General features: G+C 40.8%; 1 protein-coding gene and 2 pseudogenes across 1 annotated transcript; 2 read left to right on the top strand and 1 right to left on the bottom strand.

Annotated features, from left to right (window-relative positions):
* Nucleotides 1–21,868: 21,868 nt before the first annotated feature.
* LOC132405829 (immunoglobulin lambda-1 light chain-like) lies at nt 21,869–24,049 on the top strand (annotated as a pseudogene).
* A 21,230-nt stretch (nt 24,050–45,279) lies between these two features.
* On the bottom strand, nt 45,280–97,749 carry LOC132405894 (ubiquitin carboxyl-terminal hydrolase 35-like; annotated as a pseudogene).
* A 2,455-nt stretch (nt 97,750–100,204) lies between these two features.
* LOC132405827 (immunoglobulin lambda-1 light chain-like) lies at nt 100,205–102,496 on the top strand. Its single transcript, XM_059990821.1, has 3 exons — nt 100,205–100,289; nt 100,376–100,723; nt 101,855–102,496. Exons 1-3 carry the CDS (start codon nt 100,244–100,246, stop codon nt 102,175–102,177), a joined length of 717 nt encoding a protein of 238 aa, XP_059846804.1. The 5' UTR covers nt 100,205–100,243; the 3' UTR covers nt 102,178–102,496.
* The last annotated feature ends 41,683 nt before the right edge of the window (nt 102,497–144,179 follow it).

The following is a 144,179-nucleotide window of genomic DNA, read 5'->3' as shown; positions in this document are numbered from 1 at the left end:
TTTCAAAAATGATGGCTTTTGTGATATGTGACTACACCATCATACGAAGTTCCCTAGTCTTTGGAGAAGAACCGTACTGCTCTTCATTACACTTTCATCCTCCTACTTTGTTGAAAGTGGTTTCAATGCAGTGAACCACATACAAAACGAAACTGAAACTGCTTGGACATTGTTACATGTGGGTATGTAAAGCCTTTGCTGTCACAACTTAAAACATATATTTCAACTCTTGCTAAAAACCATCAAGCTCGAGGATCTGATCACAAAGCTGCTGTACAGTGTACAGGTACTGTGTAAGTTAGGTTTAAAGTAAAATAAAAAATTAAAGCAGAATCGATTTTATCATCTCAACATATGATACACATGTTTTTACACTATCAAGGTGCCACAATTTACATTGTGCCTAAGAGGAGTTTTGGCAAGTATAAGATGTTTTAAGGGGGGGGGCATTGGGCAAAAAAAAAAGATTGCAAAGCGCTGCTCTATGTGCTCTAGCTGGTGGTTGAGAGGTTTAGAGGTGAGGGAATAACTGAAGTACACCTTGTAGATTTTCCACACTGCTGCTACTATGGGAAGAGGTGGAGGGAATGAATATTTCAGTTAATTTTGGAGATGTTAGTCACAAAAGTTGCTGCACACAGGGTGATGCAGAGATTCTTGAGAATCGTTAGGATTGCACTCATCCAAGTAAGTGGAGAATATTCTATCAAACCTTTACCTATGGAATGTAAAAAATGTAAATATCTTGTGATTTCAAGAGATGAATCACCCACTACAGAATATCCAGCATTTGAGCCAATCCTGGGACAATGATATTTATTTCAACAGTCCACATGATTTTCCAGTCAATGTGAACTCTTGGGATATTTGTGGTGGAGGATTTAGAAATGTTAATGTCATTGAGTGTAAAGCCTAGGAAGTTAGATTCTCTGTTCCTGGAGATAGTCATTGCCTGACTCTTGGGTGTAAATATCACTTGTCACATATCAGCCCATGACTGAATGTTGTCAATGTCTGAGTGGTATACAGACTGGGGCTGAAGCATTAGCTGAGGGGTTACAAGTGGAACTGAATGATCTTCAGATGTCTATGAACACCCCATGGCTGACTTTATGATGGGAGGAAGGTCACTGATGAAACGGTTGGGATGAGTGTACTTCCCAGAGAACTTCTGCAATGATGATAAATCCAAGAGATGCTGCAGATGCTGGAAATCCATCATCCTGCAATGATGTCTTGGTTCTGGGTAGCTTGACATTACATTGTGCAAAGCATGGCTCCAGTAATAAACAGGAGCAGGAGAGACAAGACAGCATTTTCACCTTCACCATCCTGGATGTGTCTTGTCCTAAAGGACTCTCTGGAGGTTGCGGCACAGTGGTTTACCAGCAGGGGAGAGGAGTACTTAGTATCTTGAGCTTTGAATCCAGACACAGTGAAGTCTCATAACATCAAGAGAAACATGGACATGGAGACCTCCTCCTGATAACAATCTCCTGACCTCCCTCCACAGATGAATTGATGTTCCCCATGCTGAGCAACACAAAGTGAGGGGTGATTGATAAGTTTGTGGCCTAAAGTAGGAGAACTCAATTTTAGAAAACCTAGCACATATATTTTTCAACATAGTCCCCTCCTATATTTACACACTTAGTCCAGCGGTCATGGAGCATACGGATTTTGGACCACCAGAAAGTGTCCACTGCATGGGTGATTGATAAGTTTGTGGCCTAAGATAGGTGATGAGTCGTACAGCTCTCAATACAGACGCATGTAGATCAACTCCTTGAGTGATTATGCAGAAAGTTAGAACTTAATAACTTATCTCCTTCTACATTAGTCCATCTTATCTATCATCCCTGATCAGTTATTAACTGATGAGTTATTAACTTCAAACTTTCTGCATGACCACTCAAAAAGTCGAACTGCATGTGCACGTAAACAAGAGCTATATAACTCATCTCCTGTGATTTAGGCTACGAACTTATCAATCAACCCTTCTGTGGACACTTTCGGGAGGACAAGATCCATATGCTCCACAACCGCTGGACTAAGTGTGTAAATGTAGGAGTGGACTATATTGAAAAATAAATATGTGAGGTTTTATAAAATGACTCTGTCTATTTTGGGCCACGAACTTATCAATCACACTTCATACTAATTGAAGCAAGAACACAGACTGTTTACTGGGACTTTGATGGCTGTCACCAAGAGTGGTTTGGTTGGCCAACTCCTGAAGGACAGAGCTTCGAGTAAGAGCCTGCTGCAGGCAATGAATGAACAACAGCAGAGAGAAACATACTTGACCTCAACCTCACCAATCCACATATGGAAGATTCTTCTGTAAATGATCATACTGGTAGATGTAATCAATAGGTAGATGGAAAGTATATGGCAGTGAACAGAAGCTATATTCAGCAACACTCTTGATTTCTATAATGGGGGTGAACTAACTGTCACACAGTTAAACTATCAGACCTCATTAACATTTTCTTCCCCTGGAAATCAGGGAATAAATCTGTCAAGTGGAGTTAATCTGACAACCAACATGGCACAGTTTTTGAAAGAATTCTTGTTCTCAGTGTGGTAACTCAAGGGGAGAACCAGGGATCATATCCCTTTAAAGGTCAAGTGCTTCACAGATACTTAAAATAATATCAGGTAGAACAGAGACTGTGATATTTGATAGAAATGGCAAATGTAAATATTCTGGGCTGTCCCTCTCCTTAAAATAACAGCTCATATCCTGCTGTGGCCACAAATATTTGCGATTTTCATACCCAGGCAGCAGCTGCTCTAAACAGCACTCAAGCTTTTTTTTCATTGCAAGGCAGTATTTATTTATAAAATTGATCATTAAAGTTGGTTGTTTCTCCCACATTAACAATAATATCCAATTTCCCATGGAATACTTTCTCACTGTGTTACATTCCAGGCCTCCTCTATTCATAGAGTAAACAGCTGCAGGACTAACTCACAGCAGCCTTGCCTCACACAATCAAACTTTTTATATCGGAATGAGTGCAGTTGACTTTCAAAGTAGTATTTTCATTCGAAGGATCACAATATCTTGGTTAAATTTTTTCACTGACTAGAATTTTGGGTCTTAATATTCTACAGTTCATTGATAACAAGTTGGACTATTATTGTCAGATTGTATTAGTGCATTCATACTATTGAAATATCAGACTCTATAAAGTGAGGCAGGATAATTTATGGTTGATACACTGGAAATAAACAGTAATATTGTCTAAACAATAACTGAAGTGTTCACCTATATTGACAGTAAGTTACCATGTTAAAAATTTTGTGGCAGTATTTTCTATGGGGGAATATTTCAGAATCATATTTAATATCACTGGCATACATTATAAAATTTGGTGTTTTGCAACAAATTTCATAATGTATGCCAGTGATATTATTACAATCCATAATTTAATAAATGATAAATTTCAATAAGGGGCACATACTTTTTCTCACCTGCTATGGGTGGTCTGTATGTGTATTTCTCCCTCAATCTTGGGTCCTCCACCAGAAGCCTGGGAGCCTGGGTTCAGCATATTATCCTTGCTGTCCTTAGTAGTACACTCTTCTGGACAGATGTTGTTCTTGGGATTGGTTGGAACCACTCTCCCAGTCCAGGTGTCACAGTTCCAAGTGCACCTATCATCAGCGGAATTACTCAGGTTTTAACTTTCCATGTTGTATCTGCTCTTTCAAGCCCTGGTATTTCTCCAGTTTCTCATATTCTTTCTTCCTGATGTTACCGTCATTCGGGAGTGCCGCATCTATTAGCATTGTTTTCTTCTGTTCCTTGTCCTGTATTACTATGTCTGATTGGTTGGCCAATACCTGCTTATCAGTCTATATTTGGAAATCCTACAGGATCTTACCTCTGTCATTCTCCACTATCTTCTCAGGTATTCCTCATTTGATCTTGCGGGTGTCCAATCTATTCTCAGTGCAGATGTTCCTGTACACAGTTCCAGCAACTTGGCTCAGTGCCTGCTCTTGTGCAGCACCTCTGTGCTGTTCCTCAGTCCTGCCATTTCCAGCCATTGGAAGGACTTCCTTATGTCAGCCACCTCTGATATCTGGAGATGGTACATCTGTGCAGCATCTTGTCCTTCCATGGCCTCGGGTCCTCCGGCTCTGCTTCACCTATTTCCATTCCCATTTCCCCAGCCTGCTGTCTAAGGTATTCTCTAAGCAGGTCATCCTTAAGGGTCATCTTCCTGACATACTCACAGAAGTTTCACATTTCTTCCAGGACTGTGGCCTTGACACTTCCAAGACCTCATCCTCCTTTATTCCAGCAGATGTGAAGTTGGTCAATATTGGACTTTGGGTGAAAGTCTCCATGTTTTGTTAGTTGTTTCTGGGTCTTTGTGTCAATGGCTGCCAGCTCGTTCCTTGGCCAGCACATTATTGCAGCTGGGTTTCTGATAACTGGCAGGGTGAATGGGCTGATGACTCTGATTGTGTTCTTCCCAATCAGCTGGCTCTTTAGGACTGTCTGACTCTTTGGAGGTACTTGACTGTTGCAGCAAATCATTGTGGCTTCCATCTGTCTACAGGATATCCAGGTATTTGTAGCTGTCCTGAACATCTGGTATGTCACCATCAGGTAACTCGATTCCTTCAGTATTGATGAGTTTCCCTCTTCACCACCATCTGGCTACACTTTTCCAGTTCAAATGGCATCCCGATGTCTCTGCTGTACACCCTTGTCAGGTGGATGAGTAATTCATTCCCTCTTTCATTTCTTGCATACAGCTTGAGGTCATCCATATACAGGTGGTGCCTGATGGTCACTCCACTCTTCAACCTTTTCCCATATCTACACAAAACACTCCCAGGCTTCTGTAGAGAGCCCAAGATAGAGGGAAAAATACACATATACACCACTAATTAGAGGAGAGAAAGAATTACTAAGATTAAACTAAACAAGTAGTGAAAAAGAGAGGGAAAATATTGCAGTATTGTTGGATTCATTGTCCATTCAAAAATATGAAGGCAGAGGGGAAGAAGCTGTTCTTGAAACATTGGGTGTCTTCAGGCTCCTGTACCTCCTCTTTGATGGCAGCATTAGGTAGAGGGCTTGTCCTGAATGATGGGGCCTTAATTTAGGATACTGTCCATTTGAGTCATCGCCTTTTGAACTAAACTGCACACAGTTTCCAATGCTGAACCCAGAGTGAGGACTGGTTTGTTTTCCTTTAACTTCCCCTTCCTGAAGTCCACAATCAATTCAATGTTCCTACTGATGGTAAGTGCAAGGTTGCTGTTGCAATACAATTCAACCAGTTGATCTATCTTCCTCCTGTACACCTCCTCGTTGCCATTGTTTGTTTGTCTCCATCAATGTTTTGGACAGTTTACCTCATGAAGAACTGCTAATAATGTCTGATCTTGCATGCTATTGTCCTCAGATTTTAAATGATTTTATTTTACAAATGAGAGAGTCACAAGGGAAGGGTATTGGATCTGTCACTGATAATAAACCTGATTCTGATTTTGACTGAGCTGTGTTAATTAGAGCCCAAATTATTGCTTTTATTGTCTTTTTCTAGTGTTAGTTTTGCTTACACTTGCTTCCATGTTTGTATAATCACAAGCACTCTGAAGGGAGTCAAACCCCATAAGGAAGCTGGGCTGGACAACATCCCAGGCTGAGGACTCAGGAAATGTACACACCAGCTCACTGACCTCTTCATGATATCTACAACACTTCACTCATCCAGACTGCTGTCCCATATGCTTCAGATCAACCACCATCATTCCTGGGCAAAAGTATCTACACTGTCAGACCTAAATGACTATTGACCAGTGTCACTGACACCAATTATCATGAAGTACCTTCAACAGCTGGAAATGGCACATATTAAAAGCTAATTCCTGCCACATTGGACACTCACAAATATGTTCAGCGAATGATGAATGCAATAGCATCTGTCATGTACCTTGCCCTGGTACACTGACAAAACAGCAGCACTAGCGTCAGAACAAGAGAAAATCTGCAGATGCTGGAAATCCAAGCAACACACATAAAATGCTGGAGCAACTCAGCATGCCAGGCAGCACCAATCGAAAAGAGTACAGTTGATGTTTCAGGCCAAGACCCTCCAGCAGTACTGTCAGAATGCTGTTTCTGGATTTCACTTCAGCTTTCAACACTATTGTCCCACAGACCTTGGTGAACAAACTGCTACTCCTCAGTCTAAATGTACCACTGTGCAACTGGTTGTTGGACTTCCGAACAAACAGACTTCAGATAGTCAGGATGCACAACTGCTCCTCCCTTTCCATGATCCTTGACATGGGTACCCCCCCACAAAGGGCTCTGCGCTGACCCCATTGCTAAACACTGCTCTCATATCACTGCACAGCCAGACATTATGTAATCACATTGTCAAGTGTCCCAATGTCACAACAGTGGTGGGACGCATCACCAACAAAGATAATACAGCCTTCAGAGAGGAGGTGGAAGAATTTGCCTGATGCCAGGCAAATAACTTGTTCCTCAGTGTCAAGAAGACATAAGAATGTTATTGACTTCAGGAGAACTCACACCGCACACATCACATCGACTGCACATCATGCATAATCTCTCATGGTCCCAGAAGACATCCTACACAATTGGGAAAGCTCACCAACACTTCTACTTCTGAGGAGGCTGAAGTGAGCCGGACTATGCACATCTTAACTCATGTCCTTCTGCAGATGTGCAGTAGAGAGCATCCTAACAAGCATTATCACTGCATGGTAAGGAAACTGCACTGTGGTGTACAGGAAGTTCAATACAATGGGTATGCCTAATGCATCAGTGGCACGAGTTGACCCAACGTCAAAGACATATATGCAGAATGGTGCCAGTAAGGAGCCAGTAATGTCATGAAGGACCCCATCAACCCAATACATTGACTGTCCCACTCCCAGCTGGGAAGAGACAGTCTAGCGTCCAGACCAGGACCACTAGACTCAAACGCAGTTAATTTCCCCAAATACAAAGGATGTCTAACACGTCCACCTATAAACACACACCTCCACCACCTCTACTTTATCATTTCCTGTCAGAGTCACTTTATGTACAGACACTCCTGTGACTAGTGTCAGTTTATGGACATACAATCAATCTATGCCTATAAGCTATGTCATGAAGGCCTGGAACTGGGGTTGAGGAGGAGACTAAAAGGATCAGCCATGATTGAAAGGCAGAGCAGACTCAATGGACCAGATGGGTTAATTCTACTCCTATGCCTTATAGTCTTATGGCATTTACAGTATATTTATTGAGTTTTCTTAGTATTGTGTTCTTTATCTTCTGGCTTTTAGTGTTGCATCTGATCTGGAGTAACAATTATTTTGTTTTTCTTTGCACTTGCATAGTGGCTGAAAATGAAATTGAACAGCCTTGAATCTTGAATCTATTTATCTGTAGATGTTTAGCAACCAGGGGTATATCCTTTTCTACTGTATATTTACCAGACTGCTGTGTGAATCAGTCACTGTTCTTGGGTTTCTTATCAGGGAGCAGTCCAACTGGTTTTCCAATATGAAAGTGAAGTATTTGCTCATATTCCTTTGTGATTTTTCTGCTTTGTTTTGCTCGTACAGGCTGGACTTATCTGACCTCTGCTATGATAAAACAGCAGTAACCAAAAATCTGGCAACTCCTTTTGACTCCTGAAGAACCTTCTGGACAATATTATCTCCAGATCTCACCAGAGTTACAAAGGAAGTTGTACTATATTGGAGATGGATGCTGTCATTTAATCTCAGTGGCTGGGGAGTACAGAAACAAGTGAAGAAACTGTTGACAAATAAAAATTTGTCAATTATCAGCTTTATGAACTGCACAAAAACAAGAAGGTTTTACTTGGGACATGCCAGAACTAAAATTACTGTCTCAGACTCACAGGTCATCATAAGAGGGTAGATAATGGTGAATAAAAATGGTTCCCTCAGAAAGTGAGGCCATTTGGCCTGTTCATCTCAGACCAGCGCGATATTAAAAATATTACATGCCCCAGCCTTTCTCCCCATATTTCAGCAGTTTCAGATATTTAACTGGCTCCTGGTTCAATATAATAATTGAATCTCCCTGCACTAATATCTTGGCTGTGAGATAGAGATAGATAAAACTCAAGTAAACTCATGGGTGGCCACACAGCACACATTTTTTTAACTCAAACTCTTCATGTTTTTGCTACTTTTTCCCAATGGCTAAATATTCAGGAAACTCCTTAACACAGTGCACTTATAGAAAATTTTCTGAGGTCCAAGACTAGATATTTTTAACTATTTGCTAGATATTTCCCAGTCAGGATAGTTTGTAACTTGGAAGTGAACTTGCAGGGGACACCTCCTGCTTATTCCGACATGGGTACTTGCTGCTGAGCTGAAAGGTTTGGAAGGAGTTGTTAGGGTAACATCGGGAAGTAAAAGCAGGACATTTTATAAGTGGACCACACTGAATTCATTGTACACCTCTGGTGGATAGAATGAATATTGGTGTTTGTTAAAGGCTATCACCCTCCTGGAGCATCAGCCACAGGTCAGAGTCCTCTGTCCTGGCCCATTCTTTCTAGTTGTTCACAGGTGTAGTGCATATTCAAAGACCCATCCTCTCTCAGGGAGGGGCTCTTTGAAGCTTCTCTTAGCATTTCAGTAGCTCTTGGTTTCTACAGGATGCATTGCTTGTCCCATGTCCAACACTCCTCCTCTTTCAGCTGGGCTGGGGACCATCCATGGTGGAGTAAATGAATGTCAATGGCAGTGGAAATTGGGTGGTGGAAATTGGGCTGCATTCTCCTAGATAGTTTTGAGCTTCCAAGATGTTTTTGGAGCTGTACTCTTCTTCAAAAGTGGAGAGTATTCCATTATGTCCTTGTCTTAGATATTATAAATAGTGGCAAAGTATCATGGTGGTATGGTGCTGAATGCAGTGGGTGGGTAGCTTGACACATTCCTCTTGAACATGAGGCCAGTCCAGCATATCTATCATATGAATATTATTTACCCCTTATGAGCCCATTCCTGAATGTTGTCCAGGTCTTACTGGATGTAGATATGAACTCGTGTTTGGCCTATTATCATCTCTGTAACTTAAGTGTTTGTTGAGACTACCTTCATCTACCAACTCCTCTCAAATGATGTTAAAGTTTCACACCATTCTCTAAATGGAATGATCCCCCTCAGGATTTCTCTGAATGTCCTACCTCACCAGTTTAAGGCCATCCCTCCACTAGAAAAATATCCTTAATGTCTACCCTCTATCTTCCTCATAATCTCATATATTTCCATCAACTCACACCTTGGCTTCTCCAAGTTGCCAAGACGCAAACTCAGTTGATCCAATCTCCGATTATAGCTGAAAATTCAATTATTGAGACAGACTTTCTCACAAATATAGCTATGCTGAATATACCTAGATTAATCTCAGCCTTTCCAAGTATAAATATATCCTATCTTGGGATTTTTACAATAATGCCCTTCCACTGATTTAAGAATCATGGCCCATCATTAGCTGGTTTATACCTGATGCCCTTTTGAATAATAGGACAACCTTTGTTATTCTCCAGTCATCTGCTATCTTACCTGCAGCAAATAAAGTTCAAAATTCCCCAGCTGAGATGTGGAAGGAAATTGCAGTAGCCAAAGTAATATAGCAGGGATATAGACGTTGTGGAAGCAGCCTGGTTTAGTTTAATTTGACCATGATTGGCACATGGGCCAAATGGCCAATTCCTTTGATGAAAAGTTTGATATTCTGCTCCACAAATTAAGAAACATTCCTCTTCCTGTTCCTCTGCCTGCACAATGAACTCATTTGTCTGGCCATGCCTCTGTCCCTAGAAGATGACTATTCCCATTTAGTACTCTGACAGTAGACAATAGGTGCAGAAGTAGACCATTCAGCCCTTTGAGACTGCACTGCCATTTTGGGATCATGGCTGATCATCTACTATCAATACCCAGTTCCTGCCTTGTCCCAATATCCCTTGATTCCCCTATCCATAAGATACCTATCTAGCTCCTTCTTGAAAGCATCCAGAGAATTGGCCTCCACTACCTTCCAAGGCAGTGCATTCCAGACCCCCACAACTCTCTGGGAGAAGAAGTTTTTCCGTAACTCTGTCCTAAATGACCTACCCCTTATTCTCAAACCATGCTCTCTGGTACTGGACTCTCCCAGCATCTGGAACATATTTCCTGCCTCTATCTTGTCCAATCCCTTAATAATCTTATATGTTTCAATTGGATCACCTCTCAATCTCCTTAATTCCAGCCTGTACAAGCCCAGTCTCTCTAACCTCACTGCATAAGACAGTCCAGACATCCCAGGAATTAACCTAGTGAATCTACGCTGCGCTTCCTCTACAGCCAGGATGTCCTTCCTTAACCCTGGAGACCAAAACTGTACACAATACTCCAGGTGTGGTCTCACTAGGGCTCTGTACAAATGCAAGAGGATTTCCTTGCTCTTCTACTCAATTCCCTTTGTAATAAAGGCCAACATTCCAATAGCCTTCTTCACTGCCTGCTGCCCATTCACCTTCAGTGACTGATGAACAAGCACTCCTAGATCTCTTTGTATTTCTCCCTTACCTAACTCTACACCATTCAGATAATAATCGGCCTTCCTGTTCTTACTCCCAAAGTGGATAACCTCACACATTCACATTAAACGTCATCTGCCAAGTATCTGCCCACTCACCCAGCCTATCCAAGTCATCTTGAGTTCTCCTAACATCCTCATCACATGTCATACTGCCTCAGCTTAGTATCACCAGCAAATTTGCTGATGTTATTCTCAATGCCTTCATCTAAATCATTGACATAAATGGTAAACAGCTGTGGTCCCAATACTGAGCCCTGTGGGACCCCACTAGTCACCATCTGCCATTCTGAGAAACACCCATTCACCGCTACCCTTTGCTGTCTATCTGCCAACCAGTTTTCTATCCATGTCAATGTCTTCCCCCCGATGCCCTGAGCTTTGATTTTACCCTCCAATCTCCTATGTGGGACCTTATCAAATACCTTCTGAAAATCGAGGATACACTACATCTACTAGATCTCCCCCGTCTAACTTCCTGGTTACATCCTCGAAAAACTCCAACAGATTAGTCAAGCATGATTTACCCTTGGTAAATCCATGCTGGCTCGGCCCAATCCTATCATTGCTATCTAGATATGCCACTATTTCATCCTTAATAATGGACTCTGGCATCTTCCCCACCACCGATGTCAGGCTGACAGGTCGATAGTTCTCTGTTTTCTCCCTCCCTCCTTTCTTAAAAAGTGGGACAACATTAGCCATTCTCCAATCCTCAGGAACTGATCCTGAATCTAAGGAACATTGGAAAATGAGTACCAATGCATCCGCAATTTCCAGGGCCACCTCCTTTAAATCCCTAGGATGCAGACCATCTGGACCTGGGGATTTGTCAGCCTTCAGTCCCACCAGTCTACTCATCACTGTTTCCTTCTTAATGTCAATCTGTGTCATTTCCTCTGTTACCCTATGTCCTTGGCCCATCCATACATCTGGGAGATTGCTTGTGTCTTCCTTAGTGAAAACAGATCTAAAGTACTCATTAAATTCTTCTGTCATTTCTCTGTTTCCCATAACAATTTCACCCAATTCATTCTTCAAGGGCCCAACAGTGTTCTTAACTATCTTCTTTCTCTTCACGTACCTAAAACAGCTTTTGCTATCTTCCTTTATATTCCAGGCTAGCTTGCATTCGTACCTCATTTTTTCTCCTCGTATTGCCTTTTTAGTTAAGTTTGGTTGTTCCTTAAAAAATTCCCAATCATCTGTCCTCCCACTCATCTTAGCTCTGTCATACTTCTTTTTTTTTTAATGCTATGCAATCTCTGACTTCTTTTGTCAACCACTGTGGCCACTTTCCCCCCGTTGAATCCTTCCTTCTCCAGGGGATGAACTGATTTTGCACCTTTTGCATTATTCCCAAGAATACCTGCCATTGCTGTTCCACTGTTTTTTCTGCTAGGCTATCCGTCCAGTAAACTTTGGCCAGCTCCTCCCTCATGGCTCCATAGTTTCCTCTGTTCAACTGCAACACTGACAGCTCTGAGCTGCCCTTATCCTTCTCAAATTGCAGATAAAAACTTACCATATTATGATCACTATCTCCTAATGGCTCCTTTACTGCAAGATCGCTTATCAAATCCTGTTCATTACATAACACCAAATCCAGAATAGTCTTGTCCCTGGTCAGCTCTCGAACAAGCTGTTCCAAGAATGCATCCCGTAGGCACTCTACAAACTCCCTATCCTGTGGTCCAGCACCAACCTGATTCTCCCAGTTCACCTGCATGTAGAAATCCCACATAACTACTGCAACATTACTTTTGCCACATGCCAATATCTGAATATCATACAGTTAGAGAGCAGGGAGTCCTGCTGATCTATCTCCCTGCACCAGTCTGCCTGGTGATCTCCTAGTCTCCCTTCTGCATGCACTCACTTTAGCTACAGGATGACCACCTCCTAAAGCCTACTGCACATGAAACATTCAGCCTTGTGGATGGATTATTATTGCCCAAGCTCCAAATTCAGAGGATGTGCATCTTTAGCAAAAAATAATTCCTGTACCTGTCATTGTCCAGAAAACAGGAATTCTCCTGAGGCCTCACATTGTTCATAGTGTCCATTGCCATTGCTCTAAGATTCCCTGCCAGAGCTGTTTTTACCAGACTGCCTCTACTAACAAGGAAAAGCTACACTTGAAATACCATCACTATAATATGTCTTTGTAAAGAGGTATTTGGTCTTGTCTGGCAAGCTGGAGAGAATCGGGCTCTGAGATTTCTAAGAGCACCTTAATTGGTTAATTTTTCTTAATTGTTTTCCTTAGGTTTTTTTTGAGTGACTCAGTCTTTGTCATGCAAACTCTGGGTATTTCATTTTCAAACATGTTAAACTTAACTTTGAGAGACTCAGGAACTCCATGTTACTTGTAATATTTAAGCGGTGACCCAATTAGTGCCAATCGCAGGGTCCTAGTTTTGAGAATGTTAAGTCTCGCTGTGTCGCTTGGCCAAGTCACTGATGTTCTGTTGGAATTCTTATGAATAAACTCAGGTTGTCATCTCTACGTTGGACTCTATCTTCCCTCTGCACTTGGGTTCTGACATTGCATGCGCACATTCTGACTGATGTATGACCTGACTTACTCAACAGACATCTAATTTCCTGGGTGTTTAAGAAGATGTATGCATGTATAAACTCACTGGTACAGTGTCACCTGGGCTCCCTGTCCTCCAAGAGCATTGTTCCAGACCCTGGGACTTAGGTCAACCTCAGATATTCCACATTCTTGATATGTGGCTGTCACTGGCAAAGCTGAAATTTGTTACCCATCCAATGGTACCCAGTGAAGACGATGGGTGAAGGCCTCCAACAGGTGGCTGCAAACAATGGACTGTGTTGCAAGGCCACTGCAGAGGGCAGGGTGTGTGACTGAAGATGGACATTGTCAGTAAGGATGGTACTCAAAGCATTTTTATTCCAAAATAAACCTTATTCATAATAAAAAAAGTTAATCATAATAAAGTCAATAATACTGTTGCTGCTTAATTTCCCCCCCCCCCCCCATTGTGTGCTATCCTTAGTACAACAACTCAAGGGCTTCTTCACCAAATCCAGCCACTCCTTATCCTGTAGCTGAAGAACCTTTCTATGTGGTCCTTCCCCTCTGAGCCCTTATAAATGGCTGCACCAAACATCCAGCCAACTGCATGCAACGGGGCCAGACCCATCCCTCTCAACACCAGAGACAGATAGAACCTCTTTTCTTTTCTTTTTTCAATCTTTTTATTAGTTTTTTTAAAAAAAAACTTAACATAATATTATATTACATAAGCTATGAATACAATAGATTAGAAATTGAGTTAATAACAAGATAACAATATCTTATTAAACTATCAGCGAAAAAGGATCATACAATATCAATCTAATCTATATTGATTATACATGAAAAGATTAAAAATAATCGTCAAAAGAAAAAGAAAAGAAATGTAAAATATAAGAAAAAATGTATATTTAAAGAAATAATAAAAAAATAAACCTAAACTAACATGGGCAATAATAATAGTTTATAAGTATATGATAGTGTCAAAAACCTCCGGAACTCCATACCAGAACAAGAATAATAAGAGTAAAGGTCTGGAAGAAGTCAAATTAATTCATGTGAAAGTGTCGAATGAACGGTCTCCAAGTTTCTTCAAATTTAACTGATGAATCAAAAATAGTACTTCTAATTTTTTCTAAACTTAAGCAAGATTGAGGATTAACATGAGAATAAAACCGAGCAAGCTTATCTTTAGACCTATGAGCTCTATGTACAACCTTAAATTGTATTAAAGCATGTTTAGCACATATAGAAGAAGAATTAACCATTTGTAAAAATGTTTCCCATTTTTCTGTTGAAATATTGTATTGAAGTTCTTTTTCCCATTCCTGTTTAATTCTACCTGATATCTCTGGTTGTATCTTCATAATCATATTATAAGTAAGAGCCACTAATCTCTTCTGACAGGGATTTAAAGTAAAAATCATATCTAAAAAATCTATTAAAGTTGAATTAGGGAAGGATGGTAAAACTTTATACAAAAAGTTTCTAATTTGTAAGTATCTAAAAAAATTAGATTTAGGTCATTTAAATTTGTTAGAAAGTTGATCAAAAGACATCAAACTACCTTCAGAAAAAAGATCACGAAAACATATTATACCTTTCCTTTTCCATATACTAAAAGCTTGATCTGTTAAAGAGGGTTTAAAGAAAAAATTAAGTAAGATAGGGCTATCAAGAACGAAGTTTTTTAGAGTAAAAAATTTACGAAATTGAAACCAAATTCGTAATGTATGTTTGACAATAGGGTTAGATATCTGTTTATTAAGTTTAGCTAAGTCGACAGGGAGAGAAGAGACAAGAACAGAAAATAAAGAATATCCTTGTGTAGCGTTACATTCTAAATTTACCCACTGTGGGCACAATGGTAAATCTAAATCTAATTTCCAGTATAATAAATTCCGAATATTATTCACCCAATAGTAAAATCTAAAATTGGGTAAAGCTAAACCACCATCTTTTTTAGATTTCTGTAACTGTCTTTTACTTAATCTGGGGTTTTTATTTTGCCACACAAATGAGGAAATTTTTGAATCAATGCTATCAAAAAAAGACTTAGGAATAAAAATTGGTAAGGCTTGAAATAAATATAAAAATTTCGGTAAAATCATCATTTTAACAGCATTGATCCGACCAACCAAAGATAAGGATAAAGGAGACCATCTAGTAGTAAGTTGTTGAACTTGATGAAGCATAGGTAAAAAATTCAATCTGAATAAATCTTTATATTTCTTGGTGATTTTTATACCTAAATAAATAAAATTATCAGTAACAATTTTAAATGGTATCCTGTCATTCAATAAAGTTTGTGCATTTAAAGGGAAAAGTTCACTCTTATCCAAATTTAATTTGTAACCAGAAAAACTACCAAATTGAGCCAACAAGGATAGAATAGCGGGAATAGAATTATCAGGATCAGAAATATATAACAACAAGTCATCAGCATAGAGCGATAACTTGTATAATTTCTCATTACGGGTAATACCAGAAATATTAGGGGATTCACGAATAGCAATGGCTAAAGGTTCTAATGCAATATTAAATAATAAAGGGCTTAAGGGACAACCTTGTCTCGTACCACGAGATAATTGAAAAAAAGAGGATCTATAATTATTCGTAAGAACAGAAGCAACAGGTTTATAATATATTAATTTAATCCATGATATAAAATTAGAACTAAAATTAAAATTCTTCAGGGCATTAAGTAAGTATGTCCATTCAACTCCATCAAAAGCTTTTTCAGCATCTAATGAAATAACACATTCTGGGGTTGTGGGTGAGGAAGTGTAAATTATATTAATTAATTTTCTAACATTAAAAAAGGAGTATCGATTCCTAATGAAACCAGTTTGATTTCCTGAAATAATCTGTGATAGTACCTTTTCTAACCTAATAGCTAAAATTTTTGTAAGAATCTTAGAGTCTACATTTAATAACGATATAGGGCGATAAGATGCACATAAAGTAGGGTCTTTATCTTTTTTAAAAATTAAAGAGATAGTAGCTTCATAAAAGGACTGGGGTAGTCTCTTCTTAATAAATGCATCATTAAAGATTTCACATAACCAAGGGGAAAGCAAAGAAGAAAAAGTTTTTAAAAATTCTATAATATAACCATCAGGGCCAGGAGCTTTCCCTGAATTCATCGATGAAATAACCTCTCCTACCTCAGCCATAGAAACAGGAGCATCAAATAAACTTCGATCTTCATCTGTCAATTTGGGAATATTCAAATTGTTAAAAAAATTATCCATCATAGACAGATCACCATCAAATTCTGATTGATATAAAGATTTATAAAAATCTTGGAAGGTATTATTAATTTCTTTATGATCCGTAGTCAGATTACCATCTTGTTTACAAATTTTAATAATTTGTCACTTAGTCGAAATAGCTTTTAATTGATTAGCTAACAATTTACCAGTTCGATCACTATGGATATAAAATTGAACCCTGGTCCTAATTAATTGATTCTCAATTTAAGAAGATAACAGTAAGCTATGTTCCATTTGCAGTTCAACTCTCTTCTTATAAAGTTCCTTGGTAGGAGTAACGGAATAAATCTTATCAATTTCTTTAATTTTATCCACCAATAAAGCTATATCTAAATATCTTTGTTTTCTTTTACCAGCAGAATATGAGATAATTTGTCCATGAATAAAAGCCTTAAAAGAGTCCCAAAGTATTCCTCTGTCAATCTCTTCAGTATAGTTTGTTGAAAAAAATAAGTCAATTTGCTGTTTTATGAAGGTAATAAATTCTGGATCTTGAAACAAAGTAGCGTTGAGTCTCCAAGATCTAGTATTAATGAAAGAGTCCGAAATCTTGCTAGATAACTTCAAAGGTGCATGATCCGAAATAGCAATAGAATCATATTTACAGTCAATAACATCTGCTAATAAACGATGATCAATAAGAAAATAATCAATTCTAGAATAAGTATGATATACATGTGAAAAAAACGAAAATTCTTTATCTTTAGGTTTCAAAAACCGCCATATTTCAGTAATTCCCGAATCGACCATAAAAGAGTTAATAAGTAAAGCTGATCTATTCGGAAGAGTTCGAATAGGTTTAGATCTATCCATCGAAGGATTCAAACAACAATTGAAATCTCCACCCATTATCAACATATATTCATTTAGATTAGGAAAGGTAGTAAATGAACGTTTAAAAAATTCAGGGCAGTCAAAGTTTGGAGCGTAAATATTAACTAAAGCCACTTTTGTGAAACAGTAATCAACAAAAATCTGCCCTGTGGATCAGATATAATTTCATGATGTATAAACGAGATTGAGGGGTCTATAAAAATAGACACACCCCTAATGTTAGCAGTACAATTCGAATGAAATTGTTGACCCTTCCAGAACCTAAAAAATCATTGAATATCCTCCCTTCTAATATGGGTCTCCTGTACAAAGATAATATCAGCATTTAGTCTATGGAATACTTTAAATATTTTTTACGTTTATTCGGATGATTTAAGCCATTAGTATTCCAAGAAATAAAATTAATAGCCTTATCCATCATGCTAATATTAATTGTATATACCATGAAAGGTTGAAAAAAACACATAACCCATAATTCAGGAAGAAGGAAAAATGGTACAGGAGCAACTGGAGAACATGACACTTCAACAATATTAATAATTTAAAGTCGGCCCATAAACTAAAAGCAAAAAAATAAAAATCAAAAGCGTGAAAAAAGATCCCTACCCACTCCCCCCACCCCTCGAAAAAAAGCCAAGCGGCAGGCGCATAAACTAACACTAATATTAACCCCATTTCAAGATGGCAGCTCCATGAAAAGATTTAAAAAAACTATATAACACCCAGATTTAAATATAGGGTTGTAAAGAGAAAATGTATATCAATCTGAATAGAAAAAATAATATAATAAAACAAACGATCATTAATAAAAAAAAAGTATAAACATTAAAATTTGAAAGTGTAATATACCTTTAAAAAAATTCCATGTTCAGATACAAGAAAAATGACGTTTCAAAAGCAAAGACTTATTGGAAGAAGAAACGATATTTTGAAAAAGCCATATTACAAAATATAAACGTAAGTTCAACGATCTATTAAAAATTTAATAAAAAAAAGTTATCAAAATAGGATTAAAAAAAGATTTAATAGACACTACAATATATAATTAAAAAAAAGACCAAAAAAATCCAAAACATTCGTCCCATTTCCAAGTGCAGGAACCTCAATAATGGTACTTGATGCCCACATGCTTAGGTTCCACACATAGTCTGAAGTAATGACACATTGATGTGCTCAGCAGGGTAAATGTGGCATTTTAATGATTTTGCCTTGATTGTACAAAGACATGCTCATTGTAACTAGTCTTATTCGCTCCATCTTGGATTCCCAGCTGAACCAAAGGACAGTCCAGGCCATTCCCAAGTTAGAGGTGCTGGAGGATTAGCCACACCTGCACCAAGTACAGCAGCCCTGAGATAACATCACACTTGAAGGCTAGTTCTTCCCACTTAATGATAGGAGCATCCTCCCCACAGTCACGCTTAACCCTCCCAATCCACTTCAATCAATTCTTATGTAATCCTTTGACCCCTCAGAATCAGAACCCCAGCACCCTCACATAATCAGACCTGATGATGAAGGAGACATTGGATTGGGTGGACCAGTTGCCAAAGAACATGGCAACTGACAACCAGGTTGGTGTCCTGTTTGAATTTTCAGCCTGACTGCTTAGCCATACTGATGAATTTGAGAATCGACTTCACATCTGAGTGAAAGATGGTAATGTCATCCATGTATAGGGAAAGTTTGACTTGGGTCCCTCCATTGTATGTCAAGGTCACACATGTTATGCTCTTATCTTTCTGATGGCTTTGTCAAAGGGTCCTATACAGCACACAAACAAGAAAAGGGAGTAAATTCCATTGTATAATGTGTCTTCCCTGTTCTCATATATATATCATTTATTCATCTTTTAACAGTGTTGTTGCTGAGCGGCAATACTTTAATTATTTGATCAGCTGACTTATGCAAAATTGTATTCAGAACCTCCCTTATAGCTGGATAAACCAATTCTTCTCCAATTGTATGGTATTTTCTGGATTTATCAATGAGAAATAAAATATTATACAAAGCACGAAATCAACACTATTGTAAAGTGCTGACAAACATGGTTTGAAGTGTTTTTTTTTATTACTGAATGTTTTCACGAAGTGACTGAAAGAAAAATATGCAATCCTTCAAAAGACACACAAACAAACAGCCTTTACGGCAAAATGTTGTGAATACATTCATCAGAAAGCTCTGTTTAGAAATCAATTCCCATTGGGTAGATATGTTCTCCATATCTACGTCATTTCACATGGCCAGAACTATATGGTAACTACATTTCCAATAGAACAATTAAATATAAAACTAGATATCATTGTCTCTTGTGAAAGTCAGATATGTTAACCCTGTATTTTTTTCTCCAGTGGGCACTGTCAGAATTGTTGTGTCTCTGGTTTAATTTCAGATTGACAGCAGAAGCAGTATTTTACTTTTGGTCATACTTTAAAAGTATAAAGTTTGAAAGTAAACTTGTCTCGCTGTTAGGCTGTAGAGTTCTGGATTCCATTCCTCATGGAGTCTGACATGCGACAGATAGAAGCATCGCATTGTGCATTTCCAACATTGTGTCTGCTGGTAAGATGGTGGCGTGGTCTAATGCAGTGGCCAACCAAAGGTGCACTTTTCTTTTTAAAATGTGTGATTTTTTCAATGATCATAAGAATATACTGCACTCCAAGGACTATGGACACAGTGGGTCTACCACAATGTTCGTAGCCACCGTAGGAGGTCAAAGGAGCCAGTGCCCAGCTCGGCTCAGAGGAGAGGCCGGCAGATGGGCTGGAGAATATTCGGAGGAGCTTGCCTGAGTACAGACTGAGTCGAAGGGATGGGAGTTGATGTGCAAAAGCGGAGTGCTCTGTAACTGTGAGAGACTGTCTTGGACGTTTCTCTTGTGAACACAAGATCTAGTTAGACATCGATAATGTGAGATGCGACAGTCCTGTTTCCCTTGCTTGGTGTATAATGGGTGACGAGGCAGCAGCATGGCCTCGGTTGTAGGCACTCTCTCTCTTTCTCTCTCACCCTCTTTCTCCCTCTCTTGCTATTTTGAAGGTATGTTATGCACCTTGGCCCCAGAATAATGCTGTCTCATTAGACTATCTCCATGTATCATTTGAATGATAATTAAACTTCATTCCATTTGATGTGACTTCACTTGGAAAGGTCTTTGAGAGCTGAGAACTGTAAGCCATCAATTCCAGGAGTTTTGTTCGATTCAAAAGAAAGAATGGAGCCAGTCAGCTCCTCCAGCGTCATTGTTTGGTACCCACATTTAGAATGAATTCAAACCCTCAAACTGCCAAAAAGGGTTTGAACTTCATGACTGAATGACTGATGTGGGAACAGGAAGCCTGCACTGCTCTATCACAAACAAGAAAAGATCTGCAGATGCTGGAAATCCAAGCAACACACGTGAAGTGTTGGAGGAACTCAGCAGGCCAGGCAGCATCAATGGAAAACAGTACTGTCAACGTTTCGGGCCAAGACCCTTCAACAGTCTGCACTGTCCTGCCCTGTTGTCACTGGAGGTGTGAGGGGCATCTGTGGACCAAAGGAATAAATCAGGGAAATGAAGACAGACAGACAGACAGACAGACAGACAGACAGACAGACAGACAGACAGACAGACAGACAGACAGACAGACTTTATTGATCCCGAGGGAAACTGCGTTTTGTTGCAGTTGCACCAAGAGTAGTGTAGAAATATAGCAATATAAAAACCATAAATAATTTAATAATAATAAGTAATTTATGCCAAGTGGAAAGTAGTCCAGGACCAGCCTATTGGCTCAGGGTATCTGACACTCTGAGGGAGGAGTTGTAAAGTTTGTAAAGTTTGTGGAAGAGTGTGGAAAATGTCAGACAATGAATGTCTCTTTCATTCGCAAATTATTTTTAACAGATCAGTTTCTCCTCCCGCCATTATGGACATTTACACTACACGCTACATCTGCAAGGCAAACAGCATTATGAAGGACCCCACGCACCCCTCAGACAAACTCTTCTCCCTCCTGCCATCTGGGAAAAGGCACCGAAGCATTCGATCTCTCACAACCAGACTATATAACAGTTTCTTCCCCAAAGCTATCAGACTGCTCAATATCCTGAACCTGGACTGACACCAACTTACTGTCCTCTACTGTGCCTATTGTCTTGTTTATTATTTATTGTAATGCCTGCACTGTTTTGTGCACTCTATGCAGTCCTGGGTAGGTCTGTAGTCTAGAGCAGTTTTTTTTATTCTGTGTCGCTTTCACGTAGTTCAGTGTAGTTTTTGTACTGTTTCATTTAGCACCATGGTCCTAAAAAACGTTGTCCTGTTTTTACTGTGCACTTTACCAGCAGTTATGGTGGAAATGACAATAAAAAGTGACTTGACTTGAGTCAGTTGCTAACAATGTCTCCGCCTCAAATCGATGGTATGTGACAGCATATGGGAGGGTTTCCGATCCCCGCTCAGGTTGGTCCTTGCCAGTCACCCTGATTTGCATGGATTCTCTCTCTGGTGTGAATGGCTCTATAACTGGGTTCCACCGGCAGCGGCGGCCAGCCAGTCATAAATCCACCGGCAGAAGTGAAGCAAGAATCTGACGGGCAGCAACGATGCGGACGCTGTGCTTTTCCTGGTCTCTGGCAGTGTGTCTGGGCTGTAAGTACAGGCAGCAAGTCTGCACCGCCAGCGGTGGCTGAGGTGGGTCTTGGGGGTCATATTGAAGAGTCAATGTTCAAGTTGAAATCCTGTCTTTCACAGCTGGAGAGTCCTAGACTCTGACTCACCCTCCGACGGTATCGGTGAGTCCAGGAGCCACGGCTACGCTGAATTGTAATATCGGGACAAACGATGGCAATCCTGTTAACTGGTACAAGCAGACTCCGGGAACAATTCCACAATGGATAACAAATTACCGTATTTCCTGGCCTAAAACAAGCTGCACCGCTGGGTTTAGCAGCGACCGTTTCACGTTGACAGCCAACAGTGCCGGAACCGAGTATCAGTTAATCATAAAAAGGGTGGAGATGAATGACGCTGCCGTCTATTACTGCGGAAAGTGGGCTACATCGACCAGTTCTTAGCGTTCGGCGCTGGGACAAAGCTCTTTATTACAGGTAGGTGTCTGGGAAATATTTCCTGCAATAACTCCAGCATAACTAATGCCATCTGGCAATTAATAATTTATACATTATAATTTCCTAGCGAATATTAAAGTGAAAATATTGATTTATAATTTAATCGTGGTCCGTGTCCAGCGATTGTGTTGGGTGAATTGTTACAGTCTCTCAATGAAACATCTCTCTTTTTGGTTGCGTTTTTGGACAAACTATGATTTAACACTTTCTGATCATCGGTGTTATTTCTGTTCTAGTGTTAGTTCGTCAGTTTTTATGTAGTTTTGATAGGAACGAACGAGAAGGCGGGGCGGGACGTTGCCGGGTGAAGACAGTACATGACAATACATTAGACCGATAAGTTTCAAATTATTGTTTAGCACATTCACGCGAAACATCCTTCGGACATTTACTGGACTTGATGTCCTCCCAGTGAGGGTGGAACTCTCCTCCAGCACCCATCAATTAAAAGGTCCTCTCCCACTTTTGGTGCCCTCGCCCATTGGCGCAGAGCAGATTTTGAGATGTTTATTCTATCTATAGCAGCGGGGCCATTCGTGATGGGTGGGTGGGTCGGAGGGAAGAGGAGGAACGTGTCACTGATGGCACAGAGAGTGGGCACATTAAACTTCTCTGGGGGCGCTTCGATGCCAATGTGTCTCTCAATTCCAGGAATGACTCTGCGCCAGAAAGCCTTACCCGTTGGAGTAGATTTCCAGTATTCCAGTGTAAGCAATATGCATTGTCCTCCATGGGCAATGCGCTGTCTTTCAGTGAGACTCGCGGGCCCACTCAATGAAGCGCTCTGTAAAACTGTGGAGTGTTGGCGCGTGGCCTAGTGGATAAGGCATCGGACTAGTAACCTGAAGGTCACTGGTCAGATAAGGCGTCGTGTTTGTGTCCTTGAGCAAGGCACTTAAAAACACATTACTCTGCGACGACACCAGTGCAGAGTAATGCAGCTTGGGCAACTGCCGGTCTCCCATACAACCCTGCCCAGGCCTGCGCCCTGGAAACCTTCCAAGGTGCAAATCCATGGAAATCTCACCAGGCTAACGGATGCCGAAAAAAAAACTGTGGAGGACCCGGGAGCGATGGGCCCCACGGCCCCACTGTTTTATGGATGGTAGTAACCATATTTTAATGAGTATACTTACTCTCTTGTAAATATTGAAAGTCTGTACTTTGTGTTTATATGATGTACATAAACTTTTCTGGCTTTGTAAAAAAATATGACGAGAGATATTTCGCGCTTTGAAACACGTCTTCTTTTGTTCTGGTTGCAGCTCAGCAGCTCCCGGACCCTTCAGTGAAACTGTTTGGGCCGTCAGACGAGGAGATCTCCTCTAAAGGATCGAGCACCTCAGTTTGCCTGGTCAGTAAATTGTCGATAGGCTTCCCTGTCGTCAGCTGGACGGTGAACGACAGTACAACGAGCAGTGAGGTGCAAACCAGCGGGGTGACTCAGAACGCGGACAAATCCATCAGTCTCAGCAGCTACCTGACGGTGCCCGGCGCAGACTGGAGCAGTGGGAAGAGGTACTGCAGCCTCGACAATATCCGCAACAGTCACACAATCCAGCTGTTAAACAGAGCGCGGCTTCGGCCTTGTTTCTTCCCTGATTAACGGGAGATCACCGCTTTGTATCTTTCACCTCTACCGCTCTTACTCGCTCATCCCTGTGCGTCCCTTCTCTTCCGCTCTCTTTGACGCTTCCACTTTGATGTTGGAATATTTGTACCCGAGGCTGATTTTGATCTTGTTCTGACTGAGAGGCCACACGGTGTTAAAGCGGACAGTTACTTGTCTTCTGGAAATTTCAGGCGGTGAATGGTTTTCTCTGAAATTGGGTTTGGTTTAATTAGAATTTTTAATAAACGTTTTTGTGATACATCATCGGTAAAGGACTAATAGACGGTAACGGTGACTAAATACCAATAAAGATGATCAGTGCAGGAATGATTTCAGTGTGTGCGTTTCGTCTTCTTTTGTGCTTTTCCTATTCTGATACCGAGTGGGAAGAGAGAGGAGTCTCGTTTCTCTCTGATTCGTGAAGTTTAGGAAATCTTGGACACTGAATATCAGCAACGAAGGATGGGAAGTTCCATTGCGGAGATGCTGGAAAGAATCGGGGTCAATTTGGTGGGTTGACTGTTAGGCTGTGATGCAAAATGCGAACAAATCTGTTGATTCTGGGAAGATTAATACAGAAAATGAACATAAACGTGGCTGGAGATATTGAGCTGCTGGGACACCATTGGTGGAAAGAGGAATAAATTGTAGTTACGTTCTGGGCTAATGAATGACCTCATTATGTGTTTTGAAAAATTGCTCCATAAGACCACAACACATGGGAGCAGAAGCAGATCATTCAGCTAATCTACTCCGCCATTCCATCACGGCTGATTTATTATCCCTCTCATTCCCATACTTCTGCCTTGTCCACGTAACGTTGATGCATTTAAGGCCAGAAATTACCAATACTGACACAAACTGGATAATCTGGTTATCTGCGACGGTTGAAGTAAAGACCGGGTCACAAGTATTGATATTTAATTTCAGTTCCTCAATTATCTATTGAGCGATGGTGTATGGTGCAGGAGTTCAGAGACAAAGTAGTTCGGGATTTGATGCTTTCCACTACTCTCTCAGCTGTACCCTTACCCTCCCTCCTTTCTCCTCCCAACACCACACATTCAACCAATGCTTCCTAGGCTGAACTCTCATCCTCTCTCTATCTGCAGCGCCATTACATTCATTTCCTGAACCTTGTTCAGTCTTTGATCCTTCCTCACCACCACCCCCCCACCAAATCGCCCAGAGCCCTCCACCGCTGACCTCACCCTCACCCCCTTGCCGTTACTTCGATGGGGGGTGTAGTCACCATTGGGCGATTCAGTCCGGGATTTCAAATAATGGCTGCTTCCCTGCTGCTGTTCGTACTGAGGAGCATGAGAGTGGTGGCAGAGGGAGGAAGAGTGTGTGTGTCAGAGAAAGAGATGGAATGGATAGGGAGAGGGAGTGTCAGAGAAACAGCCGATAGCGAAGGTGAGTTGAGAGAATGAAACGCCCAGGAGACGGAAAGGCGGGAAGGCCGGAAGGGAACCAGTTGCGAGAGTTGCGGGGTGGGTGACAGTGGGAAGGGTAAAAAGAGACCCAGCAATCCTGATACAGCTGGGATTTTGATCAGTGTTGTTTGTACTTGCATGGAATGGTAGAGTGGGGGTAGGGGGGCGGAATCCCAGGTTCGTCTTCGCACAGCACAGGGACTGCTGCACAGTGATCCTGAGAAGGAGAGCACTCTCACAAATCCACATTCCAATCGCTCAAAGAACTCTCACACCGACCTGTTCCCAAGTTGCTCTCTGAGTTCCTATTAGTCAAAGACCAGGCGGAAGAGTCTGAAAATACAAATCTACGAGCAGAGATGAGGAGGAATTTCAGAGAATGAGGAGAGGTTGGTGAAGCAATTGAATTCATTGCAACAGACGGCTGTGCTGGCCAGTGATTAAGTATACTTAAAATGGACGGTTTCTTGATAAGTAAATGCATCAACGTTACGTGGACAAGGCAGAAGAATGGGAATGAGAGGGATAATAAATCAGCCATGATGGAATGGCGGAGTAGATTAGCTGAATGATCTGCTTCTGCTCCCATGTGTTGTGGTCTTATGGAGCAATTTTTCAAAACACATAATGAGGCCATTCAGCCCACTGGGTCAATGCAAGGTCCCAACGGAGCAAATGAATTGGTGCCAGTTCTGGTCTCCTCAATCATGCCATCAAGTACTGATAACACTGAAATCAATGGGATATCATGAGTAAAGCACAACACTGACTGGAATCATATCTCACCTGCAGGAAGATGCTGTGGTGTTGTACTTCATACTTCCCAGTCCCATGATATCACTGCAGCAGTTCCTCATGGAATACATGCAACCCAAGCATGTTCTGCTGCTTCATAAGGAATCTTCCACTGAAAGATCTCCATAAGACATAGGAGCAGAATTAGGTCATTTGACCCATCGAGTCAGCTCTGTCATGTTTGATTTATAGTCCTTTTCAACTCCATTGATTCATGGTTGATTCATTATCCTTCTGATCTCTATTCTCCTGCTTTCTCCCCGTACACTTTGACACCCTTACAAATCATGAACACGTCAAACTCTGTTTTGATTATAACCATTGAGATGGCCTCCACAGCTGCCTGTGACAAAATATTCAACAGATTCATCGCCCTCTGACTAAAGAGCTTTCTTTTCTTCTCTGTTCTAAAGGGCCATCCTCATCTTCTGAGGCTCTGCTCCCTAGTTCTATATTCTCCAAATATTGGAACCATCCACTCCACATCCACTCCAAGTGGGTTTTCGATAATTAATAGGATTCAGTTAGATCCCTTCCACTTCTTCTGAACTCCAGTGAGTACAGGTCCAGAGCCATCAAACGCATGTCATATATTAACCTTTTCATTCCAACGATCACTCTCATCAACCTCTTCTACAATGCCTGTCCATCCTTTTCCAGATAAGTGGACCAAAACAGCTCACAGTACTCCTTGTGCAATCTGACTAATACCTTGTAAATCCTCAACATTACATTATCGTTTTTATATTGTATCCTCTCAAAACGAATGCTAAAGTTGCATTTGCCTACCTTATTACTGACTCCCCTGCAAGTTAATCCTCTGCACAAGGACTCCAAAGTCACCTTGCACCTCTGATATCTGAATTTTTTCCCGTTAAGAAAATAATCTAAACCTTTCTTCCTTCTCACACTTCTTTGCACATTTTCCTAATTTGTCAATGTCCTGCAGTATATTCCCTGCTTCCTCAACACAACTTGCCCCTCCATCTATCTTTGTATCATCTACAAACTTGCCCATAAAGCTATCAATTTCGTCATCTAAATAATTAAAATAGAGATGGAAAAGAGGTAGTCCCAACACTGACCCCTGCAGAACAACACCAATCATTGCAGTCAGCTGATAAAGGCCCTCTTTATTCCCACACTTTGCCTCCTGTCAGTCAGCCAATCTTCTATCCATGTGCTCTCATCAAAAGCCTCTGAAAATCCAAGTGAAAAAAGATGCACTGTCAATATTGCTGTCATTTCCTCAAAGAATTCCAACAGATCTTTCAGGCAAGATTCCTCTTTTAGGAAACCAAGCTGACCTTGGCCTATTTAATCAGAATCAGGTTTATTATCACTGGCATGTGATGTGAAATTTATTAACTTAGCAGCAGCAGTTCAATGCAATAGATAATCTAGCAGAGAGAGAGAAAAAAATAATAATAAATAAAATAAAACATAATAATAAATAAATAAATAAATAAATAAATAAATAAATAAATAGATAAATAAATAAATAAATGAATAAATAAATAACACGTATCGAATAGATTTTTTTAATGTGCAAAAACAGAAATACTGTATATTTAAAAATCTGAAGTAGTGTCCAAAGCTTCAATGTCCATTCAGGAATTAGATGGCAGAGGGGAAGAAGATGTTCCTGAATCGCTGAGCATGTGACTTCAGGCTTCTGTATCTCCTACATAATGGTAACAGAGAGAAAAGGACATGCCCTGGGTGCTGGAGGTCCTTAATAATGGACACTGCCTTTCTTAGACACTGTTTCCTAAAGATGTCCTGGGTGCTTTGTAGACTTGAACCTAAGATGGAGCTGACTAGATTTACAACCTTCTGCAGCTTCTTTCAGTAATTTGCAGTAGCCCCTCCATACCAGAAAGTGATACAGCCTGTCAGAATGCTCTCCACAGTACAACTATAGAAGTTTTTGAGTGTACTTGTTGGCATACCAAATCTCTTCAAACTCCTAACAAAGTATAGCCACTGTCTTGCCTTCTTTATGACTACATCAATATGTTGGGACCAAGTTAGGTCCTCAGAGATCTTGACACCAAAGAACTTCAAGCTGCTCACTCTTTCCACTTCTGATCTCTCGATGAGGATTGGTATGTGCTCCTTCGCTTTACCCTTCCTGAAGTCCCTAATCAGATCTTTCATCTTCCTGATATTGAGTGCCAGGTTTTTGATAGGGCACCATTCCACTAGTTGGCATATCTCACCCTGGAATGCCCTCTCATCACCATCTGAGATTCTACCAACAATGGTTGTATCATGTTGTGTCTCGAAGTACCCCAAAACCTCACCCTGAAAAATGGATTCTGACATATTGTCAACTACCACAGGCAGACTAACTGGCTTACAATTTCCTGTCTTTTGCATCCCTCCCCTCTGAAAGAGTGGAGTGACATTTGCAATTTTCCAGTCCTCCAAAACCATCCCAGAAACTAATGATTCTTGAAAAATGACTACTAATGCCTCCACAATCTTTAAGCTACCTTTTTCAGAACCCTGTGGTGCAGTCCATCTTGTTCAAGTTGCTTATCTTTCAGGTCCAGGTAGCTTATCTGAATCCAGCATTCTGTGTTTCTATTGAAAAGAGCACTGGTGAGATTACATCCTGTCTACTGCAAACACTCTTCAAATTCCTTTTGCCAGCTGCAACCCTACTAATCATCCACTCTGTATTTTCATTCAAGTCATTTGCTGTACATTGTAAAAAAAAACGGAGGTCCCAGCACTGATACCTGAGGAACACCAATGGCCATAGCCCTCAAATGGGATATTGCCCACCACTATTACACTCAGTCTTTAATGGCAAACTAATTTTAAATCCAGCCAACAAGTAATCATGGATTTAATGTAAATTAATCTTTTGCATCAGGCTACCCTGAAGGAGCTTATCAGATGCCTTCCAAATATTTACATAGAAAACATTTACTGCTCTCCCCTCATAAATCGTCTTTGTCACCTCCCCAGACTATACTGTAAGTCACAATCTGCCCTGTACTAAACCATTCTGATTGTTACTAATAAGCCCATTCTTTTCCAAATACAACTAAATCCAATGGTTAAGATTCATCTCCAATAGTTTTCCAAGCTGGAAGGAGGAGTCCTGCACTTTCTGTCCTTTCTTCCCCTTTTACTGGATTCACTCATTTTGTGAAGGAAGGTGAGGCTTTATCCACTGAGGTAATGAAGTCTGAGAGGGAAATTGATTGGTTCATCAGCTGACGAGGGGTCTTGGCAGGATGGCTGTGGACAAGATGTTTCCTCTTGCAGGTAATCTAAAACAAGGTTTAAAAATCAAGGGTTGTCCATTTAGGACAGATGTCAAGATAAGTTTATTTTTCTCACAGAGGTTCATAAACCTTCATTTTTTTTTCTCAAGGGGCTTTCAAAGCAAAATCAATTCATACTTTCAAATCGGGAAGAGGATGAAAGGTTACCGGGAGTATAGAGTCATTAAGGTTCGAATAAGATCAGATGTAACATTATTGAATATCAGAGCAGGTTCAAAAGGCTGAGCGATTGACTTCATCTCAATCAATATTCACGTGGAAGTTCACCTACTTGCAGTCATGACACATCACTGACTGGAAGATTGCACATGAGTGAGCAATACTGAGCCTCGAGATTAATAAATGCCGAATTCCTTTCTGCCTACATAAGGTTCATATGCCTTCCTTTTCTGCACATTATTGTGCCTACCTAAAACACTCTTAAATGCCTCTTTTCATATTTGCCTCCACTACAACTCTAGCAGTGCATTCCAGGTATTCACCACTCTTGGTGCAAACATATGCTCTGCACATCTCCTTTGAACTTACCTTTCTCACCATAAATGCATGCCTTCTCATATCAGCAAATTTGACTATGGAGAAAAACTACCAGATTTATCCAACCCCTCTTTATAGCATCTGTCCTCTACTTCACACAGCATCCTGGTGAACCTCTTCTGCATCCTCTCCAAAGCCTCCATATCCTTCCTATAACGGGATGCCCAGAACTCAATTCAATAATTGGGGCAATGGGTTCAAGGGAGATGTATGTCATTGACCACAGCCATCAGTGCATGGTTAGTTTTAATATAATGGAATGTGTCTATGCAATAATAATTTATGGATAAGTACAGTCCAAGAAGGTACATATTTTGATTCCTGTTCCAAAATGAATCAATTGATCTTCCAAGGAGAATGCAGTTACTGCAACCAATGTCCCTGCTCAGTATGTCCACTCTCCTGCTCACTATCAGTGACCCTGATTTCTGGCTGTTTGAAGAGGGCAGCACTGGGCCAGATGGATTCAATTCCCCTTGTCTGCCCACTCCCACTGCCCAGATTCCCAACGGAAGAGTTGTTACTGGGTTAGATGCTCCTGATGCCCTCAGAGAAAGAGGAAAATTGAACCACATAAACACATGTGTTAATTGTGGATATACAATTATTCTTCTCAGTGACAACTGATATAGAATTGTTACCTGACGCTACTCTCTGTCTGCCCCTACTCGTTAAACCTGGGCATGTTGAGAAATGACAGAGATGCGACCAGGTTTTGATTACTGGGTCTCTGTGTCTGAAGATCACAGCATGGCCATATCCATAGGTCAAATGTTGGACCAAATGAAGGTCACCATGTGAAGGGTAGCCACCCTTCCTTATCCCAACCTGAAAGATAGGATTCTTTCTTTGAGAGATTTTGATCCAAAGTTTCATCAACATCCAAGAAGTACTGTACAATGGGTGAATTATTTCAGAAGATTGAATTTGACCTGTTCTGGCCATTGAGGAAGTAAAAATTAGCTTGATGGGTAACAAACACAACTGAGAATGAGATAACTGCATAATGATCCATATCTGCCGTCATGATACACAGGATACTTAAGACCTTCTTTCATTAAATATGTATTTATTGAAATATGCTCACAATTCATAAGTTTGTCAATTTCAAATCAAGCATGTTCCTCACTTGTGCAATCTTTCCTGTACTGCCTCGCTAGAATCTAAAGCAAGATTGAGTTGGCAGGTTTTCTGTCTAAGATGCAATTATTAACTTCAATGAACCCATATTTCCACTGATACTTGTGAGAATTGTAATGTCGTCAGTACAGATGAGGTAGAATGGGAACATTAAGAGTTTGATCGGAGGTTGATGATAATTGAATGTGAATTCTCCACTGGAATGGCCAGTATTGACATCACCCTTGTTGCTAAAAGTAAGGTAATCTGGTTAGGTGAGTTTGTTTCCTGGAACTCCATCCCCTGAGAAATGCACTGTCACTTTTATGATACAGAGGCGGGCCCATAGCATTCTTACCCATTATCTGCCTATCAATCTATTTATTTATTTGCTTATTTAATTACTTATCTATCTATCTGTTTATTTATTTATGTACCAGTATTACAGTGGAGAAAAGGAAATTAGAGAAGCATGAGGGAGGAGCTGACCAAAATTTATAGGAGAAGAGCACTGGCAGAGATGACAGGAAAGTTGTAATGGATAGACTTTCTGGGAGCAACTTGGAAGGTGCAGGATAAATGCATCCCAAAGAGGAAGGAGCATCCTAAAGGCAGGACAACACAACCGTGGCTGATAAAAGTCAAAGCCAACATTAAAGCCAAACAGAGGGCATATAGTAGAGCAAAAGATAGTGGAAAATTAGAGGATTGGGAAGTGTTTTAAAACCAACAGAAGCAAACTAAAAAGTCGCAAAGACAGCAAAAATGGAACACAAAGGTAAGCAAGCCAATATTATTAAAGAAGATATCAAAAGTTTCTTTTGATACATGAAGTGCAAGAGAGAAGCAAGAGAAGATATTGGCATGCTGAAAATGAGGCTGGAGAGGTAGTAAAGAGGGACAAGAAAATGGCAGATGCACTTCCATCAGCCTTCACTGTGGAAGACACTAGCAGTGTGCAGGAACTTCATGTGAGTCATGCGGCAGGAGTGTGTGAAATTGCCATTACTAGGGAGAAGGTTATTGGGAAACTGAAAGGTCTGAAGGTAGGTAAGTCACCTGGACCAGATGGTATACACTCCAGGTGTCTGAAAGAGGTATCTAAAGAGATTGTAGAAGCATCATTGCTGATCTTTCAAGAATCTATTGATTCTGGTATGGTACCAGAGTAATGGAAAAATGCAAATGTCATTCCATTCTTCAAGAAGGAAAAGAGGCAAAAGAAAGGAAACTATTGGCTGGTTAGTCTGAGTGATTAGAAGATGTTGGAGTCGATTGTTAAAGAAGTAGTTTAGGTGTACTTGAGGAATGTGATAAAATAGGCCTTAGTCAGTGTGGTTTCCTTAATGGAAAACCTGGTCTGATAGTTCTGTCAGAATTCTTTGAAGAAATAACAAGCAGCTTAGGCAAAGGAGAATTGCATGTTGTGCACTTGGATTTTCAGAAGACCTTTGACAAGATGCCGTACAAGAGGCTGCTTAACAGGTTAATAGCCGTGGTATGACCAGAAAGATACTAGCATGGATGGAGGATTGGCTAATTGGCAGAAGACAAAGATGGGGAATAAAGGAAGCCTTTTCTGGTTGGCTGCTTGGGACTCATGCTGTTCTACAGGGGTGTGGACTTGGATTCTGGAAATGGTTGCTGGCCAGGTTTCTGGATAATATCAAAATAGGTGGAGGGCTGGTAGCTTTGATCAAGTAGAGCAACTACAAAAGGACTTAGACAGATGTGGAGAATGGGCCAAGTGGCAAATGGAGTACAGTGTCAGGAAGTGTCTGGCCATGCATGTTGGTATAAGAAATAAAAGGGTAGACTATTTTCTAAATGGAGAGAAATTTTAAAACTCTGAGATGCGAAAGGACTTGGGAGTCTTTCTGCAGGATTCCCTGAAGGTTAAATTGCAAGTTGACTCAGTGGTGAAGAAGGCAAATGCACTGTTAGCATTCACTTTGAAAGGATTGGAATACAAAAGCAAGGATATAATGCTAAGGCTTTATAAAGCACAGGTGAGTATTTTGAGAAGTTTTGGGCCCCTTATCTAAGAACAGATGTACTGACATTGGACAGGGTTCAAAGGAGGTTCACAAAAATGATTCTGGGATTGAAAAACTGATCATATGAGGAGCAGTTTATGGCTCTGGGCCTCTACTCACTGGAATTCAAAAGAATGAGGAGTGACTTCATTGAATGCTATTGAATGTTGAAAGGCCTCGATAGAGTGGATATGGAAATGATGTTCCCTATGGTGGGGCAGTACAAGACCAGAGGACTCAGCCACAAATAGAGGCACACTTTTAAAATAGAGATGATGAGGAATTTATTCAGCCGGAGAGTGGTGAATCTATGGAATTTATTGCCACAGGTGAGTGGGAGGCCAGGTCAGTGGATATATTTAAGGCAGAGGTTGATTAGATTCTTGATCAGTCAGGGCATGAAAAGATACAAAGAGAAGACAGGAGATTGGAGCTGAAAAGGAAAATGAATCCAACATGATGAAATTCTGGAGCAGAGTCGATGGGCCTAATGGCTTTATTCTGCTTCTGTATCTTGTGGTCTTATTAGGCGTATGCCTGGAGAATGAATAAGATGGAAATGAATTGGATCCCCATGACTTCCAATAGTCAACTTGAGAGGACAGAAAGATGAAGGATATGTCCATAATCCAACAGTCTACCATCCAGGGTCATATTACAGACAGGATGGTAGAGGCGTACCTTAGGAACTTGGATTATCTCAGCCAGTCCAATGTCCAAAATATCCCCTGATGAGCCAGCTTCTTCCAAGGCTCTCACAGAACGTTGATGTCTCCCCCAAGGTAATAGGTATGATAAAACCACTCCAGAACTTGACAAAGCGGAAGAAGGTCTTGAGACTATCTTTAAGAGTTTTCCACTCAATGAGCTGTCATTCGAGTTTTCCCAACAACCTGGAGCCGGTGACTTGGAAGTGGCCAGCTGTACCACAGTACTAGCAACGCCTCTGCCTCATACATGCCTCTCGCTCTGCTGGGGAGACCAGAGTTCTTCCAGGTTACATGGGATTTTCCAGAGATGATTGTGCGGATCTGCTTTGGCTATCAGATTGAGGAATTGAGTATTTCTGAAAACCTGCCATCTGGGTGAACTCACCACATCTCTCCAGTCTTCTTTCAGAAATATGATTGTCAATTCTTATGGTCATGCCATAAATTCCTCCAAATCCTCTGTCTGGTCCCTAGATGCAGCAACATCTTTAAACCAGTCATTTAATCACGGTCAAAACAGAGCAACCAAAACCTCATTGTCGCACCTGCTCCCTGCCTCAAGGGTACAGGAATCAATGGAATAGTCAGCCATGGACCACACTCCCTGATGCCATTGCAGGAGTCTACTGTCTCCCTCTAGGACCCCAGTAGGATGACAGAATATTTTCCTCATCATTCTTAGAAATAGCTTCATATCAGAATACACAGCAGCATCCTTCTACCATAAAGTGGCTGCCCATGAAAGGGCTCTGCCCGAGAGAGGGGAAATTATATAGGCCTCCTTACACCTGTCCAAAGGGAACCCTGCAAGCTCTAACTCAAAGACAATGGAGCACTGATGTAAGAACTCGGGGCAAGATTCAGTGTCCCCATTGTATCACTCCAGGCCAGCAGATTAACTGACTCTCCATGGTAGTTCTGGGAATATGTTGCAGGACACACAGGCAAGTGTGTGAAACCAGAGACCTTCTGCAATGATGCAAGTATTTCACGGAGATGCTTTTCATGCCGTCAGTCCCCGTTGTGTCTTGCTGTCATAATATTCAGATGAGTGAACTAGGGTACAGATTAAACTCAGGACTTTGCAGATAGAAGATATTAATGATGAACATCTATTTGCAGAATAATATAAAGAATAATCAAACTAAGAGCTCACTTACTCAGGACTAGAGCTCACAGAATGAAACTCCAGGACTCAGCAATGAGCACTGGTCCAGTATAACCTTCTGGAACATCAAACCCATGCGGTCAAAATCAAAAACTAATTGCCCAAGAACAAGAAGCACAGGAAATCATATTCACATGACAAGCATCCTGAAAATGTCATCTGCTTAATGACAAAAGTAGTCATTAAAATAATTCCAATATACTTAAAAAAGTGACATTCACATGCGTCGAAACCTACTGCTACCGGATACCCCTCGCTGGTCTGATGGGTTCATCGCGCACATACACACACACACACAAACCTGTCTATCTAGTTTTTTATTTGTATTTATTCTGAGATACAGTGTGGAAAAGGCCCTTCCAGCTCTTCAGCCCATGTAGCTCAGAAACCCCTGATTTAAGCCTAACCTAATCATGGGGCAATTTACAATGACCAGTTAACCTACTAAAACAGTTAGTAACTAGCCTGGCCAAACAAATTGTGTTACTGTGATGGCAAGGACTCACATACACTAGACTAAGTGTCTCCAGGTACTCCAAAAGCTTAAGAAAGGACTCTAATACCTTGCCAACTTCTGGATTTAATATTCTGTCTTTTGCATCACTCCCTTCTTAAGGAGTGCAATACCATTTGCAATTTTCAGTCCTCCAAAACTATTGCATAATCTAATGTTCTTGAAAGATAACTATTAATTCTTCCACAATCTTTATCAGCTACCTTTCAGAACCCTGGGATGTAGTCTATCTAATCCAGGCGGCTTATCTATCAGCACCAAGTAGCTTATCTCAATTCAGCATTCTGTGTTTCTGTTCAAAGAAGCTCTGCTGAGATCACATCTGGTATAATGCAAACACTTTTCATATTCTTTTTACCATCTGCAAGCCTACTAATCAGCCACTCTGTGTTTTCATCCATCATTTACTGCACATTGTAAACAACAGAGGTGCAAGCACTGATCCCTGTGGAACACCACTGGCCATGGTCCTGAAACCTGGATATTGCCCTTCCATCACTACCCTCTGTCTTCCATGGCTAATCAGTTTTAAATCTGGTCTACAAAGTCTTTCTTTTTCTTTTTCAATCTTTTTATTAAATTTCATATATATAAAAAAAAACAACAAATAATAATGAATAGATTACAGATTCAATAAACTTGAGATTACATTGGTAATAGGATAATAATATCCTATTAAAACATCCATCAACAAAAGGTACATAAATCAATCAAGTCTATATAAATATATATGAAAAAAAAACAAAAATAATCATCGAAAAAAGAAAAAAAAAATTGAAATTATATATGAGAAAAAATATATATTGAAAAAAAATACTAAACTAAAACTAACATGGGCAATAATAGCACTTTATAAATATATAAAGGTGTCAAGAAAAGAACTCCGGAACTCCATACCTGAACAAGTATAAGTAGAGAAAAGGATCTGAAATAGGCCAAATTAATTCATATGAAAGTGTCGAATAAATGGTCCCCAGGTTTCTTCAAATTTAATTGAAGAATCAAAGATAGTGCTTCTGATTTTTTCCAAACTCAGATAAGAAATAGTTTGGGAGAACCACTGAAATGTAGTAGGAGGATTTACTTCTTTCCAATTTTGTAATATAGACCTTCTGGCAATTAATGTTACAAAGGCAATCATTCGTCTGATTGAAGGGGAAAGCTGATTGCCATCTTCATTTGGTATACCGAAAATTGCAGTAATAAAATGGGGTTGTAAATCAATATTCCATACTGAGGAAATGACATCAAAAATGTCCTTCCAATAGTTATGTAAAGTGGGACATGTCCAAAACATGTGAGTCAATGAAGCCACTTCTAAGTGACATCTGTCACATTGAGGATTAATATGCGAATAAAATCGGGCAAGCTTATCTTTAGACATATAAGCTCTATGTACAATTTTAAATTGTATTAAAGCATGTTTAGCACAAATAGAGGAGGAATTAACCATTTGTAAAATTTTTTCCCATTTATCTGTTGATATATTACATCGAAGTTCTTTTTCCCATTCTTGTCTAATTCTATCCGATATTTCTGACTGTATCTTCATAATCATGTTATAAATAAAAGCTACTAATCCCTTCTGACAAGGATTAAAAGTAAAAATCAAATCTGAAAAATCCGATGGAGTTGAGTTAGGAAAAGATGGAAGAATTTTATGTAAGAAATTTCTAATTTGTAAGTATCTAAAAAAATTAGATTTAGGTAATTCAAATTTGTTGGATAGTTGATCAAAAGACATCAAAGTACCTTCAAAAAAAAGATCACGAAAACATTTTATACCTTTCCTTTTCCATATACTAAAAGCTTGATCTGTCAATGAAGGTTTAAAAAAAAAATTACATAAAATAGGGCTGTCCAGAGCAAAGTTTTTCAGATTAAAGAATTTGCGAAATTGAAACCAAATTCGTAGTGTATGTTTAACAACAGGGTTAGATATCTGTTTATTGAATTTGGCTAAATCAATAGGAAGAAAAGAACCAAGAACGGAAAATATAGAATATCCCTTAACCTCACTACATTCCAAATTTACCCACTGTGGGCACACAGGTGAATCCAAATCTAGTTTCCAGTACATTAGGTTACGAATATTATTCGCCCAATAATAAAATCTAAAGTTAGGTAAAGCTAGACCACCATCTTTTTTAGACTTTTGTAATTGCCTTTTGCTTAACCTAGGATTTTTATTTTGCCACACAAATGAGGAAATTTTTGAATCAATATTATCAAAAAAAGATTTAGGAATAAAAATTGGTAAAGCTTGGAATAAATATAAAAATTTCGGTAAAATCATCATTTTAATAGCATTAATCCGACCAACTAATGATAAAAATAAGGGAGACCATCTAGTAGTAAGTTGCTGAATTTGATGAAGCATAGGTAAAAAATTCAGTCCGAATAAATCTTTATATTTCTTGGTGATTTTTATACCTAAATAGATAAAGTTATCAGTAACAACTTTAAATGGCATCCTATCACTCAATAAAGTTTGCGCGTTTAAAGGGAATAACTCACTCTTATCTAAGTTTAACTTATAACCAGAAAAGCTACCAAATTGAGCCAACAAGGATAAAATAGCAGGAATAGACCTACTAGGATTAGAAATATATAACAACAAATCATCAGCATAAAGCGATAATTTGTATAACTTCTCATTACGGGTAATACCAAAAATATTAGGAGACTCACGAATAGCAATAGCTAAAGGTTCTAATGCAATATTAAATAATAAAGGACTTAAAGGACAACCTTGTCTCGTACCACGAGATAATTGAAAAAAAGAGGATCTATAATTATTTGTAAGAACAGAAGCAACAGGTTTATAATATATTAATTTAATCCATGATATAAAATTAGGACTAAAATTAAAGTTTCTCAATGCATTAAATAAATATGTCCATTCAACTCTATCAAAGGCTTTTTCAGCATCTAATGAGATAACACATTCTGGGGTTGTAGGTGATGAAGTATAAATTATGTTAATCAATTTTCTAATATTAAAAAAGGAATACCGATTCCTAATAAAACCAGTTTGATCTTCTGAAATAATCTGTGGTAATACCTTTTCTAATCTAATGGCTAAAATTTTTGTAAGAATCTTAGAGTCTACATTTAATAATGATATAGGGCGATAAGATGCACATAAAGTAGGATCTTTATCTTTTTTAAGAATTAGAGAGATAGTAGCTTCATAAAACGATTGAGGTAGTCTCTTCTTAACAAACGCATCATTAAAGATTTCACATAGCCAAGGAGAAAGCAATAAAGAAAAAGTTTTAAAAAATTCTACAATAAAACCATCAGGACCAGGAGCTTTCCCTGAATTCATTGATGAAATAGCCTCTCTTATTTCATCCATAGAAATAGGAGCATCAAACAAGCTACAATCTTCATCTATCAGTTTAGGAATATTCAAGTTATTAAAAAAATTATCCATCGTAAACCGGTCACCATCAAATTCTGATTGATATAAAGATTTATAAAAATCTTGAAAAGTGTTATTGATTTCTTTATAATCAGTAGTTAAATTACCGTCTTGTTTACGAATTTTAATAATTTGTCGCTTAGTCGAAATAGCCTTTAATTGATTAGCTAACAATTTACCAGTTCGATCACTATGAATATAAAATTGAGCCCTAGTCTTAATTAATTGATTCTCAATTGAAGAAGATAATAATAAACTATGTTCCATTTGAAGCTCAACTCTCTTCTTATAAAGTTCTTTGGTAGGAGTAACGGAATAAATCTTATCAATTTCTTTAATTTTATCCACCAATAAAGCTATATCTGAATATCTTTGTTTTCTTTTACCAGCGGAATATGAAATAATTTGTCCACGAATAAAAGCCTTGAAAGAGTCCCAAAGTATTCCTTTATCAATTTCTTCATTATAGTTTGTTGAAAAAAATAAGTCAATTTGTTGTTTTATGAAGGTAATAAATTCTGGATCTTGAAGTAAAGTAGCATTAAGTCTCCAAGATCTAGTATTGATAGAAGAGTCCGGAATCTTGATAGATAACTTCAAAGGCGCATGATCCGAAATAGCAATAGAATCGTATTTACAATCAATAACATCTGTTAATAAACGATGATCAATAAGAAAATAATCAATTCTAGAATAACTATGATATACATGTGAAAAAAATGAAAATTCTTTATCTTTAGGGTTCAAAAACCGCCATATTTCTGTAATTCCAGAATCAACCATAAAAGAATTAATAAGTAAAGCTGATCTATTCGGAAGAGTTCGAATAGGTTTAGATCTATCCATCGAAGGATTCAAACAACAATTAAAGTCTCCACCCATAATCAACATATATTCATTCAAATTAGGAAGAGAAGTAAATAAACGTTTAAAAAATTCAGGACAATCAAAGTTTGGAGCATAAATATTAACTAAAACAACTTTCCGATTAAAAAGTGAACCAGTTATCAACAAAAATCTACCCTGTGGATCAGAAATAATTTCATAATGTGTAAACGAAATTGAGGCGTCTATAAAAATAGACACACCCCTAATTTTAGCGGTACAATTTGAGTGAAATTGTTGACCTTTTCAGAACCTAAAAAAACGTTGATTATCCTCCCTCCTAATATGGGTCTCCTGTGCAAAAATAATATTAGCGTTCAATCTATGGAATACTTTAAATATTTTTTTACGTTTAATCGGATGATTTAAACCATTAGTATTCCACGAGATAAAGTTAATAGATTTATCCATCATACCAATATTAATTGTGTGTATCATAAAAGGTTAAAAAGACACATAACCCACAATTTAGGAAGAAGGAAAATTGATTCAGGAGCAAACGGAGATCCTGACACCTCAACAATATTAACAATTTAAAGTCAGCCCATAAACTAAAAGCAAAAAAATAAAAAGCAAAAGCATGAAAAAAGATCCCTCCCCCCTCCCCCCACCCTTTGAAAGAAAGCCAAGCGGCAGGCGCATAAACTAATACTAATATTACCCCCATTTCAAGATGGCAGCTCCATAAGAAAATTTTTTAAGAAAAAACTATATAACACCCTAATTAAAATATAGAGTTGCAAAAAAAAAATATATATATATATATATATATACCTACATATATATATATATACATACACATACACACACATATCAGACAAATAAAAAAAAAACTAAAATAGTAAAACCAGAAAAATCATTAATAAAAAAAATGAACATTAAAGTTTAAAAATGTAATACACCTTTAAAAAAGAAATTCCATATTCAGATACAAAGATGACGTTTCACAAGCCAAGACTTATGGGAAGAAGAAACGACATTTTGAGAAAGCCATATTACAAAATATGAATATAAATTCAGCAATCTAATAAGAAAATTTAATTAAAAAAAAGTTATCAAAATAGAATTTTTTTAAAAAAAAGATTTAATAGACACTACAAAAAAAGAATTCAAAACCTTTGTTCCATTTCTAAATACAGGCAAGCAAATAAACGCTTATAAAAAGTAAAGACTTATGGGAAGAAGAAACGACATTTTGAAAAAATAATTCATTATTACAAAATACAAACGTGTATAAAAAAGGATATTATAAAAATTAAAACAGCATCTATAAGCAATAATAATAGTAGTAAAAAAAAAGACCCAGACCCATAGTTCAAAATAAAAAGTTATAACCCAACTTCCAGGGTTAAAACTTAAAATGAAATGACATCCTCTCTCCAAAAAAAAATCTTCAATGTAACTCATAGTTCAAGTTGCACTAGAGGATCGATATTCTTCAACAAATTTCTTCGCTTCTTCAGGAGTGTTAAAAAAGTGTAGACTGTTGTCGGGCAGCACCATTCTAAGCTTCGCTGGATACATTAAAGCTTGTTTAAATCCAATCGAATGAATCTCTGCCATCACTGGTTTAAAAGCGATCCTGGCTTTCATTACTTCATAAGAATAATCCTCAACTATTCGAAATGAGTAATTTTTGAAGGAGATCATACCTTTTTTACGAGCTAACCGAATTAGAAGCTCTTTCTCACGAGGATAATGAAGGCGAACAATCACCGCTCGTGGTTTATCAGGCACAGACGAAAGCCTCGCAACTCTATGAGCGCGGTCGATAACAGGTTCATTTTTCAAACCTTCACCACCGAAAATTTCCCACAGTAATTTAGAGAAAAATTCAGTTAAATCACCGGACTCAACTTTTTCGGGAATTCCGATGATGCGCAAATTCTGTCTGCGAGAACGATTTTCAAGATCAGTAATTTTAAACTTATACTGATCTAAAGTTTTAGCAGTCGACTCTATCTTCTTCTCTAACACTTCAATTGTACGTGCTTTTTCACAAATTGATTGTTCAAGAGTCGTGATCTTATTTCCAAGCTGCTGAACCACTAACGCCTGCGACTGAAACTTAGTTTCAAGCGATTTAACAACTCCTTCAAGATCGGATATTTTCGAAGTAATCCTCCTTTCCAAATTTAACAGTTTACTGTCCAATTTACCTTCTAGTCTGCCTTCCAGACCCGCAAATTTAACATCCAGTTTAATGTCCAAAAGACCAGAAATTGCGTCGATGGATACAGGATCCTTAGCCGATTTCTTACTTGTAGCCATTTTAGGTTTGACAAGATTAGATCAACTATTATTTTAGGAAAAAAAGGGTCAATCAAAGGTAGCAACTCATATGATTAAGTTCGAAAAGATCTAATTAAAGGGTGATTATAGTTAAAAAAATAAAGAGCGCCTAAAAGGCAGATGCTTACGTCGCCATCTTGAAACTCCACCCCCTGGTCTACAAAGTCATCATGGATTCCAAGTGAATTAGTCTTCTGGATCAGGTTACCTGATGGAGCTGTCAAATACTGTTCTAAAATTTACATAGACAAAATCTGCTGCTCTACCCTAATCATCTTTGTCACCTCCTTAAAGACCTCAGTCAACTTTTTATGGCATGGTCAGCCCTACACAAAGCCATCCTGCTCCAATAAACCCATGATTTTACAGATGTGTCTAAATCCAGTACCTCGGTTGCCTCTCCAGTAGTTCTGCCAGTGTCAAGAAGAAATGCTGCTTCCTCTTGTATTTCTCCCCTTTTACTGAATTCAATACTCTAATATGTATGTCATCTTGTGTGGGAAGGTGAGGTCTGTATCCCCTACAATTTTGAAGTCTCAGAGGGAAATTGATTGGAACCTCAGTTCTGCAGAGGTGTCAGATGGCTATAGACAAGGTGTTGGTGTTTAAAAATCAGGGGCTGCCTATTTAGGAAAGATGTGAAACTAAGTTTCTTTCTCTCACAGAGAAAAATAAACCTTTGGAACTCTTTTCTTTCTCAAGGGGCGGTGGAAGCAGATTCAATTCGTATTTTTAAATCAGTAAGAGGGTGAAAAGTTACCTGGAATATGGAGTAATGGGATATTAAGTTATCCATACTGTCATTGAAGGATAGAGCAAGTTCAAAAGGCTGAGCAATCTAGCTCCTTTCCTAAAGCAGTCATCATGAGGAAATCCACTTACTTCCATTCATGACTGACCTAAAGATCTCACCTGACTTAGTAATACTGGACTTTACTTCAAAATAGGTCCACACAGCAAGTCCTTGGACCATTCTGACCCATCTGTTCAATTAAAAGCCAAGTGCCAGCTCAGATCTGATTGGCAGTCGCTCGTGGAATCTTCCTTACCATGTCAAGGAACAGAGTCAGACTACTCCATCCTTAGCAGGGTTATATGGAGCTGTGTGGAAGTTTCAATACCCACAATACCGACTTCAGGTTAAACAGCATCTTCGCCCACAGGAAGGGTTTTCCTTTCTGACTGCTCCCTCATTCACTATATTTAGTCATAACTCATGTTCAGTTTCCTGCAGCACATTCATTACAGCCCAAGGTTCCTGGAAAAGAAATACATTCACCAAACAATCATAATATAATGGCCAAGACCCACCGATCCCATAAGGGAAATCTCATACCAACCTTTTCCCAGTTAGTGATATCTCAGTGCCCTCTACAGGAGAAAAAATATCATTTGTAGTAATTTTACAATGAAAATATGTCAGTAATTAAACATTACAGCAGAAACTGTGAAAGTGTTATTTAGCAAAACACGTAATGAGGCCATTCAGTCCATTGGGTTCATTTCAGCTACCAATAGAGTAACCCCATGTATGCCAGTTCTATTCTCCTCACACATGGCTCTAAGAGGCAATTTAAAGTATCGTATCTGCACAGTGCAAGGAAAATAGAGATTCAGTGGGAAACACAAATGGTCACAGACAGAACACACAAATATCACATGGACAAGCTCAGAATGAAAACCAGGTCACTGATCCAGGTAGTGGGCACACTTTATTTTTGCCGGTGGGCGGAGCATGATTATTGCTCACTGCCGCTTACGCACAGGAGGGTGCGGTGCTGGGCGGTGCACTTTGGAGTTCTAACATTTAACTGTCATTCATTCTTGGGGCATTCCTCTGTTTTCATGAATGGTTGTGAAGAAAAAGCATTTCAGGATGTATATTGTAAACATTTCTCTGACATTAAATGTACCTTTGAACCTTTGATGCTGTGAGATATCAGCACCGCACCAGGCCCCTCACATGCTACCTAAGCATCCTTGTGCCTATCCTCCCAATGCATGGCCCACTGCTTTTCTAGGAAGCAAATGGGAATAAGGGGGATCCTGAGCAGCCCTGGGAGTGGGTGAGTTTAGTTTTACTCTGCACTGTTTTGCCAAAAGCAGCTGCAGTCCAGACCAGTGGGCTGATGAGTTATGGGATAACAATTGGAGAGTCAGGAGAGAGAGGAATGACAGCAGATTTATTCCAACCCATTCTCCAGCAAACTGCTAAAAAAAAGAATTCACAGCTGTTTAAAACATCAGAAACTGAGCAGTTAGTTAAATCCAATTGTCTGCATCTGGCTGTCAGCAACATGGATGAGAAGGGATTGAGATGGAAAAGCTAGAGGCCTGGTGTCAGGAAAATAATTTTTATTTTGCACACAAAGTGTGGCATCTATGTGAAGTGAGCTGCCAGAAGAAAGGGTTGAGACATGTACAAGAACAATTTTTAATAGACAGTTGGACAGGTACATGGAATGGATATATTTAGATTATTCTGGGCCAAACAATGGCAAATGGGACCCAATGGAGACTTGTATGGAGATCTTGGTGGGTATGGGCCAGTTTGGCCAAAGAAGCTGTTACTGTGTAGTATAACTCTATGAACCTTATGTGTTCAGGATACGTCATCTCCTAAATTTTGATAGCTTACCATTGCCTGGTCCCAAATGGTATTTTTCTACCATGCGTGTAACAGTTCTCCAGATACTGAAGCAGCAATATACTCAACATGGCTACAAAAGCTGATCAGAGGTTAGAATCCTGTATCAAGTAACTCACCTCCTGACTCACTGAATCCTGCCTACCACCTACAAGCTCAAGTCTGCAGTGCGATAGAATGCTGTCCAGTTGTCTTGATGAGAACAGCTTAAAAAAAACACTCAAGAAGCTCAAAGCCATAAATACTCACATTGGCCCAGCTATGCCTGTCATTTTGTTGGCTATATGGAACAGTCCTCATTCCAAACCTACTCAGGCATCACTCCCCAACTTTTTCCATTACATTGACAAATGCAACAGTGCTGTATTCTGATTTCATGCAGAACTTGTCAATTTCACAATTTTTGCTACGTATTTCTACACTTCCTTAAATGATGATAAAATCCCACCAACATTTCTTGTGAAAGAAAGTAATTAATGAGTTTGAACACTGGTCTACATTTTGCTGAGTCACACATTTTGTCCCAGAAAACTACTGTAAAATCATTCTGTGGCAAGGAACTAAGTCTAGGTACTGCAGTCTCCTCTATTGCTTTTCCATGGGAGCTGATTATTGCAAATGGTACCACTTGCATTGAATGCTTTTGAGATTTTGTATGTGGCTGTTTATTTGAGGACTTGGCAGTCATGTGTTTTTGTTCAGTTTGTGATGCTGAGTTATCATTGAAATACTCAGGTCACTTGAATGATCACACATTTTTAGAAAATTATTAAGTGGTGGTAGATCTGATAAAGCATCCTAGTCACCATCTACCCACCAAACACTCTTTCTATTAATGTTTGCTCTGGATCTCAATCTTCTCTACAAGATTCACTGGCTGAATGTCTTTGTCCATGAGAATTCCTTTACTTGTTTTTTCTTCTACATGTACCTTTCCAATAGATATCTGAAATACTCTAAACAGTCTTGTTGCACCTCTTGATTAAACCATGGAGGAGATGAAGCTTTCAACAAGCTGCTGGGGGAGATGGCAGGTCACTGCCTATGTTCTCGGAAAGCAAATAACCATTGAAGTTTCATCATTAATGACTGAATCACTCTCCTTCAGTAGCATAACATCATGCCTGAAGCCAGAAGCCATGAAAAGGACCTGAATGACACTGTTCATGTCGAAGGTATTGCCAAGTCCTCTACTTCCTGTATCTGATCTTGTCACAAGTCTTGAGTACAAAGGTTCCGATGCATTTTTGTGACGTCCAGACATTCTGATTGAGCAGCTTCTTTTGTTTTTCATCACTTGGAATTGGAAAATCCTTTATTGCTTCAATGACAGGTTAATATAGATCAGGTAAGCCTGAAAATCAGATCATGCAGTGTACAAGTTCAGATAGTTACTGTTGATAGCTTATAGCAAATTAGGACATTTCTTTGGAGAGTGATGTTATTAATCTGGGAATGTGAGGAACAACCACATGGAATGCTTTGATGAATGCTGGAAGCAACTGCATATATTTCAGCACAGCAAGCGATCCTTCTATTACAACAGGGGAAAAAAAGAACATTGAGAGCATCTGTTCTATTATTTAAAACATAACTTCAATCAAAATTCTGATCTTTTTTACAGTAGCCAACACTTTCAGTATACTAATAATCCACCTATCTATGTCATTGGGTAATGTCGTTGAAAGCCAATCGATCATATTGGTCAAAGCTGTTACCATCTCGACCTCTATGATGCAATCATCATTCTGCAACTTTTGACCCCATCCATGCTATCCAAAAGCACAGACTGAACCACAGTGGCCAAGGCATTTGATGACCCATCAAATACATAGACTCCTTTTGGAATTATTGTGTATAACTCAACAGAACGAACTTTGTAGATACCTCAGACATGGCAATGTACTGTTTATTGTAGAGAGGTTCTTTCGCACCTTCTAACCTACCTCCAGTAACCAGGGTGTGCCCTTTTCTCACTGATACCATCAGGGAGGAGGTACGGAAGCCTGAATGCACACAATCAGCAATTCAGGAACACCTTCATCCCCTCTGCCATCCGATTCCTAAATGGACATTGAACCTGTGAACACTACCTCACTTTTTAAATATATATTATGAATTATATTATGAAGGACCGCATGCACCCCTCATACAATCTTTTCTCCCTCCTGCCATCTGGGAAAAGGCTCCAAAGCATCTGGGCTCTCATGACCAGACTATGTAACAGTTTCTTCCCCCAAGCTATCAGACTCCTCAATACCCAAAGCCTGGACTGACACCTTGCCCTACCATCCTGTTTATTATTTATTGTAATGCCTGCACTGTTTTTGTGCACTTTATGCAGTCCAGTATAGGTCTGTAGTCTAGTGTAGATTTCTCTGTGTTTTTTATAATTACGTAGTTCAGTCTAGTTTTTTGTATTGTGTCATGTAACACCATGGTCCTGAAAAACATTGTCTCATTTTTACTATGCACTGTACCAGCAGTTATGGTCAAAATGACAATAAAAGTTGACTTGACTTTACTTGACTTGTTATATTATTTCAGTTTTGCATGATTTTAATCTATTCGATATATGTATACTGTAATTGATTTACTAATTTATTTATGTTATTGGCATTATTATTATTTTATTTATTTTTCTTCTACATTATGTATTTCATTGAACTGCTGCTGCTAAGTTTCACAATTTCACAACACATGCCAGTGATAATAAACCTGATTCTGATTCTGACATCTTACAAGAACATGCTTTACAGAAGTCGAATGGTACGACAGCACCATAACTGAAAAAAATCTTGTCCATATCTTTTTAATCCTTTTTTCAATCAGTGTCTTTTGTGCTTCAATTACATCAAGGTTCCTATTTAACACAACTCATCTTTTTACTTCACTTCCATGAAAAGTTACAATTTGAAATCATCCTTCGGGAGTCAGCGGGAGACGCTCATGGAGTGAGTACTGTTTTAGATTCGCTCCATAACCTTTACTTTTTTTAAACTTTGATCACCCTTATCCAACTTATGTTTACCCACACCAAAAGATTCTTGCTATTTTTTTGGACTTATCGTTAAGAGTTTATTGTGAATTTTTGAAGATATGCAATCAGAAATGGCTCTTTGATCTAAAGGACGAGAACCTGGGCACAACCCGAACGGTAATGGAAAGAAGCAAGCTCATCCGCAACGCACTGAATTAACTTATGAACTGTTTTTGGAGGTTTTGAATAAAAAGTTTGATGAACTACAACAAATTTTTAAACAAGATATAAAGGCTTTTCAAGATTATATGGATAAGGCGGATTCAGTAATTAAGCAGCAGAAAGTTCTTGTCGCATCTCTGCAAGAAGACGCTCGGAAACGAGATTTGATAATTGAAAAATTGCAACAGAATTTAACTTCGACCACTAAACTGGTGGAAACACTTAAAGCCAAGAGTGTCGACTTTGAGAATCGGTCCAGAAGGCAGAACCTACAAATACTTGGTCTCCCGGATGGCATAGAACAAGGCGACTCTTCGCAATTCTTTGCTCAACTTTTAAACGATGTCTTCCCGGCTGTATTTCCAGATAACCCCTCGTTACTTGATCGTGCACATAGAATTATGCGTCGATCGTAAAGTGCTTCAGCTAAACCCTCGGTTGTAATTGTCAGGTTTCATTACATACTTGATAAAGAGCAACTTATTCGCGTGGCTCGGCGGGTAGGAATGGTTAAATTTCAGGATCACAATTTCCGCATGGTAGAAGATTTTAGTCCTGAAGTAATGAAAGCAAGGCTTCTTTTTAAAGCTCTGATGTATGAATGTTATGAGAAAAATCTAAAGCCGGCGCTCTTATATCCTGCGAAGCTTAGAATCTCGCCGCCGAATGCTCCACGCAGAATTTTCCCTTCTACATCTGAAGCGAGAAGTTTTCAGATTGAGTACTTCCCTACTGCTACGATTTCTCATTCCTAATAAATGAGGATTTTGATCGTGTAAGATGGTTTTTGATTCCTTAAACCAGATTATGTTTCTGGTTATTGGTGTAGGTTTATTCTATACTTTATATTCAAGTTAAAGTGTTCTTTTGTCATATTAATCAGTTTGTTTTATACACTATAACCATTATACTATATTACTAACTATTATTTTTGTTCCTTCGAAGGTATATTTTTAACCCTTCTAAGGTGAATTCTTTTTTACTAAGATGGTGGTTTCTTGGAAAAATATTTTTTGTGTTTTTTTAAGATGGCGTTATGTTTTTCTCTCGTCTTCTTCCTACAATGCATCGCTTATCACAGTTTAAATATTTTTTGATTTGTTTGGGTTATAACCTGATTTATAAGTTTTTAGTGATTATATTCTTTTCATTTTTTTTTACAACCAAGTATATTAAGAAGTTTGGTTTTAGTATAGTGATCATAATTTTTAAAGTTTGGGTGGATTTTTTTTGTATCTATATCCTTTATATACAGAGTGGTCTTCCGCTGATATGGGGGTAGAATTAGTCTCTTTTTTTCCTTTTCCCAGCCTATTTTTGGCTGTTGTTTTTTTTCTCTTTGTTGTTGGAGTGGGGGGATGGTCTGTTTTCTAACTCTATATTTCCTTTACCAGTTTGTTTTAGTTTTTTCGTTTGGGCGGTTTTTGAACTACAAATATGTCTACGATGTCATCACTTCCGGGTCCGCTCTCTATTTTTGTTCCTCTTCCGGGTGCATGAGATTATAATTGGTTAACCCTTTCTATACCAAAGGGTTGATTTTAGAAATATGGCACAGACCATTAATTTTGTGTCTTGGAATACTAATGGTTTAAACCATCCGATTAAACGAAAAAAGATTTTCAAAGTATTCCAAAGACTTAATGCTCATATCATTTTTGTACAAGAAACTCATGTGAGGAAGGAGGACAATTATAGCTTTTTTAGGTCTTGGCAAGGTCAACAGTACCATTCGAATTCGAATGCCAAAGTAAAGGGAGTTTCAATTTTTATTGACTCCTCTATTGCATTTGTCCAACACGATATCTTTTTGGATCCAAATGGTAGATTTTTGTTAATTACAGGCTTACTTTGTAATAAAAAGGTTGCTATGGTTAATGTTTATGCTCCAAATGTGGATTGTCCTGATTTTTTTAAGTCCTTAGTTACTTCTTTACCTAATCTAAATGAATATAAGTTGATAATGGGTGGTGATTTTAATTGTTGTTTAAATCCTTTGATAGACAAATCTATATCTACTCAGACTTTACCCAATAAGTCGGCCACTTGAATCAACTCCTTCATGACTGATAATGGAGTTTTTGATATTTGGAGATTTCAGCATCATAAGGATAAGGAGTTTTCTTTTTTCTCATATGTTTATCGTTCTTATTCAAGAATTGATTATTTTTTTATTGACTCTTGCTTGATTCCTTTGGTAAATGGTTGTGATTATGATATTATAGCTATTTCTGACCATGCTTCATTAAAACTTTCTATTAAATTTATGGATACAGTTCCTAATGCTAGACAATGGCAATTTGACTCTACCTTATTGCAGGATCCGGACTTTATTAAATTTATGAATGAACAGATTGACTTCTTCTTTTCAACCAACTCCACAGAAGATATTACTTACGATACACTTTGGAACACTTTTAATGCATATATACGTGGACAGATTATTTCTTATTCTGTTGGTCTGAGAAAATGCATAAAGAAGGAAGCTATTTTATTGGTTGATAAAATTAAAGAGATTGACAAGAAATACTTGATTACTCCTAGTAAGGAGCTTTACAAGCAAAGGGTTGAACTTCAAACAGAATATAGTTTATTACTTACACCTTCGATTGAAAATCAACTGATGAAGTCCAGATCAGATTTTTATATGCATAGTGATAAATCGGGTAAACTACTGGCTAGTCAATGAAGAATGCTTTGGTTAAATGTCAAATTACTAAGATCCGTCAGCAAAATGGGGACTTGACAGTTAGCCATGATGAGATAAATAAATCATTTCAAGATTTTTATACTTCCCTATATCATTTGGAATTTCCTCAGGATTGTGGTACCATGTGTGATTTTCTTGGAAAATTCAATTTCCCGAGACTATCACCAGATGATCTTTCAGTATTGGAAGCTCCTATGATGCAGAAATCAAAGGGGTTATTTCCTCCATGAATTCAGGGAAAGCACCTGGTCCGGATGGGTATACAGCAGAATTTTTTAAATGTTTTTCCGTTACTCTCTCTCCTTAGTTATATAAGGTTTTTGAAAAAGCAATTAGATTGGGAAATTTGCCACAATCTTTTTATAGAGCTTCCATCTCTTTAATATTAAAGAAAGATAAAGACCCTACTGATTGTGCATCCTAAAGACCAATATCCTTATTGAATGTAGATTCCAAGATTTTTTCCAAGTTACTTGCATCCAGGTTGGAGAAGGTATTACCCCAAATTATCTCAGAAGATCAAACCAGTTTAATTAACAATCATTATTCTTTTTTAATGTTAGGAGGTTATTGAATATTGTGTATACTCTTTCACATAATATTTCAGAACGTGTTATTTCATTAGATGTGGAGAAAGCATTTGACAGAGTTGAATGGCCTTACTTATTTAATGTGATGGAGAAGTTTAATTTTAGTCCGACATTTATTTCCTGGATTAAACTGATTTCTCATACTCCAGTAGCCTCGGTGTTTACTAATAATCAAAGATCTCCCTTTTTTCATTTATTTCGGGGCACTAGACAAGGCTGTCCTCTAAGCCCACTATTATTTAATATTGCTTTACAACCTTTGGCAATTGCTATCAGAGAATCACAGGATATTTTTGGTATTAATCGTTGGACAGATACTCATAAGTTATCTTTGTATGCAGATGATTTTTTATTATTTATTTCTAATCCTGATAAATCTATTCCAGCAGTTTTATCATTGTTGGCTCAATTTAGTGATTTTTCTGGGTATAAATTAAATCTTAATAAGAGTGAATTGTTTCCTTCAAATAGACAGGTCCCAATTTATGGAAACTTACCTTTTAAATTAGTTAATGACTCTTTTATTTACTTAGGGATTAAAATCACAAAAAACCATAAAGACTTATTTAAGGTTAATTTTGTACCCTTAATTGATCAGATTAAATGCTTGTTTACTAAGTGGTCACCATTATCTTTATCTCTGATAGGTAGGATTAATGCTATTAAGATGGTTATTTTACCTAAGTTTTTATTTATTTTTCAAGCGGTACCAATTTTTATTCCGAAATCTTTTTTTTACTAATGTTGATTCAAAAATTTCCTCATACATACAGCAGAATAAAAATCCCAGGTTAGGTAAAATATACTTACAGAAGGCAAAGAAGGAAGGTGGGTTAGCATTGCCTAATTTTAGATTTTATTATTGGGCAGTTAATATTAGATATTTGATATGTTGGTTGAAAGATTGGGATGGATCCTTTAGCCCTCATTGGGTGAGCCTGGAAATTAAATCAGTACCAGGTTATGCACTGGGTTCTATTTTGGGGACTTCTCTCCCTTTTGCTCTTTCTAAATTGCCGAAACGAATTGACAACCCGATAGTTAAACATACTTTAAGTATATGGTTTCAATTTCGGAATTTTTTTGGGTTGACTCAATTTGTTTTAAATATTCCTATTGTATCCAATTGTTTTTTCCACCCTTCAATTATAGACCAAGCTTATTCAGCTTGGAACACTAAGAGATTACTACAATTTTCTGCTTTATTTTTGGACATTTGTTTTATGTCTTTTGAGCAATTACCTAATAAATATAATTTGCCCAGATTTCATTTTTTTTAGATATTTACAGATTAGGCATTTTTTAAATACTGTACTTCCTACTTTTCCAAATTTTGTGTCTTCAGGTATTTTGGAGAGTTTGTCTGAATTAAACCCTTTTAAAAAAGGGCTTATATCAAAACATTATAATATAATTATGAAGATATGTTCAGAGCCCCTTTATAAGACAAAAAATGATTGGGAAAGAGAGTTTAATCTTATTATTCCTATTGAGAATTGGGATAGAATTCTTTAATTAGTTAATACATCATCTATATGTGCCAAACATCCATTAATACAGCTTAAGGTCGTACATAGGGCCCATATGTCCAAGGATAAATTAGCTCATTTTTTTTCCTATATATTCCTATTTGTGATAGATGTCAATCTGAAATAGCATCTTTAACTCATATGTTCTGGTCGTGTCCGCTTTTGAAAGAATATTGGAAAGATATTTTTGATATTATCTCTGTGGTATTGAACATTGATTTACAATCCCATCCTATTGCCGCAATTTTTGGTTTACCAATGATGGAATCACTTCATTTATCTTCTTCTGCCTGTCAAATGATTGCGTTTCTTACTCTAATGGCTAGAAGATCTATTTTGCTGAATTGGAAGGAAATTAATCCTCCCACTGTATTTCATTGGTTTTCTCAAACTATGTTATGTTTAAGTTTAGAAAAAATTAGAAGTGGTGTATTTGATACTTCTATTAAATTTGAAAAGATATGGAGACCATTTATTCAATATTTTCATATGATGTAATATGACCCTGTTTCAAGCCTATTTGATTTCCCAGTTTTGATTTTATATATGTTGAGGATACTGATGATTTTGTATTCTTGTGAGATATTATAAAAAGCCCTTTTTCTTCTTTTTCCGGTTTTTCTCTTTCTCTTTTTCCTTTCCTGTTTTTTTTTCTTTATTAGCTATTAGATTATTAGATTAGGTTTCTTTTTTTGCATAATTTTTTTTCTTTTTCTTTTTTCTGTTTTTTTTATTATATATTATGATATACCTAGATTTGCCTTGTTTATTTATATATTGTATTGTCCATGATTTGGGAATACTCATTTATACTGTAATCATTGCTTATGTAATCTTTCATGTGCAGTTGAAATGTGTATGTTTGTAATCCCATTATCTATGTATCAATTGTATTTTGTTGATATTAATAACAATAATAAAAAGATTGAAAAAGAAAGAGATCATCCTTCAAATAGTTATCTCACAGACATAGAGAAGGAAGACAGTGCCACCAACCACAAGGTAGTAACTCCATAACTACCAGAATATTCCTCCTCAGCTTCCCTCTCAGGAATGGACAAGGCATAAAGCCTTCTCAGGGAAGGACTCATACCAGATAATAAATTGACAGTCCCATCAGAGTCTCTTTGTGGGAAATCCTAGTTTCTCTCTTCTTGTTGAACACCTGCAACGTCTGAATACTCTGAAGGCACTCCAGAAAACTGCGTTGAGTTCACATCCAGTCTTGAGGAGATAGGGAGCAACCTGACTGATGACTTGACATGGTTCACAGCAGGTCACATGTTAACACGGGCAGGCATCGTGGAAGCTCAGTTAGGCAGTTCTGAATCTCGGGAAGGCATCCCTGTACCTCCAGGAAGGCATTTGTCCTGGCTTAAACTTGACTATCTCTGAATTGTGTCAGATAAACAGTAACTCCAAAGATTATGAAGGTGTAACCACAGATAACCAAGGATTAGCAGGATGTCAGGAGAATGAATAAAATGGAAATAATCATCTTTTTGTGATTTCCAATAGTCGACGAGGGTGATGGAAGATAAAGGATTTATCCAGCTTCCAGAACTACTATCCACAGCCGTAGTAGAGATCAGCTGGTCAAGCCATGCCTCAGGATTGGGATTTTTTCTGCCAGCCCTTTCTCCAAAAAAATTCCCACCGAACCAGAGGCAACCAAGGCTTGCACAGAATGTGGTGTTCCCCCAAGATATTTATTGATGGTAAAGCCACTCCAGAACTTGCTGAAATTGGGAAGAAACATGAGATTGTCACAGTTCTCCCAATCACTGGATGGTCCTGGATCCTTTCCCGACAACTTGGGATAAGTCCGGTATACCACAGAATAGGAAACACCTCTACCTCATGCATCCTTCTCACTCTGCTGGAGAGACCAGGGTTCTTCCAGGTTACATAGGTTCTTCCGAAGATGACTGTGGGGATTTGCGTTGGTTATCAGATTGAGCAAGTGTGGATGGATAGTTCTGAGAACCGGCATCCAGGTGAAATCGGAATTATAGCTGTCAATTCTTCTGGTCATGTCCAAACATTCACCCAAATCATCTACCTGGTCCCTAGTTGAAAGAATGTCTTTAAATTGGTTCTTTCATAACAACACCCCTTCCCCCAAAAAGAGCAACCAAAACCTTATTGTCCCACCTGCGCTCGGCCACAAGGGAACGGAAATCAATGGAATAGTCAGCCATGGATTCTACTTCCTGATGCAGCTGGAGGAGCCTGTTGGCTGCCTCTAGGCCTCTGGCAGGATGAAAGAATATTCTCCTCATCATTCTTAGAAATAACATAATATCAGAATACACAGGAGCATCTTTCTCCCATAAAGCTGTTGCCGATGAAGGGACCTACCTGCAAGGAGGGACATTCTATCCATTAACTTACTCCTGGCTGAGGAGAACATTGTGTGTTGTAATTCAAAGATGAAGGGGCAGTGACTTCAGAATCTGCTGTAAGACTCAGGGGCCCCAATGTAATGCTCTGGAGCCAACAGATTAATTGACTCTCCATGCTACTTCTGGGAAAACGTAGCAGGACACATTGGTGACTGTTAAAGTTCAGGTCTTTCTGCAATAATGCAAGTATTTCCTGAAGAAGCTGCTTGTGCTGTTCAACTGCCTGTCCTTGGCAGGCTAGTGCCATGCGAAGTTAATCAGTCTCTACTATCAGCACCACTCATTGGCCCAAAGGGTTCATCTCTCTCTCTCTCTTACACACACACACACACAAACACACACACAAATAAAAATCAAATTAAATATGTACTGCAAGAAGAAAGGAAGGAAAATACTGAGGAAATGGTCATTGGTTCAATGTCCAATCAGGAATCTGATGGCGGATGGGAAGTAGCTTTCAAAATTGAGTGTGTATGTTGGCTCCTGTCCTTCACCTTAATGTTCAAAAACTGCAGGGCTAAAAACAAAACATTCTGGGAATCATATCTGGGCTTCAAAATAGTAACCAATATGTGGGGTTGAGATTATAGAAGAGGATGGAAAAGGCATGTAATAAGGGTAATGTCACAATTGTAATGGAGGACTTCAATAAGCAAGGGGATTGGGAAAATCAGATTGGTGTTGCAGCTCTAGATAGGGAATTTGTTGAATGCCTATGAGAAGGGTTTTTCAAGCAGCTTGTACTTGAACCTACTAATGCAAAGGCTATCTTAGATGTGGTGTGTGTAATAATACGGATATTGTAGGAAACTTAAGGTAAGAGACCCCTTAGGAGGCAGTTACCATAATTCATACTGCCATTTGAGAGGGAGAAGCAGAAGTCAGAAGTATCAGTATCACAATGGAATAAAGAGAATTCCAGAGGCTTGAGAGAGGAGCTTGCCCAGGTGGATTGGAGGAGGATACTGGCGGGGATGACAGCAGAGCAGAGGTGGCTGTAGCTTCCAGGAATAGTTCACAAGGCCCAGGTTAGATACATCCCACAGAAGGCTGGCTGACAAAAGACGGCATAAAAGCCAAGGAAAGGGAATATAATGTAGCAAAAAGGAGTGGGAAGTTGGATGATTGGGAAGTTTTTAAAATCCAACAAAGGGCAACAAAAAAGCCATAAGAACAGAGAAGACAACATATGAGGGCAACTAGCCAATATTATGAAGCAGGACCCTAAAAGTTTTCTCAGTTATATAAAGAGTAAAAGGGAGGTGCGAGTTGATATTGAACTACTGGAAAATTATGAGGTAGTAATGGTGGACAAAAAGATCAAATTCTTAAGTACATTTCATCAGTCTTCATTGTGCAACACACTAAAAATGTGCCAGAGGTTTGTGAGTGTCAGGGAGCAAAGGAAAAAGTGTGAGGCAAATTGAAAGATCTTAAGATGGATAAGTCACCTGGACCAGATGGACTAAATCCCAGAATCCTGAAAGAGGTTGCTGAAGAGATAGCAGATGAATTGGCTATTAACTTTCAAGAATCACTAGATTCTGACACGGTTCCAGAGGACTGGAAAATTGCAAGCTTCACTCCACTCTTTAAGAAGGGAGAAAGGCAGAGAAAGGAAATGATAGGATCTCCCAGTGGCCACCCATTTTAATTCCACTTCTGATTCCCATTCCAACAAGTCAGTCCGTGGCCTCCTCTACAATAAGACCACATTCAGGTTGGTGCAGCAATACCTTCTACTCCCCCTGGGTATCCTCCAACCTGATAGCATGAACATTGATCTGTTCAACGTCTGGTAATGCCCCTCCCCTTCTCTCCTTCACCGCACCCCATTCCCATTTCCCTCTCTTACATTATCTCCTTACCTGCCCATCACCTCCTTCTGGTGCTCCTCCCCCTTTTCTTTCTTCCATGGCCTTCTGTCCTCTCCTAATAGATTCCCCTTTCTTCAGCCCTGTATCTCTTTCACTAATCAACATTCCAGCTCTTTACTTTGCTCTCCCCCCTTATCACCCTCCCCCCAATTTCAACTATCACTTTGTGCTTCTACCTCCTCTCTCCCCACCTTCTAACACTGACTCCTCATCTTGATTTCGCCAGTCCTGATAAAGGATCTCAGCCCGAAAAGTCAACTATACTGTTTTCTATAGATGCAGCCTAACCTGCTGAGTTCCTCCAGCATTTTGTGTATGTAGCCTAACCTCAGTAGTTGGGAAAATGTTGGAGTCCATTATTAAGGATGAGTTTTGGGGTACTTGGTGAGTAATAATGAAATATTTCAAAGTTGTATGGCTTTTGTGAAGGAAAATATTACCTAACAATATTAGAGTTCTTTGAAAAAGTAACAAGCAGGGTGGACAAAGGAAAGGCAGTGATAAGGTGCCACACATGAGGTTAAAATCCATGAAACCATCACAGGAAAGATACCGGCATGGTTAGAGGAATGGTTAACAGGCAGGAGGCAGCGGGTGGTATTAAAGGGGCCTTTTCTGGTTGATGGCCAGTGAGTAGCGGCATTCCTCAGGGGTCAGTATTGGGACTGCTACTTTTCATTGTTTGTCAATAATTTAGATAATGGAACTGATGGCTTTGTGGTAAAGATTGCAGATGATATGAAGATAGGTGGTGGGGTAGGTAGCACTGAGGAAACAATGCGAATGAACCAGGTCTTAGACAAATTGGAAAAATGGGCAAAAAAGTAGCAGATACAATACAGTGTTGGGAAATGTATGCTGAAGCATTTTGGAAAAAGGAAAAAAAGTGCAGAATATTATCCAAATAGGGAGAAAATTCAAACATCAGATATACAGAGGGACTTAGGTGTCCTCGTGCAAGACTACCAGAAGGTTAATTTACAGGTTGAGTCTGTAGTAAAGAAGGCAAATGCAATATTGGCATTCATTTCATGGGGAAGAAAATATAAAAATAAGGAGATAATGCTGAGTCTTTATAATTCACTTGTCAGGCCACACTTGAAGAATTGACAACAGTTTAGGGACCCATATCTCAGAACTAATGTGTTGCCATTGGAGACAATCCAAAGCAGGTTCATGAGAATGATTCCAGAATGGTGTTAACAGATGCCAGAAAAGGGCATGTGAGTAACAGTGCACAGTACACAGTGAGAGACACACAACCACAACATAAAAATAACATGACAATGGCCAGGGTGGGGAAAGTTGACTAATTTCATAGTGCTCATCAGGACTGGAAATCATATATTGAGTGCATTGAACTGTATTGTAATGGTAATGATGTGGATGAGGTAAAGAAAGTCTCTTTGCAGCTTAATGAGTGCTACAACGTATAGTCTCTTACACAACTTAATAAAGTCAGCCAGCAAGACAATGACCAAAACTGCTGCAATTTTGCAAAATCAATTCAACCTAAAATCACTAATAATAGCTGGGAGATTTGTATTTCACAAAGCAACCAGTCAAAGGTTGAAGGCATTTCTGAATATGTTGCAGATCTGTGCAAACTTTTCCAGTACTGCGACTTTACACCTGGACTTTCTGATATATCAAGGGACAGGCTTGTAAGTAGCATGCATAGTCAAAGTACTTGAAAGAGGTTACTGTCAGAAAAAGACCTTACCTCACAATGATCATTGACGATTGCAATATCATTAGAGGCTGCAGCAAAAGACAAGTCAGAACTACAGAAAAAAAATTTGAATGTGAAATCCACAAAATGTCTCTGTATGATGAAAAAGCCAAAAATGTTACTGATGTGGCAAATCCTGCCATAATGCAAATGACTGTTGGTTTAAAGAAAAAATTTGCAGGAAGTGTCACAGACAAGGCAACATAGAGAGAGTGTGCAAGTCAGACAAAAAGCACAATCAAAGCGATAAACCACACAGAGGGAGAAGTTTCAAACTCAAAACCAAACAAATGCATAAAGTGACTGAATGTGCAACTGAACTCTGGGCAGGTCCTGGCAGATTGGAAGAAGGTGAATGTCTTGCCACTGTTCAAAAAAGGATAAAGGCAAAAGGCAGGTAACTATAGGCCAGTTGGTTTAATATCTGTAGTTGGGAAAATGCTTGAAGCTGTCATTAAAGAAGCAATGACAAAGCATGTGGAAAGAAATGGATCCATCATGCAGGGCACAACATGGATTCAGCAAAGGCAGGTCCTGTTTGACAAACTTACTGGAGTTCTTTGAGGATATAACAAGCGCAGTGGACAGAGGGGTACAGTTGGTTGTTATTTACTTGGTTTTCCAGAAGGCATTCCATAATGTGCCACATAAAAGACTTGCCCATATCATAAGGACGCATAGAGTTGGGGGTAATGTATTAGCATGGATAGAGGATTGGTTAATCAATAGAAGGCAGACAGTTGAGATACATGAGTGCTTCTCTTGCTGGCAATCAGAGATAAGCAGTGTGCCTCACAGGTTGGTGCTGGGCCCACAACTGTCCATGGTATACATTAATGCTCTGGAAGAGGGGACCGAGTGTAGTGTATCTAAGTTTGCTGATCACGCTAAAGTGAGTAGAAAAGCAAATTGTGCAGAGGATATGGAGAGCCTGCAGAGAGATGTAGATAAGTTAAGTGAGTGGCAAGGATCTGGCAAATGGAGTACAGTAGAATGTTGGAAACTGTGATTTCATCTACTTTGTAAGGGAAAATGGGAGATCAGATTATTATTTAAATGGTAACAGTTTGCAGCATGCTGCTGTGCAGGGGGACTTGGGAGTGCTTGTGCATGAATCACAAAAGGTCAGTTTGAAGGTTCAGCAAGCTATCAGGAAGACAAATGGCATGATGGCCATCATTGTTAGAGGGATTGAAATTAGGAGCAGGGAGGTTTTGCTGCAACTGCACAGGGTACTGATGAGGCTGCTTGTGGAGTACTGCATGTAGTTCTGGTCTCCTTACTTGAGGAAGGATGTGCTGGGTTTGGAAGCGGTGCACAGGAGGTTCACCAGGTTGATTCCATAGATGAGGGGGTTAGACTATGAGGAGAGATTGAGTCACCTGGAACTGAACTGGAATTCAGAAGATAGAGAGAAGATCTCATAGGAAAATATAAAATTATGAAAGGAATAGATAAAATAGTGGCAAGAAAGTTGTTTCCAGTGGTAGGTGAGATAAGAGCTAGGAGAACTAGACTCAGGATCTGGGGGAGTAAATTTTGGATGGAAATGACGAGGAACCTGTTTTTCCAAAGAGTGGTGAATCTGTGAGATTTTCTGCCCAATGAAGCAGTGCTGGCTACCTCAGTAAATATATTTAAGACAAGGTTGGATAGATTTTCACATGGTAGGAGAATTAAGGGTTTTGGGCAAATGGCATGTAAGTGGGGATAAGTCCATGGAGGTCAGCTTTGATTTTATTGAATGGTGGAGCTGACTCAATGGGCCAGATAGCCTACTCCTGCTCCTATTTCTTATGTTGTTGTGAATCTGACAACACAGAACCTGACAAAGGTGAGCTGTCATGCCTAGAACAGTATGGCATTACTGAAGCAGATCACACAATCATATGGATCAAAACAGATGTTTCTGGTGTTCAACTAAAAATGGAGCTGGATACAGGGTCAGCATTGTCTGCAATTTCAAGGGATGACTGCAGTGGACTGTTTTCAAAGCTACCATTAGAAAAGATTTTGCTGATGTGAATGATCTACACAGGTGGAAAACTGTCTCTCAAAGGTAAACTGAAAATGAAGGTGTTGTATGGAGGCTAGATGCAGCAGTTAGAGCTTTATGTATCAATAAGTGGAGGGCCAGCACTTTCTGGATGTGAATAGTTGAGAAAAATCCAACTAAACTGGTACACAATCAAATCTTTCAATGTGTCATGAACAGGGAACTGCAGCCCAACAGGTAGTACAAACCAATGAGGTGTTTGAGAAGGGTATTGGTAATGTAAAGGCATGAAGGCCAGAATTGAACTGGATGAAGCAGGAATATCAGGATTCCATAAAGCACGTCCAATGCCTTATGCATTATGTCCTAAAGTAAATGCTAAACTTCAGAGCTTGGAGGCATCAGGCATTCTCTCCAAAGTTGAGTGGAGCAACTGGGCCATGCCCATTGTCCTCGTGATCAAAAAATGGAAGGGCAGAATTATTCGCACATGTGGGGACTACGAAGTGAGTAATTACCCTGTGCTGCATACTGTGCAGTATCCCCAGCTGCGAATAGGAGACACTTTTTCATCTTTAGCAGAAGCGGAGAGTTTTTCGGAGACTGTCTTATCACCAGCCTATCTACAAATGGAGATTGAGGAGTCAAACAGTAAGTTCCTCCACAATTAACACTCACAAGGAACTTTCAATAGACAATAGACAATAGGTGCAGAAGTAGACCATTCGGCCCTTTGAGCCTGCACCGCCATTTTGAGATTATGGCTGATCATCTACTATCAATACCCGGTTCCTACCTTGTCCCCATATCCCTTGGTTCCCCTATCCATAAGATACCTATCTAGCTCCTTCTTGAAAGCACCCAGAGAATTGGCCTCCACTGCCTTCCAAGGCAGTGCATTCCAGACCACCACAACTCTCTGGGAGAAGAAGTTTTTCCTTAACTCTGTCCTAAATGATCTACCCCTTATTCTCAAACCATGCCCTCTGGTACTGGACTCTCCCAGCATCTGGAACATATTTCCTGCCTCTATCTTGTCCAATCCCTTAATAATCTTATATGTTTTAATCAGATCCCCTCTCAATCTCCTTAATTCCAGCCTGTACAAGCCCAGTCTCTCTAACCTCTCTGCGTAAGACAGTCCAGACATCCCAGGAATTAACCTCGTGAATCTATGCTGCACTTCCTCTACAGCCAGGATGTCCTTCCTTAACCCTGGAGACCAAAACTGTACACCGTACTCCAGGTGTGGTCTCACCAGGGCTCTGTACAAATGCAAGAGGATTTCCTTGCTCTTATACTCAATTCCCTTTGTAACAAAGGCCAACATTCCGTTAGCCTTCTTCGCTGCCTGCTGCATTTGCTCATTCACCTTCAGTGACTGCTGAACAAGGACTCCTAGATCTCTTTGCATTTCTCCCTTACCTAACTATACACCATTCAGATAATAATCTACCTTCCTGTTCTTACTCCCAAAGTGGATAACCTCACACTTATTCACATTAAACATCATCTGCCAAGTATCTGCCCACTCACCCAGCCTATCCAAGTCACCCTGAATTCTCCTAACATCCTCATCACATGTCACACTGCCACCCAACTTAGTATCATCAGCAAATTTGCTGATGTTATCCTCAATGCCTTCATCTAAATCGTTGACATAAATCATAAACAGCTGTGGTCCCAATACCAAGCCCTGTGGCACCCCACTAGTCACCACCTGCCATTCCGAGAAACACACATTCACCGCTACCCTTTGCTTTCTATCTGCCAACCAGTTTTCTATCCATGTCAATGTCTCCCCCCAATGCTATGAGCTTTGATTTTACCCACCAATCTCCTATGTGGGAGATTTCCCAGTATAATCATCTCATCTTTGGCATTACGCCCATTGAATGCACTATTGCAAAGTAGGAGTGTTCACAAAGATGTGAAAGAGCATTCAAGGAAACAAGAGACTAATAAAAATAGATGAACTGTTCACCCATTATGATCCATTTCTGCCCATCAAAGTCATGTGTCATGCATCCCCTTATGACACTGGGGCCATTTTATCACACACTATGAAAGATGAATTTGAATAAACGAATGCACTTGCTTCAAGATCACTTACCATCGCAAAATGCAACTATTCACAGATCAACTGAAAACCTCTTAGTCTACAATGAGGAGTAAAGAAATTGCACCACTCCGTCTACAGACAAAAGGTTATTCCACTGACAGACCACCATCCCCTTGTGTGCATTTTCCATCCCAGAAAAGGAATCCCAGTAATGTCTACTACCCAGTTGTAACATTGGACACTTTTCCTAAGAGCCCACTCTTATGACATAGAGTTCAAGAGTACCAAACAACACAGCACCACTGATGGCTTGTCACGTTTTCCACTGTTGACTACTGATGAAGTAAGGTCTTCATTCTGTGACACAGCAGAAGAATTCCACACAGAATCCTCTTGCATTTGTACAGAGCCCTGGTGAGACCACACCTGGAGTATTGTGTACAGTTTTGGTCTCCAGGGTTAAGGAAGGACATCCTGGCTGTAGAGGAAGTGCAGCATAGATTCACGAGGTTAATTCCTGGGATGTCTGGTCTGTCTTACGCAGAGAGGTTAGAGAGACTGGGCTTGTACATGCTGGAATTAAGGAGATTGAGAGGGGATCTGATTAAAACATATAAGATTATTAAGGGATTGGACAAGATAGAGGCAGGAAATATGTTCCAGATGCTGGGAGAGTCCAGTACCAGAGGGCATGGTTTGAGAATAAGGGGTAGGTCATTTAGGACAGAGTTAAGGAAGAACTTCTTCTCCCAGAGAGTTGTGGGGGTCTGGAATGCACTGCCTTGGAAGGTAGTGGAGGCCAATTCTCTGGATGCTTTCAAGAAGGAGCTAGATAGGTATCTTATGGATAGGGGAATCAAGGGATATGGGGACAAGGCAGGAACTGGGTATTGATAGTAGTTGATCGGCCATGATCTCAAAATGGCGGTGCAGGCTTCAGGGGCCGAATGGTCTACTTCTGCACCTATTGTCTATTGTCTATTGCCTGTTGTCTATAGGATTGATGGTCCAGCTTCCAGTAATAAGTTCTGAAATGCATGGAGAATCAAGGAATGACCCAACATTGTGAAAAATCTATGACATCACCATGCAAAGATGGCCTGTTTTGTTAATCCCATTGTTTCCAGAATTCTTAGTTACATGAGACCAACTGGCTGTATGTCAAAGAACCCTGATATATGGATCTTATGTTGTGGTTCCCTCTAAACTGCACACCAGAGTGTTAGAAAACCTGCATGAAAGACACTTGGGTACAGTTAAAATCAAGAGTCTCACCCGGAACAACATGTGGTCACCAAGAATTGATAGACAGATTGAAAACGTGACCAAAAGCTTTTTGAGATGACACAAATTTCAAAATACACCACAGGCAACTTTCCACCCGTAGGAGTGGCCATCATCACCATGACAAATGTTCATGTTGCTGGGCCATTCAGGAACTCCATTTTCTGATTGCTGTGGATGCTCATATGAAGTGGCCTGAAGTCATATCAATGAGGTCAAACACATCAGAAAAAAACGTCTACACTCTGAATTCTATCTTCTACTGAAATACTTTCCTAAAACAAATTGCGAGCGAAAATGGATCACAATACACACCAGAAGAGTTCACAATATTCATGGAAGAAAAATGGCATCAAAATTTTAAATTCATCTCCTCACCACCAAACAATGAATGGGGTAGTTGAAAAGTTTATCCAAACCTTCAAGAAGTCCATTAAAGCTATGGACAAGGATGACAATTCTCTACAGCACAAAGTGGACAACTACATTTTTGTGTATCAGAACTCTGTTCATGCAATGACAAATCAAACATCTGTAATGCTGTTTATGAGCAGGAATCTGAGATCTTGCATAGATCTCATGAGACCATGTCTCTGGAGTGAAGTGCAGAGTAAACAATTCAACCAGTTACCAAGTAAATCAGCAAGGACCTTTAAGGTTGGACAGGAGATTCTAGTGCATGATCACTGAGAAGACTATTGGATACCCAGTAGGATAGCTAGAATGACCTGACCATGATGTACATAGTGGATTTTGAAGTTCATACATGGAGACATTATGTGAACCAGACACTGGCTGCTCAGCCAAAGAACACACCTAAGTCAACTGCATCCAAGAAGGAGCACATATTGTTTCCATCAGACTTACCTCTCAGTAATGATTATGTCACTAACAGCAATGTGACATCTGCAACAGAGAAAGCATCAACCAAACTTGATGCCACTCCACATGTCCAAAGACACTATCCTGAAAGAAACAGAGCACCATCCAAAGGCTGAATCTTTAGTATAATGAACTAAGTTATGGAATGCTTTGTGAAAACATGATTATTTGAATATGGTCTGTTTGAGGGAAATAGAATGTTTTGTTACATGTATAGTTTTATGTTACATTAGTCTAAATGGGGAGGAAGTGCAATGTATGGATCTTTTTCTTTTAGCGCAATGATTCCCCTTAGCACTAATTCTGACTGGCAACTTATGCCTGCACATTAATGCTCTTTCTGTAAGATGAATATACACATTAACTTCTCCTTTGAGTGTGTGCCTTTATTTATTTGATATGTAGTTGTACAGATGCAACATCATCGGAATTGAATTTGAAAGTCTAAATCCCCAAACTATAATAACATTGTGGTGACTGCTGTACTAGCTTTCCTCTCTCTGTGTCCACATCTCCTTCCCTGTCTCTCACTTGGTTCCATCTTTCTGCTATCTAAATGACTATCCATCTCTATTTATCACCTCCCAGCCTCTGTCCCACTTTTCCTCATACTGCTTTATACTAGTAAAATTTCCTGTTCACTCTGTAGTGATACCTATTCTCAGTACAAAACATCAACATACACCTTCTGCCTCCAAAGGTGATGTTTGACCTGCTGGGTTCTTGCAGAATTGCCTTTTTTGCCCCTTGAGTAGCATGTTTTTTGTGTTCGCAGTGACAACTGGCAAAAATCTCATTGTTTTAATAAACTGTTGTTTGTATATCCCTTATTAAATTTCCCTTGTTGCCTTTAAGAGGCTTAATCCCCTTCTTCAGATCCATTGGCTTAGGGCTGCCAGTTAACTTTATGCTGATCAACTGCTTAATGTTCACAATGTGGTAACTTCAGGTTCTCAGATAATTTTTAGACTTGACAAATTCTGCTCATGTACACTTCTGTTTTTGATATTAAATCAGGGTCAGCAGCTTTGTATAATTGTAATGATGGAGTGAGGATATGCTGTGTAACAAGGTTATGAATTGTGTTCGAAGTATAACGTTTTGCTGCTGATGATACCCAATGAAACATGTGCTATGTTTGAGATGCTAAATCTATTTTGAAACTATCCTATCTAGTATGTTGGTTCTACCACGCAATGCAAAAGAGGTAATCCTTGAATTTAAGTTCAAATTTAGTCTCCATGATTGTAGGAAGGATACTCCTCCCATTTACTTTGTCAAAGAAATGTACTTGTGGATTGGTTAAACTGAGGAGAGTTCAGGTTTTATCCATGTGGGTTTCTCACATCTCGCCTAGTAACCATGTCGTTAAAGGATCAGTTAACTGAGATGTATTGCTACTGGTTCACTCCTGCTGTTGGATGTTTATCTGATTAACCTAGATTTCTCTGAAATATGAAAACATAGCACCAAAACAGGTCCTTCATCACAAAAATCCATGCTAAACATGATGCCAAATTAAACTAAACCTCTTCTACTTTGACATGATTAGAAGGGTAGGGAAAGGAAGAGGATGGCATCAGTGATAGGGGACTCTATAGTTAGTGGCTCAGACAGGCTGTGGATGCAGGAAAGAAACACGGACGGTAGTTTGCTTTCCAGGTGCCAGGGTCCGGGATGTTTCTGATTCACAATATCCTGAAGTGGGAAGTAGAACAGCCAGAGGTCGTGGTACATATTGGTACATATTGCTGTGAGGTGGCAACCAAACTGGAGAGACAGAGAAAGGGGAGGTTGGCTCACTAGAGAAATCTTGTAGACAGTGTGAGATGGAGGATAGGCAGGTGATAGAGAAGGGATATGCTCAGACTGATGGTTTGAGATGTGTATATTTTAATGCAAGAAGCATCATGAACAAAGCGGATGAGCTTAGAGTGTGGATCAGTACTTGGAGCTATGATGTTGTGGCTATTACAGATACTTGGATGGCTCAGGGGCAGGAATGGTTACTTAGAGTGCCAGGCTTTAGATGTTTCAGAAAGGACATGGATGAAGGCAAAAGAGGTCAGGGCATGGCACCACTGATCAGAGATAGTGTCACGGCTGCAGTAAAGGAGGAAGTCATGGAGGGATTGTCTACTGGTTCTCTGTGGGTGGAAGTTAGAAACAAGAAATGATCAATAATTCTACTGGGTGTTTTTTTATGAACCACCCAATAGCAACAGGGACATTGATGTGCAGATAGGGAGACATAAAAACAGGGTTGTTGTGGTGGGAGATTTTAATTTCCCCAGTTTTGATTGGCAGCTACATAGAGCCAGGGGTTTAGGTGGGGTGGAGTTTGTTAGATGTGTTCAAGAAGGTTTCCTATCACATTAGGTAGATAAGCCTACAAGAGGAGAGGCTGTTCTTGATATTGTGTTGGAAAATGAACCTGGTCAGGTGTTAAGTCTCTCAGTGTGAGAGCATTTGGGAGATAGTGATCACAATTTTATCTCCTTTACCATAGCATTGGAAAGGGATAGGAACAGACAAGTTAGGAAAGCGTTTGATTGGAGTAAGGGGAAATATGAAGCTATCAGACAGGAAGTTGGAAACATAAATTGGGAACTGATGTTCTAAGAGAAACGTACAGCAGAAATGTGGCAAATATTCAGGAGATATTTGCGTGGTGTTCTGCATAGGTACATTTCAATGAGACAGCAAAAGGATGGTAGGGTACAGGAATCATGGTATACAAAGGCTGTTTAAAATCTAGTCAAGAAGAAAAGCATAAAAAAGGGTAAAAAAAATAGGTAATGATAGAGGTCTAGAAAATTATAAGGCTAGAAGGCTACAAGGAATGAGCTTAAGAATGAAATTAGGAGAGCTAGAAGGGGCTATGAGAAGGCCTTGGCAAGCAGGATTAAGGAAAGCCCCAAGGCATTCTACAACAATGTGAAGAGCAAGAGGATAAGATGATAGAGAACAGGGCCAATCAAGTGTGACAGAGGAAACATGTATGTGGAACCGGCGGAAATAGCGGAGGTACTTAATGAATACTTTCCTTCAGTATTCACTACGAAAAAGGACCTTGGCAATTGTAGGGATGATTTACAGTGGACTGTAAAAGCTTGAGCATATAGACATTAAGAAAGAGGATCTGTGGAAATTTTAGAAAGCATCGTGTTGGGTAAGTCACTGAGTCCAGACTAGATGTACCCCAGGCTACAGTGGGAGGAGAGGGATGAGATTGCTGAGTCTCTGTCAATGGTCTTTGCATCATCAATGGGGCGGGGAGAGGTTCCAGAGGATTGGAGGGTTGGGCATGTTGTTCCCTTATTCAAGAAAAGGAGTAGAGATAAACCAAGAAATTATAGACCGGCGAGTCTTACTTCAGTTGTTGGTAAGTTGATGGAGAAGATCCTGAGAGGCAAGATTTATGAAGATGTGGAGAGACATAATATAATTAGGAATAGTCAGCATGGCTTTGTGCCTTACAAGACCAAATTAATTTTTTGAGGATGTGACTAAACACATTGATGAAGGTAGAGAAGTAGTTGTAGTGTATCTGGATTTCATCAAGACATTTCACAAAGTACCACATACAAGGATAATTGAGAAAGTAAGGAGGCATGGGATCCAAGGGGACCTTGCTTTGTGGATCCAGAACTGTCTTGACCACAGAACGCAAAGAATGTTGTGAGTGGGTCATATTCTGCATGGAGGTTGTTGACCAATGGGGTGCCTCAGGGATCTGTTCTGGGACCCTTACTCTTCATGATTTTTATGAATGACCTAGATGAGGAAGTGGAGGGATGGGTTAGTAAATTTTCTGATGACACAAAGGTTGTGTGTATTGTGGATGGTTTGGACGGCTGTCAGGATATCGATAGGATGCAAAATTGGTCTGAGAAGTGGCAGATGGAGTTCAATACATGTACGTGTGATGTGGTTCATTTTGGTAGGTCAAATGTGATGGCAGAATATAGTCTCTTGGCAATGTGGAGGATCAGAGGGATGTTGGAGTCTGAGTCCATAAGATGTTCAAAGCTGCTGTGCAGGTTGACTATGTGGTTAAGAAGGCATACAGTGCATTGATCTTCATCAACCATGGGATTAAGTTTAAGTGCGGAGAGGTAATGTTACAGCTATATTGGACCCTGATCAGATCCCACTTGGAGCGCTGTGCTCATTTCTGGTCACCTCACTACAGGAAGGATGTCGAAACTACAGAAAGGATGCAGAGGAGATGTACAGGGATGTTGTCTGGATTGGTGTGCATGCCTTGTGAAAATAGATTCAGCGAACTTTGCCCTTTCTCCTTGGAACAATGGAGAATGCATGGTGACCTGATAGAGGTGTATAAGAGGATGGGTCAGAGGCTTTTTCTCAGGGATGAAATGGCTAACACAAGAGGGCAGTTTTAAGGTGTTTGTAAGTAGGTACAGAGGGGATGTCAGGGATATGTATTTTACGCAGAGAGTGGTGAGTGCATGGAATGTGTTGCCTGCGACAGTGGTGTTGGCAGATACAATAGGGTCTTTTAAGAGACTCCAGGATAGGTACATGGAGCATAAAAAATAGAGGGTAGTGGGTAACCCTAAGTAATTTCTAAAGTAAGTACATTTTCGACACAGCATTTTGGGAAGAAGGGCCTGCATTGCGCTGTAGGTTTTTGATGTTTCTATGTTTCTATCTCTCCACTCCTTGCATTTTCATGTTTATCTAAAAGTCTCTCAAAGTGACTATCTTATCTGCTCCCTCCACTATGCCTGGCAGCTCATTCCAGTTGCCTCATGTGTGGCACCTTGTCAAAGGCCTCTGAAAATCCAAGTAAAAACTTACACTGACTCTCCTTTGTTGATCCTATCTGTTACATCCTCAAAGAATTCCAACAGATTTTTCAGGCAAGACTTTCCTTTCAGGATACCATGCTGCTTTTGGCCTATTTTATCATGTTTCTCCAAGTACCCCAAAGCTTCATGATGAAGAATTGAATCTAACATCTTGCCAGCCACCGAATTCAGACTAACTAACTTACAATTTCCTGTCTTTTGCATCCTTCTCTTCTTAAAGAGTGGAGTGACATTTGCAGTTTTCCATTCCACCAAAAGCATTTCAGAATAATTCTTGAAAGATGACTACTAATGCCTCCACAATATCTCAGCTACCTCTTTCAGAATCATGGGGTATAGTCCATTTAGTTCAGATGAGTTATCTATCAGGTCCATGTAAGTTATCTGAACTCAGCAATCTGTGTTTCTGTTCAAAGGAGAACTGACGAGATCACATCTGGTATCCTGCAAACACTCTTTGTATTCCTTTTGCCATCTGCAAGCCCATCAATCAGCCATTCTGTATTTTTATCCGTCATTTACTGTACATTGTAAACAACAGAGGTGCAGCACTGATCCCTATGGAACACCACTGGCCATCCTCCTCCAATCAGGACTTTACCCTTCCACTACTGTCTCTGTCTTCTCCAGCCAACCAATTTTATAGTCATCATGGATCCCAAATGAATTAATGTACTGCATTAGACTACCTTGAAGGAACTTGACAAAAGCTTCCAAAGATTTACGTGAACAACCTCCACAACTTCATCAATCATCTATGTTACCTCCCCAATGAACATCTTGTGATGAAAGGTGAGGCCTGTATTCACTGGAGTTTTAAAGTTTTAACCTCTCAAGGTTAACTGATTGGATTATCAACTCCTGAGGGGTTTTGGCAGGGGGCCTATGAACAGGATGTTTCCTCTTATAGGCGATCTAAAACAAACCATTTAGGACAGATCAAGTCAAGTCAAATCAAGCCACTTTTATTGTCATTTCAACCATAACTGTTGGTACAGTACATAGTAAAAATAACTCAAAGTTTTTTCAGGACCATGGTGTTACATGACACAGTACAAAACTAGACTGAACTACATAAAAAACAACACAGAGGAAAAAAAACAACTACACCAGACTACAGACCTACCCAGGACTGCTTAAAGTGCACATAACAGTGCAGGCATTACAATAAATAATAAACAGGACAATAGGGCAGTAAGGTGTCAGTCCAGGGTTTGGGTTTTGAGGAGTCTGATAGCTTGGGGGGAGAAACTGTTACATAGTCCAGTCGTGAGAGCCCGAATACTTTGGTGCCTTTTCCCAGATGGCAGGAGGGAGAAGAGTTTGTATGAGGGGTGCATGGGGTCCTTCATAATGCTGTTTGCTTTGTGGATGCAACGTGTAGTGTAACTGTCCGTGATGGCGGGAAGAGAGACCCCGATGATCTTCTCAGCTGACCTCACTATCTGCTGCAGGGTCTTGTGATCTGAGGTGGTGCAATTTCCGAACCAGGCAGTGATGCAGCTGCTCAGGATGCTCTCAATACAACCTCAATACATCATAAGATGTGATGAGGATGGGGGGGTGGGAGATAGACTTTCCTGAGCCTTCACAGGAAGCAGAGACACTGCTGGGCTTTCGTTGCTATGGAGCTGGTGTTGAGGGACCAGTTGAGATTCTCCGCCAAGTGAACACCAAGAAATTTGATGCTCTTAACGATCTCTACCAAGGAGCCATCGATGTTCAGTGAGGAGTGGTTGCTCCATGCCCTCCTGAAATCAACAACCATCTCTTTTGTTTTGTTCACATTCAGAGACAGGTTGTTGGCTCTGCACCAGTCCGTAGCCACTGCACCTTCTCTCTGTAAGCTGAGTGAAGGTAAGTTAATTTATCTCTCAGAGGGCCATAAACCTTTTAAACTGTTGCTCTCAAGGGGCTGTTCATTAGTAGACACATGGGACAATATACAATGAATAACTAACCCACCAATTGATACATCTTTGGTCTATGGGTGAAGGGAGAAGCACCCAGAGGAAGCCCAGGCAGTCATGGATAGAATGTGCAAACTCCTTACAGGTAGCATCAGAAAATAAACCTGAGTTGCCAGCACTTCCAATACTATCAGATTGCTTATTCAGTGTGCAGCTGTTCATTCAACATTATTATGATTTATGGGTCATGAGTTCTTGATATAATCCCAGACTCAGATTGCACTAAAGATCTGTCCGGACTCAGCCCTGAATCCATTCAATGATTCAGCTTCTCTTGTTATCTGGATCCATCTTTGCTAGATTTTGAAAAATGTATGAAGGTACACAGATCCACAGAACCTGACTAGCTACATCCAAGAACACTGTGGGCGGCTACAGAAGAAGTTAGGAACCGTTGTTCAGATATTTGCTTCATTGTTCACCATGGAGAAGTGCTAGTAAATAGACTGGATGGAAGCAAATGTTGTGCATATATTTAAGAAGAGTGGCAAGGAATACTGGGGTTGATACAACGGTAAGTCTCACATCTGGGGCACGTAAATAACTGGAGAAGATTCTAAGGGATAAGATATCCATACACCTTGAAATGCAGGGGTTGGTTAGAGGCATCAGCTTTTTGCATGGGAGATCATGTCCGATCAATTTTACTGAAATTTTTGATGATGCAATAAAGAATGTCAGTGAGGCCAGGGCCATGGTTTCACTTATATGAACTTCAGTAAGTCTTTAACACTCCACTTATTAGACTGCTCTGGAAGAATAGTTAACATGGAATCCAGTAAGAGCTGGATATCTGGAGATGCAATTGGCTTGATGGGAAAAAGGGGAAGTGCAAACAAAGTGGAGGATAGTTTCTCAGTCTCATTGTCCATGATTAGTGGTGTGACTCGGGTGATGGTGCAGGGGCCATTCTTGTTTGACATCTATATCAACAATTTAAATAATTACATACAAGACATGATTAACAGGTTTGCAGTTTGACAGTAAAATAGGTGGTATAGAAGACAATTAAGAAGATCAATCAAAATTACAGGGCCAGCTTGATCAGCTGGTATGAAGGGTATCAAATGGAGTTTAATTTGGATAAGTGCAAGACATTGCATTTTCAAGATTAAATCTAGGTAGGACTTTCACATGAATGGGGAGTGTTGGTGAACAGAGGAACCTTGGAGTGAAAGTATAAGGTTTGAAAGTGGAGTCACAGGTAGACAAGGTGGAAGAGAAGGTTTTTGACATTGTGAACTTCATAAGTCAGGGCACTGAGTATAAAAGGTGGGAGGCCATGGTGTGGTTGTAGAGGATGCTGCTGTGATCATACTTGGAGTATTGTGCAAAATTTTGACTGCACTGTTATAGGAAAGATATTATTAAACAGTAAAAACTACAGGAAAGACTACAGGTTGTGAAGTCTTGAGGATCTCGGTTATCAGCAGAGATTAGTCAGGGTAGAACTGAGAGGTGATGAGAGGTGTACATGGTCATGAAGGGTGAATGTAATCAGCTTTTTTTCCAAGGTTGGGGAATTAAGGACAAGAATATACAAGTTTAAGGTGAGAGGGAACAGTTTACACAACATTGCTGGGGCTCATCACCAACAACGCTGAGACAGCCTATGGAATGGAGGTGGAAGATTTTGAGGCCTGCTGGCAGGCAAATAGCCTTTTTTATTCACAAACTGTGGCATCCCTGTGAAATAAACTTACAGAGGAAGGGGTTTAGATGTGTACAAGTACAACTTTTAATAGCCAGTTGAATAGGTACATGGTTTGGAAATGTTTAGAATATTATGGGCCAAACGCTGGAAAACGGTACAAACTTGGTTGGAGATACCAATCAATATGGACCTATTGGGGCAAAGAGGCTGGTACTGTGTAGTAAAACTCTATGGAACTTATTTATTCAGGATATCTCATCCCCTCCATTTGATACTTTCAGTTGGCTGGACCCACTGGCATGGGTGTTACCATTTACCAGATACTGAAATAGCCATATATACAGCGTGGTTACAAAAGGACTCAGGCATCCCTCTTCAACTTTTTTGATACCATTGACAAATGCATCAGTACTGTATTCCGATTTCATGCAGAACTTATCAACTTATCAACACATCATCTGTGCCACATACTTCCACACTGCTGTTAAATGATGATAATATCTATTATCACCAACAGTATTTTGGTGAAAGAAATTAATTACGGAGGTCAGACACTGATATAAAATTTTCTGAGTTACACATCCTTTCCCCTGGAAGCAACTACAGTATTATTCTGTGGCAAGGAACTTAGTCTAGGTATGGCAGTCTCCTCTTTTGCTTTTCTATGAGAACCAATTATTTCAGGTTACCACTTGCACTGAATTCTCCACATATTGTGTTTGTGTCCATTTATTTGGGGTTTGATAGTCATGTTTTGTTACTCAGCTTCTGATGTTAAATTATCTAAACGAGCAATCTTCCAAATAGCATTAATGGACCAATTACCAGTAACAAATTTCAAAATACAAAGAGAAACAAGAAACCTGACATTGTCAAAAATCCATGACATCACCATGCAAGGATGGCCAGCTCATGATAATCTGACATTCCCAAAGTTCTCAGTGAGACCAGACCAACTGTCGATATGTCAAAGCACACTGATGTGTGGATCTTTTGCAGTGATTGCCTCTAAACTGCGCAGCAGAGTGTTAGAGAATCTGCATGAAGGACACCTGGATACAGTGAAGATGAAGAGCCTTGCCCAGAAATACAAATGGTGCCTGGGAATAGATAAACAGATTGAAGACTTGGCTAAGAGCCATTCAGAATCCCATAAAGTTCAAAATGTGCTACCACAGGCACTGTACATCCATGGGATTGGCTGTCATCACCATGGGAAAGAGCATATATTGACATTGCTGGGCCATTCATGGATTTCATGCTTCTGATTGCTGTGGAAGCTCACACAAAATGGCCTGAAGTCATACCAATGAAGTCAAGCACCTCAGAAAAGACTGTTACCGCTCTGAGGACTGTCTTCACCATAAATGGCTTACCAGAACAAATTGCAAGTGACAGCAGACTAGAATACATGTCAGAACAGTTTGGACAATCCAAGAAGAAAAAATAGCATCAAACATATGAAGTCAGCTTCTCACCACCCATTAATGAATGAGTTAGCTGAATGTGTTTTCCAAACCTTCAAGAAGTCCATTAAAGCGATGGTCAAGAAGCATGAGGCGGACAGCTCTCTACAGCATGAGGCGGACAACTTCTTTATTGTGTATCAGAACTCTAGTCATGTGACAACAAGTCAAACATTTGAAATGGTGTTAATGAGCAGGAGTCTGAGATCTCGCACAGACTTCCTGAAGCTAGATTTACAGAAGCAAGTGCAGAATAACCAGTTCAAACAGTTGCCAATTGAATTGGCAAAGAGCCTTGAGTTTGGACAGGAAGTCCTAGCATGTGATTACTGAGAAGACAAATGGAGAGCGGGTGGGATAGCTACAACAACTGGACCACTGGTAAACAAAGTGGATGTTGGAGATCAGACATAAAGATAACATGTGGGCCAGATATTGTATGCTCAACCAAAGAGCACATTGGAGTCAATTGCATCCAACAAGATGGACACATTACAACCACTGGACTTACCTCTCAGTGATGATCATGTCGCCAAGAGCAATGTGACACCAGCAACTGAGAATGTTGACTTTGAAACAACACCTACAGAACCTGATGTCACTCCACCAGTCCAGAGGTATGAGAATGTTATAATTGACAAGACACCTGCCAAACCGAATGCCACCCATAGGTCCAGAGACACTATTGTGAAAAAAAAAAACAGCAACACCCAAAAGACTATCTTTAGTGAAGTTAGTTATGGACTGTTATTATGGGAAAGCAATATCTGTCATTGTAACTCTCTCTCTCTCTCTCTCTCTCTCTCTCTCTCTCTCTCTCTCTCTCTCTCTCTCTCTCTCTCTCTCTCACACACACACACACACACACACACTCTCCATCCCTCTCTCTCCCTCTCTTTCTCTCCCTCTCAACTTGTCAAAGGCCTTTTGAAAATCTGAGTACACAAAAGCAACTGATTCTCCCTTGTCTGTACTGCATGTTATTTCTTCAAAGAATTCCACCAGATTTATCAGGCAAGATTTTCCCTTGAGGAAACCATGCTGACTACAACCCAATTGATCATGTGCCTCCAAGTACTCTGAGACCTCAAAAATCTTCCCAACCACTGACATCAGACTGACTGGCCTATTGCTTCCTTTCTTCTACCTCTCTCCCCTTGAAAGATCATTACAAATGCCTCCACTATCCCTTCATTCACCTCTTTCAGAACCCTGGGTTGTAAACCATCTAGTCCAGGTGACTTACCTACCTTCAGACCTTTCAGTCTCCCAAGTATCTTCTCTCTGGTAAAAGTATTTTCACACACATCATGCCCCCTGACACTTGGAGTTTAGAGCAAACTGCTAGTATCTTCCACAGTGAATGCTGATGAAAAATATTTATTCAGTTTGTCTGCCATTTCCTTATACCCCATTACTAGTTCTTCAGCATCAATTTCCATCAGTCCAATATCCATTCTCACCACTCTTTTACACTTTATATATCTGAAGAAACTTTTAGAATCCTCTTTAATATTATTGGCTAGCTTACTTTTGTATTCCATCTTTACCTTCATAATGTCTTTTTTAGTTTTGTTCTGTTGTTCTTTAAAGTTTCCCAATCTTCTAATTTCCCACTAACTTTTTCTCTATTATTCCCGCTCTTTGGCTTTCATGTTGACTTTGACTTCTCTTGTTGGTACAAGTTGTGTCAACTTGCATTTAGAATAATTTTTCATCTTTGGGATGTATATATCCTGTGCCCTCCAATTTGCTTCCAGAAATTCCACCCATTCTTGTCATTGTTCTTTTCCAATTGAATCTGGCCAATTCCTCTCTCTGGTGTCTCTGTAATTCCTGTTACTCTACTGTAACACTGATACATCTAACTTTAGCTTATCCTCCTCAAATTTCAGTGTGAATTCAATCATATTATGATCACTTTCCCCTAAAGCTTCTTTTACCTTAGGCTTTTTAATCAATTCTGGTTCATTGTAGAACACCCTGTCCAGAACAGCTTATCCCCTAGTGGGCTCAACCATGAGCTTCTCTAAAAAGCCATCTTGAAGGCATTCCAGAAATCCCCCACTTGGAATACAGCACCAACATGATTTTATAAATCTACCTGCATATTGAAATCCCCCATGACTACTGTAACATTGCCCTCTTGGCATGAATTTTCTATATCCTGTTGCTATTTGTAGACCACATCCTTACAACTGTTTGCGGGTCTGTATACAATTCCCACTAGGGTCTTTTTACCCTTGCAGTTCCGTAGCTCTATCCACAATTATTCAATACCTTCCAACCCTATATCACTTCTTTCCAAAGAGTTGGTTTTATTTGTTAACCAACAGAGCAATGTTGTCTTGTCTGCCTGCCTGCTGGTCCTTTCAGTACAATGTGTATGCTTGGACATGAAGCTCCCAGCTATAATCTTATTTCAGTCATGATTCATCACACCTGCCAATCTGCAACTGTATTCCAAGTTCATCTATCTTATTCTGTATACTGTGCACATTAAAATATAGCACCTTCTGTACTGTATACCACCTTTTTGTCTGCTTTTTACATTGCAACTCACCCTGTTGACTGCAATTTTGCCCCATCAACAGCCTCTCCTCACTACACATTGCCTGTTAGTAATTTATTTTTTTTTGAAGTTCATCATCAAACAAACATTTCCATAAGATGTATTTCAGAGATTGTACATATATATCATATAATCATATATGTCACAAATCTCCACATAGTATTTATCTGAGGTATACACTTATAGAAATAAGTGGAGGGAATAAACAAGCAAAAAGAAAAAACTATGTACAAGTAGGGAGTGATCTTCTTTTTACAACATATTCATTGAACATTGCCTCTGTTTGTAAGCCAACTACCTCATCTTCAGTACTATCATCCACCTTTCCTATGATACTTCTTGCATTAAAATATATGCAACTCGGGATGCTAGATGCACCATGCTCAACCTTCTGATTCCTAACTTTGTCTGAGGTCTTATCAACATCTGCCTCCACAACCTCTCCAGGAACTGTTCTGGCACTTTTAGCTCCCAACCCCCTGCAACTCTAGTTTAAACTGCACTGTGCAGCATTAACAAATCTTCCCACTAGGATATTAGTCCCCTTCCAGTTCTGGCACAAACTGTCCTTTCTGTATGGGTCCCACCTTCCCTGAAAGAGAACACTATGATCCAGAAATCTTATGCCCTCCCTCTTACACCAAGTCCTTCACTATGTGCTAAACTGTATAATCTTCCTAGTTCTGGCCTCACCAAAACATGGCATGGGTAGCAATCCTGAGATCACAACCAGGAAAGTCCTGTCCTTTAACTTAGCACATAACTCCCTGATCTCCTTATGCAGAATCTCGTCACTTAACCCACCCATGAAATGGACCATGACTTCTGGCTGTTCACCTTCCTACTTAAGAATTCTGAAGATTCAATCTGAGGTATCCCACCCTGGCACCCAGAAAGCAACATACCATCCAGGAATCTCGAGAGAGACAGAGGGAGAAAGAAGAAAAGGGGCATTGACTTCTGTACTTCAAGGACTTTGAGTTAATCCAAACTTTACCGCAAGAAATTCAACAGGACTCAAGGAAAGATTCTGAGTAATTAAGTGACAAGTTACATTGGAGAATGCCATATAATAAAATTATTAGTAAGGGGTTCTCTCTTAAGTTCACGTTTTATCCTTTCTTATCTATTTCCTTCCTTTGTTTTCTGAAGTGTGCTTGAAAAAATTAATGACATGATTATTACAAACTTTTAGCAGTTCTGGACAGTACTGTATGCAATGTGAGGGTCTCTGAATCCAGGTGCAAGATTCACACTTATTGAATATCATTGATTCTGAGTTGGTACTTTAGGGAACAATTTGGGGATACTTGAAATATTCCTGTTCTATTTCAGAATAATCCTTTCCCAGCAGGCTAGGTCTTACAATGATTATGCATTTTGCAATTTAATGTATTATCAAATTTTTAATAGTTAAATCACTCAAGAAAAGGGATGAGGGATTGTTGAGTTATAAATGTCTGAAATGAGGTACAACATTCAACATTGACAAAAGGCTCAGGTCACCAGGAAGGACAAGTTCAGGTGATGCAGAAGATCACCATCTCCTCAGGGCCCCTCTCGAGCTGGCATCCTGTTCTGCATGTATCACCAGTCTTTCAATTAAACTTCTCAAACACCCTCCCCTAAGTATTGTGAGAGCACCTTCCTCAGAAGGATCACAGCAAGTCTACCCATGGTTTACCATCACTCCCACAAGGGATAGGAAATTGATTTTGGCCTTGCCACTGATGTCCAAATCCCTGGAATAAATTTTTAGTATTCAAGAAAGACCCAATTTGAAAATTTATGAATTATATTTTAATTTGTTCACAGAGTTTATTTCTTAAAACTTCGATCCTCCCAAATTTATTTGTGGACCAAAGTGATTTTCTCTTGGAATATAAATATTGGGAAATGGGGATGCTAAGAGGGAATTGATAGACTTGCTGATGGAGGTAGTTTTCCAGGTCAGATGTCTGCTTCCCGGTGAGGTACACAAATGCAAAAACTCACATACAACACATCCAGCCACGTTTATTGCATCTGATTCTCACAAGGTGGCCTCTCCTACTTTGGTGAGACCTAGGCAATTACTTTGCTGAGCACCCGTGTTCAATCTGCCATGACCATCTAGAGCACCCAGTTACCAGCCATTTAATTGTCGGCCCTGTTCTTACACTGACATGTCAGTGCTCAGTCCTGTCATCTTCCAGGGTGAGGCTAAACACAAACCAGAGGATCATCACCTTACTGCCTTCTATGCCACCTGGGTAGACTACAGCCTAATGACATGAGAACTGAATTCTTTAATTTCGAGTAAACTATTCCCCCTTGTTTCTTCTTTTTTTCATTCCTCTTAGTCTACCCATTTTTCCTACATGCTCTCCAACTCCTATCTGCCAATTTTTCTCCCTTCCTCTACCCACTACATCTTGCCATCACCCACACATTCCTTCCACATGGTCTCCCGTCTCTCATCATTTCCTTTTTCCTCACTTGATTCCATTGCCCAAAGTCCCCTCCTATCAGATTTCATCATCTTCAGCCGTTGTTCCCTCCACCTATCACCTCCAAGTTTTGTCATCATTTCCACCATCCCCCTCTCCATCTACCTGTCACCCCCACTCTTAACGTTGATCCATTTATCATTTGCCACTAGTTGCTCCATCCTTCTCTTCACCTGGATATCTGCCCTCTTATTGTTCAGTCTAGATGAATGGGCCCAACCCAAAACATCTACTGTCCATTTTCCTGTACCGACGCTGCCTTACCTGCTGAATTCCCCCAACATCTTGTTTTCTTAAATTTCTTTTCTTTCTCGGGACAAAACAACCCATTCATCCCCGAAAATAACCTCAAACATACTCAGTGATTGTTGACAGTGCCTCATACACTAGCCTTCCTTCCTTGGGTTGGACAGACTTGCCCTTCCAGATCTTCAGAAATATTTTTGTACTGATCCAGCCAAACACTTCACTCGCTTTTCTTGTCTATGGACACCTCAATAAACCACCTGATATAATGAGCACTTATCTCATTACAGAACCTGCTGACTTGCAGTGCAACACTCACAAAATATTGAAGGAATTCAACAGGCCATGCAACCTGTTTGGAAATGAATAAATACTCAATGTTTTCAACTGAGACCCTTCTTCCATCTTGGGGATCCAGGTGCCAATTAACCACACACAGGGTTAGATCATTCCATTTTTTCACAAGCACAGAGTAAACTGTATCTAGTTCAAATCTATCCTATGAAATATGGTCCTATAACCTTATCCCATCCACACTTGTTATATAATCTCATGTTGTATTGTTGTCCCCCTGCAGTTCTTTGTCATGTCCTAAGAACATCTGACAGGACAATAGGAGAAAGGTGGACTTACTTAATTGACGCTGTAGAATATTTCCTAAGTAGGTACCATTTTATTCACTCTAATTCAATGCTGGAGTCTTCAATAACAACACGAGACACACAATGAAAATACCTCACCACTTCTTAATATTACCCAGTGGCTTTGCTTCTCTGTAAGCTTTATGTTCAGTTCTAAAGGTCCTTGGCTGATACATAGCATACTGATCATATTCAATGACCACAAGATTGACTTCGATGGCAAAAAACTACTCTGCTGTGCCAATGGCTTTTATGACTGTCTGGTGAAGGAAGCCATTGAAATAAGACTACAGAAAAGAATTTCCAAAATCATGAAGGTCTTGCTCCAAATAAAAACTGGAATACAATTTAGATGGTTTGCAAATTTGAGAAGACCCTACAGGTGGTGGTGTTCATCTGATCTGCTGTCTTTGTCCTTCTGGATGGTCTAGCTGCTGGTTTGAGAGGTGCTTCAGAGCAGGTGAGTGAATTCAGGAAGCTGTTCAACTTTTCATCTCGAGAGTTTTGAGAAATATGCTCATTCTTAAAACCTGCCTCTCTCTGCTTTTACATACAAACCAATTTGCAATTACCTTGCTGTTATAACATAGTATCTATAACTGAATTAAACTGAATTCAGTAAATGTTCAAATTAGTTTAAGTAGATTACACCATTTAAAAAATTCATTTCTGGTATCTGGGCATCACCAGTATCCATTGCTCATCCCATGAGAGATTGGAGATGAACTGTACTCTTTCATGTGCTGTCTGGGGGAAGGTGCTCCCACAGTGATGTCAGAGAGAATGTTCCTGAATATAGGTGGTGCCCAGTGACACATTTCTAAGTCTCGGTAGTTTGTAAGTTGGAGAAGAGCCTGCAGGTGGCGCTGTTCATCTGCAGCTGCTGTACTTCTCCCAATTGGTGGTCTGGTGCTGGTTTCAGAGGTGTTTCAGATGAGCTGGGTGAATAACTGAGTGAGTCTTCTAAATTTTACACACAGCTGTTACCATTGGCATTGGTGAACAGAATGGATATTTCAGTTGATTTTGGAGGTACTAGTCAGTCAGGCTGCTGCAGACGGGATGATGCAGAGCTTCTTGAGAGTTGCTGGGAATGCACACATCTAAGTCAGTGGAGAATATTCCATGAAACCTCTGGAATATGGAATGTAAGAAATTAAAATATCTTGTGATGCCAGGAGGTGAATCACCCACCACAGCATATCCAGCCTTTGACCCAGTGAATCACCCACCACAGCATATCCAGCCTTTGACCCAGTCCTGGGGCCATGGTATTTAGTTAAATAGCTCACATGACTTTTCAGTCAATGTGAACTCTCAGGATATTCATGGTGGAGGATTTAGCAATGTTAATGTCATTGGATGTCAAGGCTAGGTAGTTAGATTCTCTGTTCTTGGAGATAGTCATTGCCTGACACTATGGGTGCAAATATCACTTGTCACTTATCAACCCATGACTGAATATTGTCAACGCCTGGATGATATACAAGCTGGGAATGAAGCATTATCTGAGCGGTTATAAGTGAAACTGAACACTCTGCAATTTTCAGTAAACATCCCACCTCTGACTTTACAATGGGAGGATGTTAGTGATGAAACAATTGGGATGAGGACATTGCCCTGAGGAACTTCTGCTATTATGATGAACATGAAATAATCTGCAGATAGTGGAAATCCATCATCCTGCAGTGATGTCCTGGCTCTGTGATGCTTGACATTTCTTTTCACAAAGCATGGCTCCAATTATAGACAAAATGCCAACTCCACCATCACCATTCTAGGTACATCCTATCCCAGAAGACAGAAGAGGTGGGGGCACAGTGGTGTACCAGCAAGGGAAAGGATCCCTTGGTGTCTTGAGCATTTAATCCAGGCAGAGAGCAGGTTCATAACATCATGTGAAACATGCACAGGGAGAGCTCCTCCTGATTACAATCTCCTGGCCTCCCTCCATTGATGAATTGACATTCCCCTTGTTGAGCAACACAGAGAAAGTACCGAGAGAAGCACGGGCACAGAGTGTTCCTGGGGACTTCAGTGGCTGTCACCAAGAGTGGTTTGCTTACACCATCACAGACTGAGTTGGCCACATCCTGAAAACCAAGCTTCCAGACTGAAACTCCAGCAGGCAATGAATGAACAACAGCGTCGGGAAACATGTTTGACCTCAACCTCACCAATCCACATATGGCAGATGCTTCTGTCAACAATTGTGCTGGGAGAAGTGATCACCGAGTGGATGTAAATTTGATGGCAGTGAACAGAAGCCATATTCTCCAACTCTCTTCATTTCTATATTCCTCTGATTTCAATCAAAAGGAAACCAAGCTTTGCCAATGTAATGGGGGTGAACTCACTGTCACACAGTTAAACCATCAGAACTCCTTAACATTTCCTTCCCCAGGAATTCAGTGCATAAATCTGTGGGGTGAAGCAACTCTGGTATAAATTCTGAAGCAATTCTTGTCCTCACTGCCATAACTCAAGGAGTGCACCAGAGATAATGTTCCTTTAAAGGTCAAGTGTTTGACCTATACTCACAATAATACCAGGTAGAACAAAAAAATGATATTTGGATAATTTGGTAGAAAAGGCAAATGTAAATGTTCTGGGCTGTCCCTCTCCTTAAAATAACAGCTCATTTCCTGCTGGGGCCACAGATGTTCGTTATTTTCATACTCAGGCAGCAGATGATCTGAATTGCACCAAAACTTGTTTTTTAAAAGGCGAGTCAACATTTATTTAGAAATTTAATCATTAAAATGATTTGTATCTCCCACACTAACAAGGTTCAATAAAATCTACTTTTCCATGGAATTTTTTTCTCATTGTGTTACATTACAGACCTCCTTCATTCATAATTTTTTTCCAATTTGATGAAACTGATTTGTGATAGTGTTAACTGATTGCCGCAGGCTCAACTCACAGCAGCCTTTCCGCACCTAATCACCTTTCTAGACTGAAATGAGAGCAGTTGGCTTTTAAAGTACTCTTTTTATTCCAAGGATCCAGAAATTAAGTTTTATCAATGACTGAAATGCAGGCTCTTAATATCCTGCAGTTCATTGATAACAAGTTGGAATATTATAGTCAAGTAATATTAATGTATTACTGCTATTGAAAATATCAACCTCTATAGAGTGAAGCAGGATCATTTACTGTTGGAACACTGGAAACAAACAGTAATATTGTCTAAACAATACCTGAAGTGTTCCTTTATATTTACAGTAAGCCTCCATGTTAAACATTTTGCCTCAGTATTCTCACTATAAGGGGAATGTTTCAGAATCAGAGTCATGTTTACTATCACTGGCATTTGTCGTGAAATTTGGTGTTTTCCAGCAGCACCATGTTACAATCTATAATAATAATAATCCATAATAAACTATAAATTACAACTAGGCATGTATATATTTAAAAGATTAAATTAAATAAGTAGTGCAAGAAGAGAGGGAAAATATACTGCATTAGTGATCATGGATTCATTGTTCATTCATAAACCTGCTGACAGAAAGGAAGAAGCAGTCCCTAAAATATAGAGTGTGTTTGGGCTCCTGCACCTCCTCCTTGAAAGTAGCAATGAGAAGAGGGTATGTCCTGGTTGATGGGTCCTTAATGGTAGATGCTATCTGCTTGACTCAACAACACACACAAAATGCTGGTGGAACACAGCAGGCCAGTCAGCATCTATATGTTTCTTAGGTGTTGCCTGGCCTGCTGTGTTCCACCAGCATTTTGTGTGTGTTGTTTGAATTTCCAGCATCTGCAGATTTCCTTGTGTTTGATCTGTTTGACTCATTGTCTTTCGAATGAAACTGCTCACCCTTTCTGATGTTGATCCCTCAATGAGGACTGGTGTGTGTTCCCTTGATTTCCCCATCCTAAAGTCCATAATCAACTCCTTGGTCCTACTGACACTGAGTGCAAAGTTGTTGTTGTAATACTTCTCAGTCAGCTTATCTACCTTGCTCCTGTACACCACCTCATTATGATCTTTTCTTTCATCACCATCTATGTTTTGCACAGTTTATCTCTGAAGAACTGCTAATAACCTCCAGTCTTGAATGTTATTGCAAATTTAAAACGAATTTTGTTACAAATCAGAGAGTCACAGGGTATGGGTATTGGATCTGTCAGTGATGATAAATCTGATTTTGATTCTGATCCTGATTGTGATGTGCCGATTAGAGTTAAGTTGTTGCTTTTATTTTTGTAACACCCTGAGAAAGGTTTCACTGCTAACGTAATGGTCTTTCTATAGAAGCAGTGTTTAGGTTATGGTTGGAGATAACGGATGCTTTGGAATGTCAGCAGGGTCTTTGTTTGGTGAAAGATGAAGAGAGAAGGTGCTGGAGAGAACCAGTCATAGATACGACCCAATGGGGAGATCATGATTCAAAGGAGCCAGGCAGCAAGAGAGTCAGCTCATACATGAGTTACGGCGCGTGTTTGGAGTCAAAAAGTCGAGGACTATGTCTTATCACCTGCTAAGTGATCCCCAGCCCGAGAGGTTCAATTGGACCTCACTAGACATGCTTGGAACATTGGAGGTCAGTAAAAGAGAACAGGTGAAGTCAAGATATTGGACATCTGGTCCACTGCTACAATTGTACACAGATTGAAGCTACCAGGTACTCACTGTATTATCTGATGTTTGGGAGTGAAGTGAGGTTGCCCTTTCACCTCTGTTTTTGAACTGGTGGGGAAGATCAACAACAGAAGACCTACCTGAAATATATGTCTGATATGAGAAGGGAGCAGAAAAAGGCTTTTGAACTTGCTGAGGTCTTAGCTACCAAGCAGAATCAAGGAAATAAGTGAAAGTATGATCAAAAGGTTAGGTTCTTCCAGCCAATGCCTGGAGACAGAGTCCTCATAAAGAATTTGGGGTTACCTGGGAAGCATAAGTTAGCTAACTGCTACACCCTATGTAATGGAGAGTCCAAGGTCGAACATCTCAGTCTCCTAGGTGAAACCAGAGGATGGGAATGGTCCTGTCCAGATTCTCCATTGGAACCACCTTCTACCTCTGGGACAAGAGGTATGTGTTGACCCAGACCCTGAATGGACTCTACACTTAGTAAGAGAACTCTGCAGCAATGTTAGTGAACTGAAGGCCCAGCAGCATGAAGGATTAGACCAGACCCCACCCCTGAATATGATACAAACTCGGAGGATGAGGAAATGGGGGTGTGGTATAAGCTGCTCTTCACAAACACCCCAATAATTGATGAAGAGATTCCCAACCCTTCTCACGTTGAGGCAAGAGAAATAGGGGGAACTAGCACTGGACAGGCAGATTTACGGTTGGAAAATAATGGGGGTCTGGACTCTAAAGTAACTGGGTTGAGGATAAGCTCAGCTAATTGATGAGGGGCTCTGAGTTGTCAGGAGGCACAAGTAATGGACAGGCAGAAGCTTCCCCAGGTAGACATGAAAGAGCTCAAAGAATGTCTGAAGCTGAAGAGAATGATGAGGTAAGGAGGTTCAAAGAGTCAGGAGAACCCCAGACAGACTGGCCTATGTCACACCCAGGGTGGAACCTTGGTGACCTATGAGTCAGCCTGCCATTGACCCCTGGGTTGGACTTTGTGCTTTGTATGAAGGGGTGACAAATTACCTTAACGTCATGAGGACATGGCTTATTTTGGTGGGGAGAGAGTGTAACACCCTGGGAAAGGTTTCACTGTTAACATAATGGTCTTTCTGTAGAAGGATAGAGATAGCGGATGCTTTGGAATGCGAGCTGGGTCTTTTGTATGGCATGAGGTGAAGAGGAAGATGCTAGAGAGAACCTGTTGTAGGATACGACGCGATGGGAAGATCGTGATTCGATGGAGCTGGGCGGCGAGATCAACTGAGCATCGGTGAATTGAGCTCCAACTGGTGCACATTTGACTGTTTAATTATAATGTGCCCTTTTTTTCTTTCTTTTTTTATTAACCCTTTAGTTCAGATTAATAAATATAATTTCTTTAATCGTATGCAGTGTGCTGTCTGTTGTTTCTTGGCACTGAATTGTAACAGGGTTGCAAGTTACACATCATCCACACAAACTGGGGATTGGGATGGGAGAACTGTCTCAAACTCATGGGTTTAGCAAGACTGAAGTGTGGACTTAGGCAGCAAAGAAAACCAGCGGGGTTTCATTTCCTTTTTCTAGTTTCCTTACACTTGCTTTTATGTTTGTATAATCACAAGGACTCTGCAAAAAGTCAAGCTACGGAAGGCAGCCGGGACAGACAACATGCCAGGCTGAGTACTCAGGAAATGGACACACCTGATAACTGATGCCTCACAGACATCTTCAACTCTTCACTCATCTAGGCTGCTGTCCACACATGCTTCAGATCAGCCACCATTGTTCCTGGACCAAAATACTCCACACCTTCAGACTAAACAATTACTGCCCAGTGGCAATGACACCAATTACCATGAAGCACTTTGAACAGTTGGTAATGGCACACATCAAAAGATCCACTGCTGCCACACTGGACACTCACAAATCTGCTTAGTGGCAGAACCACTCCACGACAGACACAGTAACATCTGTCATGCTCCTGGCCCTCGTACACCAAGAAAACAAGAACACTTGTGACAGAATGCTGTTTCTGGATTTCTGTTCATCATTCAACACTATTGTCCCACAGGCCTTAGTGAACAAACTCCTACTCCTCAGTCTAAATGCGACACTGTGCAACGGGGCATTGGACTTCCCAACAAACAAACCTCAGATGGTCAGGATACACAATTGCTCCTCGCTCTCCATCATCCTCAGCACAGGTGCCCCGCACCCCTCAGGGCTGGGTGCTGAGTCCAATGCTGTTCACTCTGCTCACACATCAATGTACAGCCAAACACCCAAGTAATCACATTGTCATATTCACCGATGACACACAGTGGTGAGGCTCATCACCGACAATGAGGCAGACTGCAGAGAGAAGGTGTAAAACTTCGAAGCCTGTGCCAGGCAAATAACTTCCTCCCCAATGTTAACACGGCATAGGGAATTGTTATTGACTTCAGGAGAACTAACTCACACCACTCACAAAACATTGACTGCACAGCAATGAAATCTTTGACCAGTTTCAAACTCCTGGGAGGGCATATTATGCACAACCTCACATTGGTCCCGAATCTAAATTACACAAGCAGGAAAGCTCACCAGCATCTCTACTTTCTGAGGAGGCTGAAGGAAGCTGGACTGTCCACATCTTTACTCATGTCCTTTTGCAGATGCACAGTAGAAAGTATCCTTACATTAACTGTATGGTAAGGAAACTGCACTGTAGTGGTCAGGAAGTTCAATACAAAGGGTACGCCCAACAAGTCATTGGTACCTGCCTATGCACCATCAAGGACATACTTGCAGAAAGGTGCTGGTAAAGAGCCAGAAACATCATGAAGGATCCCACCAATCCTGCTCATTGACTGCTTGTCCCACTCGCATCAGAGAGGAAGCTGTGCAGCATCCACGCCAGGACCACCAGACCCAAAAACAGTTATATCCCCAAAAAGTACGGATGACCAACAGCTCTACCCACCAACCCACACCTCCACCACCACTACTTTATCGTTTCCTGTCAGAGTCACCTTATGTGCAGACACTCCTGTGCCCAGTGTCAGTTTATGAACACACGATCAATCTATGTATTGAAGCAATGTTATGTATTTATATTTATTGTGTTTTTGTTTACTATTGTGTTCTTTATCTTCTGACTTTTTTGTGGCTCTTGCATACTGAACATCTGATAAAAGAGTTGTAACCATAAATCTGGCAAATTCTTTTGACTTCCGAAGAATCTTCCAGACAATATTATCTCCAAATCTAACCAGAGTTACAATGGGAGTTGGACTATAGTGGAGTTGGATGCAGCCATTTAATATCAGTGACCAAACAGTACAGAAACAAGAAACTGAGAAATATCAGACAATTATAAAGCTTATTAACTGCACAAAAACAAGAAGGTTTTACTTGGGAGGTGCCAGCATTAAATTCACTGTCTCAGACTCAGAGGTCATCATATCATAAGAGACTAGATAATAGTGAAACAGAATGGTTACCTGAGAAAGTGAAGCCATTTGGCCTGTTCACCTCAGACCATCTCAATATGAAAAACATTACATGCCCCAGCCCTCTACCCACAGCCCTGCAGTTTCAGGTATGTATCTGGTTCCTTTCTAAATATTACAGTTGAATCTCCCTCCACTAACATCTGTGTCGAGATAGATCTAACTTAAGTGAACTCACATGTGGCCACACATCACAAAAAATTATTTTGAAATGAAAGCATTCTGTAACATTCTCGCAAAGGTTAAACATTCAGAATACTCCCAAACACAGTACATTTGCAGAAATTTTCTCTGAACCAAGACAAAATATTTTTATTTGCTCTCCAGGTATTTCCAAGAAAGGATAGCTTGTGACTTGGAAGCGAACTTACAGGTGGCATTTCCTACTTATTCTGCCCTTGTGTACTTGGTAATACCACTCAAATGTTTGGAAGGTGGTGTTCGAGTAACCAGGGGAAGTAACAGCAGAACATTCTACCAATGGAGTATAGAATGAAGTTGATGTTAGTTTGTTTAAATTTGTCACAATTCTGTTGCATAGGCCATAGACTAGAGTCCTCTGTCCTGGGTCAGTCTTACAAGTTGACTCCAGGTGAAGCCCTTACATAAAGTTCACTCTTTTCCCAAGGATGAGGTCTTTGAAAGTCCTGCTGATGTTTCTGAAACACTACATTTTTACGGGAAGACCTGTATGAGTCCCGCTGAAGGGTTTTGCCCAAAACATCAATTGTACATCTTTCCATAGATGCTGCCTTTCCTGCTGAGTTCCTCCAGCATTTTGCGTGTGTTGCTCAAATTTCCAGCATCTGTAGATTTTCTCTTGTATGTCCTTGTCTTCGACTTTAAAAATGGTGGAAAAGTATTGTGATGCTAATGGGATTCAATGCCATGGGTAGATTGCTTTCCACGCTCTTCTTGGACATGATCCTAGTCTGGCATATTTGTCATGTGAACATTACTTGGCCCATATAATTCCATTCCTGAATGTTGTCCAGGACTTGCTGCATGTAGTAATGAACTGATGGATTAGCTAATGAGTTGCAATCAACAATCCTCATTCCTGCTTCTGCTCTAACAATGGAAAGAAGGTCATCAAGATGAAGCATCTAAACATGGTTGTGTTAAGTGTACTCCGTGAGAAACCCCTGTAGTAACATCCTGGGAATGGACAGATTGTTAAATAACAAACTCAAATTGCCTTTGGGTGCATTACGATTCCAGTTATTAGTGTGTTTTCTTCATGATATCCATTGACTTCAGAGTTACTCCTTGATATCACAGTTTGTCAAATTTTGCCTTGATAACAAGGGCAGTCAATTGCACCTCACCTCTGGAATTCAGCTCTTTGGTCAATGTTTGAACTAAAGGCTATGATGAGCCATAGAGTTACACAGAACAGGAACTGGCCCTTCAGCCCATCACCACCATGCCAAATATCGTAGTTATAGGTATTAGTCCCACTTGTCTGCATTTTGTTTGATTTCTTCTCTGCAATTCAAGTGTCTGTCGAGACAATGTGCCTCTACCATCTCCTCAAGAATCACCTTTCAGATTCCACCATTCTTTTTGTGGAAATTTTCCTCTCAGTATTCCTTTATATGTCCTACCTCACCCGTTTAAGTCTCTTCCTCCACTAGGAAAATATCTTTATTGTCTACTCTCTCTCTTTCTCATAATTTCAGACACTTCTATCAACTCATACCTTGGCCTCTGAAAGTTCACAGGAAATAAAACCCAGTTGATCCAAACTCTTGCTTCACCTCACACTTCAATCAGTTATTGAGACACACTTTCCCACAAATAGAGCCATGCCGACTATGCCCTGATTACTCTTTTCCAAAGGAGGTGCAAAGTGCTCCTTTCCTCTGCTTGCCTGCAGGTCAACCTTGAGCATGGTGTAATACCTGCTTCGCCCCACCCACCACCTGACCCCCACTACCCATGTTGAGTGTAATGAGAACCTATTAGATCAGGTGATGGATGGTCATATAAGCAGCTGGTGCATATCACAACACCACTGATGCCCAGCAGATAATCTCTGAAGCATATTGATAATGGCTGGATTCACCTGTCTTGAGAAGACACTGCCTAGAAGAAGGCAAAGGCAACCCAGTTTAGTAGCAAATTTGCCAAGAACAATCATGGTCATGGAAAGACCATGATCACCCACTTAATATAACATGGCTTATAGCAAACAATGAATGTCTTGTACTTATCTGGATATAACACCATTTGCCATTCCTTGGCCCACTTATCCATCAGATCAAGATCCCACATAAGTTTTGATAAGCAAACAGATTCTGTACTCCCTTGAATCAGCACTAAAAGGTTCTCATCAATCAACACTTGAAAATGTTCACAGACTGTCACAGAAGTAGGTCCAACTGTGGTAAATACAGAGGGGTCTCCTGCCTGAATCACAGTGTGAAATTGATTCATCCACAGGCACAAGGGACATTATCTTCACTGTGCAAAAACTCCTTTGACTCCATCAGTCTTTAGAACACCCTTCCCAAATTTGTTTCACAACGGAATTCAATTCTACCTTACATTTGCACTACTAAAGTTCAGCAACAGTATTATTCATTGCAAAGACCAGGTCATTTCCAAACTAGAGCAATGGGGTATGCATTTCAACAAAGGCTCTATGCAGTAGACAAACACGAAAGGAGAAAAAATCCTGTTGCCCACTGTGTCTTCCACATTCTCAGATATTTTATCTATTCATCTTTTAACAGAGTTGTCACTGACAGGCATTGCTTTAATTATTTGCTCTGGTGATTTATGCAAAACTGTACTCAGAACCACTCTTACAGCTGGCTAAATCAATTTTTCTCCAATTGTATGGAGCTTTCCAGATTTATCAATGAGTAATGAAATGTTGTAAAAAGCTCACAAACCATCATTCCATAAAGACCGGTGTCAAATGAACTTTCAGACTTTCTGGAAAACTTTTCTCAAACTGTCTTGCTCCTTTGTTGCACATCACCTCCAACAACCTTCCAGAGGGAGTGCAGATGATCCCCAGAACTAGCAGGAAACTCTTCAACCAGCACTAGGAGCAAAGATTCCCGAACCTCAGTAGCCAATCTACTTTGTACCAGTGATTCAAGAATGTATACCTACATGAGGTTGTGCTCCAAAGCATTGTTCACCCTTTTCTTGATGAATATAACAGAATGAACCTTACTCTCAGTTGTCATTTAACTCACAGTTCACCAGACAACACAGATCCCTGTCTTTTGAGATACACCTGAGCTCTACTTTACTTACAGAAGGCATCTCAAGGACTGTAAAGTACCACCAACAGAAGCTCAACAAAATTCATTGCATGATCAAGTGAATTGCATGATCAATTTTCAGGGGCCCCAGACCAACACAAGCAGTTCTAAGTCCATAGATATGTGCAGTTTTCTATGTTGGACAAGATAGATTGTTCAGATAACTGAGTCCATGCTGTTCAAACATATCATATATTCCAAGCTCTGCCATGGGAAATGTTTACTAGATGGAGAGAGAATAAGATTCAAATCTGTGCTCAAAGCCCTTTTGAAGAATTGCAATATTCTCACTGACTCCTGGACTCTACGGCCTCTAACCAATCAAGTAAAAAAGGAGCATTTGATTTTGAGAAGGAAGAACCTTGAGACCCTGGACCAGGAGCATGTTGAGTTCCTGTATCAGTAGTGGAGAGAGCAGAAATTCTCACATGTTATCCATTCCTCACCTGTCGACCGCCTCCTTCCTCTTCCCCAGAAGTGTCTGTAGTTCTTATATTAGCCTCATTAGCCACTTCAGATCCCACAAAAGCTGACTGGATGTAAGTCATCACATCATTGTCAACCAACACAGTTCATCAGTCTTCTTTAATAACCAACTTGAAATAGAATGCACTATGAATATTGTGTGGAGCTTCTTGCATTTTATAATTATTTGGCCTTTATGAAAAAAAATTGTATTTCTGCTCTGGAACTATTTATTTCTCATTACTTTTTATAACTTTTTCACTGCTTTTACACCTATTTACACCTTTTACACTCCATTACACTGCTACTTTCCCATGATCTCATTCCCTCCTACTCCAGAGAAACTTCCTGTGAGGACGCTGGTCACAGCTCTGGTCCCACAGTCTGCCCTGAGCTGATTGCAACCATACCCCCCTAACCAACACACACACAAACTCACCCATGAACTGATCCCAATCACCCATGCATCTACAGCCACCTTCCTGCACTATTTCCTCAGGCTAACATTTATCTGCATCTTACTACACCCACAGAGTGAAAGGGAATGAATCCAGAGATTACCACCATTCCTGTCCTCCTTACTAATGCTCCTACTACCTGCTTAAATTCTGACTGCATTTGCAGTATCTTGCTTTACATTCACCATATAATATGCAGCATTCATACAGTATGGAAACAGACCCCTCGTCCCATCAAGTCTGTATTTGCACTCAGTTCAATTACCTTTCCTTCCCTTCACATTCTCTTCAATTTATGTTATATTCTACCACTCACCGACACTCCTGGGGCAATTTATAGCAGCTAGTTAATCTACCAGCCTGCACCCCTTTGACATGTGGAAGGAAACTGCAGCAGCCAAAGGAATATAGCAGGGATATAGACATGGTGGAAGCAGATTGGTTCAGTTTCACTTGAAATCATTATTGGCACATGGGCTAGGTGGCCTATTCCTTTGAGATATAGTTGGATACTCTGCTCTTCAAATTAAGAACTATTCCTCTTTTTGTTCCTCTGCCTGCACAATGAACCCACTTGTCTGGTCATGATTCTGTCCTTAGAGGAAGACTATCATCAATCAGTACTCTGAATATCATACTGTTAGAGAGCAGGAAGTCCTCAAGGATCTGCTGACCCACCTGCCTGCACTTCAGTCTGCCCTGGTGATCTGCCAGTCTCCCTACTTTATGCACTCACATTACCTACAGGATGACCAGCTCCTGAAAGCTGCTGCACAAGAAACATTCAGCCTTGTGGATGGATTGCTGTTGGTCAAGCTCCAAATCCCAGAGGATACATTCTTCCAGTTGAAAACACTTCCTGTACCCATCATTGTCCAGAAAGCAGGAAGCTTCCTGAATTCCCACAGTATCTCTGGTGTTCATTCCAATTGCTCTGAGATTCCCTGCCAGTTCCTTTTTTATCAGACTATCTCGATTAAGAAAAATCTACACTTGAAACACCAGCCTTATTATACGACTTTGTAATGAGCTCTCCAGGTTTCTCTGACAAGGCTCTGAGGTTTCTAAGAGCAGCTTAATTGATGATTTGTTGCTAATCATTTAAGAATTACTTGAATTTTTCTTTTGAAGCACCTTACTCTCTGTAATACAGTCTCTGGGTGTTTTATGTTTAAACTTGCGAAGCCTCAGAGACTCTAGCTTACTTGTAATATTTAGTGCTAATTGTGGGGTCCTTGTTTTGAGAATGCTACATCACGCAGTATCACTCAGCCAAGCCACTGATGTTCTGTTGGAATTCTTATGACTAACTCTGATAGTCAACTCTTCATTGGACTCTGTGTTTCCTCCGCACTTGGGTTCCAAAATTGTCAGCACTTATCGCGACAATAACACACACAAAGTGCTGGAGGAACACAGCAGGCCAGGGAGCATCTATATTCCTAAAAATATTTGGAAGTATAAACCATGCAACGCCTTGTCATTGTTAAAAAAGGTGGTAAGTAGTGCTCAGTTAAATTCCTTAAAACCAATAACACTGTTTCCACTTATGTGGCCCTCTAAGGTGGTATACATAGTGCAACAATTCTGGACGTTCCTCACCAATGTGGCCTCTCCCTTGCCCTTTGCAGAAGAATACTCCACTGTGGTCCTTCTCCACCAAGCCCTTACAAGCGTCTGCACCAAGCAACCAGCTGACTGAGACATTGTGCAACAAAGGGGCCATACTTGTCCATCTCAACACCAGAGACACCGGAAACTTTGATAATGGTACTTGGTGCCCACTTACTTAGAATCTATCACAAAGAGTCTAAAACAATCATACACGAACTTGCTCATCAGGGTGAGGGTGACATTACATATGTTTTTGCCTCGGTTGTTCCAAAACTAGTGCGTTGTGATCAGTCTTATTCGCTCCATCTTGGATTCCCAGATGAAACAAAGGTCATTTCCAAACTAGAGGAATGGGGTATGCATTTCAACAAAGGCTCTACGCAGTAGACCTTCAAGAAAGGAGAACAAATTCTGTTGCCCACTGTATCTTCCACATTCGCAGATATTTCATCTATTCATCTTTTAACAGAATTGTTACTGACAGACAATGCTTTAATTATTTGGTCTGGTGATTTATGCAAAACTGTACTTAGAACTTCTCTTACAGCTGACTAAATCAATTCTTCTCCAATTGTATGGGGCTTTCCAGATTTATCAATGAGTAATGAAATGTTGTAAAAAGCTCACAAACCATTACTCCTGTAAAGTGCTGACATACATGTGTAGAAGTGGTTTTCATTTCTGAAAGTTTACACAACGTGACTGTAAGAAAAATGAACAATCCTTCCAAAGACACACACTAAAACAGCCTTTACAGCAAAATGTTGTGAATTCATTCATAGAGCCACAGAAACACTGAAATACCTACAGTACACTGCAGGCCCTTTGGCCCTCAAAGCAGTGCCGAACATGCCCTTACCTTAGAAATTACCTAGGGTTACCCATAGCCCTCTATTTTATGGAGCTCTATGTACTTGTCAAGGCATCTCTTAAAAGACCCTATCATATCCGCCTCCATCATTGTCGCCGGCAGCCCATTCCATGCACTCACCACTCTCTGTGTAAAAAACTTACCCCTAACATCTCCTCTGTACCTACTTCCAAGCACCTTAAAACTGTGCCCTCTTGTGCTAGGCATTTCAGTCCTGGGAAAAAGCCTCTAACTATCCTCACTCTCAATGCCTCTCGTCATTTTGTACACCTCTATCAAGTCACCTCTCATCCTCCTTTGCTCCAAGGAAAAAAGGCTGAGTTTACTCAACCTATTCTCATAAGGCATGCTCCCCAATCCAGACAACATCCTTGTAAATCTCCCCTGCACCCTTTCTATGGTTTCCACATCCTTCCTGTAATGAGGCAACCAGAAATGAGCACAGTACTCCAAGTGGGGTCTGATCAGGGTCCTCTCAGCAACATTACCTCTCAGCTCCTAAACTCAATCCCACGATTGATGAAGGCCAATGCACCGAGTGCTTTCTTAAACACAGTGTCAACCCGTGCAGCAGCTTTGAGTGACCTATGGACTCGGACCCCAAGATTCCTCTGATCTTCCACACTGCCAATAGTCTTACAATCAATACTATATCCTGCCATCATATTTGAACCACCTCACACTTATCTTGGTTGAACTCCATCTGCCAATTCTCAGCCCAGTTTTGCATCATTTCAGTGTCCCACTGTAACTTCCGACAGCCCACCACACTATCCACAAAACCCCCAACCTTTGTGTCATCAACAAATTTAGTAACCCGTCCCTCCACTTCCTCATCCAGATCATTTATAAAAATTACAAACAGTAGTGGTCCCAGAACATATCCCTGAGGCACATAACTGGTCACCAACCTCCAGGCAGAATACGACCCGTCCACAACCACTCTTTGCCTGCTGTGGGCAAGCCTTCTGGATCCACAAAGCAATATCCCTTTGGATTCCATGCCTCTTTACTTTCTCCATTATCCTTGCATGGGGTACTTTGTAAAATGCCTTGCTGAAATCCATATACACTATATCTACTGCTCTACCTTCATCAATGTGTTTAGTCTCATCCTCAAAAAATTAAATCAGGCTTGTAAGGCACGACCTGCCTTTCACAAAGACCTGCTGAATATTCCTTATCAAATTATGCCTCTCCAAATGTTCATAAATCCTGCCTATCAGGAACTTTTCCTTCAACTTACCAACCACTGGAGTAAGACTCACTGGTCTATAATTTCCTGGGCTATCTCTGCTCCCTTTCTTGAATAAAGGAACAACATCTGCAATCCGCCAATCCTCCGGAACTTCTCCCATCCCTATTGATAATGCAAAGATCATTGGCAGAGGCTCAGCAATCTCCTCCCTCGCCTCCCACAGTAGCCTGGGGTACATCTCGTCCGGTCCCGCTGACTTATCCAACTTAATGCTTTCCAAAAGCTCCAGCACATCTTTTTTCTTAATAGCTGCATGCTCAAGCTTTTCAGTTTCATCAGAAAGCTTGCATACAGGAAGATGGAGAATGCCAATGCACGCAGGAGTCTGATCTTGCACTTCACGGTGATGTTGCTGTCCCTCTATATTGTCTTGAGTTTGGATAGTGCGGTTCTTGCCAGGACTTCTGGCCTTGATCCTTTGTCACTGATGATTACCCACTGGTATTTGAACTGCTGCACTGTCTCAAGTTTCTGACCATGGACTGAGACGTCTGTTGTGATGGCACCGTTGGCATTTGCCATGAGCTTGGTTTTTGCGGCACCTATTTCCATTCCAAACTTTGTGGAGGCTCTGTCAAGATGGCTGACCAGGTTGGCCAGTTCGTCCTCTTTTCCTGCAAGACCATCAATGTCGTCAGCAAATCTTAGGTTTGTAATGTTCCTCCCTCCGATGCTGACTGTGCCCATATGATCTTCAAGGGCATCACCCATAATCCGTTCCAGGAAGACGTTGAAGAGAATGGGGGAGAGAACGCAGCCCTGACAGACTCCGACAGAGGTATGGAACCACTCTCCGACAGTGTCCTGAGCGGGTACTGCACTGGTTGCCTTGGCGTAAAGCTGATATATTGTATGAATCAACTGGTCTACTAAATATAAAAAAAATTATCATTATCTCTGAAGAAAGTCAAATATTTAAATCCTGTTTCCCTCTCCAGCGGACACCGTCAAATTGTCTCTGCCGTATTTTGATTTGATCAATGTTGAAACGTGGAAAGTTTTTAAGAAAAATTTTCTAGCAGGTCCGCTATAAAGCTCTGGATGCCCTTTTTTGTATAAAAAGTGGATGCCCTTTTTTCATGGAGTATGACATGCATCAGTTAAAAGCATAGCATTAAGCATTTCCAGCAGGTCCGTCGGAGCCGAGTATCGTAAGCTGTCGGTTCTGAAATTTTAAGTCGATTGGAAAGAATGGATGGAGTCAGTCAGATCCTCCAGGTTATTGTTTGGTCCTGACTCTCCCACTTGCTGTTGTCTGGGGACGGAGGACAACAAATTCTGGGAGGCTGTGCTGCCTGTGGCCTTTCTGTATATGTCACAACCACGGACTCTGCCACAGGGACTGCGCGTTCTCAAAGGCGGGCTGCGGAACAGGTTCGGCAATCGTGCTCGTAAATATACACGTTCCCGCTAATTAGATTTGCACTGTGATAGCAGTTTACTTCGTTCCTCTTGTTCCAGTTTTGTCGAGACTTGACAAATACCAGTGTTATGGTCGGGTCCGAAGTCCGCATTCCTGTTCTTGATCCGGTCCGCGGAATCCGGACTCCGAGTCCTTCGACCGCCCCTCGTTCCGCCTTGAACTCAAATAGTCACACCTGAGGATCATCTTAGCATGGTTGGGCTCAAGGAGGCGCACCTGATGCCTATCGGTTGGCTGTAAATATAAGGTGCTCTGGGATAAAGTATAGTTGGGGGGATTGTTCTGGTTTAGAGTACAACCGTTAACAAGAAGTTCTGTGAGTGAGGTATGGACTGGGCTGCTCCATAGCCCGCCCGAGTCTTCCGGCCGCAGTGAGTCTTGAAGTCACCCTGGACCGAGCTCCCTTCCTATCCCTTGTATCCGTCGGGTAAACCAGGCCGGATTGCTGTTATCCGGCAGAGGGCTCTGCGCCTTCCTATCCCTCCACTCTGACCGGTTGTGCCCCTATGTCCTGCCTGGGAAGTCCGGGTCCTGCCCAGGACTTCTGCGGCCCGCCCAGGGGGCTATCCTCCCAGCATTCCTAGTCCCAAGACCCCGGCCTCTAGCCAGGCCACTGGGCCACCTTGGACTCCAAGATCATCTCTGAACGCCACGGTCTATACACCTTGTCCTATCCTTTAACTTGTCCCGTCCTGCCCTTAGTATTTCAGAGCCTGCGTCCTGCATTTGGGTCCAGTTTCACGTCCCCTTATGACAACTAGAGAAACGCCAATGGCCCCTACTTACCGTGGTCCAGGTTCCAGACTGGTGCATTCTGTCATAGATTATTTTACATCAAAATCAACTTTATTCATAGTAAGTATTTACAAAAATATATGTAAAGCAATTTCATTCTTACATTCATGGCCAATGTTTTCAGTACTGCCCTTTACAATCCTTAAGGCTAATAGGGCAGCTGCCACTCACGTGGCCCCTGGGTTATACACTGCACAATAATTCAGTGACTTCCACACCCAATTTGGCTTCTCCCTCTCCAGTAGCGGGAGAACGCTAAATTGGGGTCGTACAGATTAGAATTCATATTAAAATAAACTTTATTCTTACTGGAAAAAAATTACAATAATAAAACGGTCAATAGTTTTTAATTCTTACATTCATAGTCAATACTTCCCGCACTAATCTAAATCCCCATAGTCAGAACGAACTCAAACCCTCAAACTGCCAAAGCTGTTTTGAACTCCATGACTGAATGACTGGTGTGGGAACAGGAAGCCTGCACTGCTCTATCGCAAACAAGATAAGATCTGCAGATGTTGGAAATCCAAGCAACACACACGAAATGCTGGAGGAACGCAGCAGGCCAGGCAGCATCAATGGAAAACAGTACAATCGACGTTTCGAGCCGAGACCCTTCAACAGTCTGCACTGTCCTGTCCTGTTGTCACTGGAGGTGTGAGGGGCATCTGCGGACCGAAGGAAGGAATCAGGAAAATGAAGGCAAAGTTTGGGAAATGTCAGAGAATGAATGACTTTTTCATTCGCAAATTGTTTTTAACGGATCAGTCAATTGCTAACAATGTCGCCGCCTCAACCCGACGGTGTGTGACAGCATTTGGGAGGGTTTCCGATCCTCGCTCTGATTGGTCAGTGTCAGTCACCCTGATTTACATCGATTTCCTCCCCGGTGTGAATGGTTCTATAACTGGGTTCCACCGGCAGCGGCGGCCAGTCAGTCATAAATCCATCGACAGAAGGGAGGCAGGAAGCTGACGGGCAGCAACGATGCGGACGCTGTGCTTTTTCTGGTCTCTGGCAGTGTGGCTGGGTTGTAAGTACAGGCAGTGGTTGCTGAGGTGGGTCTTGGGGTCACATTAAAGAGTCAATGGTTGTAGTTGAATTCCTGATTTTTCACAGCTGGAGAATCCCAGACTGTGACTCAGACTCCGATCGTGTCGGTGAGTCCAGGAGCCACGGCCATGCTGAATTGTTACATCGGAACAAAGGATAACAATTATGTAAGTTGGTACAAGGAGGCACCAGGAACAGCTCCACAATGGATCTTATACTACCATCACTCGCTCAGCGGCCCGACCAACGCGCCTGGGTTCAGCAGCGACCGTTTCACATCGACATTCAACAGCGCCGGCACCATTTACCAGTTGATCATTAAAAACGTGGAGCTAAGTGACGCTGCGGTCTATTACTGCGGAAAATGGTTTTCAACGGGGGTGTTCGGCCCAGGGTCCAAGCTCTTTGTTACAGGTAAGTGTCCGATAGATATCTCCTGCAGTGTCCACGGCATAAATACGATCACCCGTCAATTAAGAAGTTATAAGTTATAATTTTCCAGCGAATTTTACAATGAAAATGTTGATTTACAATCTAATCGTGTTGGTGTCCAGCATCAGTTTTACTCGATAGAGCTGGGTTCGGTGAATTGTTTCCGTATTTTAATGAAGCATTTCTCTTTTCGGTTGTGTTTTCGGACAAACCATGTTTCAGACAAACTTTTTGTTCATTCGTGTTACTTCTGCTCTAGTTTTAGTTTGTCTGCATTTATGGTGGTATAATTGGAACGAACATGAAGGAGTCTATCTTCCTAAAGTGGGACCAAAGTTGTCAGTGGGAACAGGGCATTGCCGGCTAAAGACAGCCCATAGTTGTCAAGACAGGAGAACAATAAGTTTCAAGTAATTAATTCGGACTTCTCAGCGACACTTCCTGCCCTCCCAATGAGGGTGAACTCTCCTCCAGCATCCATCCCTTAAAAGACCCTCTCCCATTGCTCAGTCCTTGCCTTCTCGCTCCTGCCACCTATTAACGTGAGAGCTGCTCCTTCCCAGGAACAGTTCCTCATCGATCCTGGTCACACCGACTATGGCCGGTGCTCCGATTCTGCGGAGAATCCAGCCTCCCGTCCCCCATGTGAGAGGGAGCCGAATCGTTCGACACTATCACAGAGCGACCTGCCCCGCCCCGCTCCCTGGAGCTCAGGACCGCGCATTTAGAGCCCTCGACCACTGGGGCAGAGCAGATTGTAACAAATATATTCTCATTAATGATGAGTGGGCGGGCCGGAGGGAGGCGGCGGATTGTGTCGCTGATGGCACCGAGAGTAGGCACATTGAACTACATAGGGGCGCTTTGATGCCAGTGTAACTCTCAACTCCGTGAATGACTCAGAGCCTGACAGCCTCACCGGTTGCAGTAGATTTCTCGTTTTTCCATGATGACCTTCATGCACTGTCCTCCATGGGCACTGTCTTGTCACTTGGTAAGACTCTGGGCTCAACTCAATCAAGTTGAAACCTTTTAATTACGTTTCTGTCAAACTGTGAAATGACGAGAGCTCTTTTGCGACTTGAAACACATTTTCTCTTGTTTCCGTTGCAGATCGGCAATTCCCAGACCCTTCAGTGAAACTACTTGGCCCGTCAGCCGAGCAGATCTCCACTAAAGGAGCGGGCACCTTAGTTTGCCTGGTCAGTAAATTGTCGATGGGCTTCCCTGTCGTCTCCTGGGCAGTGAACGACAGTCCGACGAGCAGTGAGGTGCAAACCAGCGGGGTGACTCAGAACGCGGACAAAACCTTCAGTCTCAGCAGCTACCTGACGGTGCCCAGCGCAGACTGGAGCAGTGGGAAGAGGTACTCCTGCTCAGTTCAACAAGGAGCAGCCTCGACAATATCCGCAACAGTCACAAAATCCAGCTGTTAAACACAGCGCGGTTTCGGCCTTGTTTGTTCCCGGATTAACGGGAGATCACCGCTTTATATCTTTCACCTCTACCACTCTTACTCGCTCATCCCGGTACTTCCCTTCTGTTCCGCTCTCTGTAGTTTCCACTGTGATGTTGGATTATTTGTACCCTCGGCTGCTTTTGATCTTGCTCTGACTGAGAGGCTATACTGTGTTAAAGTGGACTTGTCTTCTGAAAATTTCAGCCGGTATTTGGTTTCTCTTCCATCGGTGTTCGATTAATTAGAATGATTGATAAATGTTTTTGTGATTCAGCATCAGGATCAGACTGACAGACGGCAACTAATTACCAATAAATATGATCAGTGCAGGAACGACTCTCGTGTGTGCGTTCGTTATCTTACGTGTTTTTTCGATTCTGACACTGAGTGGGAGGAGATTCGTCTCTCTGCTCTGGTTCGTGACCTGGCTTGGTGAAGTTCAGGAAATCTGTGCGGCAGCCTTGGACACCGAATATCAGCAAAGAAGGAAACGAAGTTCCATTGCGGAGAATGGGGGACAGGGTGGTTGGTTAGCTATAAGGCTGCGATGTAAAATTAGAACGAAACTGTTGGTTTTGGGAAGGTTAATATAGGAAATGAACATAATCGTAGCTGCAAATTTCCAGGCTCCTGGGCAGCACTGGTGGAGAGGGGAATAAATTGTTGTTACGTTCTGATCTAATGAGGTTTCGCTAGAAATGACCAATGTTGACACAAACTTGAAAGTCTGCCTGTCTGAAATGGTTGGGTCACAAGCGATGAAAATTACCCAGTCAGAAGTTTAAACCATTTTCTCAACTATCTATTGAGGGATAGTGTGCGAATTCAAGACTCCAGAGACAGAATAATTAAGGATTTGTTTCACAATAGTTCCTGATCCCCCTTCCCCTACTGCCTCAGCTGCACTCTCGTCCTCTTTCTTCTCCTTCCTACCCCCAACAAACGCTTCCTGGGCTGAACTTTCAACTTCTCTCCTCTTACAGGACAATTGCATTTATTTCCAGAACCCGTTCTCACTTTGATCCTTCCTTTCCCTCCCCACCAGCTCGCTATTTAAAATGGAGGTTGATATTTTCTTGATTAGAAAACAAGTCAAAGGTTACAAGGAGGAGGCAGAAGAATGGGTTTGAGAGGGATAACAAATCAGCAACGATGGAATAGTGCTACAGACTCAATGAGCCGAATGGCTGGTTTCTGTTCCTTTGTCCTATGGTCTTCTGGTGGAATTTATGAAAATAAATCACGAGGCCATTCAGCACATTTGGACCATGTAAGCTCCCAAAAGAGCAGCCCCATTCGTGTCCCTCTGTTTCAAACATGCCATCAAGTCCTGGTAACACTAAAATCAATGGATATCATGAGGAAAGCATACCGGTGACTGGGATCATATCTCACCTGAATACAACATTGTAGTGAATGTGCATCAAACACCCCAGCCCCAGGATATCATTGCAGCATTTCCTCATGCTGTACATTCCACCTGCTGCTTCATCAATAACCATAGTAGTTTAATTAAATCATCTGGCCCATCGAGTCTGCCCTGCCATTGTTGAATAATTATCCTTCTCAAACCCCAAAAAGGGACTGTCTTCTCCCTCTACACTTTCGTGCACTTACTCATCAATAACCTATCAATCTCTGCTTTAAATATACCTGTTGAAATGGATTCCACAGTGTCTCGGGTAATGAAGTTCCCATGTTCACCAGTCTCTGGCTAAATAAGTTCCTTAGCTCTGTTTTAAAGTGACATCCTTGTAATCTAAGGCTCTACCCTCTGGTCCTAGATTCTCCCACTATTGGAAACAACCTCTCCACGTCCACTCTCTAGGCTTTTCAATATTCTACAGGCTACAATGAGATTACACCCCCCACCCCCATTCCTCAAAAATCCAGCAAGTGCAGGTCCAGACCCATCAAACATGAATCATATGTTAACCCTTTCATTCTAGAGATCATTCTCGTGAACTTCCTCTCCAATCCCAGCATATAATTTTCTAGATAAGGGACCACAAACTGCTCACTATTTCCTCATGCACCATGACCAATGCCTTTTAAAACCCTTGCATTACAACCTACAAGTTAATCTTTTGGGATTCCTGCTCCAAGACTCCCAGGTCTCTTTGCATGTCTAATTTCTGAAATTGCTATCTGTTAAGAAAATAGTCCACAGAAGTGTATGACCATATATGTCTCTAAATTGTATTCCATCTGCCACGTCTTTGCCCATTTTCCTAATCTGTCAAAGTCCTTCTCCATACTATCTGCATCCTCAACACTTCTTGCCCCTCCAACTATTTTTGTATCATCTACAAACTTGGCTATAAAGCTATCAATTTCCTCATCCAAATCATTGACATATAATGTAAAAAGATGTGGTCCCAACACCAACCCCTGTGGGACACCACTAGTCACCAGGAGTCAACCACTAAAGTTCCCCTTTATTCTCCCACTTTGTCTCTTGCCAGTCAACCAAACTTCTGTCCATACTAGTATCTATCCTGTAATATTATGGGACCTTATCTTGTTTATCAGCCTCATGTGTGGCACCTTCTTGAATGCTCCTGTAAATCCAAGTAAAAAACTTCCCCTTACCTTCTTTTGTCCATCCTACCTGTTATTTCCTCAAAGAATTCAAACAGATTTCACAGGCAAGATTTCCCTTTTAGGAAACCATACTGACTTTGGCCTATTTTATCAAGTGCCTCCAATTACCCGAAATAATATTTAATAATGGAATGTCACAGCTTGCCAGCCTCTGAAGTCAGACTAACTGGCCTATAATTTCCTGTTTTTTGCATCCTTCCTTTCTTACAGAGCAGAGTAACATTTGTCTTCCAAAACCATTACAGAATCTAATAATTCTTGAAGAATCACTACTAACGCCTCAACTCAATAATCTTATCAAGTACTTCTTTCAAAAAACTGGGTTGTAGTCCACCTGGTCCAGATGTCTTATCCATCACATCCAGGTTGCTTATCTGAATACAGCCATCTCTGTTTCTGTTGAAAGGAGTACTGGTTAGATCTCATCTGCTGTACTGAAAATACTCTTTGCAGTTGCTTTAGTATTTCCCTGTTCTTAATTAGGCTAAGTTGTTAGATTGATGCTCAATGCAGCACAGATATAAAGTGTGCAAGAGCTGGCTGGATTGAAACCAGTGAGCACTCACCTTGAAGTCCATTGCAGATGCCACTACACCATCAGCTGGCTAGCTGGAAGCAGGAACACTCATTTCTCTCTTATTTCTCCCCTTTTACTGGATTCAGTACTCTTGATGTATAGGTCATCTTGTGAGGGAAAGTGAGGCCTGTATCCACCGGAATTATGAAGGCTGAAAGGGAAATTGATTGGATCATCATCTCTACAGTGATCTCAGAAGGGTGGTTATGGATAGGATGTTTCCTCATGCAGGAACACCTTGAACAAGATGTTAGTGTTTAAAATTCAGGGGCTGCCTAATAAGGACGGATGTGAATCAATGTTTGCTTCTCTCTCAGAGAACCATAAACCTTGGGAACTCATTTTCTCAGAGGGCTCTGGAAGCAGAATCAAATCACATTGTAAAATCAGTAAGAGGGTGAAAAGTTATTGGAATATGGAGTAATTGGGCTTTAAGGTTACAGAAAGCTCAGCCATAATTAGATTGAATGGCAGAGCAGGTTCAAAAGGCTCAGCAATCTACTTGCTTTCCTAAATCAATGTTCATAGGGAAATCTACCTACTTGCCTTCATGACACATCACTGACTGAAAGACCTCACCTTACTGAGCAACTGGACCTCACTTCAAAATAGCTGTCCATTGGACCATTCTGATCCATTCTATCTATTGTTCCATAGATAGGAAGCTCAGTTCCAGCTCAGATCTGACTGGCAGTAGAATGTAGGATCTTCCTTCCATCACAAGGAAAAGAATCAAATGACTCCATCTTTAGTGGAGTTGTCAAGAGCTGTCCAGCTGATTGAATATCTACGACACTGAATCCAAGTTAAGCAGCATCATCGCCCGGAGGAAGGGGTTTCCTTTCTGAGTGCTCCCTCATTGATTGTGTTGAGTTGGATCCCAGGTTCGATTTCCCACAACACGGGAATTGCAGCCCAAGGTTCCTGGGGAGAAAAAAACATATTCACCAAATAACCATGACACAATGGTCAAGACCCATTAATCCCATCAGGGAAATCTCACATCAACTCTTCAGTTTGTGATATCTCCGCACCTCTACAGGAGGAAAATAATTACCAGTTGTCATAATTTTACACTGACAGGATGTGAGTAATCAAATATTACAGCAAAACCGTGTAATTAGTATTTAGGTAAACAGCTAATGAGCCCTTCAGCCCACGGTGTGCATATAACCTCCCAATAGAGTAACCCCATTTATGCCAGTTCTATTTTACTCACACGTGCCATCAAACATCCTTTGATTCTTTTGTTGCTTCATTGCAATAAGGTGCAATCTACAGTACCATATCTGCACTGTACAAGGAAAACAGAACATCAGTGGGAAACTCAATGGTCACAGAGAGAACATACAAATTTCACGTGGACAAGCTCAGAACCAATCCAGGTCACTGAAGCTGTGAGATATCAGCACTGTCTGACATTCTGTCAGGCTACCTAAGCATCCTAGTGTCTATCCTCCCAATGCACAGCCACTGCCTCTGTAGGAAGTAAATGGGAATAAGGTGGAACTTGCCCAGCCCTAGGACTGGTTGAGTTCACTTTTACTCTGTGCTATTTTGCCAAAAGCAGTTGCAGTCCAAACTATGTTCTGATCAATTGTGGGATAATGATTGAAGAGTCAGTGAGGCAGAGGAATAACAGCAGATTTATTCTGACCCACTCCAGAGCAAACTGCTGAAGAACAGATTACACAGCTGATTGTAGTATCGATGATACTGCAGGTAGTGAAATCCAGCATGTTACAGTGTCTGAGCCTAGATGGAATCCGTCTGGATGAGTGGGAATCAAGATTCACTACAAGGCTTCTTCAGAAGGATCATTAACACAAATGACTTGCACCATCACAAAGCTCAAGAGAGACCAGCTCTTGTGATCAAGATGAGCTAGATTCCACTTCCTCACCCCAATGTCACTCATTATCCTGAATAGTTTCTTTGTCATTTCTGCTGTGGATACTGGAACTTCCAGCCCAACACCACTGTACAAGTATCTACATGATACAAATCTTGGACGGTTGAGAAGGCAGCCCACTGTGAATGCCTACTCCTAATAAAGAAGGGCAACAAATTTTGTCTTTTTCGACAAAATATACATCACTTTCATTGATACAATTGAGATGCCCCATCAGGATACATTGATCGACTGTCCATCTATACTTGCCCTAATTTGATACCTTGTCTCTAATTTAAAATTCACATTATTTGTGTCATGTGCCTGTATCTCTATTTCTCTGTCTCCTCTTTTAGCTTTCTACTTGTAAGTCTTCAGTACATTTTCCAAGCAGCCAACTACCTTGTTGTCAAAACCTCCAAATTGTCATAATTTTCACATAAATCTCTTGTCATTCTCTCTATCCTCCTGCCCCTGTATTTTTCTTTATAAGTCCTCTGGCTTTGGTATTCCAAATGTTCCTTCAGAAGCTTGGCATAGGTTTAGCCTGACAACAGTTCTATTTGAAGCGTCCCTGCTTCAGGTTAGTGTTAAAGCACAACCAGCATGTCCACACTCCTGCTCTCTATCAGTGACCCTGATTGCTGGCTGTGTGAGAGGGCAGCACTGGGCCAAATGAGTTCACTTGCTTTTGTCTGCCACCTTCACTCTCTGGATTCCCTTGGGAAGAGGGGTCACTGGGTCAGTGAGAGTGATGTTCCTGATGCTCTCAGAGAAAGAGGGAAAATTGGGGCACACAAAGGTTGAAGCTGAGTGGTTTAACATTGGGCGGAGGTAGAAAATTCGCTTATTCTATTCAGCTGCTTCTTGTTGGCCCTTATTAGAATTAACAGCTAATCCTGGGCTTGTCTGAAAAATTACAGTGTTGAGGCCAGGTTTTGAAAACCATAGCATATCCATGTTCATAGATGAAATGTTGGACCAAAACAAAATCACATGGTAAAGGGCAACCACACTTCCTGTTCTGAACACCAGGGGTAGAATTCTTTCACTGAGAGAATTTAACCTAGTTTGATCAACATACAGGAAGTAATGTCGGCGCATGAACTATTTCAGAGCATCGAATTTTGACCCATTCTCGCCATTGCACTCGTGAAGGTTTTCTTGATGTGCAACAAGCTCAACTGAGAATGGGATAACTGTATAATGACCCATATATTCCATGGGCATACACAGGATATTTAAGGATAGTCTCTTGGTCTGGTTTCTTATGACTAATGCTGTGCCTCAAGGGATGGTGCTGGACCCATTGATGTTTGTCAACTATAAGAACAATTTGAATAAGAACATACAAGACATAATCAATAGTAAATAATGAAGAAGATCATTAACAATTACAAGGGCAGCTTGATCAGCTGGGAAAGTGAGATGAAGAATGCCAATTAGAGTTTAATTTGGATAAGTGCAAGGCATTGCATTTTGCAAGATCAAATCTAGGTCGAACTTCCACAGTATGGAGTGATGGTGAGGAGAGGAACCTTGTAGAGCAAGTACAAGCTTAACCGAAAGTGGAGTCACAAGTAGGTTGAGTGGTAAAGAAGACTTTTAGCACATTGGACCATCACTCACAGCAATTAGTATAACAGTTGGGAGGCCATGGTGCGATTGTACAGGATGCTTCAATGGTCACACTTGCAGTATTAAGTTCAATGTTGTTTACCCTGCTATTCAAAAGGTATTATTGAACTAGGAAGAAGGCAGTTACTGACAGTTACATGTTGCCAAAACTTATGGGACTGAGTTATACGGAGAGGTTAGTCAGGTAAGAACTGAGAGGTGATCACAGAGAGTGTACAAGACAATGAAGAGCATAGATAGGATGAATGCACTCTGTATTTTTTCCATGTTTTGGGGAATTAAGCACAAGAGTACATAGATTTAAGTTGAGAGAGAACACCTAACATGACCGAGGTGGGGCCCATCACTACAAGTGCTGAGACAGCCTACAGAGAGGAATTGGAAGAGGTCGAGACTGTTGCTAAGTGAATAACCTTTTCCTAAATGTTAGCAAGACAAAGAAGATGATCAATTTCAGCAGAACTCGTACATCCCATTGACATGGCAGCACAGCAGTGGAAACTGGAAGCAGTTTCAAACTCCTGGGAGGCCACATCATTCACTTGCTTCAAGAACACATCCTACACTGTCACAACAGCTCATAAACACCTTTACTTTCTGGAGAGGCAAATGAGAGCTGGATTTTGCACATCCATAGTCACGTCATCCTACAGATGTGCAGTACAGAGCACCCTGACAAGCTGTATCATTGTTTGCTATGGGAGCTCCACTGCAGTGGACAGGAAGGCTCTACAACAGATATTCAAAACTGCCCAATGCATCACCAACACCAGCCTAACCACCATCAAGGATATATATACAGAATGGTGCCAGAAAGGGGTCAGTAATATTATAAGGGCTCCTAGCCACCCTCCCCTTGGACAGCTTGTCCCACTCCCATTAGGGAGCAGCTACATGACAACCATACCAACATCACCAGACTCAGAAGCAGTCACTTTCTGATCAACCCCTCTACCTCTTCTTTAATTCTTGTCAGTCACCTTATGTACAGCCTGGCATCACTTTATTGACAGACAATCAATTAATGAATATAAGCTATCTCATGTATTTATACTAATTGCGTTTTTGTAATTATTATTAATGTGTTATTTATCTCTTGTGGGGCTTTTGTGCTGCATCAGATCCAGAGTAACAATTCTTGTGTTTTCCCTTATACTCTGCACAGGAAATGGTATTAAACAATCTAACAATCTTGAATCATGAATCTTTAAACTTGAGAGGTAACTTTTTTTACACACAAAGTATAGCATCTTTGTGAAATGCATAGCCAGAGGAAGGGGTTAAGACACTTACACTGACAACTTTTAAAAGATGGACAGGTACATGGATTGGAAATTTTCAGAATGTTATGGGCTAGGTGACGGCAAATGGGACTAACTTGGTTGGCATGGACCAGTTAGGACAAAGAGTTTGGTACTGTGTTGTACAACTCTGTGAACTTTATATATCCAGGATACCTCATCTTCAACATTTTGATGCCTTCCAGCTGCCTGTTCCCAACTGGCATTTTTGTACTATGGGTCTTACCATTCACACAATACAGATGTAACCACATATAGTACGCAACATGGCTACAAAAGCAGATCAGATGTTGGAACCCTGTAGCAAGTACCTCACCTCCTAACTCATCAAATCCTGTCCACCACTGACAAGGCTCAAGTCAGTAGTGTTATGGAATGCTCTCCAGTTGTCTGGATGAGGACAACATCAACAACACTCCAGAAGCTCAAAACGATAAGTATTCAAATGCACCCAGCTATGCCTGTCTTCTTGTTGGTTAAGTGGATCAGTCCTCAGTCCAAACTTACTCATGCATCCCTCCCCAACTTTTTCCATTACATTGACATATGCATCAATACTATATCCTGATTTCCTCAGAACTGTCAATTTCACCTTTTTTCCTACATTTAATTATCTGTTATCACCTGGCACCATTTCTGGTGTAATGAAATATTAGAGACACCTGAATGACCACACATTTATAGGAACTTGTTAGGTGACAGAAATGTTAGGGACAGATCAGAAGGAAACATTATAACAATGACAAAGGATCCTAGTCACCATTCCCCACCCCCTCCAGCATTCTTTCTATTTTTGTTTCTTTTAAATCTCAAAATCTCAAAATTCTGTACGAGGTTCACTGTGTGAATGTCTCTGTCCATGAGAATTCCGTTACAGGTCTACTCCTCCTCTTCTAGCTTTCCAATAGATATCTTATATGCTCTGAAGTCCTTGTTGCACACCTTGATTCAACCATGAAAGAGATGAAGCTTTGAAGAAGATGCTGGGAGAATGCCAGATCTCTGGCTATATTCCAGGATAACAAACAACCATTGAAGTTTCATCATTAATGACTGTGATTCACTCTCCTTGAGTAGCAAAACAACACGACTGAAGTCATAAAACATGAAAAGGACCTGAATGACTCTCATCATGTAGTGGGTATTGCCCAGATCAGCAAGTCCTATCTTTCCTGCATCCGATCTTGTAACAATTCCAGAGTACAAAGCTTCCAATGTACTATTTTGTGACATTCCCACATTCTGACACAGTAACACACACAAAATGCTGGTGGAACACAGCAGGCCAGGCAGCATCTATAAGGAGAAGCACTGTCGACATTTCGGGCCGAGACCCTTTGTCAGGACTCTTCATCCTGATGAAGGATCTCGGCCCAAAACGTCGACAGTGCTTCTCCATATAGATGCTGCCTAGCCTGCTGTGTTCCACCAGCATTTTGTGTGTGTTGCTTGAATTTCCAGCATCTGCAGATTTCCTCGTGTTTGCTTCTGACAGTAGCTGTTTTGTTTTACTTCATTTGGAATTGGTAAATCCTTTAGTGCTTGTATGACAGAATAGTATAGGTCAGGGAAGGCTGAAAAGCAAAAGATCATGCAGTGCACAAATTCAGATATTTGTTGTCAACAACACATATGACAGTTGGACTCTTCTTTGGCGGTTGATATCATGGAATGCATTGTATCACGAGCAGTGCATTCCACACACCCACCGCTCTCTAGGTAAAAAACTTGCATCTGGCATCCCTGTTGTACCTATTTCCAAGCACCTTGAAACTATGCCCCTGAGTGTTAGCCATTTCAGCCCTGGGAAAAAGCTCGGCAAGTTATTTCAGCACAGAAGTGCTCCTGCTCTTACAACTGGGTAAAAGCTCCTTCATAGCACCCAATGAATTATTGAAAATGGGACTTCAATTAAAATGCTGAACTTTTTCACAGTGGCCGAACATTTCAGGAAACCAATTATCCACTTATTAATGTTATTGGCAAGGGGCCATCAAAGCCAATCAGTCATATTGGTCAAAACTGTCACTCTTTCTATATCCATTATGCAGTCATCATTAATCAAGTTTTCAATGATCCCATCTATGATTTCCAATTGCGTATACTGAACCACAGTCATCAATGCATTTGATGATCCACCAAATACATTCACATCCTTCTAGAACTATATTTCACTCAACAGAATCAGGTAGGCCTCTTGGAAGCAGGAGAAGGTGTCTCAGAACCTCAAGGAAGACACTGATCCTAGCATAGGGTCGAGCAGCTCTGAATGGTGTCAGATCACCAGTTAATACAATTATTATAAAGATGTAACCATGGATAACCAAGGATGGTCTACTATCCAGGGTCACAGCAGACATAGGATGATTGAGTGATTCGTAGGAAACTGGATTTTGTCTGCCAGTCTGATGTCCAAAGTATTCCCTGCTGAACCAGAGATGACCAAGGCTCTCACAGAATACTTATGCCCCTAAGATAATAGCGATGGTAAAACCACTCAGGAACTCAACAAAGTGGGAGAAAGTCTTGATATTAACCATTACAGTTCCTCCCTCACTGGATGGTCCTTGGAGTTTCCCAACAGCTCAGAGCAGGTAACTCAGAAATGGTCAGTCGTCCCACAGTGTAATCAACATCTCTACCTCATACATCACTCTCGCTCTGCTGGGGAGACCTGGGCTCTTCCAAGTTCCATGGGATATTCCAGAGATGAATGTGGAATCTCTGTTGGTTATCGGACTGAGGTACCAGGGTAGTCACTGGGTAGTTATGAGAACTGGCCTTCCTGGTGAACTCACAGAAACACATAACGCAAAACACCTACAGCTCAATTCAGGCCCTTCAGCCCACAAAGCTGTGCCAAACATGTTCTTAACTTAGAAATTACCTCGGGAACACATTGTGCTCAATGTTTCTGAGCTCCATGTGCCTGTGCAGGAGTCTCTTAAAAGGCCCTATTGTATCTGCCTTCACCACCATCGCCAGCAGCCCATTGCATGCATTCACCACTCTCTGAGTAAAAAACTTACCCCTGATATCTCCTCACTACCTACTTCCAAGCACCTTAAAACTGTACCCTCTCGTGCTAGCCATTCCAGCACTGGAAAAAAAGCAGCTGACTATCCAAAAGTTTAATGCCTCGTATCATCTCCTCCTCCTTTATAAAGTCACCTCTCATCCAAGGAAAAAAGGCTGAATTCCTATTCTCTTAAGGCATCCTCCCCAATCCAGGCAACATTCTTGTAAATCTCCCCTGCACCCCTCCTATGGTTTCCACATCCCTCCTGCGGGGAGGCAACCAGAACTGTGCACAGTACTCCAAGTAGGGTCTGACCAGGGTCCTATACAGCTGCAACATTACCTCTCGGCTCCTAAAATCAATCAAATGATTGATGAAGGCCAATGCACTGTATGTTTTCTTAACCACAGAGTCAACCTGTGCAGCAACTTTGAGTGTCCTATGGACATGGACCCCAAGATCCCTCTGATCCTCCACACTGCCAAGAGACTTACTATTAATACTACATTCTGCTATCATATTTGACCTGCTAGAATGAACCATCTCATACTTAACTGGGTTGAACTCCATCTGCCAGTTCTCAGCCCTGTTTTGCATCATATCAATGTCCCACTGTAACTTCTGACAGCCCTCCACAGTATCCACAACAACCCCAACCTTTGTGTCATCAGCAAATTTGCTAACCCATCCCTTCACTTCTTCGTCCAGGTTATTGAGAAAGATCACAAAGAGCAGGGGTCCCAGAACAGATCCCTGAGACACACCACTGGTCACTGAACTCCATGCAGAATATGATCAGTCTGCAAACACTCATTGCCTTCTGTGGGCAAGTCACTTCTGGATCCACAAAGCAATGCCCCCTTGCCTCCCATGCCTCCTTACTTTCTCAATAAGCCTTGCGCGGGGTACCTTGTCAAATCCCTTGCTGAAATCCATATATACTACATCTACTGCTCTACCTTCACAGTAGCCTGGGGTACATCTCAGCCAGTCCCAGTGACTTATCTAACATGATACTTTCCAAAATTTCCAGCATATCCTCTTTCTTAATATCTGCATGCTCAAGCTTTTCAGTCTACTGTGTCATCCCTACAAACACCAAGATCCTTTTCTGTAATTAATTCTAAAGCAAACTACTCATTAAGTACCTCTGCTACAGTCCCATACACACTTTTCCAGTGTCACACTTGATTGGTCCTATTCTCCCAAATCTTATCCTCTTGCTCTTCACACGCTTGTAGAATGCCTTGGGGTTTTCCTTAATCATGTCTGCCAAGGCTTTCTCATGGCCCGTTCTGGCTCTCCTAATTTCTTTCTTATGCTCCTTCCTGCTAGCCTTATAATTTTCTAATTCTCTAACATTACCTTGTTTTTCGAACCATTTCATAAGCTCTTCTTTTCTTCTTGACTAGATTTATTACAGCTTTTGTACACCACGGTTGCTGTACTCTTCCATCCTTTCCCTGTCTCATTGGAACGTACCTCTGCAGAACTCCACACAAATATCCCCTGAACATTTGCCGCATTTCTTCCATACATTTCCCTGACAACATCTGCTCCCAGTTTATGCTTCCAAGTTCCTGCCTGATAGCCTCATATCTCCATGATATCTCATGGAGATATGGCATGATATCAGGCATGATATCTGCCTGATAGCCTCATATCTCTCATGATCACTATCCCCAGAATGCTCTTCCACTGAGATATCTGACACCTGACCAGGTTCATTTCCCAATACCAGATCAAGTAGAGCCTTTCCTCTTTTAGGCGTATCTACACATTGTGCCAAGAAACCTTCTTGAACACACCGAATGAACACCACCCCATCAAAACCCCTTGCTCTAGGAAGATGCCAATCGATATTTGGGAAATTAAAATCTCCCACCACGACAACCCTGTAATTATTACACCTTTCCAGAATCTGCCTCCCATAGAAGCATAGAACCATAGAACATTACAGCACAGAAACAGGCCTTTTGGCCTTTCTGGGCTGTGTCAATCCATTTTTCTGCCTAGTCCCACTGACCTGCACCTGGACCATATCCCTCCATACACCTCTCATCTATGTACCTGTCCAAGTTTTTCTTAAATGTTAAAAGTGAGCCCGCATTTACAACTTCATCTGGTAGCTCATACCACATTCCCACCACTTTCTGTGTGAAGAAGTCCCCCCTAATGTTCCCTTTAAATGTTTCCCCCTTCACCTTTAACCCATGTCCTCTGTTTTTCTTTTCTCCCCTAGCCTCAGTGGAAATAGCCTGCTTTCTTTCACTCTGTCTATACCCAACATAATTTTATATGCCTCTATCAAATCTCCCCTCATTCTTCTATGCTCTAGGGAATAAAACACTAACCTATTCAACCTTTCTCTGTAACTCAGTTTCTCAAGTCCCGGCAACATCCTTGTAAACCTTCTCTGCACTCTTTCAACCTTATTATTATCTTTTCTGTAATTTGGTGACCAAAACTGCACAAAATACTCCAAATTCGGCCTCACCAATGCCTTATACAACCTCACCATAACATTCCATCTCTTATACTCAATGCTTTGATTTATAAAGGCCAATGTACCAAAAGCTCTCTTTACTACACTATCTACCTGTGACACCACTTTTAGGGAATTTTCTATCTGTATTCCTAGATCCCTCTGTTCTACAGCACTCATCAGTGCCCTACCATTTACCTTGTATGTGTTTCCTTGATTTTTCCTTCCAGAGTGCTATACCTCACACTTGTCTGTATTAAACTCCATCTGCCATTTTCAGCCCATTTTTCCAGCTGGTCCAAATCCCACTGCAAGCTTTGAAAACCTTCCTCACTACACCTCCAATCTTTGTATCATCAGCAAATTTGCTTATCCAATTTACCACATTATCGACCAGATCATTGATATAGATGACAAATAACAATGAACCCAGCACTGATCCCCGTGGCACACCACTAATCAAGGGCCTCCACTCAGAGAAGCAATCCTCCACTTCCACACTCTGACTTCTACCATTGAGCCAATGTCTAATCTAATTTACCACCTCACCATGTATACTTAGCGATTGAATCTTCCCAACTAACCTCCCATGCGGGACCTTGTCAAAGGCCTTACTGAAGTCCCTGTAGACAACATCCACTGCCTTCCCTTCATCCACTTTCCTGGTAACCTCCTCGAAAAACTCTAATAGATTTGTTAAACATGACCTACCATGCACAAAGCCATGTTGACTCTCCCTAATAAGTCCCTGTCTATCCAAATACTTGTAGATCCTATCTCTTAGTACTCCTTCCAATAATTTACCTACTCCCAACATCAAACTTAGCAGCCTATAATTTCCCAGATTACTTTCACAGCCTTTTTTAAACAACAGAACAACATGAGCTATCCTCCAATCCTCCAGCACCTTACCTGTAGATACTGACATTTTAAATATATCTGCAGGGCCCCTACAATTTCAAAATTAGTCTCCTTTCAGGTCCAAGGGAATACCCTGTCAGGTCCTGGGGATTTATCTACTCTGATTTGCCTCAAGACAGCAAGCACCTCCTCCTCTTCAATCTGTATAGGTTGCATGACCTCACTACTTGTTTGCCTTATTTCCATTGACTCCATGCCAGTTTTCTTAGTAAATACAGATGCAAAAATCCCATTTAAGATTTCCCCCATTTCGTTTGGTTCCATATCATAGCCAACCACTCTGATCTTCAAGAGGACCAATTTTATTTCTTACTATCCTTTTGCTCTTAATATACCTGTAGAAGTTCTTTGGGTTATCCTTCACCTTGACTGCCTAAGCAACCTCATGTCTTCTTTTAGCCCTCCTGATGTCTTTCTTAAGATTTTTTTTGCATTTTTTATACTCTTCAAGCACCTCATTTGCTCCCTGTTTCCTTTACATGTCATACATCTCTCTGGTTTTCTTTATCAGAGTTCCAATATCCCTTGAGATCCAAGGTTCCTTAATCTTATTTACTTTGCCTTTAATCCTGACAGGAAATTTCTCCTTTGATGGCCTCCCACTTACCAATCACATCCTTGCCAGAGAACAACTGGTCCCAATCCACACTTTTTAGATCCTTTCTCATTTTTTTCAAATTTGGCCTTTTTCCAGTTTAGAACCTCAACCGGAGGAGTAGATCTGTCTTTATCCATGATCAAGTTGAAACTAATGGTGTTATGATACTGGACCCGAAGTGTTCCCCTACACACACTTCTGTCACTTGTCCTAACTTGTTTCCTAATAGGAGATCTAATATTGCATCCTCTCTAGTTGGTACCTCTATATACTGATTTAGAAAACTTTCTAGAACACATTTTACAAACTCTAACCCATCTAGATCTTTAGGAGTATGGGAGTCCCAATCAGTATGTGGAAAATTAAAATCCCCTACTATCACATCTTTATGTTTCCTGCAGTTGTCTGCTATCTTTCTGCAGATTTGCTCCTCCAATTCACGCTGACTATTGGTTGGTCTATAATAGAACACCATTAATGTGGTCATAGCTTTCCTGTTTCCCAGCTCCACCCATATGGCCTTGGTAGACAAGCCCTCGAATCTGACCTGCCTGAGCACTGCTGTAACATTTTCCTTAACTATCAATGCCACCACACCCCCCCCCCCCCCACCCTTCATTCAAGTCTATCAAGCCTCTATCAAGTCTGAAACATCAGAGCCCTGGATCATTAAGCTGCCAGTTCTGCTTCTCATGTAGCCAAGTTTCACTAATGGCTATAATATTGCAATTCCATGTGTCAATCCACGCCCTCAGCTCATCAGCCTTCCCCACAATACTCCTTGCATTGAAATAGACACACCTCAGAAGATTAATACCACCACACACAACCCCTCTATTTGTGACTGTGCATGAACTTTTAACATCAATTATTTTCTTTTTTATTGTAATTTTTTATTGAAGTTCATCATCAAACAAACATTTCCATAAGTATTTCAGACATTGTACATATATATCATATAATCATATATATCACAAATCTCCACAAAGTATTTATCTCAGGTATACACTTATAGAAAAAAGTGGAAAGGAAAAACAAGCAAAAGGAAAGAACTATGTACAAGTAGGGAGTGATCTTTTTTTTACAACATAATCATTGATTTGTGAGAATAAAATCAGGCCTATGGGGCATTATGTAGTTAAACCATTTTTCCCAGTATGAATCAAATTGTTCCAGCTTATGGTTAACAGATGCTGTTATCTTCTCCATTTTATAAATGTCCATTGTAATTTCCATCCATGTATTTAAAGTTGGGCTCTCCTGTGATAACCATTTCCTAGTAAGAGTCTTTTTACCAGCCACCAACAATATATTCATTAAATATTTATCTCTTTTCAACCATTCTTGAGGTATATAAGAACACAAAATGCTGTCAGAACTCAGCAGGCCGGACAGCATCTATGGGAGGAGGTAGTGACAACGTTTTGGGCCAAATATAACATCATTTACTTTCACCCGCGCTCCACTATCTGCTCTGGCACTCTGGTCCCCACCCCCCTGCAAATCTAGTTTAAACCCTCCCCAATAGCATTAACAAACCTCCCTGCAAGCATATTGGTCCCCTTGTAGTTCAGGTGTAATCTGTCCCTTGTACAGGTCCCATCTGCCCCAGAAGAGGTCCCAGTGATCCTGAAGTCTGAAACACTGCCCCCTACATCAGTTCCTCAGCCACGTGTTCATCCTCCAGAGCATCCTATTCTTACCCTCACTGGCACATGGCACAGGTAGCAATCCTGAGATTACCACCCCTAAGGTCCTGCTTTTTAACTTCCACCAAGCTCTTTATATTCACTCTTCAGGACCTCCTCACTCTTTCTTCCTACGTCATTGGTACCGATGTGTACCACGACATCTGGCTGATCACCCTTATATTCAGAATGCTGTGCTCATGATCAGAGACATCTCTGACCCTGGCACCTGGGAGGCAACAAACCATCCAGGAGTCTCTGTCACGACCACAGAACCTCCTGTCTGTACCTCCTACTATCGAGTCCCCTATCACTACCGCTCTCCTCTTCTTCCACCCTCCCTTCTACACTGCAGAACCAGACTCAGTACCAGAGATCCAGCTGCCGCAGCTTGTCCCAGGTAAGTCATCCCCTCCCCAACAGTATCCAAATTGGTAGACTTGTTGTTGAGGGGAATGGCCACAGGTGAACCCTGCTCTGCCTGCCCTTTCCTCTTCCCTCGCCTGACGGTAACCCAATTACCTGTGCATTGCTCCTTTGGCATAACTACCTCCCTGAAACTACTATCTATAAACTCCTCATTCTCCCAAATGATCCGGAAGTCATGCAACTCCTGCTCCAGTTCCCTAACGCAGTTTGCTAGGAGCTGCAACTGGATGCACTTCCTGCAGGCGTCATTGTCAGAGACACCAAAAGTCTCCCTGACATCCCACATCCTGCAAGAGGAGCATTCCAACATCCTGTCTAGCATTCTCTCTACTCTAAACCAACAAAACAAAACTTCCCGTAACCTACCCTCGCCTCTGCCTGTTCACACCGAAGCCTGTTGAGCCAAAGCTGTCCCACTGCGCTCCCTCTCACTCCTCTGCCCACTCTCAACACTGCCTGCTGTATATGGTGGTCTTCTTTCTAAACCTTTGGCACTCTACGTCACAAGTTTGCGCAGTCCGGCGTCTTTTCCCTAAGCAGTGTAAAAAAAATGACTTCTCTTCGCGATTTCTTTACTCCTTCACTCTCAGCCTCTTGCTCCTATCTCCTCCTCGATGTCCCTGTTACTATTGGGTGGTCTATAAAAAAACACCCAATAGAGTTATTGATTCCTTCCGGTTCCTAACTTCCACCCACAGAGATTCCATAGACAATCCCTCCATGTCTTCCTCCTTTTCTGCAGCCGTGACACTATCTCTGATCAACAGTGCCACGCCTCCCTCCCTGTCCTTTCTGAAACATCTAAAGCCTAGCACTCAAAGTAACCATTCCTGTCCCTGAGCCATCTAAGTCTCTGTTTTGGCTACAACATCATAGCTCCAAGTACTGATCCATGCTCTAAGCTTATCTGCTGTGTTCTTAATACTCCTTGAATTAAAATTGACACATTTCAAATTACCAGCTTGTGCATGTCCTTTCTCTATCACCTGCCTATCCTCCCTCTCACACTGTCTCCAAGATTTCTCTGTTTGTGAACCAACTGCCTCTTCCTCCATCTCTTCAGTTTGGTTCCACCCCCAGCAATCCTATTTTAAACTCTCCCCCAATAGCCTCAGCAAAACTTTCTGCCAAGATGTTGGTTCCCCCTTGGATTCAAGTGCAGCCCAACCTTTTTGTACAGGTCACTCATGCCCCAAATGAGGTCCCAATGATCCAGAAATCTGAATCCCTGCCCCCTGCTCCAATCCCTCAGCCCTGCATTTATCCTCCACCTCATTCTATTCCTATATTCACTATCACATGGCACAGGCAGTAATCTCGAGATGACTATCTTTGTGGTCCTGTTTCACAACTTCCTTCCTAACTCCCTGTAGTCTGCTTTCAGGACCTCCTCCCTTTTCCTGCCTATATTGTTGGTACCAATATGTAGCACGACCTCTGGCTGGTCACTTTCCCACTTCAGGATATCATGGATGCGATCAGAAACATCCTGCACCCTGGCATCTGGAAGGCAAACTACCATTCATGCTTCTTTACTGCATCCACAGAATTGCCTGTCTGACCCCCTAACTATTGAGTCTCCTGTCACTACTGCCATCCTCTTCTTTTCCGCACACTTTTGAGCCACAGGGCCAGACACTGTGTCAGAGGCGCAGCCACTGATGCATCCCCCAGGAAGACCACACAACTCCCAACAGTACTCAAGCAGGGATACTTATTGTTCAGGGGTACAGCCACAGGGGTGCTCTGCAGCCTCTGACTCCTGCCCTTCCCTCTCCTGACTGTTACACTTATCTGTCTCCCCAGGCCCTGGTGTGACATACCTGCCTCTATCACCTCCTCACTGCCCCTGACCCGACGAAGGTCATCAAGTTCCATCTACATTTCCCTAACGCGGTCCCTAAGGTGCTACAACTCGACGCACCCGGCGCAGATGTGGCCGTCCGGGAGGGTGGCAGTCTCCCAGACTTCCCACATCTGACACTGAGCACTGAACACTGGCCTCACACACATACTTCTTGTCCGTAATCTACACAGATCGGGGGTCGGCAACCTGCGGCTCCCGAGCCATTTGTGGCTCTTTCACCTCTGTGCTGCGGCTCCCTGTGGCTTTGGGAAATAATTGGTCAGTATTTAATTAAAATGTATTTTATGTTAGTTTGTTAGCTTTTGAAATGTAATTATGGTGATCTTGTACAACCTAAGTGTAGCGACACATTTCCTGCCACATCCGAAACGGCTCACAATTAGCCAGCATTCCGGCTAAGGGAGATAGCCTACGGGGGTTTGTGAGTACGCGTCTTTTGCAGCATCTGCGTCCATGGGGGCTGGGTTGAGGGAAGCTGAAAAGCAAGGCTGTTTAGTTCGAATAAAGCTATCTTTGACTGCAGTTTACTGACACCGCTACAACGTGTTTTTATCGCTGGCTGTCCAGACGGAAGGTGCTGAAACGCTTTGTCGCGTGTCTGGAAGAAGTGAAAACTTTCCTGGGCAGCAAAGGGCTCACCTTTCCTGAGCTGGAACAGCCAGAGTGGCTGGAAAAGCTACACTTCATGGTAGACATGACAGCGCACCTGAACACGCTGAACACAGCTCTTCAGGGGAAAGGACGTACAGCCCTGCACATGTTGGAGGATGTTTTGGCATTCGAGCGCAAGTTGACAGTGCTTGCCAGAGATTTACAGAAAGGCACTTTGTCTCACTTCCCCAATTTGAGAGAGTTCAAACAAGGTCACGACATGATAATTTCGGAGTATTTACATTCTGCAATCATCGCAATGCAAACATCGTTTGGGAAACGCTTCTGTGAGTTCAGAGAGGAAAAAAACACATTATCCTTCCCGGTCACTCCCTTAAGCATCGATCCTTCCCTACTGAATACGACTGCATTGGCAGGTGTGAGTCAACCTGATCTTGAGATGGAACTGGCCGACATAGCCGACAAAGACATATGGGTGTCCAAGTTTAGACGCTTGACAGCAGACCTTGAAGATGTTGCCCGTCAGAAGGCCGTTCTTGCTCAGAAACACAAATGGAGTGATATTGAAAACCTCACAGATGACAGCTTGCGATCCTGTGTAAAGATGAAGGTGACATCATACAGCCCTGATGTGCAGACGCTGTGCGCTGAGGTCCAGGAGCAGAAATCCCATTAACCAAGTATGATAAATATTTTAATTGCCTATTATTTTACTTATATTCATATTTTTTCATTGTTCAGTGAAATAGTCCTTTCATTTTTCAGGATGACAGCTGGCTGACGTTATTTTTGGTTTGCTGCTGGCGGAAAATTTAAGTTCGGCGTTTTTCATAAATACAAGAAGGACTCAAATAGACATTGAATATTTTACTTAAAAGTAACTTTCAACCCAACGTCTTTTTTTCGGAGTTCAAAATGTTTTTGTTGCATGCAGAAATGTAATTTCGTTTTCTCTGCAGGAGTTCATCAATTTCATAAATGCAACACATTATAGTTTGTTTATACATAGCATAAAGGCAAAACAAAACGTTGTATGCAGTGTTATTTCATTTTAAATGTCAAACGGGTTTTGCGGCTCCCAGTGTTTTCTTTTCTGTGGGAAACGGGTCCAAGTGGCTCTTTCAGTGGCAAAGGTTGCTGACCCCTGACACAGATAATCTACTTCGCTTTGACCCGTTATCTCCAAAGCCCTGTTGAGCCAAAGCCTTCCTACTCTGTCTCTGTCTACTCTGACATCCTCTCAAAAAAGCTGTCTCCTTTTAAATTCTTCTTGCTGTTCTCACTGGCTGATGTCCAGGCATGCCCCGATCGCCACAGTACGCCTTTCTTCTTCTAGAAATATGGTTGTCAAATCTTATGGCCGTGTCCATAAGTTCCCCCAAATACTCTACCTGGTCCCTGGTTGCAGAAACATCCTAATGCTGGTCATTTAATCCCTGTATGAATAGAGCAATCAAATTCTCATTGTCCCAACCACTCTCTGCCACGAGGATACAGAAATCAATGGAATAGTCGGCCATGGATCGCACACCCTGATGCAGCTGGAGGAGTCTGATGAGTGATTCTGAACCCCCAGCAGGTTGAAAAAAGGCCCCCCCCAACTCTTAGGAAGAAATTTGTATCAGAACACACAGGTGCATCTTTCTGTCATAAAGCTACTGCCCATGAAAGGGCCCTGGCCAAGAGGAGGTAAATTATATCGGTCACCTTACTCCTGTCTGAGAGAACCTTTCAGGTTGTAATTCAAAGACATGGGAGCATTGATTTAAGAACCCACGGTAAGAATTAGGTTCTCTGTTGTATTGCTCCAGAGCCAGCAGGTTAATTGACTCTTCACGAAAGTTCTGGAAACATGTAGTAGGACACACAGTGAATGCACAAAACCAGAGTCCTTCAAAAATGATAATGAAAGTATTTCCCAAAGTAGCTGCTCATGCCATCCAACTACTAGTCCAATGGCCTGTGCTGTGCGAAGTTAATCCGTCTCTATTAGGTTCATCTCACACACAGCTGTGTACAAAGTCTATTTATTTTTGTTTCTTTAGACATACCGCATGGAATTGGCCCTCCCAGAGCTTCGCCCAGCAACCACTGATTTAAACCTAACCTGAATTAATCATAAGAAAGATCATCTCAGCCCCAGCAGGAAAAGAGCTGTTATTTTAAGGCGAGGGGCTGGTCAGAACTTAGCCAAGACGTTACTATCTGCCTTTTATATGACATTACCCAAATATCGAAGTTTCTGTTCTACACTTTTTTACTTTAAGAATTGATCAGGCACTGGCTGTTTAAAGGGACATTATCTTTGATGCTCTCCTTGAATTGTGACATTCAGATCAAGAACTACTTCAGAAATTCTGTCATGTTGGTTGTCTGAGTAACTTTACCTCCCAGGTTTATTCACTGAATTTGGAAGGAAATGTTAATCAGGGCTGATGGTTTAATTGAGTGGTGGTGAATTGCATTTTCCGACCCTATTTCCCTTTCTATTGCAATCAAAAGAACAGAGAAATGAAGCTATGCTGTGTTTTCTCCATGTTGAGACCTCATCAGTGCTGGGTTTGGCTAGTGCTGCTCCCAGAATCCCTGCTGTTCTCATCAGTCAACTGGAGTAGATGCCCTGGCTTGACAGTGAAGAAGGTTCAGGGATGTGCTGGGCTGCAAGGTTATAGCACATAATGGTGGACAATTCTGCTGATGCTGATAGTCCAGAGAGCCTCATAGATGCCCAGTACTGAGCTGTCAAGGCTGTTCTGGATTTATTCTCTGTTACATGTCTGTCATGTCATTCAACATCACACATTAGAGGGAGTCCTCAATGTAGACAAGGGATTTGTACTGATAAGAATGCTCCAATGGCCACTTCTACCCGTGCAATCATTGACAGATCCATCTGCCATAGTTGGATTGGTGAGACTGCGGTAAAAAAGTTTCTCCCTGCTATTGTTCACTCTCTACCTGCCACATGCTCAGTCTGCGAGCTCTGTGCTTCAGGACTCTGTCAACTAAGCAGCAGAATGATCAATTTCACTTTTAACCTCTCGGCTAATGCTGCAGTCCCAGCCTGTTGGCCACCTAGTCTTTGACAACATTCAGTAATTTGCTGATAAGTAACAAGAGATATTTGCAACCTATTGTGCCAGGCAATGACAATCCCCAAGAACACAGAATCTCATCACAGTGCCTTGACATTTATAGCCATATAACCATATAATAATTACAGCATGGAAACAGGCCATCTCGGCCCTCGGTCCATGCCGAATGCTTACTCTCACCTAGTCGCAGTGGCCCGCACTCAGCCAATAACCCTCCATTCCTTTCCTGCCCATATACCTATCCAATTTTACTTTAAATGACAGTATCGAACCTGCCTCTACCATTTCTACTGGAAGCTCGTTAAACACAGCTACCACTCTCTGAGTAAAGAAATTCCCTCTCGTGTTACCCTTAAACTTTTGCCCCTTAACTCTCAACTCACGTCATCTTGTTTGAATTTCCCCTACTCTCAATGGAAAAAGCCTATCCATGTCAACTCTATCTATCCCCATCATAATTTTAAATACCTCTATCAAGTCCCCCCTCAACCTTCTATGCTCCAAAGAATAAAGACCTAACTTGTTCAACCTTTCCCTGTGCCTTAGGTGCTGAAACCCAGGTAACATTCTAGTAAATTTTCTCTGTACTCTCTCTATTTAATGACAGTAACATTGCTGAGTCCTCCACCATCAACATCCTGAGGGTTAACATTTCCAAAAGCTCAGATGGTCCATCCAGAGAAATAGTTTAGACCCAGGATTAGGTCAAATGTTGTTATGTGGTGGTAGGTAGCTCACATTCTCATAACTCTAGGTCTTTCCACTATCCACACAGTACATCCAGATATAATATGATCAAATGGGCTATAGTGAGCATGGTTTCCTCAAAGGAAAATATTTTTTGACAACTCTGTTGGAATTCTTTGAAGAAATAACAATCAGGATAGACAACGGAGAGTCGATGGATGTTGTGTATTTGGATTTTCAGAAGGCATTCAACAAGGTGCGCACATGAGGCTGCTTAACAAGTTAAGAGTCCATGGTATTACAGGAATGACACTAACATGGATAAAGCAGTGGTTGATTAGCAGGAGACAAAAAGTGAGATTACAGGAAGCCATTTCTGGTTGGCTGCCAGTGACAACTTGTGCTCCAAGGAGATGTGTTGGCACCACTTCTTTTCTGCTATATACCAATAATTTGGTTGACAGAATTGTTGGCTTTGTGACCCAATAACTCAAAAGAAGCTCAATGTCATCCTGGAAGAGTAGCCCTCTTGATTACACCTCGTAGAATAATTCTTCCAAGCTTTCAATCATTCCACCGCTGTACACAATGGCTGCAGGGTGGAAAATCTCCAATTATACACTCAGATCCTCCGACCGTACCTCCCAAACGGTGGCCAAGGCCACCAGGAAGGACAAGTGCAGACGATGTAGAAGATCACCACCTCCTCAGGCCCCCTCTCAAACTGGCAGCCTGGCCAGAATGTATCTCCAGTCTTTCAATTGACCTTCTGGAACACCCTCCCCAACATCACAGTGAGAGCACCTTCCTCAGAAGGATAACAGTCCAAGGTTCATCACCACTCCATTGAGGGATGGGTAAGTGATATTGGCCTTGACAGCAATGCCCAAATCCCAGGAATGTATTTTAAATATTCAAGAAATCTACATAGACCAAAGTTGATAATTTACTGAATCGTATTTTCATTTGTTCACATATTTTCTGTCCTAAAACTTTGATCTTCTCATACTGAAAATTTGATGATTTGTTCTTGGAATATAAGAGGGGGGAGCTAAGAGAGAATTGATAGACTTTGTGATGGGGGTAACTTTCAGGGTCATACATCTGGTTCCCAGTGAGACATGCAAATGCAAAATCACATGCAATGCATCCAGCCTTGCTTTTTGCATCTGGTTCTCCCAATATGGCCTCTCCTGCATTGGTGAGACCAGACACAAACTGGGAGACCACTTTGCTGAGCATCTGTGTTCTGTCTGCCATGACTATCTAGATCACCCAGTTGCCAGCCATTTAATTTTTGAGTCTTTTCCAACACTGACATGTCTGTGCTCAGCCTCATCCTCTTCCAGGTTGATGTTAAACACAAACTAGAGGATCATCACATTCTATGCCAGCTGGATAGAATAAAGCCTGATGGCATGAGAACTGAATTCTCTCATTTCCAGTCAACTGTTCTTCCTCTCTTCCATTTTTTTTATTTTCCTTGTCTACCCATTTTTACTAAGCTCACCCCATCTTCTAACACTCAGTTTCTGCCCCTTGCTCTACCTACAACATCTTTCTTTCTTTTTCAATCTTTTTATTAAATTTCATATATAAAAAAACAACACATGATAATGAATAGATTACAAATTCAATAAACTTGAAATTACATTAGTAATAGGATAATAATATCCTATTAAACATCAATCAACAAAAGATACATAAATCAATCAAGTCTATATAAATATATATGAAAAAAAACAAAAATAATCATCAAAAAAGAAAAAAAATTTTGAAAATATATAGAAGAAAATATATATTGAAAAAAAATTACTAAACTAAACTAACATGGGCAATAATAACAGTTTATAAATATATGATAGTGTCAAGAAAAAACTCTGGAACTCCATACCTGAACAAGGATAAGTAGAGAAAAGGATCTGAAATAGGCCAAATTAATTCATATGAAAATGTCGAATAAATGGTCCCCAGGTTTCTTCAAATTTAATTGAAGAATCAAAAATAGTGCTTCTAATTTTTTCCAAACTCAGATAGGAAATAGTTTGGGAGAACCACTGAGATGTGGTAGGAGGATTTACTTCTTTCCAGTTTTGTAGTATAGACCTTCTGGCAATTAATGTTACAAAGGCAATCATTCGTCTGATTGAAGGGGAAAACTGATTACCATCTTCATTTGGTATACCGAAAATTGCAGTAATAAAATGGGGTTGTAAATCGATATTCCATACTGAGGAAATGACATCAAAAATGTCCTTCCAATAGTTAAGTAAAGTGGGACATGCCCAAAACATGTGGGTCAATGAAGCCACTTCTAAGTGACATCTGTCACATTGAGGGTTGATATGCGAGTAAAATCGAGCAAGCTTATCTTTAGACATATAAGCTCTATGTACAATTTTAAATTGTATTAAAGCATGTTTAGCACAAATAGAAGAGGAATTAACCGTTTGTAAAATTTTTTCCCATTTATCTGTTGATATATTATATCGAAGTTCTTTTTCCCATTCTTGTTTAATTCTATCCGATATTTCTGGCTGTATCTTCATAATCATGTTATAAATAAAAGCTACTAATCCCTTCTGGCAAGGATTAAAAGTAAAAATCAAATCTGAAAAATCCGATGGAGTTGAATTAGGAAAAGATGGGAGAATTTTATGTAAGAAATTTCTAATTTGTAAGTATCTAAAAAAATTAGATTTAAGTAATTTAAATTTGTTAGAAAGTTGATCAAAAGACATCAAAGTACCTTCAAAAAAAAGATCACGAAAACATTTTATACCTTTCCTTTTCCATATGCTAAAAGCTTGATCTGTCAGTGAAGGTTTGAAAAAAAAATTACATAAAATAGGGCTGTCCAGAACAAAGATTTTCAGATTAAAGAATTTGAGAAATTGAAACCAAATTCGTAGTGTATGTTTGACAACAGGGTTAGATATCTGTTTATTGAATTTAGCTAAATCAATAGGAAGAAAAGAACCAAGAACGGAAAATATAGAATATCCCTTTACCTCACTACATTCCAAATTTACCCACTGTGGGCACACAGGTGAATCCAAATCTAGTTTCCAGTACATTAGGTTACAAATATTATTCGCCCAATAATAAAATCTAAAGTTAGGTAAAGCTAGACCACCATCTTTTTTAGATTTTTGTAATTGCCTTTTGCTTAACCTAGGGTTTTTATTTTGCCACACAAATGAGGAAATTTTTGAATCAATATTATCAAAAAAAGATTTAGGAATGAAAATTGGTAAAGCTTGAAATAAATATAAAAATTTCGGTAAAATCATCATTTTAATAGCATTAATCCGACCAACTAATGATAAAAATAAGGGAGACCATCTTGTAGTAAGTTGTTGAATTTGATGAAGCATAGGTAAAAAATTCAGTCCAAATAAATCTTTATATTTCTTGGTGATTTTTATACCTAAATAGATAAAGTTATCAGTAACAACTTTAAATGGCATCCTGTCATTCAATAAGGTTTGCGCGTTTAAAGGGAATAACTCACTCTTATCTAAGTTTAACTTCTAACCAGACTACCTACAACATCTGCCCATGACAAATACACTTATTCTACTATGTCTCCCCTCCCTCACCATTCCCATCTTCCTCACTTGATTCCACTACCCAACTTCCCCTATCAGATTCCATCATCTTCAGCCCTTGTTCCCACCACCTATCACTTCCAAGCTTTGTCATCATTTACACCTTCCCTTTCTCCATCTATCTGACACCCCCAACCTTCACATTGATCCATTTATCACTTGTCACCTCTTGCTCACCATTCCCTTCACACCTTTAACTAGATATCTGCCCTCTTATCATTCAGTCCAGATGGAACAACCCAACCCAAAAAGTCTACTGTCCATTTCCCTTCACAGATGCTGCTTTACCTGCTGAGTTCCCCCAATATCTTGCTTTTTTAAAAAAATTGTTTTTCTGCTTAGGACAAGGCAACACACACATCCCAGAAATTAACCTATATCTTACTCCATGCTTGCCAATCCAGTGCCCCATGCACTGTCCTTCCTTCCTTGTGTCAGACTGACTGTCCCTTCCAGATCTCCAGAAATCTTTTTCTAGTGGATCCAGCCAAGCATTTCACTAACTTTGCTTGACATTGGAGACAAGTCTCCATCAATCACCCAGATAAAATGAGCAGGTATCTCACAGGAGAGCATGGTCACCCACAGTGCAACACTGACAAATTGCTGGAGGAACTAGGAAGGTCATACAGTCTCTAAGGAAACGAATGAAGAGTCAACATTTGTTACAAGCACTTTGGAACCTATATCTAGTTTGAGTCAATCCTGTCAAATATGGTCCAGCCATTTTATCCCATCCACACTTATTATATAATCAAGTAGAAAATCATTGTACACCTAGGGTTTCTTGGCCTTGGTCATGTACAATAGGACAAACTCCATTCTTTATTCCTCCATTTCAGACAAATACCACCAAGCTGAATGAGGGAGGGACTTTGCTTGACTTTGCCAACATGATACTACAATAGCTTCTGCTCTACATTTAATACAGAAATCCCCCCAAGACCTGATATCAAAATCCTTCACTATAGTATTGTCAAACGTTGGCTGTAGACCATGATTCTTATTGATTGAAAGGTGGACTTTCTCAATTCAGGCTGGAGAATACTTCCTAAACAGATACCATTTTATTCACTCTGATTCAGTGCTGGTGGATTCAATAACACAGATGATCCACACAATGAAAATACCCCACCACTTCTTAAGATCAACAAGTGCCTTTGCATCACTCTAAGTTTCACAGTCTGTGCAAAAGGCCCTTGGCTGACACATCACACACTGATCCTTTCTCCAATGTGGAAGCAATCTAGACTTCAACATTTTAAGGGGCTTGTCATGGCACACAATAACTTCAGCTTCCCAATCAACCTCAACCCATTACAATTCGTCTATGATGGGCATCATCTCCCTGACTCTACAGCCATCTCTACAGGTTCGGGAAAGTAAAGACACCTATGTCAGTCAATTGTTTATTGACTACAGCTGCAGCTTCAATATTGTCATCCCAGGCAAATTTATCTCAAAGCTCCAAGACCTTGGAGTCAAGACCTACTTTTGCAACAAGAAGTTTGACTTCCTGACCAAGAAATCCTAGTCAGTAAGGCTAGGCAGCACTACCACTGCCATGAGTATTTTCCACTGGTGTTCCACAGGATTTTGTACTTAGCCACTACTCTACTCCCTGTACAGTCTAAGTTCAAAATTCAAAGTAAATTTATTATCAATATATATATGCCATATTCAACCTGGAGATGATATTCATCTGCAGTCAATGCTGCCCAGTTTTGCTCTAACTCCATCTACAAGTTTGCAGATGGTGCCACGTTGGTGGGCCATAACTCAAAGAATAATGAGCTGGGATACAGGAAGAAGACTGTGAGCTCAGTAACTTGGTGTCATGACAACATTCCCCTCAATGTCAACCAAGCAACTGACCTGGTCAGTTACTTCAGGAATTCACTAGATCATTGGCATATGATCCTGTCCATATCAATGGTACTGAGACAGTTGTGCATACATCTCAGCACATCAAGAAAACCATCCTCTCCTCCATGGACTCTGTCTATATTTCTTGCTGCTCATGAAAGCAACCAGCATAATCAAAGACACTTTCAATCCTGGACATTATCTCTCAACTCTTTTCTCATCAGGCTAATCAGAAAAAGTTTGAAAGCATGTACCTGCAAGCTCAAGAATATTTTCTACCTGCTGTTAAAAGACAATTGAATGATTCTCTACAATAAGATAAATTCTTGACCTTCCAATCCACCTCATGTTGATCTTGCACTAATTGTCGACCTGCACTACACATTCTCTGAGGTTCCTACACATTACCATGAATTCCATTATTGTATTTCCTTGTATTACTTCAATGTGCTGTGTAATGGTACCTCAGTGCATGTGACAATAGTAAACCAGTTCCAGTTCAAAATCCAGTTAAGGAAGTGATTGAACTTTTGATCTCATGAGTTGGGGGAAAGAAGATGACTGATCTTAAACCTGCCTTCTTCTGCTTTCACATACAAACTAATCTGCAAGAATCTAGCTCTTATGAATAATATCTATAACTGAATTAAACAGTGATTCAGTAAATGTATGAATGAGTGTACATAGATTACTCAATTTTAAAAATTAATTTCTGGAATTTGGGCATCACTGGCAGGCCCAGTATCCATTGCTCAGTCTGTGAACATTGGTGGTAAACTGTACTGTTACACTGCTGCTGAACTGGTGTATGTATTCTGACAGTGAGGTCTAAGAGAATGTTCCTGAGCTTTGGTAGTGGACCAGTAATATGATTCCAGGACTTGATAGTTTGCAATTTGGAGGAGACCCTGCAGGTGGCGGTGCTTGCCTGCATTTGCTGCATTCCTCTCGGCCAGTGACTCCCAATGGGGGCAGTTATGTTTCCTGAATGGGCATTAAGAGAAATAGAAGTCATTCAGGATGCATTCAAGATCTTGATAGTAGTCTCGTGGCTTCTTATAACATTTCTAAAATGATAGCAAAGTGTGGAAAATCTCATACTATTAGGGAAAATTTAATAATGCCTGCTGGATCAGAAGTGATCGCCGTTACTCTCAAAATAGATAACAGTACTTTGAAATCAATTCCACTGAGTAATAACTCTGTAGCTAGTTGTATTGATGAAATGAGTGAAGATGATCACAGAGCTACAAAAAACTGAATATGGGATACAACTGGATGAGTCGACTATACAAAACAACAAGGCATTGCTAATGGCCTATGTATGGTTTATCAAAAATGGAAAAGTTTATGAAGAGATTCTCTTTTGTAAAAAGATAAAAACAAATAACAACCGAGACTCAATCTAAGATGAGCTCAAAATATATCTTGAGGATAAAAGTACACCGATTAGGAATATGATTTCTTGTACAACGTACGGAGCACCATATATGACACTGATTGTCAAAAGGCTGCTGCTTAAAATGTTTCTTCAATCTTTTTGACAAAGTGATTGAAATTTTGCTCAAAGTTGACAAGAAATTGGGAAACAAGATTAAGCTTCTACATGAAGATGTGGCATACCTAGCCAATCTGTATGACAAAATGAGCATTCTAAATATGAAACTGCAAACTGCAGGGTGAGAATTTTGATTTAATCCAGGCAAAACGTACTGAGCTACTTTTATCAGAAAATTGGAAATATACATGTAAGCAAAACACTGGGAGAAGAATGTTTTCACAATTTCCCTGCATGGATAGTATGATTTGTAAGAGTACTGCTTAAGAGTCACTAAAGAAGAATTTTCAGAATCGATTCAAGGATTTCAACAATCTGTAAACTTCAGACTGGGTCTTTTTCATTTCTTTGCAAGCTGGAAGAATGGTAAGAGAACTTGCAAGATGAAATTATCAAAATTCAGAATGATGAAGAATGAAAAATGTTTTTCAAAACTGTCGGCTTTTGTGATATGTGGCTACACTTTCATACAAAGTTCCCTGGTCTCTGGAGAATAACCAATTTGGTCTTCATTGCACTTCCATCCTCCTACCTTGTTGAAAGTGGCTTCAGTGCAGTGAACCACATACTCACAAAAAAAGAAACCTGAAACTGCTTGGACGTTGTTACATGAGGAGACATAAGGCTTTTGCTGTCACAACTTGAAACAGATATTTCAGCTCTTGCTCGAAACCATCAAGCTCAAGGATCACATCGATATCAAGGCTAGTGTACAGGTACTGTGTTCGCAAGGTTTAAAGACAAATAAAAATTTAAAGCAGACTTGACTTCCTCATGTCAGTCTATGATAGATATGTTTTTACACTATCGGGGTGCCAGAAAGTACATTGTGCCTAAGAGCAGGGTTAGCAAGTATGAAGATGCATTAGGGGAGGCATTGCACTAAAAAAGATTGCAGAACACTGCTGTAGGTGGTCGAGCTGGTGGTTGAGAGGAGAATGAATAACTGAAGTACATCTTGTAGATTTTCCACACTCTGCTACAATGGGAAGAGGTGGAGGGAATGAATATTTAAGTTAATTTTGGAGGTACTAGTCACAACCGCTGCTGCATACAGGATGATGCAGAGATTCTTGAGAATTGTTGGGATTGCATTCATCCAAAAAAGTGGAGAATATTCCACCAAATCTCTACCTACGTAATATAAAAACATGTAAATATCGCTTGTGATAACAAGAGGTGAGTCACCCACTACAGAATATCCAACCTTTGAGCCAATCCTGAGACAATGATATTTATTTCAATAGTCCACATGATATTCCAATCAACATGAACTCTTGGGATATGCGTGCTGGAGCATTTAGCAATGTTAATCTCATTGAATGTCAAGCCTAGGAAGTTAGATTCTCTGTTCTTGGAGATAGTCATTGCCTGACCTGATGGGTGCAAATATCACTTGTCACTTATCAGCCCATGACTGAATGTTGTCGATGTCTGAGCAGAATGAAGCTAGGAATGAAGCATTCGCTGAGGGTTTACAAGTGGAACTGAACACTCTGCAAATGTCTGTGAACACCCCACTGCTGACTTTATGATGGGAGGAAGGTCACTGATGAAACAACTAGGATGAGTATACATCCCAGAGGAACTTCTGCAATGATGATAAATCTAAGAGATGCTGCAGATGCTGGAAATCCATCAGCCTGGTTCAGGGTAGCTTGACATTACATTGTGTAAAGCATGGCTCCAGCAGTAAACAGGAGCAGGAGAGACAAAACAGCAATTTCACCCTCACCATCCCGGGTGTGTCTTGTACTAAAGGTCTCTCTGGAGGTGGGAGCACAGTGGTGTATCAGCAGGGGCGAGGAGCCCCTGGTGTCTTGAGCATTGAATCCAGACACAGTGAAGTCTCATCACATCAAGAGAAACATGGACATGGAGACCTCCTGCTGATTACAATCTCGTGGCCTCCCTCCACAGATGAATTGATGTTCTCCATGCTGAGAAACACAGAGTAAGCACTAGTAGAAGCAAGAACACAGAATGTTTGCTGGGACTGCTATTGCAGTCACCAAGAGTGGTTGGGTTTCAACACAGACTGAGTTGGCCAAGTCCTGAAGGACAGAGCTTCATGTGAGAGCCTGCAGCAGGCAATGAATGAACAACAGCAGAGAGAAACATACTTGACCTCAACCTCACCAATCCACATATGGAAGATTCTCCTGTCAATGATTGTACCGGTAGAAGTGATTACCCAGAGGATGTAAAGTAGATGGCAGTGAACAGAAGCCATAGTCTACAACTCTCTTCATTTCTTTAATGGGGGTGAACTGACTGTCACACAGTTAAACTATCAGACCTCATTAAGATTTTCTTCCCCAGGAATTCAGTGAACAAATCTGTCAAGTGGAGTTAATCTGACAACCAACATGGCACAGTTTCTGAAGGAATTCTTGTTCTCACTGCCATAACTCAAGGGTAGCATCAGGGATCATGTCCCATTAAAGGTCAAGTGCTTCACAGATACTTAAAATAATATCAAGTAGAACAGAAACTGTGATATTTGATATAAATGACAAATGTAAGGAATCTGGGCTGTCCCTCTCCTTAGAATAACAGCTCATATCTTGCTGTGGCCACAGATGTTTGCTATTTTCATACCCAGGCAGCAGCTGCTCTAAACTGAACCAAAGGTATTTTTTATCGCAAGCCAATCTTTATTTATAAAATTGATCATTAAAATGAGTTGTTTCTCCCACATTAACATTAATATCCAATTTTCCATGAAATACTTTCTCACTGTGTTACATTCCAGGCTTCCTCCATTCATAGTGTAAACTGCTGCAGGACCAACTCCCAGCAGCCTTGCCTCACCCAATCATCCTTTTTATATCGAAGTGAGTGCAGTTGACCTTCAAAGTAGTATTTTCATTCCAAGGATCAGAAAATCTTGGTTAAATTTTATCAATGACTGGAATTTTGGGTCTTAATATTCTACAGTTCATTGATAACAAGTTGGAATATTATTATCAGATTGTATTAGTGTATTCATACTATTGAAAATATTGGACTCTATAGAGTGAGGCAGAATAACTTAGGGTTGAAACACTGGAAACAAACAATAATATTGTCTAAACAATAACTGGTGTTCACTGATATTTACAGTAAGTTTCCATGTTAAACATTTTGTGTCAATATTTTCTAGAAGGGGAATGTTTCCAAATCATGTTTAATATCACTGGCATATGTTATGAAATAAGATTTTTGCAGCAACACTATGTTACAATCCATAATAATTTAATAAATTACAAATTTCACTAAGGGGCACATAATTTTTCTCACTCGTTATGGGTGGTGTGTATGTGTATTTCTCTGTCAATCTTGGGTCCTCTACCAGAGGCCTGGGAGCTTGAGGGTTCGGCACAGCATCCTTGCCATCCTTAGTAGTGCATTCTTCTGGACAGGCATCTCAGATGTTGTTCTTGGGATTGGTTGGAGCCACTCTCCCAGTCCAGGTGTTACAGCTTGACGTGCACCTATCACCATCGGAATTACTCTGGCTTTAACCTTCCATGTTGTTTGTACCTGCTCTTTCAAGCCCTGGTATTTCTCCAGCTTCTCATAGTCTTTCTTCCTGATGTTACCATCATTTGGGAGTGCCGCATCTATTAGCATTGCTTTCTTCTGTTCCTTGTCCTGTATTACTATGTCTGATTGGTTGGCCAATACCTGCTTATCAGTCTATATTTGGAAATCCTACAGGATCTTACCTCTGTCATTCTCCACTATCTTCTCAGGTATTCCTCATTTGATCTTGCGGGTGTCCAATCTATTCTCAGTGCAGATGTTCCTGTACACAGTTCCAGCAACTTGGCTCAGTATCTGTTCTTGTGCAGCCATGAGCAGCACCTCTGTGCTGTTCCTCAGTCCTGCCATTTCCAGCCATTGGAAGGACTTCCTTATGTCAGCCACCTCTGATATCTGGAGATGGTACATCTGTGCAGCATCTTGTCCTTCCATGGCCTCGGGTCCTCCGGCTCTGCTTCACCTATTTCCATTCCCATTTCCCCACACTTTCCAATGCTGATCCCTCAATGAGGACTGGTGTGTGTTACTTCAACTTCCCCTTCCTGAAGTCCACAACCAATTCATTGTTCCTACTGATGTTAAGTGCAAGGTAGTTGTTGCAATACAATTCAACCAGCTGATCTATCTTACTCCTGTACACCTCCTCATCACCATCATTTGTTTTGTCACCATTAATGTTTTGAACAGTTTATCTCATGAAGAACTACTAATAATGTTGTACCTTGCATGTTGTTCTCCTCAGATTTTAAATTATTTTATTTTACAAATGAGAGAGCAACAAGGATTGGATCTGTCGCTGATAATAAACCTGATTCTGATTCTGACTGAGCTCCATTAATTAGGGCCCAAATTATTGCTTTTATTGTCAGTTTCTAGTATCAGTTTTACTTACACTTGCTTTCATGATTGTATAATCCCAAGGATACTGAAGGGAGTCAAACCCCATAAGGCAGCCAGGCCTGACAACATCCCAGGCTGAGGACTCAGGAAATGTACACACCAGCTCACTGACCTCTTCACAGACATCTACAACACTACACTCATCCAGGCTGCTGCCCCATATGCTTCAGATCAGCCATCATCATTCCTGTATGAGAGTACTCTACACTGTCAGAAATAAACAACTATTGACCGGTGTCACTGACACCAATTATCATGAAGCACTTTGAACCTCTCATGGTCCCAGAAGACATCCTACAAAATTGGGAAAGCTCACCAACACTTCTACTTCTGAGGAGGCTGAAGTGAGCCGGACTATGCACATCTTTACTCATGTCGTTCTGCAGATGTGCAGTAGAGAGTGTTTGAATAAGCTTTATCATTGCATGGTAAGGAAACTGCACTGTGCTGGACAGGAAGTTCAATACAATGGGTATTCCCAATGCATCAGTGGCACAAGTCGACCCACCATCAAGGACATTAATACAGAATGGTGTCAGTAATGTATTGAAGGGTTGAATGTGATACATTGACTGTCCCACTCCCAGCTGGGAGGAGGCTGTGTAGCATCCACATCAACACCACTAGATTCAAAAAACAGTTAATTTACCCAAGTACAAAGGATGACTAACTCCTCCACCCATGAACGCACACCTCCACCACCTCTGCTTTATCATTTCCTGTCAGAGTCACTTTATGTACAGACACTCTTGTGCCTAGTGTCAGTTTATGGACCTACAATCAATCTATGTAACCCCAATTACATATGGGGTTACATAGGTAACCTCAATTTACCCCTGTTCACCTAGGGTGAACCACCATTGCCCCACCAATAGTGCAATACTTCTGTGTAAATACGGTGTAATGACTCCCCCCAGTACATGCTCGCAACATAAATAACAGAAAATACACCAAAGGTGAGTAAGTAATGCAACTTTATAGTTATTTCTTAGTGATAGGTTAGTAGAAGCAGATAACCTAAAGATGCCAAATCAGTAAGTTTATCAGATTGTGCACATAATATTTTAATACATTGGACCGCACGCCTCCAGTTCCATCCACAACAACCTTCCAAGCCTTTGGCCACTGTCTGAACTGCTGACATCCAGTACCCGCTGCCCTGGAACCACTGCCCGCTCCTCACACGTCTGTTCTCCTCACTCGCCTCCGGAAAAAGCGCATGAACTCCTGCTTAGCTCACACATACAAATTAGCATAACAATTTTTCATTGGTTATTTCCCCCCTTATCTGCAGTTATAACCAAACATTCCAGATACAGAAACCCATTACAGCATTAAGTAACATTACAGAGAAGCCATTTCATTATAACAAAATAGAGAAGCCATTTTATTAGCCTGAACCATTAACACCACAGTTACTGGTACTGAGAGCCCTACATATGTATATAAGCTATGTCATGTATTTGAGAAGGCCAGGAACTGGGGTTGAGGAGGAGGAAAAATGAGAATCTGCCATTTGCAGAGCATTTTCGATGGGCCAGATGGGCTAATTCTGCTCCTACTTCTTATGGTCTTATGGTATTTATCTTTATTTTGGGTTTCTTTTAGTATTATATTCTTATCTTCAGACTTTTTGTGCTACATCTGATCCAGAGTAACAATTATTTTGTTTTCCTTTGCACTTGCATAGTGGCTGGAAATGACATTAAACAATCTTGAATCTTGAATCTATTTATCTGTAGACTTTTAGCAACCATAAGTATATCTGTTTTTACTGTATATTTGCCAAACTGATGTGTGAATCAGTCACTGTTCTGAGGTTTCTTATCAATGACCAGTCCAACTGGTTTTCCGATATGGAAGTGAAGCATTTGCTCACATCCCTTCATGATTTTTCTGCTTCGTTTGCCGGTACAGGCTGGACTTATCTGACCTCTGCTATGACGAACATCCGATAAAACAGCTGTAACCATCAATTTGGCAACTCCTTTTGATTCCCGAAGAACCTTCTGGACAATATCATCTCCAGATCTAACCAGAGTTACAGAGGGAGTTGTTCTAAGTTAGAGATGGATACTGTCATTTAACCTCGGTGACTAAATAGTACAGAAACGTGAAAAAACCGGAAAACATCAGTCAATTATCAACTTTATGAACTGCACAAAAACAAGGTTTTATTTGGGAGGTGAATTCACCATCTCAGGCTCACGGGTCATCATAAGAAGGTAAATAATGGTGAATCAGAATGGTTCCCTCAGAAAGTGAGGCCATTTGGCCTGTTCACCTCAGACCAGCTCAATATTAAAAACATTACATGACCCAGGCTTTCTCCCGATAATCCAGCAGCTTCAGATAATTAACTGGCTCACATTTCAATAAGCATCCATTAGTTTCATGAGACCATGGATTTGTGCCTTGGAAGGTTTCCAGGGCGCAGGCCTGGGCAGGGTTGTATGGGAGATTGGCAGTTGCCCATGCTGCAAGCCTTCCCCTCTCCACACCACCAATGTTGTCCAAGGGAAGGGCGCTAGGACCCAAGAAGCTTGGCACCAGTGTCATCACAGAGCAATGTGTTGTGAAGTGCCTTGCTCAAGGACACAACAGGCTGCTTCAGCTGAGACTTGAACCAGTGACCTTCAGATCACTGGACCGATGCCTTATCCACTAGTCCATGCTCCAACACAATATAACAATTCAAGACAGCAATTGAATCTCCCTGCACTCTGTTCACTTTGAGGTAGTGATAGATAAAACTCAAGTGAACTCACGGGTGGCCACACATCACACACCATTTTTCAACCTCAAACCATTCATGTTTACGCTACTTTCTCCCAAAGGCTAAACATTCAGAAAGCTCCCTAACACAGTACACTTATAGAAAATTTTCTGAGGTCCAAGACTAGATATTTTTATCTATTTGGTAGATATTTCCAAGTAGAGAGTGCTTGTAACTTGGAAGTGAACTTGCAGTGGACACCTCCTGCTTATTCTGACATGGGTACTTGCTGTTGAGCTGAAAGGTTTGGAAGGAGTTGTTAGAGTAACATGGAGAAGTAACAGCAGGACATTTTATAAGTGGACCACACTAAATTTATTGTATACCTCTGGTGGATAGAATGAATGGTGATGTTTGTTTATTAAAGCCTATCACCCTCCTAGAGCATCAGCCACAGGTCAGAGTCCTCTGTCCTGGCCCCCTCTTTCAAGTAGTTCACAGGTATAGCCCATCTTCAAGAACCATCTGCTCTCATGGAAGAGATCTTTGAAGCTACTCTTAACATTTCTGTAGCTCTTGGTTTCTATAGGTTGCTTTTCTTGACCCATATCCAACACTCCTCTTCTTTCAGCTGGGCTGGGGACCATCCACGGTGGAGTAAATAAATGTCGATGGCAGTGGAAATTGGGTGGTGGAAATTGGGCTGCCTTCTCCCAGGTAGTTTTGAGCTTCTGAAATGTTTTTGGACCTGTACTCTTCTCCAAATTGAAGAGTATTCCATTATGTCCTTGTCTTAAATGTTATAAATAGTGGCAAAGTATCATGGTGGTATGGCTCTGCATGCCACGGGTAGGTAGCTTGACACACTCTTCTTGAACATGAGGCCAGTCCAGCATACCTATCATATGAATATTTCTTACCCCTTATGAGTCCATTCCTGAATATTGTCCAGGGCTTGCTGGATGTAGTTATGAACTGGTGTGTGGCCTGTAATCTTTTCTGCAATTCAGGTATTTGTCAAGACTACCTGCATCTACCAACTCTTCTCGAATGATGTTCAAGTTTCATACCATTCCCTAAGTGGAATGTTTCCCCTCAGGATTCCTCTAAATGTCCAAATTCACCAGCTTCAGGCCATCCCTTCACTAGAAAAATGTCCTTAATGTCTACCCTCTATCTTCCTCATAATCTCATATATCTCTATCAATTCACACATTGGCTTCTCCAATTCCCAAGATACAAACTCAGTTGATTCAATCTCTGGTTATATCTGAAAATTCAATCAACTATTGAGACAGGCTTTCCCACAGATAAAAAAGTGCTGACTATGCCCAGGTTAATCTCATCCTTTCCAAGCATAAATATATCCTCTCCTTGGGATTTTTACAATAATTCCCTTACACTGATTTAAAAATCATGGCCCATCATTTCCCGGTTTATACCTCTGTACATTTTGAATAATGGGAACACCTTTGCTCTGCTCCAGTCATCTGCAATTTCACCTGCGGCAAATAAAGTAAAAACTTCCCCATCTATGAGACGTGGAAGGAAATTGCAGCACCCAAACTAATATAGCAGGGAACTATCTCCCTGCACCAGTCTGCCTGGTCATCTCCTAATCTCTCTGCTGCATGCACTCACTGCAGCTGCAGGATGACCACCTCCTGAAGCCTACTGCATATGAAACATTCAGCCTTGTGGATGGACTGTTGTTGCCCAAGCTCTAAATTCAGACGATGTGCTCCTTTAGCTCAAAATACTTCCTGTACCTGTCATTGTCCAGAAAACAGGAATTCTCCTGAGGTCCCACATTGTCCAGGGTGTCCATTTCCATTGCTCTAAGATTCCCTGCCAGAGCTGTTTCTACCAGACTGCCTCTAATAACATGGAAAATCTGCACTTGAAACACCATCACTGTAATTTGACTTTGTAAAGGGCTGTTTGGTCTTGTCTGGCAAGCTGGAGAGAATTCGGCTCTGAGATTTTTAAGGGCACCATAATTGGTGAATTTTTAATTGTTTTCCTTGTTTTTTTTTCAGTGACTCACTCTTTGTCATGCAGGCTCTGGGTGTTTTATGTTTAAACGTTAAACTTATCACTGATAGACTCTGGGATATCATGTTACTTGTAATATTTAACCCAGTTAGTGCTAATAGAAGGGTCCTCGTTTTGAGAATGTTACATCTTATGATATTGCTGTTGGAATTCTTCAAAATAAACTCCAGTTGTCATCTCTACGTTGGACTCTGTCTTTCCTCTGCAATTGGGTTTGGACTTCACCAACACACATTCCGACTGACTTATGACCTGACTTACTCAACAGACATTTAATTTTGCTGGGTGAATGTGGCTTTCACTGGCAAAGCTGACGTTTGTTGCCCATCTCGTGCTACCAAGTGAAGATGATGGGTAAATGCCTCCTAAACAACAGGCTATACTGACAGGCCACTGCAAACGACATGGTGCGTGACTGGAGGTGGGCATTGTCATTGAAGATGTTACCCAAAGCATTCTTGCTCCAAAGTAAGCTTCACTTATAATAAAATATTTACAAGAATAAACGGTGCAATGCTTTTTTTATGCTTTAAAAAAAAGCATTAAGTAGTGTTCAGTTAAATTCCTTCAAGCCACTAACTCTATTGTTACTTATGTAGTCTCTGCTGCATGCTACACTTAGGGCAATAACTTAGGAGCTTCCTCACCATACCCAGTCATTCCCTGTCCCATAGCAAAAGAACCTGCCATGTGGTCCGTCCGCACTGAACCCTTATAAGTGGCTGCACCAAGCATCCAGTTGACTGGGATGTTCAACAGCCAGACCCATCCTTCTCAACAACCAGTTCAGATAGAGCCTCAATAATGATACTTGGTGCCCGCATCCTTCAGTTCCATGCACAGTCTGAAGCAGCAACACATGAATGTTCTCAACGCGGTAATGGGGACATTTTGAATGTTTTTGCTTCAGTTGTCCAAGGACCTGTGAATTGGACAATGCATGAGTTTTATTTGCTCCATCTTAGATTCCCAGATGAACCAGAGGACAATATGGGTCATTTCCAAATTAAAGGAGCAGAGCTGGGGGATAGGGCACATCTGCATCAAGTGTAACAGCCCTGAGAACACCTCACACTGGATGGCTAGTTCTTCTCACTTAATGATAGGAGCATCCTCCTCACAGTCCCGCTCTACCCTCCCAATCCGCTCCAGTCAATTCCTGTTGCACCCCTTGGCCCCTCAGAACAAGATCCCACACACCCTCACCCTAAGTAGACCTGATGATAAAGGAGACATTGGATCGGTTGGGCCAGTTGCCAGAAAACATGGCCTCACTCTTTGGCAACTGGAAACAGCTCAGTGAGTAGTTTGAGTTGGCAGCCTGACTGCTTAGCCACGCCGATCAATTTGCGAACCAACTTCACATTCTGAGTGGAAGATAGTAAATCCCTCCAAGCACAGGGAATGTTTACTTGGGTCCATCCATTGTCTGTCAAGGTCGCACATTTTATGTTCTTGTATTTCTGATGGCTTTGCCAAAGCCATGCCACTGGCTGCAACACAAGCCCAAAACATGATTGAACCACCTCCATGCTTAACAGTTGGAGAATTGTTCATGTCATGAAATTCTGCACCCTTTTTTCTCCAAACATACCTTTGCTCATTGCAGCCAAGAAGTTCTATTTTAACTTCATCAGTCCGCAGGACTTGTTTCCAAAATGCAGCAAGTTTGTTTAGATGTTCCTTTGCAAACTTCTGACGCTGAATTTTGGCCGCAATGAGCAAAGGTATGTTTGGATTGCCAGGTGCTGTAGTCCAGATGAGATGACGCTGGAGGCGGTGGAGCATGAAGTCCGTGCTCGGTTGAGATCGGGCCTCTTCGGTCAGTGCTGCCCTCCAGAGTCCGATCTGTGGAATGACAGGCTGTATTGCCGGGAGCTGAACCATCAAAGTGTATGTCGCTCAACGACCTGAATACACACACACACACACACACACACTCACACACTCACTCACTCTCTCTCTCTCTCTCTCTCTCTCTCTCTCACACACACACACACACACACACACACACACACATTCGCTCCCTCCCTCCCTCAGAGCTGAGTACGTTAAGCCATCAATTCTGGGAGTTTTCTTCGATTTGAAGGAGTAGAGGGAGTAAGTCAGCTCCCCCAGCATCATTGTATGGTCCTGACTCTCCCGCTTGCAGCGGTCAAACGCATCCCTGATGGAGGACGCGGAGGCTGTGCTTGTGGACTTTCTGTCGTATAGTGTCACCACTACGGACACAGCCGCGGGGCGGCGGGGTCTATGCGTTCTCGGAGGCGGGCTCCGGACCAGGTTCGGCAATCATGCTCGCCCATCGGTAATACACTCCCACAATAAATGAG

The sequence above is a fragment of the Hypanus sabinus genome, chromosome 16, assembly GCF_030144855.1.
Source record: "Hypanus sabinus isolate sHypSab1 chromosome 16, sHypSab1.hap1, whole genome shotgun sequence".
Lineage (NCBI taxonomy): Eukaryota > Metazoa > Chordata > Chondrichthyes > Myliobatiformes > Dasyatidae > Hypanus > Hypanus sabinus.
Note: the sequence above shows the minus strand (reverse complement) of the source record. Positions and strands in the feature narration are given on the sequence as shown.

Bases quoted from the DNA above. Each gene is read 5' to 3' on its own strand.
- LOC132405827 (XM_059990821.1), top strand. From the start codon at position 100,244: ATGCGGACGCTGTGCTTTTTCTGGTCTCTGGCAGTGTGGCTGGGTT. The intron at 100,290-100,375 runs GTAAGTACAGGC...GATTTTTCACAG, and splicing joins TCTGGCAGTGTGGCTGGGTT to CTGGAGAATCCCAGACTGTG. The intron at 100,724-101,854 runs GTAAGTGTCCGA...TTTCCGTTGCAG, and splicing joins GTCCAAGCTCTTTGTTACAG to ATCGGCAATTCCCAGACCCT.